Source organism: Urtica dioica, chromosome 1 (genome assembly GCF_054948205.1).
Source record: "Urtica dioica subsp. dioica isolate 48M chromosome 1, U.dioica_male_clone48M_v1_H2, whole genome shotgun sequence".
Taxonomy (NCBI): domain Eukaryota; kingdom Viridiplantae; phylum Streptophyta; class Magnoliopsida; order Rosales; family Urticaceae; genus Urtica; species Urtica dioica.
Window position 1 is genome coordinate 6,154,045 of NC_142756.1, and position 141,555 is coordinate 6,295,599.

Consider the following 141,555-nt stretch of genomic DNA (forward strand, 5'->3'; position numbering starts at 1 on the left):
TGTCCTTTTGGTGCTTAATCCTGAACGCAGTTTGTTAGTAAAATCAACGCTGATCTGAATTGTATTACAAATTTTTATCCTTTTCCTGCGTATGACAGGACTTGGCTTTGAGGAAGACGATTGGCAGAGCCGATTGTTGTGCGGGGCTTTATCCCCTTAAAACTAATCGTCCAGCACCGTGTCGTCCGTTTCTTCCCCTCAATTATGCCTAACTTCTCTGATTATGTTATTGCCTATTTGATACTATTAGGTCATTTTTTTTCATCTCAAAAGGCTTATGCCATTATTTCATGACTAAAACCTAGATTTCTTTTAATATAATGATACTTGCGACCAAGTACACTGGCGTGCCTCTCAAACATTCTAACGTCATACATCACTAAACAGGAGTAAAAAATCTATGTCCCTTAAAAAACCCAGAAAATATCGACCCTACTTATAAGAATTTAACATATACAATGTACAGACAATAGCCTGAAGAATAGTCATTGTGTGCGTGTCTGGTCTCAAGGAGGTTTCCAAGAAAAATCCAAAATCATGACAGGAAAACAAATGTAAAACGACGTCCATATGAAGCATAAGCTTAATACCCATGCTTCATAATTGACCATCCAATAATCAAGACTGGAATTGAAAATCTTGATATGCGAATCAACAGATATTCAAACATATAATGACAGAATCAACAGAAGAAAAAAAAAATCGATGGATTATCATTGTGGACATTTTGTTGAGCAACAAAAAAAAAAAATTATAGCTGTTTTTATTTTGTAGATGGAAAACAGAAAAACCTTAGAACTTTTGACAGCAAATGGTACGTTCAGGCATTCATTATTCAATTTTTTAAGCCACGAATCATATCCAACACTAAAATTTTCTGAATTATCTGAAAGAACACAGCGTTTTGACAAAATGAAATACAAAATTATTGGACCGAGTTGTGTTAGTCAATCTCAACTATACACATTATTACAAGCTGTTCTAAGCATTAAATACCCTATCTATTCAGAATCGGAGAAATGTACTGAAACTAAACAAACCACAACCTGAGCATAGGAACGAAATGAGATCATATTCTATCAAACATTCAATTCGATAGTCAAGTGGAAACTAGGCTACAATAGATACGAAATTCCGATCAAATAAAGCAAAGTTGAAAGCAAATCCGAATGAAAAGGACAAGACGAAATAAAGAGATGAGTCGGTCACTCACCTCCGAAGCCAATTGAGAAGAGAATCCCATAGCCCCATCTTCGAACCAGTGAATGGCTCTGGAAAAAGACCAAGCGAAGCTGAGAATGATATTTATGTAAGCTGTATAGAGGGCAATTAAGAGCGGAAGAAACTAGGGAAGGCAAAGAGTGAAGCTTTGTTCGCCGACTGAAATGGAATCTTGGAATGACTTGTCTGTTTGTTTTCTGGTTTTGCTCTTTTCGTGGGAATGGAATATTCGTAATCTGTAGATGCATTTGGGTCCCACTAATCTAGTTAAGAATAGTTAAAAGTCCCAAAATATCCTTGATATTTATAAGAAACAAAAATATCAAATGCATTCGTAATCTGTTTTTGCTTTCTATATTCAATAATTCATAATTCACAATATGAACATCTAATCACTTAATTATTATTTTATTTTTTTCACTTCTGTTGCAAGACAAAACCCTAAAAGTATTTCCTTCAGCGGCGGCCCCTCTGGACTTCGGATGCCTTTACGGCATGGCTCCGGCCCAAAGGAAGGGCGACTCGCTTTTTGCGTCATCTTCTCTTTCCGGGAATCTCCTCTACGCTACCGGATTTAGATCTGTTGCTATGTCGTGCTCGTGCGTCTGCACTGGTTCTAGATCCGCCACCTCTATGCCACCGATTCCTGATCCGCGCCTCCGTTGGCTCCAAAACTACCACCGCTATGCCACTAGTTCCAGATCCGCGCCTTCTCTGTGCTCGCGTGCTTATCCCGATATCAGAATCTCCATCGGGCCCATGTCCGTCCGCCATCTCGCTCCTCGACCTCTGCATCTTGTCCCGCATGAGACTCTACGTCCTTGAAGTTCTTTGTCGCCGTCAGTTGCTGGCTATAGTAGAACTGGAGGCATTGGGGGTCCTTCTTGTGGTTGGTTCCATCGACGGTGATATTTGTTTTTATTTCTATCTTTTTGTACTATGTTCATTACTTTGTGTGTGGTGCTAGGTTTTGGATTGGGAATGGGTTAACCGTTGTCCACATTCCCGCTCGGGATACTCTGATAGGCTTTTGTCTATACACCTTGAAGACATGTTTTTTTGGTCAATGGACCGCGGCACAGTCTGCCATATAATTAGTTCTCTTCTTTTGAAGGTGAGGGAGCAATCTCATCAGATGCGTCTCGACATTTCTATTGCGGTTTACTTCTCAGGAGTCATAGTTCTCTTTATAGTTACTTTGTGCTCTTTCACTGAACAGTATCAGCTATCATGTAAGAGTTTATTTCCGTTGCGAATTTTCTATACTTATTCTTTATTAATATCATCAATAATATATATTTCATTCTAAAAAAAATCATAATTCAGAAAGTAGTCCTAAGCAAATAATAATAATAATTTAGAATAAATTATAGGAATTTCGAAAAATATTAAGAAAAAAAAAACATAGAGTATAGATTTGTTTTATAAATAAAAGTATACTATAGAGTATAGATTTGTTTTATAAATAAATAAATAAATATTTTGTTACAACTAACCAATTAATTTCCTTAGATTTTTTTAAATTGGAGTCAAAGTTTCATTTAATTAAAAAAATAGTTCATTAAATTGAAGTAAATTAAATTAACTAAAACAGTTAATTTAATTTATTTCGGCTTTGTGTATAATTTTTTTAGTAAAATAAAATTTTGACTACTTTTTAAAGTGATGGTGTATTATTGAAGTATTGGTCTAATTACCCCTAAATAAAATATACAAATGGAATGATAGTTTGAAATTTATGAGATATATTTAAAAAAAAACTATTAATAAAAAAAGACAGATGAATTCAAAATCATATACACGTGTAAGGTATAAAAAAAATATAAAAAAAAAAGCCATGGATCAATAGATTTATATAGAATTTGCCGAAAAAAACTAACAACCATGAGCCTCAACAGTGAAAAATTTGATCATAATAATTGCTACTAACCTAATGTCGGTGTAGGGTGGCCATAATTAAAAAATAAAATAGAAGACTTATAGGAGGGCTTGGGCGAAAACAAGAAAATAGAAGAAGACTTCAAACCCCAATAGGTCAGTGCCCATTTGTAATTAGATGAAAGGGAATTTCTTTCCATCTTATTTGACGCCTTTAAATAAGAGGTTCATCCTTAGAAATTTGGAGTATTACATGTTTGATTGTAATAATGCTGACGTGTATTACTCCCTAGCTAAGTATGCATCAAATATTTGACATGGCATTATGTTGCTGATGTAACGAATCAACTTATTATATAACTTAGTGTACGTCGATCGTTACATTTCGAGAAGAATAATTCCACTTCTCCCAAACACTCTAAATCTCTTTAGTTTCTTCGTGGTAGTCGAGCCCTAGGCTCTTTTCTCTTCGTGAATGGAGAATTCGAGCTCCTCAACCACAATAATGGAGGATTGTCGATGTTCTAATATAATCCAACCATCTCTTCTCACCTCAATCTCTTGTATATTTTCCTTGATCGAAAAAATTATGGCGATCGTAAATCATTCCAATTATTCAGGCTCACAAATTAATTCGAAGAATCTATTCTTGACAATGTCGCAACAGTACTATCTAAGTTCATCGAATTGGCACCAGATTCAACTTAACCTCTAGTTTAGCAGCAAAATCTAAAATTCCAAAACTAGTACTATAAAACATTGATGAGCCAGCTCTATGCTTTCATGCAGGACCAGCCCAAGCTATTGTGTGACTTTAGGCAAGATTGAAAAAAGTTAGGGCTATATATTATTAAGAAATTGGACATTAGACCATCTCCCACTCACATCACCAAAATGATGCAACTTTTACACCAAAATAGTTTTCATCTTCAAGCCACAACACCATTTTCCACACTAAAAAGAATATTCTATTTTTATACTTTTCAATATTACATCCTATCATTTTGCATATAAACCACTCTATTAATTTTTTTATGTCAAAAGTGATTCTATAAATATTATATTAGTCTCTCTATAATAATATTAAATACTATATATATACAAACAAATCACATTTTTATATATTAAAAATTAATTGCATAGGTAAGTTATAATATTACATTCGAGACACTTGTATTATAGCAAATATGTATTTTGGCTTAATTCATGTAGTACATTATATATTTTATTATTGTTATGTTATTTACTCTTCTTTTAGTTAATGATATGTAATGTATTATTATAAAATAATTAAATTAAGTCAAAATTATAAGGTATATTATTTGGGGGACTATTTTGCAAATAGAAAAAGTATTGCATCAAAATAGTGAGTGAATAGTATAACACTAAATTTGGTGATACACTATTCACCACACTATTTTGATGCAAAAATTAGTGTGAATTGGAGCAAAACTCACACTAAAACTATCACTTCACACACCAAAATGATGTGGGTTGGAAATGGTCTTATACATCGTCATTTTTTTGGTCCAAAATTTGAGGCATTTTTTTCCTTAATTTGAAGCAGGACCAAAATTTTATATTATTAAAATTCACCGTCTTCTTAAAAAATATTCATCACTCATCGAAAGTCATCCGAAAGCCAAAAAGAAAAATAAAAGATTTTCTAAAGTATTTAAACTTTACTTTTTAAGTAATTTATTTGGAATGTTTAAAGGAGAATGAACGTAAAGATATATTTTTCTTCAAATAATAGTATTTTGATTTTATTACAATATGAGTCTATTTTTATTTTTGATGTATTATTGACTTGAATTTCTCAAGTATAATCTCTCATTTATATGTGTCTTGTGTATGCTTGCATTGTATGATGCCATGGTGTATATATGTTTAACTGAAATTGACACCATATAGTGGCTCTAGGAAAGAGCATATGTTCCCATTATCCATAATTAACGTTATGTCTTTTTTTGTTCCCTTCATGATCAACTTCTTAGTCAAGTATCATATACTCCGATCCACTAAGGCTATAGAATAATAAACCAAACAGCAATATACATATGGGCTGGTGTGTATATAAATACGTCTGTAACTACAACATTTCATATAATAAAAAAAAAATAAAAAAAACTTTCATAACCAAATGGCTCAAATAGCAGTAATGGAGACTCAAGTGGACATCAAATCCTCAGCAGAAACGTACTACAAAAGCTTCTGTACCAAACAAAACATGCTTGCAAAGGTCTGCCCTAACTTAATCAGGGGCGTTCAATTGGTCACCGGTGACGGGGATTCCGTTGGTTCCGTGAAGAAATGGACTTTTGTTCCAAGTGGTGATACTTCTTTTACTTCAATATAATCTTTAATTTGTGTTTTTATACACTGCTAATTAATTATAACAATTTTGCTATGCGTTCAACAGATGAGTTGCGTCCCGAGGCTTCTTCATTCAAAATTGTTGCGGTGGACGAGAAAAACAAGTCAATCACATTCGAAGTGATTGACGGAGATGTGAAGAAACTATATAGTATGTACAGGTTCACAGTTCAGGTTACTGGGAAGGGTAATAATTATGAAGGAAATGGTTCGACCGTGAAAATCATTATCGAGTATCAGAAACGGAACGCCACCGTCCCAGAGCCTACCACGTATTTGGCGTTCGCGACGCTCCTTCACAAGGCTTTCGACGCCTATCTAGTCATGAACAAGGAGTGACAACTTTTCTTGTTGAAAGTATTGTTATGTATTGTGTGTGTGTGTGAATAAACGGCTGGCTAGGATTAAGAAGCAGTGCTTCTATTAATCTAGCGGTTAACCTTGCTTTGCTCTTTCGTATTAAGAGTTTGATAATTTATTGTCAATCCAAAATACTATCTATGTCGATATCTAAGTGAAATAAGACTATGAACATGACAATATTGTTAAAACTGATGGGTCAAACGACATACTCCCTGGGCCATCATAAACGACATTGAACCAAACCAATGTCGTTTATGTAATTACATCTGATCCCCTATGGTATCTTCTAGCACCTTCCAAAATACTGTTGTGGAAACTCTTGATGTGGCTGGTCTTATCACAAAACGCTCTTGGTGTTCGCGCTGGAGACTTCTGATTGGGGGGCAGGTTCCCCGTACAATAAGGAGCTGTCAATAGCTGTCATCACAGAGGAATACTTTTTGTCTCTTATTAATTCCCTCGTTAGAATGTTGATATCAATATTTTTGTGTATAAAAGGAAAGAACAGTAATGAGAACCAATAAGGCTGATTTTACCTTTATTGCCTTCAATAGCATTTATCACTTTCTCCATATGGCATCAGAGCTGTTATCAGCCTAATCAACCAAATGACCGAACAAAACCCAAACTTCAACCCAGAAATTCTCAACCCCGCTTTTGAAGAACCACAAAACGTTCAACTCGTCATTCCTATTATCCCTCAACCCATAATCAACCCTGGCCACCAAGTCTTCACCATACGACTCTCCAACACAAACTACCTTCTATGGCGACAACAAGTGCTCACGGCTGTCCGAGGCCATGGACTCACTGAGATCCTAAGTCCTACTGCTCCCTCACCACCAGAGACAATCAATGGCCTGCCTAACCCAGCCTTCGACCACTGGGAACGCCAAGACCAACTCCTTGCTTCGTGTCTCCTCGCCTCCATCAGTGAACCAGTCTTCGTCACCACCGTCGGACTAAACAGCGCCCACCAGATCTGGTTCTCACTGGAGCAAGCCTACGCCAGTCAGTCCAAAGCCAAGATCCTGCAACACAAGCTTCAGCTTCAGACCATGAAGAAAGGAGGCATGACAATGCGTGAGTACCTCTCGAAGATGAAGTCCTGCATCGATGTTTTGTTCTCCGCCGGCCACACGCTCTCAGACAAAGACCAGATTCTACATGTCCTCGTCGGTCTTGGGAGTGAATACGATCCCATGGTGGTCTCCATAACCACCAGGTCTGAACCGTTCACACTGAACGATGTCAGCTCCCTATTGCTCAGCTTTGAAGCTCGTCTCGACCGTGGCACGCCCCTTCGTCGGATTCCCACCTCCCAAGTGTCAATCTCACTCAATTCACTCCACAGCGCCACTCGACCTCGAGCTTCTCGCCTAGGCCCGGTCAAAACCAGTACACCAACAAACGAGGAGGACGTGGTGGCCACGGTCGAGGAAGGAACAACTTCAGTCGCATCCTTTGCCAAATCTGTGGCAAACAAGGTCACTCTGCGGCTCCCTGCTTCAACCGGTTCAACAACTCATTCTCAGGCTACACCAACAACGATGGTGGGTCCAACAATGTCCAGAATACTGGCCACAACCCCACTGCCCTGGCTGCCATCTTCTCACCAACTGAACAGCCTAGAGACGACGTGTGGTACCCTGATTCTGGCGCGTCCAATCACGTGACCAACGACCTGAACAACATCAACCTCGGGACTGAGTATCGCGGAAACAATATAGTGCAAATCGGTAATGTTACAGGCCTATCTATTTCTGATATTGGCTGCTCTTTTATATATCTCAATCATCAAAACCATTCATTCTAAAAAAATCTATTACACGTACCATCAATCACCAAGAACCTCATAATCGTGTCACAATTTGCCTCCGACAATTCTGTCTATTTTGAATTTCACCCTTTGTTTTGTCTTGTAAAGGATCAAACCACGCAGTAGGTACTTCTTCGGGGAACGCTTGAGCACGGGCTGTATCGCTTCAACCTAACCTTCAACAACAAATCATCCACCGACAACAATCAGTCCAGTTTTTTTTCATTCCCTAAAAACCTCAAACCCATGTGTGAATGTGGTCTACGGCTCATCTACGTCTTTACATTTCCAGTCTTTTCCTTTAAATCAAAGTGTTAGAAACACTAGCAAGAATGATGTCATGCATTGGCATAGGCGGCTTGGTCACCCAGCCGTCAAAATTATTAAAAAAAATTATTTCTTCTTGCAATATTGCCTTGCCAAAAAATTCTGATTTATGTTCTGCATGTCAACAAGGAAAAGCACACAAATTACCTTTTTCCCGAGCCAACAACACCACCAGCAACCCTCTCGAAATTATCCACAGTGACCTATGGGGGCCATCACCTGTTTTATCATGAAATGGGTACAAGTATTACGTTAATTTCATTGATGCTCACACACGTTATACGTGGATTTATTTTCTGAAAAACAAGTCCGATGTGTTTGACACCTTTACAAAATTCAAATCCAAAGTTGAACTACAACTAAACCACAAAATCAAAAGAGTCCAATCCGATTGGGGTGTGGAATATCAAGCCTTAAGTTTGTTCTTTACCACACTAGACATAGACCACTTTGTATCTTGCACACACACCCCTAAACAAAATGGTGTCGCTGAGCGAAAACATCGACATATTGTCGAAACCGGTCTCACTTTCCTAGCCCAAGCCAACATGCCACAAAAGTTTTGGGACGATGCTTTCTTTTCAGGGACCTACCTTATTAACCGACTCCCATCAAGCGTTCTAAATTTCCTAAGCCTCTACAAAAAGCTTCTAAACCGACCACCTAATTACGACATGTTAAAAGTTTTCGGGTGCCAATGCTTTCCAAATCTCCGACCATATACCAAACATAAACTGGAGTTTCGCTCACAGCCATGCACCTTCATAGGCTATACGCCACAACACAAAGGATACAAGTGTCTAGCCAAGGATGGGAGACCTTACATTTCTCGAGAGGTTACCTTCAATGAGTCCATCTTTCCATATGATCAGCCATCTACTTCCCCACCGTCGAAGCCCGATACGCATGTGCTCACGCTGCCTTCGGTCATGCTGCCTCCATCTCAGGTAATGCCTCTAGCTTCATCTCATACCACTGATTCCTTAGAACCCATCACATCTCCATCACATAGTTCTTCAGCCTCTCCGTCCCTTGCCTCTCCTGCTTCTTGTAATCCTAATGAGCAGTCTAATATGGAAATAGATATTCATGTATCACAACCTGATAACACCAATACTCATCCTATGGTTACACAGGGCAAAGCTGGGATTCGGAATCCCAAAGTTTTCATTGCTACTATCCCTAAAACTTACAATTTATTTGAAGAAGAGCCTAGATCTTTGCAGGAAGCTCTTGACACTCTCCACTGGTGCATCGCAATGCTGGCTGAACTCGGTGCGCTCACCCAGAATCACACGTGGTCCTTAACTCCTGCCCCTGCAGATCGTAAAATAGTTGGGTGCAAGTGGATATACAAAGTAAAAAGAAATTCGGAAGGCAGAGTTGCAAGATATAAAGCGAGGCTCGTTGCAAAAGGTTTCCACCAAGTACCTGGGTTAAACTTCACCGACACCTTTTCACCAGTGGTGAAACCTGTCACCGTTCGAGTCGTCATCACCATCGCCCTGTCTCGTGGCTGGCGTATTAATCAGCTCGACATCAACAACGCCTTTTTGAATGGCGAGCTCACCGAGGAAGTCTACATGGACCAACCTCCAAGATTCGAAATCTCCACGGCGCACCCTCGAGTCTGCAGATTACACAAAGCAATCTACGGCCTCAAACAAGCCCCGCGTGCTTGGTTTGAGAAACTACGCTCAACACTCACTACCTTTGGTTTCATAGAGTCACGAGCGGATACCTCTTTGTTCATGCGGTTCTCTCCAACATCAATGGTCTACCTCTTGGTCTATGTCGATGATATCATCGTCACAGGCAGCGATCCTCGTGAGGTTCAGCTTCTCATTACAGCTCTAGATCGGACCTTCTCACTCAAGGATATGGGCCCCTTGAGCTTCTTTCTTGGCATCGAAGTCCAATATACCGACTCTGGTATCCATCTTTCACAAAAGAGGTACATCACCGATCTTCTCCGCCGCACCAACATGCTTGAAACCAGCCCTCTGCCAACACCTATGATTAGTGGCCTCCGCCTTTCCGCTCACCAAGGTGACCCTGAGAGTGACGTCACTCTATATCGCAGTGTTGTTGGCGCGCCGCAATATGCAACCATCACTCGCCCCGAGATCAGCTTCAGCGTCAACAAAGCCAGTCTGTTTATGCATTGTCCTCTACAACCACATTGGAAAGCAATAGAAAGGATTTTGCGTTACCTGTGTGGCTCTCTTCACTTTGGTCTATTTCTACATCGATCGCCTTCCCTCGACATCACTGGTTTTTCAGATTCCGATTGGGCCACAGACGTTGATGACCGTCGTTCAACCACCGGCATCTGCGTCTACCTCGGAAAAAATCTCGTGACCTGGAGCTCCAAAAAACAACCTACCGTCTCTCGCTCGTCGAAAGAAGCCGAATACAGGAGCTTAGCCGCTGCCACTAGTGAAATTACTTGGCTGCGATCTCTCCTTCAAGAATTGCGGGTGTTGTCAAGTCAAACCCCTATCATCTGGGTCGACAATCTGAGCACTGTCCTTCTCTCCGCGAACCCAATCCAAAACTCGCGAACTAAACACATGGAACTGGATCTATTCTTTGTTCGCGAGAAGGTTCAAGACAAATCATTCCAGGTCCGGCATGTTTCGGCGCAAGATCAGATTACCGACATCTTCACCAAGCCGTTCTCCGCCGCTTTCTTCATCAACCTTCAGAACAAACTTAGTGTACGACCAGGGGGGACAGCTCGAATTAACGGGGCATGTTAAAACTGATGGGTCAAACGACATACTCCCTGGGCCATCATAAACAACATTAAACCAACCCAATGTCGTTTATGTCATTACATCTGATCCCCTCTGGTATCTTCTAGCACCTTCCAAAATGCTGACGTGGAAACCCTTGACATGGCTGGTCTTATCACAAAACGCTCCTGGTGTTCGCGCTGGAGACTTCTGATTGGGGGGCAGGTTCCTCGTACAATAAGGAGCTGTCAATAGCTGGCATCACAGAGGAATAATTTTTGTCTCTTATTAATTCCCTCGTTAGAATGTTGATATCAATATTTTTGTGTATAAAAGGAAAGAACAATAATGAGAACCAATAAGGCTGATTTTACCTTTATTGCCTTCAATAGCATTTATCACTTTCTCCATAAATATTAACGGCAGTAATAGGAACATGAACCTACGAACAAAAAAAGATATTGCTAATTTAAGTGACATGGAGAATTCGCAGCGGTATATATATTACAAATAATTTTGCGGGAGAATTGCGATTTTATTAATCGTACAAATTATTTTATAAAAAAATCAATAAATAAAATAATACAACATAAATATGAAAACAATAATGTAAATATGGTAGCAAAGAATATGGAAGCCTAGATTGTTTCATGGAGGGAGGGATGATGTAGGCCAGTGATAGGCCTAGATGGCTTCCATGTTCTTCACAGAAATTATGACGAAAATGATTTCGATTTCGGGGATTTAGGTCAAGGAGATTAGGTCTATCTTGGGGTTTTTGTGGATTTTGATTTAAAGAAAATCGACAATAACTTATATACTTATTATATATATCCAAGGACATTTAATAATTTCCATCTGAATGGGGTATGCATAAGAAGTGATCGAGAAACTAACATAATCAAGCAAGACTTAACGTAAGGACTTGTTTTGTTACAAAATGGGAATTAGGAATAAACGATTGTAACGAAAAAATGAGGATAAAATGTAGTTAATCCTTATAAAAATGACCTATTTGAAAAAGATAAGAAAAGTTTTCTTGAATACGCTTTACATTATGCCTTTAGTGACAATAAGTGTATCGATCAAAGAATGTTTAAGTACGCTCAATATTCCAATTTTTCCTTTCGTATATAAGGTCATATACTGTCGTAATTTTAGCGTTGAGAGGATAGAAGCTAGATTGGACATGAGTTTAGGTGAACCCCAAGATTGCCACAAGGGTGAACGTTAGTAAATAAGCTTGCTTGGAGTTGGCTAACAGATATTTCATAACATAGACTCAATAGTACATGCGAAAAAAAAAATTAAAACATATTAACTTTATATAGTACCAAAACTAGTTATTTGTTTTTCATTTTGGACAAAAAATACCCTTATTGTGAGTTATATATTTTCTCTTAATCACCCTAAACTTTATTCTCACTCTTTTTATTTTTCTCATTTGACCTCTCTTTTACTAGTAAAAGTCTAATAATCACATTCGAAATCCATTTCTAGGAGTGCTCATTTTTTAAGAAGACAATGATTTGTGTCGTATCTTGTCGTATTTTAAAAAATAAATACAAAATTAAGAAGTAATTTTGTCACTTTTTGTGGTAGTAAACTATTGTAAGGCGTCGTAGAGCATCATCGACTATCTTTGAGCGTCTTTCAAGGATTCTATTTTAGAACGTCATAGAGCATCATAGACTACCGTAGAGAGCCATATATAGCATAGTAGATTGTCTATAAACATCTTTCAAGGTTTTTTCACATAATTTTTTTAACAAAAAATTAAGTAACTAGCCAACTAAAACGATTGAGAATGCAATATAGTCAACGTTTCGTAAATTTTAGGTAAATAGTCATAAAAATGACTTGACATTCTTGATTTGCCCTTTCATTGAAATAAAAACGTGAGGAATTTACGTCAATTTACACGTGTAAATACATGGACGTGGTTATTTACCTAAGATTTACGAAACGTTGATTATATAACAATGTGAAATTGTAAATATGACTATATAAATAATGAACTTTTTTTAATACGACAAAATTTAATATCTTTGTAAAATTGTTCATCACTTGTTGGAAATCATCCAAAAACACGAACAAAAATACAAAATTTTATTTTTAACATATTTATACTTTGCCTTTTAGTTTGAAGAAACAATAAATTATTGGATCGTCCGGAATCAAAAGAGATACAAAATGAGAGTAAAAAGGGAGAATGAACGTGTGGATACTTTTCTTTCAAAAAAAATTATTTAGATATTATTAAAATGTGAGTCTAATTTTTATTTATGTTACAATGGCTTGAATTTCTCATTCATAATCTCTCTCTATACAAAAGTAACATGTGTCCACTAATATTTATATTTGTGTATACTTGCATTGCATGATGCCATGATGTATATATATGTTCTTCGCTGAAATGGACACCATATATAGTGGCTGAAGGAAAAAGAGAATATTCCCGTTATCCATATTCAATATCATTTTACTTTTATCCCCTTCATAATCAACTTCTTGGTCAGGTAACATATACTCTCATCCACTATGGCTAAAGAAGAATAAACCAAGTAGCAATATTGATATGGGCTAGTATATATAAAGCTTGTAACTACAGCATTTTCAATCAACAAATCGGAAAATTTTCCCCAGGAAAACACTAAGAAAATGGCTCAAATAGCATTAATGGAGTCTCAAATGGACATCAAATCCTCAGCAGAAAGATACTACAAAACCTTTTGCACCAAACAAAACATGCTTCCGAAGATCTGTCCTGACATGATCAAAGACGTTCAATTGGTCACCGGTGACTGGGATTCCATTGACTCAGTGAAGAAATGGACTTTTGTTCCAATTGGTGAAACTTCTACTTCAATATCATCTTTTCAATTTGTGGTTTTATGTACTGCTAATTAATAGTAATACAATAATATTTCAAAAAATTAGCAAAATAACAAATTTAAACATTTGAGTTTAGCAAAATAGTCAACGTTTCGTAAATCTTAGGTAAATAGTCACTTTATTTTATTTACAGACGTATTTTTATAAAAATACCCATAAATAAGTTCAAAAATTTTTGGGTTATTTTGTAAATATACGCTTGTGTGGCTATTTATTTAAGATTTACGAAACGTTGGTTATTTTACAAAAGCAAACGTTTAAGTTGACTATATACCTAATTGACCCGTAATATTTTGATGCTTCCAATAGATGAGTCGCGTCCCCAGGTTTCTTCATTCCGAACTGTTGCGGTGGACAAGAAAAACAAGTCGATCACAATCGAAGCGATTGACGGAGATGTGAAAGAACTGTACAGCCTTTACAGGTACACAATTCAGGTTACTGGGAAGGATAACGGTTCGACTGTGAAAATCATTCTCGAGTATGAGAAACAGAACGCCGACGTCCCAGAGCCCACCAAGTATTTCGAGTTTGCGTCCGTGTTTTACAACACTATTGACGCCTATCTAGTCAAGAACAAGGAGTGACCACTTTTCATGTTATACATATTGTTATGAATAAATGGTTGGCTATGATTAGGAAGCAAGTGCTTCGATTCATATGGTGGCCAACCTTGTTGTACTTCTTAATATTGAAAGTTTTATAATTTTTTTGCCAAAATACTATCGATGACGATTTGTAAATGAACCAAAATTATGCTCCACATAAGAACATGAACCTAGGAAATAGAGGATAAGTATATAAGTAACACAGGTATTTCATAGTCTGGTTCATTGACGAGTGATCACCACCTCTGATACATGAAGAATTAGGTGTATATCTATTTTATATTACAGAACACTCTCCTTGCAAAAATAAAATTAAATAAAATCTACCATTTGTGAACCATAACATGATCTCATTTCATTTCGGAGGTTCCCACGCTTAGAGAGAAACCTCTGTGGGGAATTCGTACGAGTCTAGATGATAAAAATATCAACTCACAATTGACAACCTATTATAATCTTCTTTTTTTTGGGCATCTATGAACCTACTGCAGTTGTGACCAAGGATTAAATACCGTTACCGATATCGATACTTTCGATTTTATTGAGGTATGCTATCGACGGGCATTGCATAGTTACTTAAAATATCGACACCGATTTTAATGATCAATACACAATAAAATAAAATAAAGGAAGAGATGAGCGATGAGATACCGTGGAAAACAGACTAGATCTTAAAGCTTGGGTGAGACCAATACACTCATAAAATATACACAAACCGGAAAACTTGGTCAAGCCTAGTAGTTTTGCTCATTGCTTAGGCACTTCTGCTTGTGCTTAGTATAACTATTTTGGGAAATAGACATTACATTCTTCAATGTTTTTTTTAACCATTATGTGCTAATTATGTACTAGTTGAGACAATTCAAATCAACCACTTGACACTGACACGCTATCAATAGAGAATGAAACTTCTCAACTCCAGTTTGTATGATCTTGACCAATGCCATGGATGAGAAAACTAAGCCGATCACAAAGAAATAAGTCGCTGGATACCCGATGAAAGTTTTTAGCTTTCACAGATTCACGAAGAAACGGCTACGAAGCTGTAATAGCACTACTGTCTATAGCTGCTTCATTGCTTTTCAATCTTCAATTAATAACCACCGTAAACGCACCAGTACATTTACGAAAGAAATTGTCATGTGCAACAGTAAAGTTTGTAGCTAGAATTGATCGTCGCGATTTAAACAGACGAGGTAGGCACAGAGTCCGATCACGGGGACGAATCCAAGACCACTCACCAATTCGGCTTTGGTTACATCGACGTTTCGAATGTTGTCGCGTATCAGCCAAGGCTGGAAAACCGAGTAGAAAAATATGTCCCAAATGAAGGCATAGGCGAACCTCTCCGAGCCGACGTAACCGACCAAAAAGTCCCACCTCTCCGAAACCCCACCGAAACTCGGGTCGGGCCGGCCAAAGATTCCCCAGAGCAGAGACACGAGGCAAACCCCGGCTCCGACGAGACCCACGACTTTAGCCTTGGAAGTCACGAGGGTCTGCAAACGGGATCTCTGTGGGGCCCGCTCGGGGCGGGGCTCGTTCAGCCGGATCGCCATGTAAGGGATCAGGAACGCTGCTCGTCCAAAAAGCACAATTAGACTAAACCCTCTCTCTCTCTCTCTCTCTCTCTCTATATATATATATATATATATATATATATATATATGTGTAGATATATGTATATGCATATGTGTAGATGGTGAAGAGAAGTGTTACTGTTGGTGAGGAACATTTGGATGGCCCACAAGGCGTCGAGGGAGTATTGGAAGCGGTCTCGGCGGCGGTCAGTGAAGAGTAGCGGAGCGAACATGAACGTCCAACCGATCACAAAGTTAAACAGCGCTTCGCTCATCTGACGATTACTTGAGCAGCAAGTAAAAATAAAATAGCGGGAGAAGTGGACATATGACATGTTTGGACCTAAATTTTAGCTTAATTATTTAATAATCAAGAAAATAACTCAAACTTAAGATAAGAGGCATTATGTGAAATATGTGAATTTAGACTATAATTTTATGGGAGGATAACTATTTAGAGATCATTTCATACACATTTTTTTTTTTTTTGTAAAATGATGTCCGTGTTTAATATTTTTAGTACTCCTAAAATTTCTTGAAAATCACAAACTATACTAAATATTCTAAGTACTAGTTTCATTTCCGCTAGAGTTCGAAAATTATTTTTAGAAATTTAAAATTTTATATTTGACTTTTACACCCCTATCAAAACTAAAGCTTTTGCATTCTAATCCCCTAAATTGAATTTCTTGACTCAGCTCTGCGAAGAGAGGCGTTACCGGGTGAACGACCGGGGCTTCGACGACGTGAACTCCAACGGCATTAAGGAGAGGCAAGACGAGGAAGAAGTTGAGGGACAGTCGGAGAAGCGAGTCCACCGTATCGGCACTGATCGCCCACACCGGATCGCCCTGCCGCACAAACAACAGATCACTCGAGTCAAATCAATGCTTGTTTTCCTCATAATTGCGTCACGCGCACACGCACTCACCGGTGCGAATGGGAGGACAAAAAGCCATGACACGTAAGCAGCCTCGGAGAGCCAGAGAGAGGCTTGAAGGGCTTTTGAGACTGTTGGACTTGGTGCGTTGTTGTTGGGCTCGTAAGCGCGAAGACGACGACGCTTTGCGGTCTGAAGAAGTGGTTTATTGGTTGGGAGTGTGACTGTGAGTGAACGACGGGGATAGTATGGCGTGGTGGTGGTCACGCGCGGAGATGAGCAGTGAAGAAGGGTTTGAGGAGATCCAAGCAATGTCGATACCGCCATGCCCAAAACACGACTCATCCTTCATCTTCTCTCTCTTCTCATCCACCCCTAGAGAGGTTTTAGTCATTTCACTTTTTTTTTTAGTCCACAGAACCAATTTCACAAAATAGTCCTTTTTCAAGGAGTGTAATTTCAATTTTCAAACATACTGTTAATATTTGACATTCTTATTTATAATTTTTTTTTGGTATAGTCATATTTATAGTTCACAGTGTTATATAACCAACATTTCGTAAATCTAAGTTAAATAGTCACGTCCATGTATTTACATGCGTAAATTGACGTAAATACTCTACCAATTTATTTCAATGAAAGGAGAAACCAGAAATGTCACATTATTTTTGTGATTATTTACTTAAAATTCACGAAACATTAGGTATATCGCAATCTCATATGTTTTAGTTGGGTAGTTACCTAATTTTTTTGATTTTTTTTAGGAATGAGCTCGAAGCCAATCTAATAGATAATGAGTATAACACCCGCAAATACAACAATAGAACTTCTTAAAACAACGAACATAAATGACCTAGATAGAAAAAATTTTTACTATTAACACTAACGTTAACGCCAAATACAGATAATAATCCAATTTGTGCACATATAAGTATTAATTATTTTTTACTCATTATTTTTAGCAAGCAGTATCGACTCTCTCTCTCAGATATCAAAATAAACTATTTTCTTTCTTAAAAAATCATGGAACAAAGAAAAAAAATCAATATTTATACTCGGAAAGAAAAAGAAAAACAAAGAAACTCAAGAGATCTTGAACCCTAGCTGCGATGAAGCAATCATTCGACCACGACCTCTCAAAGCCATTGTTCTTGACGAAGGAACAACTCGACCAATTGCCTTCCATCGCCGCTAAGACAACAAATGACGTGAACAACCTTTCGACTCCAAATAATTATTGTCGCCGCTTTCTTTTGGTGTGGGAATCGAGTTTGTCGTCGCCTTTTGGTCGTCGTGGAAGTCTCCATCAGTGTTTTTCGTAGATATCTGTGGAGAAAAAGCTAGGGTTTCTTTTTCTTTGTTTTTTTTTTTCTTAAGTGTGTACTATTGTATTTTGGGAAATATTTGGAATTAGCTGGAAATATTTGAAAATATTTGGAAACAGACCTGCGACCTTCGAAAGTGCTTCTAATTACTGCTCAATTTTTTTCACGGTTAAAACGGAATAGACTAAATACTTATGAATAAGTGTAACTACTTCTTATTAATTTGGAAAGAAAACAAAACATAATAATGATAGGATTCCAAACAATAAGTTTTTTATTCCACGTATAATGCTAATTTCTTACATTTATTAATTGCAAAATTTTAAAATTATTTACGATTATATTTAGTTCATTAAAGTGAGATTAATTTAAGGGTATTAAGTAAAATATAGGGCAGTGTAGCGAAATAGCCAAAATGAAACTATAAAATTTGTTTTTAGCCTATGTTTCACAATTTTTAGGGAAATAGCCAAGAGACTTATGTGACAATAATTAAGGTATGATTTATCTTTCTTTATTGACAAATTCGTCACTTTATCTCTCCTATTTTTTTTCCTACATTTTTTTTTTACATAAAAACTTAAAAAAACCATATCTATCTCATATGAACTCGAAATTGAGTGATTCCAAATCCTACGGATTCGTGACGCCGAGATCTTCAAAAATAGATCCATTGTGTTTGATGAAAAATCATGTTTAATACCATAGATGTAGAAAAATCATGTTACTACATTAAATATGAAAATAACTGGAAATTTTTGAAATTATCAAAAAAATAAATGGAAACGTAACTATGATGCATTAAACATAGTTTTTCATCAAACACAATGGGTCTATTTTTGAAGATCTCGACGCCACGAATTTGTAGGATCTGAAATCACTCAATTTCGAGTTCGTATGAGAAAGATACGAATTTTTGAAGTTTTGATGCAAAAAAAATTATTTGAAAAAAAAATAGGAAAGAGAAATGGACGAATTTGTTAATAAATAAGGGCAAATCAGACCTTAATTATTGCCACATAAGCCATTTGGCTATATCCCTAAAAATTATCAAACATAAGCTAGATCCAAAATCATATGTTTAAAGTGGCCTAGTTACTTACAAATCTCTAAAATATATGTGTCAATTTAAACTATGTGGTTATTTTACAAAACGTTTTCAAATGTTAGTGACATTAAAATTTTATAGTTTATTTTGGGCTAAAAAATTAGTCCCTAACTTTATGATTAACATGTAAAAAAAAAAAAAAAAAAAAATTGAATACTCCTAAAAATAAGGGTTAAAATCGAGTACCTTTTAAAAAAAATAAGGATAAATTACATAAATGCCCCCTAAACTTTTGATCATTTAACAACGTGGTCCCTACTTTTATTTTTCTTACAGCGTCGCCCTTGAACTTTGACAATCTTACAAACTTAGTCATTCCGTCTATTTTTCTCAACAATCCATCCATTTTTTCCCATGTGATTGGCATGTGACTATTTAAACAGGGACAAAATTGTAAAATAACAAAAAATATTGATTTTATAATGATTTAATATTATTAAAAATTATTATTTATAATATAAAAAATAATTATGTTAATTATGAATTTTTAATAAAAATGAATTGTAAAAATGAATTATTATTTATTATTAATTTTCTATTATCGTGAAAAAAAAAAGTATAATGGAAATGTATAAAAAAAAGTATTAAAAAAAGACAACAAACAAAATGAAAATTTTAATTTATTAATTTTAAATATAAAATAATTAAATAAAAGATATATAGGTAATTTTAAATATTCAAGTTATTATACAAGTTAAAATAGACGGAATATACTCCCAAAATTTGACGGAAGGACTAAGTTTGTAAGATTGTCAAAGTTCAAGGGCGACGCTGTAAGAAAAATAAAAATAGGGACCACGTTGTTAAATGGTCAAAAGTTCAGGGGGTATTTATGTAATTTATCCAAAAAAATAAAAGATACTAAATACAAAGGAGTACCAAAATGCGCCAATAGTCCATTTATTCATCCATTCGATTTCGCTCATTTTCAGAGAGTCCCGCCATTTGTGTGTGAGTGTGACGCCATGGCTCCCAAACCCGACAGCGCCGAAGGTAAACGAACTCGCTCTTCTCCGATTCTCCGATTCCCACTCTCATTCTGCTTCCCTGATTGCGAATCTCTTCATTCTTCCGTGTCTTACAGCGATCGTCCTCAACTACGTCAACGAGGTAAACCACTTTCATTCATTCATCTTCACCACAATTGTTTTATCAATTGCCATTAACGAATGGGAGTGAAGCAGCAAAACCGGCCTCTGAACTCGCAAAACGTGGCGGACGCGCTGCAGAAGTTCAACCTGAAGAAGGCGGCGGTGCAGAAGTCGCTGGACAGCCTCGCCGACGGAAACCGAATATCGTTCAAAGAGTACGGAAAGCAGAAGATTTACCTCGCTCGCCAGGACTCTTTCCACATCTCTACTCCGCAAGAGCTCTCCGACATGAAAGACTCCAACGCCTCTCTCCAGCGACGCCTCGCCGACCAGAAGAAGTCCCTCGCCGAGCTCGAATCCGGTACGGTTCAGCCGAAACCCTAACCTGTAATCTATCACTGACTGTGTCTGTCTGTGCAGAGATTAAGGCTTTACAGTCCAACTTGACGCTCAGCCAGATCCGGGAAAAGGAATCCGTGCTCAGAGCTCAGGTTTGGGGGTTTTCGTTTTGTGAGTGTGTGTGTGTGTGTGTGTGTTTGCCAATTGGTGGTTCTGTTTTAAAATCAACGGAAAAACAAAAAATAAAGTATGTACAAACAAGAAAAAGGTCTGATTGTTTGGAACCTGGATTTTTATGAGATATGACAATTTGAAAGAAAATGTTAAAAAGGAAAATCAAAATTCTTCATCTCTGTTTTGGAAGTCGAAGAAAATTTATAGGTAAAGAGGAGATGGACACGCTCGCACGGTCTTCGTATGTGCAAATTTACTTGGTTTCTCATTTTTTCCAATCGTTTTTCCAAGGGAAAATGAAATTCCAGCTTTAGTTACACAGTATTTCTCAAAATTTCTGTCAAATTTTCCTGAATCCAAACAACAGAAACACACAAGCAAATTACAAATAACTCTCATTTTTGTTTTCCCAAGTTTCAAAACATACCCTTAGTTGTGAAAATATCATTCTTCGGGTCACAAGCTCTAACGGGTCGGAGTATTGCACAGGTGAAAGAGATGGAGGAGAGGCTGGAGAAGGTGAGGGGCGGAGTGGCGCTGGTGAACCCGGAGGAGCGAGAAGCAGTGGGCCGGACCTTCGCCGAGAAGGTCTCTCAGTGGAGGAAGCGCAAAAGGATGTTCAAGGACCTCTGGGACGCCATCACCGAGAACTCCCCGAAAGACCTCAAACAGTTCAAGGTCTGGTTGGTCGGGGAATATAACCCGCGTGTGATTTTTTTGCTTGATTTTTTATTTTTTATTTTTATTTTTGGTTGGATTTTAACAGGAAGAGCTTGGATTCGAGTACGATGAAGACGTCGATGTGAGTTTGCAGTCGGTGAGCGAGCTTCTTCAGCGAGGCAATAAGCGGCCGAGGCGCTGATTGATGAACTTCGTTTCCTCCGTGCACTGGTAAGTTTGAGTTTATAGAGGATCGAGCGATAGAAATAGACCCGGAATTACTCTCAAGAAATTCTAACCTTTAAATGTTGTTATCTGGTCAGTACACAAAGTACAGAGCACAACTTGAAGCTCTCAACATCTGAAGAAGAAAAAAAAAACTGTTAGCTTTAGTATAGGACTGTTGGAAAGAAAACGCGCTTATAAGAAGATTAAAAAAATTTGTTGAATCTGCTATATAGATTCTGATTTAATCCTAGGATTACTCGACTTCTGTAATTGCCACCTAAACTAGCTAAGTTTCGTTTTTCATTAATAAATTTTGTTGTCTCTTATAATGAAGAAAAATATAAATTAGTCGTAAGATTAGCAATTCTGCTAAATGAATCTCCATCAGTCTACAAGCTTGCACCCTCTTGAATCATAATGCAATCCATTTGGTTTCTAAATGGACACACGCGGGGGGTTTCTTTTGTCCAAGTTTTATACAGCTTTTGTATATTGCTTAATGTTTTAGCACTTAGGGGATGAAACTCAAGACCTCATAGAAAACACCATGCTTTCACATAAGAGCACAAATGATGAACCTGCTGCTAAACAGAGAAGAAATAGTTCGAGGTTGTCGTAATTTTTCTACAGTAAATTATATTGAGCTTCGATTATTGTCTTTAAATTTTTTAATCTAAGCTGACTTACATCAAACCAAGTACAACCACTAGCTGTAACCAACTTCCATCTTGGCGATATTCAGTGCTGAGTTGGATCTGACGTGGCCGCGCTGTGGTCATTCCGATGTAAAAGTTTCTTGAAAAATCCAGAATATCCGAAATCAACCAGCAAGTTTCAGAAAATCCTAGACTATTCTAGATGGTATGATAAATAACTTAGAATGTTCAAAACACGTCTCCAGAGCATTATAGACGCATCTTGAACATAAGAGAATTATCTTTTTATAGCATTCTGGACTAATTGTACAAAGTTTAGAGGACATGTTAAACGATCAGAATAGGTGGCTCGCTACCAGATGGGTATCTCATTTTAGAGATAACCAAAAATCCCGTTTTTTTATAAGCTTTCTCAATTAATAGCAAGTTTTCTCTTCTCCCAAACATTTGATCTCTTGATTTAACCCTTCTCATTGCTTGCATTTGCATGGTTGATCATAGCTGGGATTTAAGCGCAAGCTATGGGATTTTGGGCTTTTGTCTTATGAGCAGGTTATCGAGGGATATTAAATCCGCTCGGATCAGGTTGGAATAAATTGTATGGGACATCATGCTAACTTAAGTTTAAAGACAAAGCCAATGTACTAACATTATATTGCTAGTAAACATGTAAGATCAATTGCTATCTTTTATCAAAGAGTTTTCAGTTCAGATATGGTTATTTTTAATGCAGATAGTCCATAAATTATTATCCTTTAACCATTCACGTCGGATAACTTTTGCAATCTAATTCTTACGTGTGATTATGGATGACATTTTTGTGTAATACATTTTCAGAAATATCCGTAAGCCAGTACACTCTTACTCATCTCTATTGCCCTTTAAATGTTAGTATTTTGTTTTATCTGTAAATGGTTTGTTGGTTATTTATCATTCTATCTCAAAGAAAAAAGTTCACCACACAATTGACAGAAGGTAGCTAAAAGAGCCAGGGGTGTCATACTTTTAAAGTCCAGGGAGATTATTGGTGCCAAGATCTAAAGCTATGACTAATTTTTCACAATCCATAGAGTTTGAACTTTGAACCACACTTGTGAACCAAAAAAAAAAATTACACCTCCCATAATTTATTTTAAACTTAATTACTCAAATACTTAATTAGCTTTTTTTTTTTACAAATACCTATTTTTACAATATTCCCCTTATTGTTTGCAACTTAATTTTTTATTGTTTACAGTTTCAATTAGGGTTTTTATTTTCTCACTGTTTACTTTATAGTTTCAATTAGTTTTTTCAAACAAAGTTGCAACAATTTTGTCGCAATAAAACCAAAGCATTTATTTTAGGCACAATGAGTATTTTTTTTCTCTCTTTTGTTATTAACAGTGTTGGTTCCTTCGAAGAAAAAAAATCAGTCAAATTAAATAACGTGAATGTATATCATGGTTGATACGGTATAACTATTATTGCAATAATATTTTGTTAATATTATATGCTTCTGAATTATAAAAAAAAAAAAAAAAAAAAAAATTAAAATAATAAAAAAAAAGTAGATTTGACAGCGAATCTCCTTCGCGCCGTGATTTGTAGTATTCATAATTTTAGCTAATTCAAACAAAGCAAGTCTTGTCTTCGGTTTGTTTCTTTTATGTTTTAGTTAAGCATTCATAATTCATTAGTTTATAGTATTCGTAATTTTAGCTAATTCAAACCAAGTCTTGTCTTCGGTTTGTGTATTTTGTTTTTTAAGTTAAGCATTATTACTCATATAATTCGTCAATCATAATATATTATTCACAAGCTATAGCTAGTCTGAGAGATAGCACATGCATTTATTTTGTAGATAAGGTTTTGAACACCAGATTTTTCAAGGTCAACACACATGAACGTACGTCGAATACTTTTATAATATCATAAAAAGATATTTGACTTTTCTTTTTCATTCTTTTGCATGGAGCTAATTAGTTACATGACGTACATCACTTATATACTGATGTGTTCCACGAAATTTCCTGCATATCATATTTATTTATTTATTCATGCTAGAATGTTTCATAGGTATAGTGAATCCAAGGTTTCATTACGCGTATAAGACCAAGCTGGAACAGCTATACATTTGTTTTGATCTGTTTTTTTATTTACCGCTTTCAGAATAATCAAAGTACAATTCACGTAGAACATTGAACTGGTAATTTAATTACCGATTACAATATGGTTTATATTTTCCTTTGTTTTATTTTATATATGCGTGTGCATGGCGTGACAGGTACTAGATTATTCATTATAATCCACATTGAATATGTCTTATGGCCTGTGTTACGATGTTATTATCTGCCAACTGGCCGAAAATCGTTGAAGTTAATTCGATTCCATACAGTTTCAATCTTGTTTTTTATTTTATTTTTTATTGTGTGTTAGCTTAGAACAGTTCAAGCATACGTTATCATCGATTTTTCCACTCCGTAGCGTAAAGTGTTAGATGATCAGAGCTCAACCCAAATCATGTTTAGAAGATATTTGTGATCTATATTTGTTTTAGGATGCAATTCAATTCAAGGTTTTAGTAATTAACAGGGATATGCAATTCGAAATTAGAGTGGTAAAAATAAATAATAAAATTTAAGGAATAAAAATTAAAGATGAACCTAGAAGAAGTTATAAATGAGTTTCATTGGACTTCTAAAATCAATGTTTAATTTTATTTTTCATTTATTACATAAATTGTGTTAGAACCATAGTGTTAAATTAAAATATGTTTACACAAGTCCTACTTCTGAGACAGAAATGTGAAATATTAGTTTCTTGTCAACATGTTGAAGCTGTCAAAGAAAAGATGAAAGAATAACATTTTTTTGCGCATAAACAACAAGAATGAAGATTAAAAAAAAAAAAAAAAAAAAAAAAAAGGATGAAAACACCCTTTGTTACATCATATAAGGAAATGGACTTGTCAACCGAGAACCAAACGAAACTAGCCTCCTAACAAGAAATGTAGTTCTGATCTACCCTCAAACATTTGTCTCGAGTGCCACTACCTCTTGTTTATGAAGTCTCTTCCGGCGTGAGTATATGCGTTTAATTTCCCGAGACAGTAATTTGTCTCAATTATTTAATCTTTACAAGATTTTTTTTTATGTAATCTTAGCTTAAATGTTCCGTGTAATCAAATATATGAAATGTATGAATGAAAAAAAAAATGTAGTTCTTTTGGGAGCCACCCTTGATAAATTATCCTCCAAAGACCAAGTCGAGTCCCGAACCCCAAAATTATGAGAATAAAAGCCAAATGAGGTCGCTCTCGCAGAGGCTTAACCTTTGAATAAGGGGCATCACGGTATTTTGAATATTAACCTTTTTTTTTTACTACTGTTCCTTGTGAAAGGGGGAGACAAAAAGAGACCTGCATCACGGTTTGTATTGGTCAAAGTGTCAAACTATCCAAGCAAGCACCCCATACTGAATTATTAAGAAATATTGTCCACGAGTAGATTATTGTAATATTTTATTGAGTAGTTGAATAAATAAAAGAAATATACATTTTCTTAATTGATTGGAAGCAATAATTTCATTGATGATTTATAAACACTCACCAAATCTTTAGCCTTCTTCATTTATATTTCGGTATTAAATATTAAGTTTGGGTAAAACGCTAAACTAGATTAGTGATTAATTTATATCTGGTAGATAGATTCAAAATTACATGCATACGTGGAGCACAAAGTGTAGTTAAAGTTAAACTACGTAGGAGCAATCTCTACATATAATTTGTATGCATAGTAGAGTTAGAGGTATAACTTAATTCCTCTGTCTTATACTTTACTATTTGAGCGACACATATATTTGCATAAGAATATTTTGTAACACGGAATTGGGTATTGGTCAAAATTTTCACTTTAAAGTCTTAAGTTTATAATTTTATTGGTGATTTCGTTGAAGTTACATTGCTAGAGTTGCACTTCACTAGGTTTGAAAGCTATCTCATATTTTGTCCGCATATCATGCAAGCGCTCGTTGAGTACTTTTCGCAGTGCACTAATTTGACCCAAAAATATATACACCACAAATCTATTTTCACGTTGGCAAAAAAATTGGTTGGCTTTGACTCTTTTGACTTTTGAGTGATAGCACCGCACGGATGAGTTGTGCCGCGGCCAAACTCGCAAGTTCGCGATCCCGTAATACTATTTCTTTTCACTTTTTTCATAATTTACTTTTTTTTTTCTTTCCTAAAATCATATACTGGTAGTGGGAGAAGTTGTGAACAAAAATAAACGATTTAAATATAGCAAGGAAAGCTAAAAAGAATCTTAACAAAATCATAGAAATAATTTTTAAAACTTAAAATTATACAAAAAAGATAAAGAAGATCTGGATTTCATTTTGATGTGAAAGAAATTCTAACGGCAATTACGAGCGAAACAAAGCACACTGACTCAACAATGGATTCAAGCTCGAAGAAGCTTCACATAGCCATGTTCCCATGGCTAGCGTACGGCCACGTCATGCCGTTTTTTCAGCTCTCCAAATTCTTAGCCGAAAAGGGTCACCGAATTTCCTTCATCTCGACCCCCAAAAACCTCGGACGAGTCTCCGACAAAATCCCAGTCAAACTCTCCCACCTCTTGACCCTCGTCCCGATCTCTCTCCCCCAAGTCGACGGGCTCCCGGAAGGCGCCGAATCCACGGCGGAGCTTCCGATCCACAAAGTCCCGTTCCTCAAGAGAGCCTTCGACGCCCTCGAGCCCGGCCTCGCCGGAGTCCTCGGCTCCGGCGACGTGAGCCTGATCATCCACGACTTCTCGTGCCACTGGCTTCGCCGGGTCACCGCTCCGATCGGCGTCCGCTCGATCTTCTTCTCCATATTCAACGCCACCACGCTGCTCTTCGCCGGCTCTCCGGCGGAACTTCTGTCCGGAAGCCGGGTCAAGCCGGAGGACTTCACGGTCGCTCCGCCGTGGATGGGCGGCGGAAACGACGCCGTGGCGTACAAGCCGTACGAGATAGCCAGCCAGTGGGGCTCCACGGACGACGAGATCTCCGACTTCCATCGGTTCGCGAAGGCAATCCTTGACGTGGAAGCTGTGCTCGTCAAGACCTGCCCCGAGTTCGAGCCCAACTCGCTGGCCCGCCTCGAAGCTCTCTACGGGAAGCCGGTCCTCCCCGTCGGGGTCCTGCCACCTCCGAGGCTCGAGTCCCACGGCTCGCAGCCGATGAGATCACAGCTCATAGCGTGGCTCGACGTTAAAGAGCCCGGCTCGGTCGTGTACATCGCCCTCGGGACCGAGCTGAGCCTGAGTTTGGAGTCCACCCGGGAGCTCGCCGAGGGAGTGGAAAAGACCGGGCTGCCCTTCCTGTGGGTGGTCAACGAGCGCGACTCGGGTTCGGACATAATTAGAGGTGATGATTTTGACAGTTCGATCTAGTGATTTAGCTATTTAGCCAATTTCAAACTTAATTTTAAGGAACTGGCCAACGTTTCGGATATTTAGGTAAATTAGTCATTTATCAAATTTAAAATATAAAAATATTAAGGACAATATCACGTAAAATACTATCTGATCAATGACACGTCACCAAATGTGGTTAAATTTTAAACATATTCAAAAGTTGGCTTAATCCGTGAGATTTTTCTTAAAATTAACCAATCAGTTCATTTTAACCATTTTTTTGTTGTCAAAATTAACCAAATTGGTAATTTTTATCGGTTATTTCATGATTAACCAATCGCCAAGAAAATAAAAATATCAAAAACGGCTTCATGGTTAGGCGTTCAAATTAAACTAAAGGTTTAACAAGTTAATCGTTTTGCCCACCTCTAGACGTGATTGAGTCGCGGATCTCGGGGCAGGGCTTGGTGTGGAAGGGTTGGGCCCCGCAGGTTGAGATCCTGGCCCACCCGGCGGTGGGGGGGTTTCTAACGCATTGCGGGTGGAGCTCGGTGGTGGAAGGGCTCACGCTCGGGCGGCCTTTGATTCTCTTTCCCGGGGGAAGCTCCGACCTTGGGCTCGTGGCGAGGCTGCTGAGCTCACGCGGGGTCGGGCTCGAGGTCCCGAGGGACGATGAAACCGGGTGGTTCGGGAGCGACTCGTTGGCCTCGGCGATCAGGCGGGTCGTGGTCGACGCGGAAGGAGAGCCGCTCCGATCAAAAGCCAGGGCTATGGAAAAGATCTTCGGCGACTTTGAGCTTCAAAACAAGCATTTGGACAAGGTTGCTGAGTTTGTTGTGAATAATGTATCGTAATGTTACTTAATTGACTTCATTTGTTTGCTTTGTGTGTTTTGTAATAAATAAGAAATGAAATTTCAATTTATTTCCCATTTGGAGAATCGTTAATTCACCCAGCATGGACTTGATTTATTGAATAAAAATATGAGCTTTGAACCAATTCAATCAGCGCTGATTCTCCATAAACAACTAGTTAGAGTATCTTTAATGATATTTGGGTTAACAACTTTAAGGACTTGTTTGCAATTAGGAGAAGTGTTAAGCTATTTGCTTAATCATTATTTGGCAATTCGGCTATGTGATTGGCTAGAGAAATTAGCTCTATAGAGCTACTTGCTTTAGCAAAATACATGGGACCCAATACACCACTTGATATATATTTTTAATAAGTGGAAATTGAATAAAAAATAAACAAAAATAGAAATTGACAAGTGGGATAAACTTAAGCAAGAGGAGAGATTAACTTATCATTATGGATGATTTAACTTAAATATGTTGTATTTTGGTATGACCTATGTGACATGGTAAACTAATTTGACATTAGTTTACCATTAAAGATGCTCTTATCTGGCACGAGAGATCAATGAGTCTTTGAAAGACCAATCAACCGTATATGTAATCCGACAAAACCATTCTAATTTCGATCTCAACAAATGTTTACAAAAAAGTCCTCAGCATGTTTGCGATACCATCCTTAATTTTTAATTTTTTTTTTTTAGATTTTGATTCCTGTTTTTTTTTTTCCAGTAACCCTTTTTATTAAAATTTATCTCCAAATCATTAGTTTGATCTGCTTTTACTCATGTTGAACATAAATTTTTATAATATTATATTTTAACATCATTTTTTTGAACAATTAATGTACTGAACTAATTTTTTTAGAAGAAACTATACGAAATAGTTAAATGGTTAACTTCAATTAAAACTAAGTTTTTTTGTGCAAATAGTACTTAAACTTTGCGATTGTGCTATTTTAGTCCTTTAACTTTTTATGTTACATTTTAGTCCCAAACCTATAGATTTAGTAGCTCTTTTGGTCTTTACCGGAAATTTGTTGTAACATATTGTTAATTTAGGCAAAATAAACTAACAAATAACTCCAAGCTATTTCACTTATTAACCTTTTTTTTTTTTTTTGCTCGAACATTTATTAGTGTTTGAGTTGTACTTGTTGACTCTAGTATAGTGGGTGCAAAAAAATAGTAAAAAAAAAAATAGACAATGAAAAAGGTGCGCGAATAAGTAGTACCGCGTCATCTGTATAAACACCGTTGTAATTTGTTTGCTGGGACTTTAGATGGTTCTCCTGAGAGCGACGTGATATGTGTGGACACTTGGTTATTTAAGCTACCACGGCGTTTAGTACATAAACGCTATAAATCCTGTTATTTAGGCGTTATGAATAATTAACCACGGCGCTTTATGTATCACATCACGTGGCGCTATTTTACTCGTCGATTTCGTTTGTTTTTTTCGATTTAATCAAGTAACAGCGCTTTTTCTAGTAGTAGTGAGTATTTCATCAAACACTTTTTAATCAAATTTCATTTAACAAATATTGTTTATAGACCAAAACTTATTACAGGAGAATTTGGTTGTCATGCATCGATATAACACTTGTGAGTGGCAAATGGCAATGCATATTTTTTCCATTTAAATAGCATAATTTACTACAAGAGATTGTTTAAGCAACATTCAAGGTCTTTTCACAAGTTACATACGTTTTAATATATATATATATACACACACACACACACTTTATAACACGTGTGTGGTACCTCGACTTTTCAGGTTATTCAATTTCGTTTTAATTTTTTTTTAACACAAACACTACAAAGTTAACATATTGTAGTCTCTCTAACTTCAATTATTTACAATATTTGCATACGAAAAATGCACGTGATCCTCAACTTTAAGTTTGGAGTCCAAAACAACTGCACTAGTTTAATTAAGGAATAATATTTTAGTTTAAAATGAAGAAAATTGAACCGGCGGGTAAACTTATCTTTATACATTTGCTTGTGTGCGTCGGCCAATTTAATCAATCTAAATTTTGACTAAAATTAAGAAGACCAAAAACAAAGTCATATTTTAATAGATTAAAACAAAAAAATACAAAGGTCAATGTGAAAAGGCCGAAAAAATTGAAGGTTTAAAAATTTGTACTTTTCTTGTATGATGTAAATATTTACCAAACATATATACCTCATAATATATATTTATATTATACATATTATTTTCCTTTTACTCATAAGCTTACATCAGTTTGGTAAAGGAGAACTAAGCAAAATGAAGAATTTTGCGTAGTATCTAAGATGAGCCTCGCTCAATCTATATAACATCAATTTATAATTGGTTTATATCATTTGTGACATTAACCCCATTAGAGGGAAACGGGAGAGATAAGTACAAATATATAAATATATATGATAAATATTTCCGCTTAATCATTACCTCCTGTTTTTAATTAAACAAAGATTAGGACCAAAGGAATATTCATATGTATTATCAACATACTTTCTCGAGAGGTTTCATTATTTTTGGTGCGAAATTTTTTGAGTCTCACGCTTCCAACTCAAGCAACGGTGGATGAGGTGGAGCTTTCTGACGAAGACCTCGCACGTGTGCTCGAGTTGCCATGCTTCTCAGCACGTGTCAATCAAATTAAAACCATAAATAAAATATTTAAAAGGCATAAGAAAAAGCTTCTAAAGAAACAAATAAGTGAAAACAAATGATACTGAAAACTAGACAATACTTTATAATAAAATAAAAAAAATAAAAAAACCAGACATACATTATATAGTGTTTTTTTTTTTAAGATTAAAAAAATAAAGGAAAAGTCTAAATAACTTCCCTGACTAGGCTGACCAGTTGTGTATATATATAAGTTGGTGGGTAGTGCTATTTTCTCTCAGCACAAGTGTTTTTCTTTATCCGCAATCTCATTATTCATTAAGTCACAACTCTCTCTCTCTCTCTCTCTCTCTCTCTCTCGTAAATCTTTACTTGAGAGAAATTTAAAAGGAGATATTATAAAGAGTGGTCAATAAAATGGGAAGACAACCGTGCTGTGACAAAGTTGGGTTGAAGAAAGGACCGTGGACCGCCGAAGAAGACAAAAAGCTCATCACTTTCATTCTCACCAACGGCCAATGCTGTTGGAGAGCTGTTCCAAAGCTAGCTGGTAATATATTTTTCGTTGAAGAACCATAATATATATATATATATATATATGTATATATATTTCTGAAACTAACTTTCGATGTTGACTTGGGCAGGGTTATTGAGGTGCGGAAAAAGTTGCAGGCTTCGGTGGACAAATTATCTGAGGCCGGATTTGAAGAGAGGCCTTTTATCTGATTCTGAAGAGCAACAAGTCATTGATCTTCATGCCAAACTAGGCAATAGGTAATAATTTGTATTCTTCTTTGTTCATTATTCTTTCACTTTTTATTATCTCGGTTCATCAAACGCATGCACTTTGTCATAAAAAGTATTATTTATTTAGTTAAAAGTTAAAACATTGCAAACGAAACGATCAAGTCTTGGTACTTCGGTAATAAATTATAAAAAATAAAAAAAAATGGACTTTTCTAGTGGTGGATAGAAAAAGTCACTACATGAATTTTTTTTTATTATTATTAATATCTTTTCACTTTCTATAGAAAAGCAATTGACGTTATAATTTTTTTTTTTACAGGTGGTCAAAAATTGCGTCTCATCTTCCGGGAAGAACAGACAATGAAATAAAGAATCACTGGAACACCCACATCAAAAAGAAGCTCAAGAAAATGGGCATTGATCCTCTCACCCACAAGCCAATCACAACCACCGTCACCGACCAATCAGAGGCTCGCGATGAAAACGACAGCGCCGAAACGACGTCGTCCACCGAATCCAAGGACGAACTAACCGAGAACACGAGCGCGGTGGCTGTCGTACTACCCACGCTTGATGACCTCATCGACAACGTCAGCTTCTGTACGGACGAGGTCCCCATGATTGAGCCTCACGAGATTGTCGTTTCGTCTGAGAACAACGAAACGACAACGTATTCTTCGTCGTTTTCGTCGTCCTCGTCCTCGTCCGCGTCCAATTCGCCGCTTTTTTTCGAGGAGTTTGATCAGTTTATAACGGATTTGGAGTTTCCCGAGTATTTCGGGGGAATCAGCGACGTTAGGAGTTACGGTGACGTGGAATTGGTCGAAGATTCTTTGGATTTTCACGGCTGGGATTTGCTGGATCAAGAGATCTTCTCTTACGGGCTTTTGTGAATTATGGTTCCGATATTTATATTTATTACTACTGTGTATTGCTTTAAATGTTTTTTATTAGGACAAAAATTTAAACGAATAAAATTAATACTGGGAAAAAAAAAATTTCCGTATCTTTTTTTTCTTTCAACTATCTGCGTTTGTAGTTTGGAGTTTGGACAAGCCAATCTTTAAGATTGAGTCCATTAAAAAAAAAAAAAATTGCTTCTATGTGAGTTTAATCTCTCTCTCATCATTATGATATTGGTTTACGATACTACGCGCTTTTATTCTACTGTAAAATTGTAGAATGTTGCTAATCTCTCCGGTAGTTGATCTCGCTTTCAATAGTATAATCACCGAGAAATAGAATAAGGATACAACCGAATGAACCGATACTTATATTTATCAGTATTACAAAGTTATGATACTGGTTTTATCATCAATTTTTTTTAACAACCCATATAACAACTAATTAAATGGCTAATCTTATTCAAAATTATAGGCTACTTTTTTTTAAAATATTATAGAAATAGCTCGATTCATGTGTAACATATCATGACGCATTAGTTTGAGGCCTTGAGCTATGTTCTTAATTATTATGAGACAATTCTACTAAATTTTAAGATAAAGGAGTCTAAAGTGATCAATTGCATAACACTCCCTTTTTTTTATATACAAAACTAATCGAGACTCCCGGTAGATATATTCTATTACATAATCTAATATTTAACAATATTTGAATATGCTATTTTTTTAAGTTCCAAATAGAAATTTTAAAAGTTTATCAATAAATATATATTTTTGAAAATGCTTATAAACTATAAACAAATACCCTCACTTTTAATTTTATTTTCCCGGTAAATTTATTCCCTTACTCAATAATTGTTCGTTTATGGTTTGACCGACTATAATATTAAAAATGAAATGATCACAAAGTCGATAAAATAAAAGAAAAAAAATACAACTTCATATATCAAATAAATTTATTACATAAAATGGAGTTTGAAAGGCTCTCATGTCATGTTCGAGGGACCTCATTCTTTTTTTTATGGCAGACCGTTGGAAATCAAATGAAAATTACTTTAAATATCTGATGACTAATAGAAAGCAAATACTACATGTTATTAAACGATTATTCCTATGCTAAAATCACTATATAACCTTCTTCACGAATGCCAGTACTGTCCACGATTCGATTCTCCCAATTTTTTTACAGCCCACATTTTTTCTAATTGAAATATGTTGATCATCTTCTTCTTCCAACCTCGTCTAAAAAAGAAACAGTATATTCATCGATCCAAAGCTTTGACCGTGAGCAAACGTGGTGGCTCTCAAACGTCATATGCAAGCCTTTTAAACTTCACCATAAATATCTGGTTCTAGGATGATATGCTTGATTTATTTTAGTAAGAATATGTTCTCGTGTCTCTATAATACTGCTTCATATGTTTTTTTTTAAGTAAAAATATAATATGGTAGTACGATTATTTCAGTTTTAAAATTTTACGACGGGTGTAAGTTACATAATTCTAATATGTTACGCTTATTTCAGTTTTAAAATTTTACGAAGGGTGTAAGTTACATAACATAATTTAAAATGAAAAAGTGAGCGTATATATTTGGGGAAAAAAATGAAAAGTTGGGGTATTTATTTGTAGATTTGTATATAAATAAAAAATTGAATAGTTTAATCGAGACTATTTTGTATTGATTTTGGTTAATTTGAAATAATAATTTTAATTTCCTTAGGAAATATTTCATTCAAATTTAATTTATTGTAATTGTTAATAATTTATAATGTCGAGAGAAATGAGGGATGACACTTTTTTATATTTGTATAATTGGGCTACAATTTTAATTGAAGGTAGGGATAAAAAATTTATAAATTTTTTTTTTTTTCAAAAAATAGACGTAACTTTTCAAAATTATACTCGTCTCTCTTAGCTAATGATATATATTCATTTTTTTTTTCATGGTCGTCTCTCTCAACTGTATGACCAAATGCTAATTTCTTTTTCAAGTTTTAACCATCATTAAACAATTCAATATTATTAACCATATAGTAAATAGGTGGAGCACACGAGACGTAGATCATCACTAGTAAATTTCAAACCATAGTAATACTAATTTAATATACACTGATAACTGATATACAAACGAATTCGGATATTTTGCACATTAGTTTCTCACACACCAAAATCACCTAATATAGTCAAGAGCAAGTATTTAATGTTTGGCTTCAGAATATCTTAATTTTGTTTTCAATGTCAATCATATTCATATATATATATATATATAGCCAATTTTCTGCCAATGACTGTAATGCAATATTCATATTGGACCCACAATTTTTTTATATATGACATCTAAAATACATACTAGATGTCCCCAAATTTGTTTGACCCACGAAGTCGTGTTTGTGCATCTAATAGTAGCTTTAAGAAACAACCATATAATGCGCGTTGTTGTCATTTCACAAGCAATGGTAAAGATTCTCAAGGGCTCTTCTTTCACATATGAAATTTCAAACCGGAGAATTTGCACACGTGGATGCAGCTAAAGGCTACACGTGGCTTAACAATCCAGAAATAATAATGAAAGATGAGGCTATTATTATTTCGTGCATATATGATTTCGCGTTGACTAGGATTTGGTGTTAATAGATTCCATATAGGAGTGAATGTGTGTGTAATAATGTTTTGGTGAATCAATTTTTTTTATTTTTTATGTAACGATCGGAGAAGGAAAACAAGTTAAAGTTGCTTAATATTCATGGATAAAATAAGTATTTTACGCGCCGTGGCACACTAGTTGCTAGCTAATATTCTTTATTGGTATTAGTGGTCTCTTAATCTTAAAATCGCTAATGAAAGTTTTATTTCAAATAACTAAATGATTAATTATCTTCAATTAATAAAATATTAAATAAATTGTATAATTCATGTTTATATCTTACCTAATACGACGAGTGTGTGTTATCTTAACCTAGACTTTACTATAAAATTATGCTAAACCTTTAATGTAAGGATCTAGAGCGACAATATACTATATACTCTCTCGTATTTTAAATGGTCGGGGAAATCACTTTTTAATATTTTCAAGAAACATTTACTAAAATATTTAGAAGTTAGCATGTTAAACCGTCTATATCAGGAAAGTGAAACTATAGTATTATTAATTTAACGACTAATATTATTACATGTTCAAGTTAAGACAAAAAAAAAGTGGTGAAACCGTAAACCAGAATGGATCATAGGTTTTAGACCAATAGTCTGCTTTTAGTATTTCGTTTTGATCCGTTTCAGTCTGATTTTTATTATGAAGTGTATGATTTGGTCTAAAATTTCGAATCACGGCCTAAATACGACTAGACAATAAATAGGAGCGAGAAATATGACAAAAAAATATCAAAAATATTTTTGTCCTATTCGGTCTGATCTAATAGTCTAAAACGCTCCAAAATCATACCAAACCAGTTAATAGCTAATAAAAGTATAATAAAAATAGGTCTAAAATGATTTGGTTGCAAACAATCCAGTTTAAAATGGTTTGGTCTAATTCGGCCGCCGTTCTAGTCTAACCAGCGGCATGCCTCCAACCTAGGGGGAGGCTTTAGCCGAAACGGGCTTGTGTTATAAGCCCCAAATAAATCTCATTTTCCCTATATCTGCTCCACCATATCCCATTATCCGTCCCTTCAGTCCTCCGCTGTTCGTGCTTCTCCGGCGAAGTTTTGTAGCTTCTTGAAAGTTAATTTGTTTTGATCTGGGTGTTTTTGCAGGTGTTCGCGGTTGTGCAAAGCTCTCACTCCGTCCGTTGGCCACCGGCGTCTTTGGGCGTTTTCTGGTGGTACTCTCGAAGACCTGGGTTTTTTACTCTTCTCAGTCCCAGACGCGGTTGTTGACTTTCGGTACTCGGCCTAGAAGCCTTTTTCGGTGGTCGTCTTTCTCGGCAGCGACATATCTTCTTCCCAAGACTCCTCTCTGGTTGGCGTATTCCGACACCAGCTTTCCCCTTAACGGTGTGGACGCGAATGCCGATTTTTAACCCTCAAGTGTGCCCTCTTTGGTGATCAACCGAACCTTTTCGTCGGTCCCGTCGATCCCGAGCTTTTTGTTCATCTTGGTGAAGGGCTCTTTGGTCTGGTTGAGCAAAGACCTCTTTCCACAACTTTCGGCTTATGCTCGATTCTGATTGAGGTGAAAAGTGGTGGTTGGGTTGGATTTTGCAGATGGGAGTTTCTTTGGGTCATGTAAGTTAGATTTATTTTCTATAAATTTTAGATTTTGGTTGTGTTTTTGCTTAGTTTAATTTCTGATTTAGGAGTTTTGTCCACTACTTTCGGGTGGGTTTTGTGGGCCTGGAGATTTTTTCATCTCACGGGTTCTTTGTTCGAGCTTTATGTCGGTCGTTTGGTGGTACTTATTTTCGAACGTCTTTCTCCCCAGTTGGTTCATCCATTAACCTCAGAGGGTATTGTGAAAGAGCCAATTAATTGCTCAAATTTTTGTGTGGTTTATCTTTCGGTCATCGAGAGTTCTCACACGATGTGCGTTCATCAGATTTTAGTATTGAATCATTATTGTTTTAAGGTCTTATTCTTCTTGGTTGGAAGATGTTTGATGTTTGTACTCTTGGGTATTGAATCATTATAGTATTTTTGTCCAAATTATATTTTTGATGGAAAGTGAGAAAAATTATGAGATGGTAGCATTTGAAGCAATTTCTCTTGAATAATACATTTTTTTACGTAAAAATTTTGTACGTAAGCTAGATTGATTTGATGAATTGGTTTTACTCAAGAGCAGTGTGGAAGCGGAGGATCCATAGCCTAGAACTTCGGATGGGTCGGATCAGTTGACCCGTATTCTTCTCCGAACACTCTCGTCGACAAGAGATCAATGATTGACGATCACGATCACGGCGAAGAGGATGACCATGATAAAAAAAATGCATCTTGCTATAAAAAAAAATGGTTCGTTCTAAAACAGTCTAAATGATCTAAATCGTACCGGACTGTTTTAATTAATTTGGACCGGTCTGATTTTTTCTTTTATTTAGTTTTTTCAAATTTAATTTTTTCTAAACTGTTTAGACCAATCCAGCCTAATTTCTTTTTATCAATTTTGGGTCGAATGAAGACAGTGCAACTCGTCAACACGATCGGCTGATTGGCAATAATGATGATAATACTAATAATAGTAATGATAATACTAATAATAGTAATAATTGAGTTCACTTTAGCAGTTATACTCGTCAACACGATCGGCTGATTCGCAAGTTTGGTACTAAACGTTTGATTTCTTTTCATCTGTTAGTACGATACAAAAAATAATAATAATCAGAGTTAGTACGAGATTTAAGAATTAAAGAATGTACGTAGCTCAATTATTGTTCCATTTGTCAATAAAGTTGGCGAAAATATTTATTATTATTGACCTTGAAATGAAATGTAAGCTAAAAAAATTGATGAACTCTCTACTGAAAATTGTAGTAAGAAAATTTTGTACACATGAATTCTCACGTACTTGCAATTTTGACCACAAATTTGTCTTGCGTTGATTTGGAGCGCGTTAAGACTTGAGACTTACCCAAAACCTGACGGTCGTTACATGAAACCAAAATATAAAACAAACAGATAACGATGATAATCATATGAATGTGGGACCCACTAAGTGAGAGCTGAGAGCCGCAATATGACTCGTGCGAATACGCGTGGACTGTTTTTGTGCTCGACAGCCTATACAGAATCCCTGTCTATCCCACGTGGCAATCGCAGACTCCGATTCAGGCCAATACCAGTTAGCCACAATGCTGACCAAGCCTGATGTCAGGCTGAGGCATTGTTTTTTTTTTTTTTTTTTTTTTTTTTTTTAATTTCATGGATGAAAAATGTAAACAATTTCTCATCCTAATAATCATATGTGATATTTACTCATTCCCTTAATAGATTAGTAGTGACATCCTATCTCCCATACTTAAGTAACTTAACTGAACAAGAAAATTGTTTCGTTAGAACAAAATATTTTAGTCTAAGAATGCTCTGTGGAACAAAACGAGTCTTGTATTGTTCGTATTTAAGAAAAAAAAAAAAAAAATCACGACTCCTGTGTTATATGTTACCGTGAGTATTTTTAACAATCTAACTAACGAGAAATATTAGACATCTTCATACAGATAAATATAGATAAATATTGCAGAAGTAGTAATATTCAAATCGAAATATTGCAGTAGTAATTTTTCATAAGATACTTTTAAGCATTTAAAAAAATATCAGGCGTGTGTTCAATGTAGTACTTCGAGTTTTACTTGTTTTTTAAAATGTATATCTAAAAATTTCAAGTAGTGATTTTTTATGTTTATTTCGAAAATATATATATTTGAAAATTTTTACAGATAATTTTTTTTAAGATTGAAAGGGTAAACTGTAAAGTTTTAAATCTCTAATTTAATTTCTATTCGATATTCAAGAGAAACAAAGTCAAAAATCTAAATAGCGGAAGCGTACCCGAATTTATTGGATCGAATGCACAAAATAGTGATGATTTTTCAATTGCAATTTGCCTGAGTATGAAATATTCTTATTGATGAGGATACAAGAAAATATATGTACTGCAATCAGGAATCATACTTGTTATTAATAACTATCTGACAGTTACTAATAATTATTGTTTATTTTTAATTTGACCCCTCATTAATTTAGAATTAACACTTATGATATCCACACAATAACATCATGACAAATATATCTTTAAGTCACAAACTTTATTCTGAATTAAGCTATATCAATTTTGATTTAATTAATAATGACCCAACACATTTATTTATAACATTATAGTCCTAAAATTATTCTACCTAACATAAACAAACTTTTGACACTGAAAAATTTAAAATAAGTAAATAAAGTTGTAAAGTAGCATTACAACTGTAAATATTGTGGAGAATTTTTTTTAAAAAACGGTCATTTCTTTGTTTTTTCTTTCACAAACTATTGCTTCACATTTCTGATTGAAAAACGTGTTGTATGTTGACACATACGCAACATATGCAGAAAAGTAGCAAAAGTGCTTCAGTTCATACAAAGTAAATGCACATGTAAAAAGGGCAATGTTCCGCCATTTCAATCATTGCCTCTATACAGAGATTATTCATAATATACTTGCTTAAACGAGTTCATATATATATATGAGAGAGAGAGAGAGAGAGTGGAAGAGTGAATAGGCAGGGACAACAAAAAATGTACGCACTACTTGGAGTATTATATCAATTCAATTCCATGCAACAAATAAATTTAAAAATAAAACAGTTAGAAATGTCGGCAGCTTTCTAGTACTATATGCTCAATCTCTTCGCTTCTATTCGAAATTGTCAAAAGAACTTTTTTTTCGGTTCACATATATATCTAAATTCTAAAATTTGTTGGGCCATGAATATATAACTTGAATTATCACTATTATTTGCTGTTTATGGGTTGAGTTTGGGGCGGTCACAAAATCATTGGCCGGTTAGCAATCCACGCGGCGATCACATTGGCCACTTTAGTGCTTTTATTCCCTTTCAGATTTCATTCATTTTCTCTTCAAAAATGGTTTCATTTAGAAGTTCTGAAACGAAAAGGTTTCATCTTCCATTATATGTCGTCCAATGAGTGCATAAAGCACCACTACTTTCTTTTGCTCGTTATTTTCTCTACATATTTGCTTCCCATATTGTGAATGTCATTATTCAAATTGGACAGAAAATGTGACACGTTTACACCAATCCCTCGCAATGCTTGTGTCATTCTTACAAACGCAGAGACAAGTGTTAAGATTATTTTTTTGGCGGCAAATTTGTCTCGATAAAACGTCTAACAATATGTTCCAAGTACATATTGAGACATCTTGACCGCTTTGCGCAGAATTTGTGTATTTGGCAAGTTTCATATTTCTCCAAGATTGTTAGCGGCAGGGCCGGCCCTGATCTAAGGCGAGCAAGGCTTGTGTCTTGGATCCCCAATTGAGTTGGGTCCAAAAAAAAAATTATTTTACACTTTTTGCCTATTTTTAAGAAAATTTAACTTTTTTTATCATAAAAATTTACACTTTTGGTTCATTTTCTAAAAAATTTACATTTTTTACCCTGAAAATTTAAATTTTTATTAGTATTATAGGGCCCCAAAATATTGAATCGCCTAGAGTACCCGGTGAGTTTGGGCTGGCCCTGGTTAGCGGAAAACTTTCTACGAATATTTTATCCGCATGAATGGGTAAAGAAATCGTAATTTGACTTTCTGATGTGTTGACCAGTATAAAAGAAAGATTCTGCCCTTAGTAGTTTTCGACGTATGCATTCACACAATTAGGGTTCTTACACTTGCAAAATCGGCAGACTGTGAATCTGATTGTGAATTGTGTGTTGTGTTATTCTCTAGACACTATTCCTGATTCATAAAGCTTTCGAGTCTTGTTTGAGTTTTTTTTTTTTTTAGAGTTTTTATTGTTGTTGACATTGAAGATAAACAAACACTTGGGAAGTAAGTATCATTACTAGCAAGATGTTATTAATGGCATGATGCAGAGCAAATACAAGATTTTAATAGAAAATCTTAATATTTTATTTTATAAATCTTTTGTAATCAATATTAGTTTTTATAAGTAGTATCAGTATGTAGTTAGGTACTATATAATATATATATATATATATGTATATATATATATATTATAGATAATATCCTCTACATATATATATATATGGCAGTAATAATATATATGGTATTAATAGTTAGTTACGTATAGTATTCTTTATATATAAATAGATATTATAATTATATGCTTCGTATATTATATTCTATATATATATATAAGTAATTAAGTATGATTACCTTTATTTAAGTAACAAACGTATTGGACTATCTAATGTTTATTATATTTAGTTTCTGGTATTAAACTAGTATTAGAGTTTCTTATACATATGCTTTAGATCTCATTGTAACGGAGAAGTTTATGATGAATGAAAAATCGACATTTTTTGTTAATCTTGTTATACTGTATTAACGCATATTTGAACATATATAGACCAATTAATTAAGTGCCTGCATTTGTAACAATAATTATGAACAAGATTAATATAAATAATACGAATATATTATATTCTAGTACACGAGAGAATTTAGGATCGTGGGACCGACCTCCATACGAACATGTCACAGTTCATATATCCGTAAAAGCTCTTTTACTTTCTTTATTTTCTTTTATCAAAATTATTTTTTGTATTTAAAAGCTTTTCTTTATAGTTTATCAGTATTCAGTACATAATCTATACACGTCTATAGACTATATCATTACTGTGGGCAGCTTTTTTCTGGGAGTTTCATATGCTCGGATCGTGACTCTCTCTCTCTCTCTCTCTCTCTCTCTCTCTGCGTCGTGGATATTCAAAAGCCTTACCTACCTGTTTGATCCTTTTCATAAGAGGGTCCTAAATCCAATATATGAGAATATTCTATTTTATTATTTGTTTTCTTTATGAAATAAGTATATACGTGTTCTAAAATCTTCAGGAATTGTACAAGGTGTTCCATATTGGGGCCTTTGAAATGCTCATTATGCTTTGGACGATACCCCAAAATATGATTCGCTCCCATTTAAATAATACATGGATAAATAGCACTAACACACACACACGCGCACACTCAGATAGAGATATCGTGATCGTTCGAGATCTATCGAAATTAATAAATATATTATATAGCTAAAGTTTATCTTAAATTATTGTCAAATATATAAAAGTCTGCAAGTATTATATGTCAATAAATATTTTGACGCTATCCATCGTTCTTGGCAACACAACGTATTTTTTGCTATATTACAAAACAAAATAATACTAATAATAATCATTTTTTTTTTTTACTAATGAATCGAGTTATTATTATTTTTACTAATGCATTAAGTTCAAACTATTATTATTATTAATTTTACTAATGAATTAAGTTATTATTATTTTTACAAATGAATTAAGTTCAAACGCCTGTTTTATATAACTTTTTTCATATATAACCCACTTCATAATTTCTAATTTTTTAAAACCACGTCATTGTTACAACTAGCCCTGCACTATAGTCTACTAGATGACCAATCAGATTGTTCCGGCTATACGAAATGAGTCTCATTCAATATTGATTGCAACGTATAATGGTGAAGTATTGTAGTGGGATAAGACTCGATCGAGTATACTAAGAGGATGATACATAATTAAATTTGCTTTACTAATTATAGTATAATCTATATCTCCAGCTATATATTGTTTTATCAAGAATAGCTCTCTTTTCCGAATCTGTAATATTTATGTCATGTCAAGCTACTCTGGAGTCAGGAGTAAATAAATGGGATAAGGGAATATAAGATAAGAGAGTGGTAGTTGGTGGGTAACACTGAATTTTATATATATACCATACAGAAAGTTTGATTGTAATTACGAGGAGAGAATATTAATATCCCAAGTAGCATCTTTAGCTTTTGTCTACATCTCTGACTTTGAATTCTAAAAAAAAATAAAATACTGGGATATAATAAATTCCAACAAGGGAAAATTAATTAATTAAATTAGTGCGCGCTTATTGGCTTCTGGTTAGAAAGAGTACTCGTTCGATCGTGAGTTTGTAACTGAGATGAAAAAGACTCTCAACTGCACAACAAATTCTGATAACGTCATGTTTTGACAGCCTAGATACAGTGTGAAAGAATTTTAGGCTTGGTTTTATTTTTCCGTATTTAGACTGGGTATTCAGTGACCAATATCAAGCGCCACAAAAAAGAAAATAATCGTATATATTGTGTCCACATACATAACATATACGCGTTATGTGCCAAAAATGTACGTATCTTTGTTACCTGGCTAGATGGTTCTGTTCGGATCAAAAGACTGGAGTATCATATTCAATAACAATCACATTTATGTTCTGAATTAAATCGTGATGAGTTGAATTTGTATTATGATATGTTAGTGTTGTTTAGTATTTGAGGGAGAACTAGAGACATAATTACTTTTTTACGAGATCTCAAGCTCGTAAGCCTAAGAAAGCAAATAAAACATAACAAAACAAAATTCTTTTGGAAAGAAAATAGGGATCGGGATTATATCTGGTTTTGCCAATGTTTCAAGAATTCACGGTTTCAAATATAAGGATATTATTATTTCCATGATGCATCACAAAAACAGCTAAATCAATGGTAAGCATTAGCATCCCTATAAAAAAATGAATTCAGAGTCACGGTGAAAACAAAAATAATATATATATAAGAAGAATAAATTATTAATTTATGTGAAGAAACCTACAGATTCTACAGACAAAATAACACAGAGAGAAAAGAGATCCAAGATTTGGTCGATTCAAAGGCCCAGACCAGAGTACGTAAAAAAAACATTAAAAACAAGGTGATATTTTTTCCATGATTAGTATTTCCTAAACAAGCTTATGCACAGCAAGAAAAAAAAACATGATGATATTTTTTTCCCTGGATTAGTATTTTTCCTAATACAGAAATTTGTTCGCTACACCTAAGAACGTATCGAGGGATATCATGTGTCATATATCTCCACCTTAATTTGAGCATTTTGAGAATCCTGGAACTCCATTAGTTTCTCTGGGGACGACATGGAAACCACGGTTCCACCATTATAGCCGTCCATGAGCAACTTCCCGATTTTCGATCTCCATTCCGAGGCATCGATTTCATTCTTTCTGTCGTGCACGACTCTATCACGATACTTCAGCATTGTTGCCAAGCCAGTATTTGGTACCCAACCGTAGGCAATCAATACCTTTGCCTCACCTTCAGTCATGTCTTCTCCGACCTTATCATTGGGCGTTAGCGAAACAATATATATCAGCAGATAAGAGTATGGATTACCAGTTAACCAGGAGTCTTGAAAACAAATTTGATTTTTTTTAGTCAAAAACAAAAATTAAACTAGGAAACACAGCAGAATAGTGACTGAAGAAACTTTACTACCTGCAAGATCATAATCGGTATGACATATTGCATATGTACCCAATTGAACACCAAATTTTTTAAAGAGGTTTTCTACTAGAGTTGACCGGTGTTTAACTTAACTAGAGATAAATATTGTACGGTTCGATCCATCTAAATTATGATATGGGGTTATTAAGCTATACAGCCATAGCGCTTTAGTGTTTTTTCTAAAATAGCCCACCTTTCGTTAATATACTGTAAATAGCCAGGGCCCCTTATTTACAGAATATGAAAAGACACTTATATCCCATCCGATTCCCGTCCAATATTATTAGCCCATTAATTAAAAAAGGAAATCAAAATTCGGCCATAACTGCTCTCGCGGATATCGAGGGAGATTCATTTACACCGGAAATAAACCATCACACATAACCCAAATCTCTACACAATAAAAAAAGGGGAAAAAAAATGGAGACAAACCCTAAGCGGCGATTCGAAATCAAAAGAAAAATTTGACCGGCGTTTGAAGATCTAAGACCGAGTTCACACCAGACGGCCGAATAACCAAAAAACAAGGAATGCATGAACTATTTACTTGCATGCGACAACATTTTCTACTTATTTTGTTGATTTTCTACTTATAGGGTAAGAATCTGAGTTTCCTTTTTTTCAAGACGAAATGGAAAATAGGTTTGGGACTGTAAAATATGATTCGGTTTGGGCTTGTAAAATATGTTTCGGTTTGGGCACAACTGGAAAATGGGTTTGATTTTTCTGTAATGAAAAAGGCTGTATGCAACGTGACTATTTACTGAGAATTTACAAAAGGTTGGTTAATTTACAATTCCTACAGTTTAGGTAGCTTACGTAACTAATTTTTTGCTATGATAATTTACGATCATAATGTTATCATGACCATCTTAAGAACTGACTACATTAATTACTTAAAAAGGATATTTTTTAGGCTTTTTAACATAAATGGTCACTGAACTATCACACTTGATGCACTTTAGTCCTTAAAATCACACGTTTAGACAAAATGACCATTAAATTCTTGTTATATTCGGAAAAGTGGTCCTTCAGCTAATGGTGTTTTAAAAAACCGGACGGAAAATATATATATATATACATGTATATATATGTATGTATTTTTATGAGAAGTCCCTAAAGGATCACTTTCCCTAATATACAAGGTTTTAGGATCATTTGTCTAAAAAAATACTTTTACCAGCTGAAATGTCTCACATACAACAGTTTAGGGACAATTTAAACTAAAAAAAAAAATTAATTTTATTTTTGAACAAGAAAACGCATGTTTCAAAATATAACCAAATATTATAAAGATATACGATAGAATTATTACCGAGAATGCTCTGTTCTCAATCAGAGAGATTCTACTGCAGTTTGTAAACTTCATGGCAGTGACTAGCCGCTTGATCTGCCAGTCAATGGGTGATGAATCTTCTAGCTCAAAGAAGTATGTAGCGAAACCATATTCGGGGCGCTCTAGCACAATCCTGTAGAAAATGTATTCATGCAGTGATTTCCCAGATAAAGTAGTGAAAAAAAAAACTACTTTTAAGATGTACGTGAAGCTGCAAATGCCACACCTGTTATGTCTCTCAAAGACAAATATAAAAGATTGCAAGTCCCGACACCAACCCCATTCAGCGGGCCATTTACGAAATCGTAGATACCTTGCCTGGCATACAGAAATTCGAATTGAAATTATTATAAAATGAAAAAATCAGCCAATCTGCTAAGACACCCATAGATTTTCAATGAATGGAAGAAAAATATCATTGTTGATGTAAACCAATGCATCATGTTACCTGTTCTACAAGTGATATTAGACAAGCTAAGCAGTAACTAGCTCTTGTTCCTTTTGCATATCGTATAGGAGCCAACTTTAGTAGTGATTGGCTCTGAGCGAATATCTGAGATGTAGAGAACAGAATGAGAGATGGTGAATATTTCTTCCTAAAGCAGGAGCTGGGTAGATGTTTCCTTCATTAAAGAAACATGATGAAACATATGGTAAATGTATGCCAGTACTGAAAATCGCCTAAACCACTTTGGTTGGCGTTTAGTTTGAAAAGAGGTATCGACCAAACTCTTTTTCTTTCTAAGTGTCTGTTTCGCTCATCATATTGATATGTGCAGTCTTTCTTTCACAATCAATTATACAAATGGGGTGAACCGGAGCTGTGAAAGCTACTATTCATGTCGATATCTACTCTTTACAATTATTATTTGGATGGAGAATATTCTGTCTGAAATTGTCAAAATACAGTAAGGACTCCCTTCATATTGGTCCTTAGAATATAAGCGACAACATAACATACAGAAATATGTAGCTTCTAAACCTGACACACGCAAGAGATATGCAATGCTCGGTTTTCCAGCATCATCAAAACTGCACAAATTACAGGTTTCAGCTACTACTTTTTCTTAAGCCAAGACATTTTCCACAATGAACTCGTAATAAGTGTAATGGTAAATATCCACCCAATATAACAAAACATTATGCCAAAACGTCCAGTAATGCCAGTTCTGTAAATTACTTCTATTTGACCCATAACAGCAGAAGAAAAATTGCATAACACAGCTCTCCCTACCTTCGACATCACAGATTCAAGCTCTGTAAAACTGTCTTCGATGGAAGTCTCATCTATAGGTTCATCGTTCTCCGGCTCTCCATAGAGCTTGATTTCATCAACTAATATTCCTTTATCGATTAATACCTGAGAAAAAAAAAATTACAAACCATAAAAGATGAAAAAGAAAACCACAGTAATTATTGCCTGAAGGAGTCCAGGAGCATCTTCCTCCAGAGCTGTTTCAACTGAATCCCTGCAATATATATCAGGCAGAACAGTAAGATAGCTGTTTGAGAAAACTGTTGAGCATAAACGAAGTTCAAACTTCTAGCAGGAATATTACGTGGCAGTCTTTTTCCTTTTCCGTAGTTTACTGAAGCTATATGCCTTTGCAGGTTCTGACATGATAGGACTGTATTTGGTCTCAAACGAAAAAGAGTTCTTCGAAAACTCATTCAACATTCTTAGTTCAGACTCATCCTGTGATCTTCGTAACTTCATTCTATCTCCCAGGCACATATGGTCTGCCTCATCTTCATCAAATTCATTATTACACAGAGGTTCATCCTTGATTCTGACGTTGGTTGGTGGAGACCACACATAATTGTCACCTGTGTATACAGAGACAATCTTCCCCTCATGAGAATGTGACTGCACGGAATTTCTTACTGACTATTAGCTATCTGGAATTATCCTATTGCTTACCAATTTTTCTCTTTTGTTCGGAAAGTAGCATCCGTTACTAGTGATCGAGACTATTGAGAGACAATACCATTTAATAGAATGTGTACAGTTCTACTAACACTGTAAGTATTCTTTAAGGAATAACGTCAAGCTGACCTTTAGCCGATCTCATTCGAGATTGGCCAATCACTTAGTAATTTTTTTTTTTTTTTTTACCCCAGATATTTTCAGTTTAATAAGATAAAATTGTTGTCTCCTAAAAAACGCCAAGCTGACCTTTTGCTGCTACGGATTTGTGGATTGCATAACCATTTCTTTCATTATCTTTTGAAGCCGGATGCGAACGGCCACCAGGAAATCCTTCGTAGCCACCCTGAGAAACGCGTGCTAGATTTATGAAATTTAGGTGCGAGTGACATGTGAAAACATCCTAGAATACTTGCCTGTTCCCTTGTAAAATAAAAACAAAACACGTAATGAAATTTAAATAGTTTTCTTAATTTCGTGACATGAATAGTCGTGTAATGTGAGGCCGTGACAATTGAAATCGATAAACAGAATGATCTGCAGGTATATTAGTTCATTTAATTGATTAATGGACAATACATTTCTATATTACAAAAATAAAGATTTGTATACAGTTACATAGCAGATTAGTACCTCCATAAATGGTTTTGTAGACCGCATAAGTTTCCTGCAAATATCCACGATATTCTTTTCATTAAAACATGCAATATATACACATACCATCACTGAGAATCATACCGTGACAAGTGAAAGAATATTTATTTTAGAATTTTAGAATTATGAAAGTAAGAAAAATGTGTTTGAAACAAAATATTACCATATACTTATATTACAAATAAAATATTACCCGGAAAGCAACATCCTTTGCCTTTCTTTCAACACAACATGGTCCAAATGATCATCAGAAACGTAATCAAAGCACTCATCTTTGATCTTTGTTTTTGGGGCTCCAGAATTGGAGGAACCCAATATGACGTCTTCCTCTAAGTGCAATAAGTTATCAGAACATTTAACTTTAACTTCTGAAGAAACTTCAAAGTGCATCGATCGATGGGATGAAGTACAAACACTAGCATCATGATTTCCTAAACGGGGATATTTTCCATCAGATTCATTACAATCTATATGCTGTGTACTATCCCTCAAACTGAGGCCAGAAGCTCCAACATAATAACTGGAATTTTCATTGTGTAAACAGTCTCCAAGTGCTGATTGTCCAACAACTTCATTGGATAGCACTCCGGTAAATAGTTCCGCAGGATCTTCACTGCTACAATTTCGTTCTGCTTCCGAAGTTCCCACTCCTCTTGAAGAGCAAGCAGTTGTTAAAGAGAGGATATCCTAGAGAAGAGAAAACCCAACGTACAGAGTACATTAATATTATCGTTAAAAAAAATTATGTTGAATACTAATTCCAACTGTTAGTATACAAATGTTTAAGGCGGAACTAACCATACATACATATGCATAAAAAATAAAAAAAATAAATAAAAATAAATAAATAAATAAAATAAAAAAATAAAAATAAAAAATAACTCTACAGATATGTATGCATAAAGATGAGTTGAAAATGATTGCCAACATCCACTGTTCTCAAGAAGAAAAATACAGCGAATTAATTTATTTTCTCAAGGAATTTAAAAAATGTTCTTTTTTTGTCCGTTCTATAGCATCTCGACTGCTTTCCCTCCTTTTTCCCTAACAACTAGAGCTTTTGATGATAATTTATTCCTTGAGGCTAAGATATTATTAACCAATAATGTATGGTTTCTTAGTTGGTGCCAATAAACTTTTCACTTGCCTCTTGGCAAGGATAGTAAGGTAGCTTGACAGGACGAGAACTTGGGTTTGAAAATTTTCAGCTCAGCACACTGGGTTTGTGATTGCTAGTCTTATTTACTGCTCAAGGCTAATCAGAGACCACTCAGGAAGAGATTATCCGGAATGGTTATGTTTTCTTGTTCGATGTAACTTCGATTAAAGGTGGTTAGAGGAAACCGCTACAGAATCTTTCTCAAGGTACGCTCTCCTCTAAATGTGATGGGAAATGGATGCAAGGATCTCTGAGTACTGTCCTCAATAGTTGGAGGGATAGTTGTAGGCCCTCCAAATCGATCTCCCAGATCGCCGCGACCATCAAATATTTTATGGAATTATCAATAGGCATCAATCACTCTCCTCCAGGAAGAAGCTATGCCCCGTGGGCTCCAGAGACAGAACAAGTGGTTCCTCTATTTCTACCGTCGCTCGGGGTAAAGCTCACTCTCACTGGGCAGGAGCCGGAGCAAAAAATACATAGTCACGAGATTCGATCTAAAGGCGTCCTAGTTTTACATCTGTAGAGACCTTGCTTCATTGCTGGAAAGGCAAGTAGTTTTCTATCCCTTTCTTGGTAGCAATGTAGCAATGTGGTGGTCTGGTGCACTAGTATCCAAGAAAAAGAAAGAGTTCTCAATCTAAGAGCTTGTTCCATGAACACCTTCAAATGGCATGTTTTGCGAATTTGAACACCTTCAATGCCGAAAAATCTTTGGATCAGAGATTTGAGGATTCTCCCAAGTCTGTGGTCTGACCAAATTTTTAACGCCAAAGACCCCATAGACCAGCTTCTCCTTCATGCTGCTAAACTCAAAGTAAAAGGTTCCGTATACGGCCGGCTTCCTCACTCTTCGGAGATCATTTCTGGACTCCTCAAGTTCTCGGTAGAGCTATTTAGTCTTAAGGAAGTCCAGCAAGAGCTTGATCGCTGCTGAAGTTTTCAGATATGGACGAAGGCTCCAGGAATCGAAAGGGCTTAATTTAATCTAGTGTCACTTCAGGAATCGTATAGAATAACCAGGCGGCAACAAAGGAGCCTTGACTTTATCACCCTCGTCTAACGTGGCGTCAAGCAGTAAGAGAACCGCCAACACTTCAAGGGTCTATGTCAGGGAAACCGTGAATCCCACTAATGGTTTTGGCAGACGAGGAGTTTTGTTACTTTTGATAACAAAGTTTGCGAGGACTTTCATTGATGATGCCGCTTTCAATGGTTCACCCACGAAAACCATTGATATCCCAACCAAAGAATCCGGGAGACTATTAAAACCAAGGGAGTCAGCCTCAATAAAAGATCTGGGGCCGAACTTTCTCCTATTCGACTTGATTTGGAGAGCGAATGTGGATCCTCTCTTCCAACAAGCTCAGTAACGCAGACGTCGTGGCCACAACCCTGCTCCTCTGTTGGAAAAAATTGGGACCACCGCTTTTTCGAACGCGCCACACCTAGTGTAATCTAGAGCAAGAGGCTCAATTGTCTCGCCATCTACGAGAAGGTCCGTTGTTTGTGTTCAGATCTCTGTCTGCTGTTCAAATCCCCGAGAAGAAGCTCCAAATGTCATCAAGCTTTCAAGACAGCCTTTCTCTCCTTGTTTTGGGAGATTTGGAATCAAATTAACCAATGCAACTTGGAGATCAATAACTTATTTTTTAGGACCTTTGGGACTAAATTACAGTAATATCGCACTGTGGCTTTCAACTTTAGTTTTGGATTTGCTCATTTCCTCTTTCCTGGTCTATTTCTTGATCGGTAATCTCTATCAAGTTCGTACTAGGCTTTGGATTTTACAAAGGTTTCCTTTCTCTTTCTTATACTATTAAGTTTCTCCTTTATAATAATAAAAATATACATGAACAATTAGTTCTAACAAAGGTGTTAGTTTGGAGAACCAAATATGTTACCAATCACGCAAGGAATGTGCATTAAGTATTAACAACCTTGACCCCACTATTACAGTACTAATCAATAAGTATCCCGAGACTTTATCTCCTTCGACATAACTGAGTTAAATTAACATTCGTAACTTATGATTCCTAAACAAAATCCCTTAGAATACTATTTCAATCTATGCAAACATATATGTTGTTTACCTGTAAATTGCACCTTTCGTCTTCTTCTTGTTTAACACCGAACCTGAATATATTCCACACAAAAACATCCATTCAAAGTCCCACAAAAGGAAAACATCGAAACAAATGCAGAAAGAACTTTTTCTAAGCCATCGATCGAGGGAGCTAACATCAATGGATTTTCACTCCGAACACAATCGGCCAAACCCGAGCGCTGTTGAATCCCAAACAAGATTCTCCGTCTTCGTGCCAACGGAACATGGTCCAGCTCGTCGGAGAATTCGGAACCAGAAAAGCACTTGGGTTCGGAGGATGGTTCGCGAGAGCCAAGCGATAGGGCTTCCATATAGCGGAGACTAGGAAAGAATCTATGGCTGAGAGAGAGAAGAGGAATGGATTAGGGTTTTGCAGGCTTCGAAGAAATCTTACATGGCGCGAAGAGAAATATGATTGAAATTTGATACGAAAATGAAATGAAATGCCAGTAAAGCCTGTGAAGAGAGGAGAAATTATTCATCATCGTAATATCGTGTTGTCTAAATATTGCTGCCCACGAGGTCTCCAGTTCGATTCTTGTTCAAGACAGTTTTTTTATATTTGTTTTCACTCATTTGCACGCTTTTTTCACGGATAAATTTGACAAATAAATCATTTACAAGGTCATTTTAACAATATATTATATTTTTAAGCGTAGAGTGGATATCTGGCCATTTCCAAACTTGAAATTGCAATTCAACCAATGCTTAGATAATTTCTGTTTATTAGCCACTTCAATCTAGGAAAAATGGTATGAAGTAACCAATTCAAACTATGACTTTTGCAAAATAGTCATAGTTTCATTAGGTATAGCAAAATAGTCAATTGAGAGTACTATGACTTTTAATCCTGTCTCGATTAATTTTAATACAGTCTTCATAAAACTTACATTCTGTCTTTATAGTTCGTTGGGATTATATTTAATTCAGTCTAGATTAATCTTACTTGGACTAGTTTGCTTATAGTTGGCAAACTATGACTATTTTCCAAAAGTTTAAGTTCTATTTGACTATATAGCCGCTTGATCCTTCAATTTATTACCCATCGTTTAAATACTCTATTACCTTTCAACATATTCCCACCCAAACATACGGAAAAAAAAATGAAAAAATAGATGCGATTTATAAGGCAAAACTTAAATATGCACGCGCAACCGATTACACCATTTGAAAAATGAAAACCAAACGTCAACTCAAAAAATTGCAGAAAAGAAATCATACTTACAAAAAAAATCACAGTTAATGAATAGTAATAAAATGATAGTAACAAAATTAACGTGAGAAAACTGTTAAAAAAAAACTCTAAAAATATACGTGACGATAAATTGTGATATAATGATAATAGACATCATCTATATACACTCAAAATGTATTTTAAATATGGTATTATTTTATAAATAGTAATATAATGTTGTTAACTCTTTTAATATTGATAAATGGTAATATAACGATAATCAATGATAATTCCGTCAAATTATGAATTGTCTTGAAAATATAAAATTATCTATAAAAAAACGTGTGGTATATTATAATTAGTGCACAAATATGTTTTCAAAATTAATATCAACAACTCATAATTAACTGCTTGTTAATAATATGGAAAAAAAAAATCAGTGAATTTTAATATGCCACATATTCGGTATATCATTAACTGCTTGTCTTTAAACGTTTTTTTTTATGTGTATTTCAGGTTACTTGAATAAACACCAGCATATGATAACTGAAACACTACATGTAATAAAAATTGAAGGAAAAAAACGCATGTTTCAAACTAAAAACTAATATTGAAGATGGATAAAATGGAAATCTCAATTGTGAAGAATTGTTTGCAGACTCTTGCGTGTTGTACAAGTTTTGTCTGTTTTTGTCTTAAACGTTACCGTGGCATTTTTGTAAATAGAATTATTATGTCTTGAATTTATAAAAGGCAGGTTCTATAAGCTACGTAACGGTTACATTTCGAAGAAACAGTTTTGGGGATTCTTGGGAAACACATAGCTTAGGGTTGGGAAACACGAGTGAATCGGAGAGGAATTGATCGAGTTCTCAAATCGATCAATTGGAGTGATTCAGAGAACAAGAAATGCTTTGTTGTTTGTGTAATCGATTCTGATATAGTGGAGAAGGCAGAAGTAGATCATTTTGATCGAACCTGGGTAAATCCTTGTGTGTTTGTGTCTGGTTTGTGTTCTTGCTCGTTTCTCAATTCGCAAGTCCGTCATCTGCAAGTTTTTCCGCGCTAGTCGAAGTTTTGTTCACAATTGGTATCAGAGCCATTTAGTTGCAGAGATGGGTTTCGCGAAAGTAGAGATCGAACGCTTTGACGGAAATGGCGATTTTGCATTGTGGAGACAGAGAATGAGGGCGATCTTGGTGCAGATGAAAGTGGTAAAAGCCCTGTCTAAGGATTCCGATCTCCCAGCAACAATGACCGTCGACGAGAAAGCTGACCTACAAGAATTGGCGTATAGTACGATCGTCTTGCATCTGGGAGACAAAGTGCTAAGGGAAGTCGCTAAGAAAAAGACCGCCGCGGGGATTTGGCTCAAGCTAGAGAGTCTCTACATGACCAAGACTCTCACCAACAAAATTTTCTTGAAAGGAAGGCTCTTTGGTTTCACGATGAACGAAGATAAGCCATTCGATGACTACCTCGATGACTTTGCTAAGATAGTCATTGATCTGGAGAATATAGGAGTCAAGGTGGAGGACGAGGATCAAGCCGTCATGATCCTTAACGCTCTACCCAAATCCTATCAGAATTTCGTCGAAACAATGAAGTACGCTATGGAAAGCTTAAGTCTTGAAAAAGTTCTTGCAACCTTGAAGTCAAAGGCAATTGAGAGTCAAGCATCAGAGATAGCTGAGGGACTCTTAGCACGTGGCAGATCAGAGAAGAAAGATCAGCACAAAGGCAAAGGCAAGTCAAAGAACAAATCAAGAACTCTAAGCAAAGACAGCGATAGCAACAAAGAACCAAAAGTCTTCAAGTGTTTCAACTGCCATAAGCAAGGTCATTTCAAGATGGATTGTCCTGAGAAGAAAGTAAGCAATAAAGACAAGAAACCTGCTCAAGCATCAGTTGTAGATACGGGTTATGAAAGCTTAGATGAATGCTATGAAAGTGTAGAGGTGTTGGCTGTATCTGAAAGAGATGCGAATGCAGACTGGGTATTCGACAGTGGTTGCTCGTTTCATATGACACCCAACAAATCCTGGTTTGAGGACTTCAAAGAACACAGAGGGAAAGTTTTTTCTCGGAAACAACAAGGCATGCAGAGTTAAACGGAAGGCAGCATTAGAATCAAGATGTTTGACGGTGTGGAAAGGCTCATGACTGAAATAAGGTATGTGCCTGAGCTTAAAAGGAATCTAGTTTCTCTTGGAATGTTAGACAAACTAGGGTACACTTTTAAGGCTGAAAGATGTATCATTAGAGTGTCCAAAAGTTCCCTAGTAGTCATGAAAGGTTTGATGTCTAGTGGCATATATACTCTTATTGGAAGTATTGTGGTCAACTCTGCATGTGTTACTGAGGCTCAAAAGGATAAGTCTGTGTTGTGGCATCTGAGATTAGGTCATGTGAGTGAAGTAGGTCTGTCTGAGTTACAAAAACAGGGCTGTTTTGGAAAAGACAATGTTGGAAAGATTGGTTTTTGTGAAAACTGTGTGCTTGGAAAGTCAACTGGAGTCAAGTTCACTCGATCGGTTCACAAAACCCAAGGAATCTTGGATTACATACACTCAGATTTATGGGGTCCTACTAAAACTCAGTCCCATGGGGGTAGAAAATACTTCATGACCTTAATTGATGACTACTCAAGGAGAGTGTGGGTTTTCTTCTTAACCCACAAGAATGAAGCACTGAAAGCCTTCACAGACTGGAAGATTTGGGTTGAAAATCAAACTGGAAGAAAGATCAAAAGGCTTAGAACCGATAATGGTCTAGAATATCTTGATAAGGATTTCTTAAAGCTGTGCAAGGAATCTGGAATATCAAAGCATTATACAGTACCAAGCACTCCTCAACAGAATGGACTGGCTGAGAGGTTCAACATGACAATTTTGGAAAGAGTTCGGTGCATGTTGATTCAGTCAGGTCTTCCAAAGACCTTCTGGGCAGAAGCAGTTCAGACATCTTGCTACTTAATCAACAGATGTCCTTCTTCAGCTTTGGATCTCAAAACACCAATGCAGGTATGGACTGATCACTTTGTTGATTATTCAAAACTAAAGGTTTTTGGCTGTGCAGCTTATGTGCATGTTAAGCAAGAGAAGTTAGAACCAAGAGCTTTGAAGTGTGTGTTCATAGGATATCCAGAAGGGGTAAAATGGTACAAGTTGTGGTGTTTGGAAGCTAGTCATAAGAAGTTTATCGTGAGCAGGGATGTGACTTTTAATGAATCTGAATTTCCATACAAGAATCAGCAGGAAAATTCAGTAACATATGGGCCAGGAAAAACATCAAGCAAGGATCACAAAGTAGAGGTGGAGCTTGGTACTGATGACTCTACAGTAAGAGAAGATCCACAGGCTAATGCTGAGCCAGCACCTGAAGAAGAAGAACAAGAGTACAGGCTTGTAAGAGACAGAAACAGAAGGGTTCACAGAGCACCTGTTAGATATGGCTTTGAAGACCTAGTGGCTTTTGCTTTCAGTGTAGCAGAAGAAGTTGAAGAAACTAAGCCAAGAACCTACGCTGAAGCTCTTAGATCAAGAGATAAAGATCTATGGTGTAAAGCTATGACAGATGAGATTAAGTCTCTAGACAATAATCAAACCTGGATCCTTGTAGACAGGCAAAGTAACAAGAAGCTAGTTGGGTCAAAGTGGGTTTTCAAGAGAAAATAAGGAATACATGGTGTGGAAAAACCAAGATACAAAGCAAGGCTCGTAGCTAAAGGATTCACACAGCAGGAAGGTATTGACTTTAACGAGATTTATTCACATATGGTTAAACATAGGTCCATCGGAATAATTCTTGCTCTTGTAGCCCAGCTAGACTTAGAGCTTGAGCAATTAGATGTTCCGAAACGTTTTATCATAAGATACTAACCCCCGATTAAGAAACCCCATAGCCCAGAGGTCAATGCAATACACGCTCGGTCTCGATCTTCAATCTCGTTTCCCGCTTACCAGCTTTTCTCTTATCTACATTACCAAGGGACATAAAACTATGAGTCGAATTACTCAATAAGCGGAAGTCTAGCCTATGAAAGAAAAGCAAGCTAATGCAGAACATATGACGTGCGAACAAGCAAACAAGAATACAGGATGCAGCTATCACTTATAAGTGACTAATGAGGGCGCATCCTAGAATACTAACCGTCCCGCAAGGTTATACACTCTTCACTGCTATAACCTCCGGTCCGACTAGAGATCAGTTTCAGACTTCGAGCACAGTCGTCAGCTGATCTAAGTTTTAACACCTGTCTGAGATCCACTAGTGGTACTTTCTTCATCATGACGTCAGCGCCACTGGTATCTGGCATAGTGAGCTCGCGAACCGCGACCTTCACCCACTAAGCCGTGCTCAAGGCAGCTTCCGGTGAGTCTTCCAGCTAGTAATGAGCTCGCGATGCGCGACCTTCACCCATTGCTTCGAGTACTCTGCGCACGGACCGGCATGGCCCGCTAAGCACAAGTCGTGGACTTGTGAGTACCACCAGAGTTTTAAAGTTTGGGTACACTGCAGCTAGCAGCGTACATGTTAAACTTATATACGGAAAAGCGTAACGGGATAAACCTCGAAAGAAATTATTGTTTCCCTTTAAAGCTCGTTAAGTGTTTTAAGTTGAAAGCTCGAAATGTGACTTCCGAACTCTCTACTCTTGATCGAAATTGAGAGTCTATCGCTCTTCTGTCATCTCGATTCTAACCTACTTCCTAGAGTTAGAAGAGAAGTCTAACTATACACAAAGCAAACGTGGCTGGTTCAAGTTAGCGTTTGAACCTAACGGGCGTACCCGAACTAAGTTTTCAAGCAAGAGTGGCCGAAGCCTTAACTTTCGAGTTTAGTCATTTTAGGGCTTTCACCGACTCTTGTTTACTAGCAAGCAAATGCACAAACAAACAGGGTTATCCCCTTGGTAAGTAGTTGACTTATGCCTCCTCACTTACCCGGAATTGTTCGACAGAAAGCTCGACGATCCCCGAAGATGTCATTCTTCTCACGTTCTTCGAGACAGTTAGCACTTGTCGAAACGTCGGAAGAACTAGCATCCGGAGTTGAACATACATTAGTTATTGGATTCGAGTTTACTTAAAGATGATAGGGTTCGTTGTCGAGATTAGAGTCGGTTCAGAATTCGAGAATTTAATTTATTATTCCCCGGTTTTCCGGAAGTTATAATTATTCAAGACTCACGTACTATCGTATCGAGAATGATACGAAATAAAATTCAACAAGTAATCATGAGTCTTAACTAAATTAGTTAATCCGAAATTAAAATAACCGAGAATTCCAAACGAATAATAAATTAAATTCATAAACATTATTAAAATTAATCATAAATTATTTATTTAAATACTGAAAATACATATCATAAAACAAACTAAGAGTATTTAAACGCTATAAGCGATTTAAAACTCACGAGTTAATCGAGCTCTATTTCGATAACTCTTTTATCTTGATATCTTCAAAAACCGGCCGTGTCGCTCTTGACTCGTCTGGTTCCTGTCCGTCCATCAAGATCTGTAATTCAAACCCGGAATCCGATAACGAGTTAACATCTTAAATTCCAAACTCTTATCAGTTTCAAAATCCAAATCCCGATATCACGATTCAAAACCCGAACCCATAACCAATTCAATCGACTCAACACGAATCCAGCTAACCGGAAATGTCCTAACACGAAAACGATCACAAATACATCGAACCGAGGCTCAGAATATCATCACACATAACTAAATCAAATCAGCCAAAACTATAGCTCACGGCCAAACATCAAAATGAATCACCCAGCCAACAAATTACACAGCCAGAAACGAGTTAACATCTTAAATTCCAAACTCTTATCAGTTTCAAAATCCAAATCCCGATATCATTATTCAAAACCCGAACCCATAACCAATTCAATCGACTCAACACGAATCCAGCTAACCGGAAATGAATCCGATAACGAGTTAACATCTTAAATTCCAAACTCTTATCAGTTTCAAAATCCAAATCCCGATATCACGATTCAAAACCCGAACTCATAACCAATTCAATCGACTCAACACGAATCCAGCTAACCGGAAATGTCCTAACACGAAAACGATCACAAAAACATCGAACCGAGGCCCAGAATATCATCACACATAACTAAATCAAATCATCCAAAACTATAGCTCACGGCCAAACATCAAAATGAATCACCCAGCCAACAAATTACACAGCCAGAAACTGTTGGAATTGATCTAGGGTTTAAGAAAAAGTTTAACGCTTCGGTAAGCGGCGGAATTTTAAAAATTTTCTTTTGATAAGTAAAACGTTTTTACTAACCTAGACAAAGAGCAAGCACATGTAAATAAAAACTAATATGAGCATTAAAGATTACTAACCTTTTTATAAGCTTGAACGTTGAGAAGCTTTTGGAAAAGGTTGCAACGTTCGTCTCCCCTCGCAGCACGTCTCTCTTCCTTCCTCGGCAACTCGAGCAACCACGAAAGTTTCTATCACTAAATCACTCGAGAGAAAAAGAAATTAGTGTGGGGCACTTTTAAACACTACGACTTAAGAACAAGTCTTAAAGTCGAAGAACTAAAACACTAGGTCAAATGAGGACCTAGGTTCCAAAACCAAAAACGAAATTGACTAGAGAGAGAGAGAGGAGTCGGCCAATGTTCTAGAGAGAGTCTCTCAAATCTCTAAAACTTGGATGAATGAAATGTGAAGAATGAGACTCCTATTTATACGAGAGGTCTCACCTTCAACAAGGTAGTTTCCTCTTCTATAGAATATCACATATTCATGAGCAAATATTGCCTCCTTCCCACTTATGTCACACGGCCAAGGCAGCCTTCTAGAAGGCTTTGATTTGTTTCATTTTTTGTTCATTGCCTTGCCTTTGACTCACTTGGCCGAATTCCCTTATGCATGCATGAGAAATTTGTTTCCTTTTTTTCTTTTGGCAAGTATCTTGATACATTTATGCACAAAATATTCTCTCTTTTCTCTTGGGTAGTAGGCGCCCATATGCTCTCTAGAATGGGCTTCTAGAATCTCCTTCATTTGTTCATGACAACATGAAAAAGGCCCATTAAGAATTTTCAATAAAATTCTTATGAAATGAAATTAATCCACAAGGCCCAATAAATCTAATTTTGGCTGAGTGATGCATGTCATCAAATGACCATCACAAAAAATTTATTGACATTCATTTCATCCTATGTCTCAAAAGACAAAAATACCATTTTGACAATTTTCGTAAAACTTGTCTCGTTTTTGTTTTGACTTAGCTTATAGTTTAACTATTCCTACTCGATGTGATTTGTGACAGTGACCTCATGGATTCAAATGAACAAAGCTTGAGCTAAATACTTGGACTCAAAAGTTCACAAACCTTTTCCAAGTTTAGCTTAATGTCAACTGACTCCACTAAAGAGTTGACACTGAAAATCTCTCGGTTCAAATGAATTTATTTTCTACTCAAGAATTCAACCAAATTATGATGAGCGGATTCACTGAATATTATCTATGTTTACCCTTCATGAATATCATCAACTAGTCGGGATTTACGAAATTACCATTTTACCCTTCTAGCTGTTATTTCCTCAACTCCTTTGTCACTTGTGAATAAGTCAGAAACAATGTATTGACGAGGAGCTAACAAGTCACATTGTTTCATCCAAAAGAGTCAAGACTCAATTTGGACACTGGCCAGTTTATTTATTCACACTCCAAGGAACAAAGCATGATGTGATATACATTGCATTTCAACAATCTTGTACATGAATTCCATATTTATGAGAACTTCACAAAGTTACTCATGACATCTTCACAACTTAGTACTTCACCAATAGGTTCTGTTCGGAATCACATAGTGAGTCCGAACTCTGACTTTCTCAAATGAGAATACGTAAGCTGTGAAATGGCATGTCTCATTTCAGGATTAAGGTAAGCACGATGCAATTCATACGTAGTGACTTCGAGACATAAGAGGTTAAATGGTTTGTTCTTATTTTGTCTCTAGAAGTGCACTGGTCAATTCAGTACCTTCGGAAGATACCTATAAGAACTATAGAGTCTCCAACTCTCAATGCCCCATAACCAGACATCATAGATTCTCCTAACAATCGTACTGAGGTCACTAGTCATTTGACCCTTAGATTGCGAATATATCGTTTTAAGCAAACTACGAAGAGTTTGTTCATGCAAATCTACATTTGTCTCTTCGTAAGTTGTTAAATTTGTTTATGGACTAAAGACTAATGTTTTATCATAAAGCTTCAAACAGACAAGGAAGAATGAATGAACGTTTCAACTTTTTATTAATGAATAAGCAATTACAAGCAAGAGTCTTCGTGAGACTTTATTACATTAAATGTACAAAATAAAGACTACAACTCTTCTTGTGGGCACCATTGATATCAGAAACCAAGCCCACGGTCAAGCAATACACAACCAAAACATCCAAGTTCTCAATTTATCATCACATCCTCAACTATCATCAACCAACACAATTCAAAACAAACCTTAAAGACTCACACGGCCAGAACAACTAATTAACCAAAAATTCGTCCAAAAATTCAAACAAAATTTCAACCAGCCATTTTGATCCAAATCACTAAACAATCTCATAAACGTCTCAGAAGCATCAATTAAATCGCAAGAATTCAGAAGCCCCAAATTCAAGCTACAAACCCTAAAATCATAAAAGCCATTCCGGGTTTGATTTCCTTACCAAGATTCTCGTTAATTTGGACTCCTCGGCGTGTTATCTCTCTTTCTCGGTGCCTCTTTCTCGGGTGGTGTTCACGGCGAGCTCGCGGCGGAGTGCTTCCTCGACGTGAACGCGCGGCGATGTGGCTCCGTGGCTTGATGACGCGCGAATAAGAGAAAAAGAGAAGAAGAGATGGGAGTGATTATGGTGATGATGAAGCTCGGTATCAATGGAGACAAGGGCCGAATTTTTTTTTCCTTTGTGTCTGCAGGTCTTGCGCGCGCGAGTCAGGAGAAGAAGAAGAGAGAAAGAAGAAGAAGAAAGAAAAGAGAGAAAAGAAAGATAAATGGAAATAATGAGGTGGCCGAGAAACAGAGAGGGAGAGTGGATTAGGAGGTTACGTGGCATTCTCACGTTACGCCACGCGTGTCCAAGTGGTCCACAAAGAAATTGACACGACTATCTTAAAACGACCCATTTTTCTCTTTTTCTTTCAATCTCGTCCTTCAAAATGTTGCACATAAGTCCTTTTAAAATAAAATCTCACAATCCTGTCCTTAATTAATTAAAAATAATCTTGAAAAATAATCGAGAAAGGTTATCTTGAATATATTTAAGGGATCTCGGAATTTATTTTTACTCCTGAGATTTTTAAATCTCCGAGTCTATTCCGAATAGTTTTATTCGGAAATAATATCGAGTTCACTCGAATATTCTCATTCCGAAATTTATCGACCTTAAATATTATCATTTTCCAAGATATTTAAAATTTAAGGATGTCTCATATGCAACAAGAATTTGAATTGAAATTCGTCCATTTATTCAAATTCACAAGTCGAGCGTTTACAAAAGTTTATTGATAGGTGCGTGTTGTATGTAGAAAACTCCTATCATCCCAACTAAATCCGAGCTTGTTCTTGAGTAGTTTTGAGGTTGTTCGTGTGATTTGAAGGTTTTCAGGTCAAAAATGGGATTTCTATGATACTCTGGGCAAATTTGTATGAATCAAAGCAATCGGGATCTAAAATGAGTCAAGAATGAAGACGGAGTCAAGAAGACATCCAGACCTCGCGCCGCGACCCTCCTAGCGCGCACCGCGAGTTGGAAAGCATCCCGAGCCATCTCCGAGCAGTAGGTGCGTTCCGCGAGGGTGTGGAAATGTTGACCTCGCGCCGCGACCCCCATACCGCGCGCCGCGAGGTTGAAGAACTTTAGCGTCAAAGATCCCCGAGCGTCAAGCGCGGAACGCGACCTCCCGAGAAGAACTACCTCGCGCCGCGACCCCTGTACCGCGCGCCGCGAGGTGCGCGAATCCAAAAGAGGAAACGCGTTTTCTGGAGCAATATGGGCCGTCGGATCAAGTTTTGTTACCCAGTCTACTCCGAAAATTAGAGGAAACACCCTAATTTCGACATAAGCCTATAAATACACTTCTCAACCTCTTGTTTAGGACTTTTGGCACTTTTTCATTGTTTTACTTAGTGTTTGGGAGAGATAGAGAGAAAGAAGAGAGCCGTTCTTCATCAATTCGCACCAATTACAGTTTTATTCTTCTCCTTTACTCTTGAACTCCCGTATTTTAATTTACAATCGAGTATTTAATTATGGTTTCTTCTTCTTCTTCTTCTTCTTCTTCTTTTATTTTATTTTTGTTTTCTCGCTACGCCATGAACTAATTCCATTAAGGACTATGGCGTAGCGGGTTTAGGATTCGGTTATGGATATGATTTAATATATTGAAGTTCAATTTTCATTCTCTACTGCTTTGCTTAATTCAAACCCGTTTTTTAATGCTTGATCAAGCTTAGCTACCTTGTTCATGATTTTATACTTCAACTTGATGCTTGAGAAAGATTAGGTTGTTAGCGTTTTGGTTTGAATTACTATGTTGCATGCCTAGGCTAGAGATAGTTAGGTTGCCATAGAATCGTGTGAATGCTCTTGATATGAATGCATGTTTTTGTTAGGGATTGAGATCGAGAGAAGATTTTCCTAATTTTGACATAGGTTGTTAGATGCTCGAGAGAGATTTAGCAATACTATTCTGGCCTTCCACCTAAGCTGCGCAGGAAAAGCCCAAAGCCAATCGTGAGTATGGTTAGCAAAGAGTAGTGAGTTGTTTATTGATTGTGCGTCAAATTCGTGTATCCAAACCGTTGAATAAACCCGTGAAGCATTGGTCCTTAGCATCTCTTTCTGCTTACAACTCTGATTTGATTATTTTGTTATTTAATTGTTTTAAAACTTGTCAATAATTTGTGACATCTTTCCATCTTTCTTTTTAGTTCAATTCGTGCTAGTTAATTTGTTTGATTAATTAAGCTTGTTCCTCGTGGGATCGAAACTCGTACTTAAATTACTATATACTTGAGCGACACGTGCACTTGCGCGCGTAAAAATCGCAACATTTATACATTACATCTTGCAAGTCACTTTAGGTTGAGTACTGACCAACAGCCTCAGACTACTGAAGATGAAGAGTTCATGAAGGCTGTGCCCTCCTCTTCTGCAGTTGGTTGTCTAATGTACGCCATGGTTTGCACTAGACCAGATCTAGCTCACTCGGTGAGTTTGATTATCAGGTTTATGGCAAAACCTGGTAAAGAACATTGGCATGCAGTGAAGTGGGTACTCAGGTATATCAAGGGCTCTCTGAATAAGGGTTTGAGTTATGGTGGAGCTAGCTCAGACAGCAATGTAGTGAGTGGATATGTGGACTCGGATTATGCTGGAAGTGTGGATACAAGGAAATCACATACTGGGTATATTTTCACAGTTTTTGGTACAGCTGTGAGTTGGAAAGCTTGTCTACAACCAGTAGTGGCATTGTCTACTGCAGAAGCAGAGTTCATAGCCATTACAGAAGCTGTAAAAGAAGCTTTGTGGCTCAAAGGTGTGATAAAAGAAGCTTTGTGGCTCAAAGGTGTGATTACAGAACTTGGTCAAAAACAGGAAAGTCTGACAGTCTTTTGTGACAACCAAGGAGCAATACACTTGTCAAAGCATCAAGTGTTTCATGAGAGGTCAAAGCCCATCAATGTTCGAATGTATTTTGTGCGTGATGTGATAAGTGAAGGCTCAGTGAAAGTGTTGAAGATTGCCACCGAAGAAAATCCTGCAGACATGTTAACCAAGACAGTTCCAAGTGACAAGTTTGATCATTGCTTGGAGCTGATCAACTTAGTGAAGTTGGAATGATGTGAAGACCTCCACTAGTCAGAGAAGAGTCATGAAATCAAGGTGGATATTGTGAAGAATTTTTTTTCAGACTCTTGCGTGTTGTACAAGTTTTGTATGTTTTTGTCTTAAACGTTACCGTGACATTTTTGTAAATAGAATTATTATGTCTTGAGTTTATAAAAGGCAGGTTCTATAAGCTACGTAACGGTTACATTTCAAAAAAATAGTTTTGGGGATTCTTGGGAAACACATAGTTTAGGGTTGGGAAACGCGAGTGAATCGGAGAGGAATTGATCGAGTTCTCAAATCGATCAATTGGAGTGATTCAGAGAACAAGAAACGCTTTGTTGTTTGTGTAATCGATTCTGATATAGTGGAGAAGGCAGGAGTAGATCAATTTGATCGAACCTCGGTAAATCCTTGTGTGTTTGTGTCTGGTTTGTGTTCTTGCTCGTTTCTCAATTCGCAAGTCTGTCATCTGCAAGTTTTTCCGTGCTAGTCGAAGTTTTGTTCACATCAATCTACCATATTTTGTTTTTTGCCGCCAGCAAACCAGGCAATGTTAATAAAAGTCTTTGCTTCTTATGTAATCCAACTATTTACTAACGATCCATATTTTAGTTTTAGTTCATGCTAAAATAAAATTTGATTCTCCTAAATATCTCATAAATAGTTCAATTCAAAATTACTAATAATCTAATATTTGTGTACAAAAGTTCAAATTCAAAGTTGCTATTTGTGTCTAATTCGCTTCTATATATGATGTATTCGAAATTTGATATTTTGTTTGCTTTGTATTATGCATGAAGGTTGTTGATGTGAGAATTCACACAAAAAATAGTCTCGACAATTTGTGGCTAAAACTGGTCGTTTTAAATTTGTTGTTGAGACTCAATTTCTCGTAACAAGTATAAATTCAGCTTTGTAGAAAACTAAAAATTGAACATGCAAAACAACTTAGGCGAATGGGAAAAAATGTAAGAACAGCTCGGGATTTTTGTATTAAAAACAAATCAGTACAAGAGATTGGATTGTAAGTGATCAAAATATTGCTAGAAAGTCACGTGTCCTAAAAAGACGTAGCTGTTGTACATTTATAGTCATGATGGCGTTTATCGAGCTCCGAGTACTTCGGGATACGTCATGCGTCGGTTAAGAGTCCGCTATCGCATCTTGAGACATCTGTCGACAGAGACCTGTTCATGCGTGAGACGGTTACAAACTGGTCATTTGTTTGGTGCCTGATTCTCAGGGAGATGGTTACCCCTTGCGATGAACGAGCTAGATATCCTCACCTTGCTGTCCCATCCGTTGAACTGTTGCTTCGCTATAACCTGTTCAAAATACAACACGTGGACTTGAGCCCAACAAATTTGTATTGGGGCGCACTCATTAAGCGTTAAATGGAGGACGAAGTCCAACATCGACAAATGTCACAATCAATTGGTTACTATCGAAGGAAATCGCAACCCTCCAAGGTTGTTTGCGGAAGATGGAGGAGTGCCGCGCATGGAAGTTATCTTCTAATTTTCTTTGTATTCAAAATTCTTGCAATAAATTTATCTATATAACGTTAATTTAGCCGTGGGGAATGTGTAACTAGGAAACTGATAGGTTTAGCAAATGAGATTTCCACCAACGTTGTCAGTGTCTGCATGCCTCATGATCTATTCCGCTATACGATCTTTTTTTTATTGGCCGTGTTAAGCTTAAGCTGTAATGAAATTATGAAGAAAAAAAAATCTCATGTTTTGCTTATTGCGTGTGGCTCTCAAGATTAAAGCTTTCAATCTAGTAATTTTCGGTAACTTGATTTCCGGTCATGTATTATGGAGTTATTTGGGTTTCATTGGGCAATTAGTGCTCTTTGTGGTTTTGGTAGCATATACCGCGGAGCTTAGAGTGTGGAAAAATGAATAGAAATCGAGATAAGTTTAGATAAAATGGATAGGGTCTAATTTTTAAAGTAAATAAATGATATGATCGTATTGACCAAAAAAAAAAAAATTATAATAATTGTTCATTATAACATTTGGTCAACATTTAAACTTTTTTTTTTATCTCTGTCTTTTTTCTTTTTTTTTTTCTCTTTATGCCTTTTTTTTTTTGCAACACTTTATTTTAAAAGTTAAATTACGATTAGCTAAGAATTAATCACTTAAAGCAAATTGAGATTTACCCTCCAAGCATTTAGCTTCTTGTGAGGTTTCGTCATTGCTTGATCAAGTCTCTGCAAAAACCATTTATAAATTTTTTGTAATTTGATCTTAAAATTTGAGCATGGGTTTTTTTAACGAATTAAAATCTGGATAAAATGAAAAACGCAAAAAAAAAAAAAGAAAAAAAAAAGAGCCTAACTTTCCATATTTACCACGCAGTTTAGACGTGCAGGAAACGCGCTTCTGAAAAGACCCACACGTCCCAGAAGGACACTAAGGCTGTTTACGTCTGGATGTGAGATTTACGTTTCTCTCTGGCGCGTGATTGTAAAAGTTGACCGTTCACGTTGGTTTTCTATTTTTGCTGAACTCACTCATGTGGTTTCTTTTGCCTGAACTAACTGTGGGCTCTGCATATGATACAATGCCCCTTTTACGCGATTCATGGCAAGTGCGTCTCACGCGGCAATACCCAAAAGTAGAAATGAGTAGATTTTAGTTACAGACCTTGATTTCACACCCAATTCCCAAGTAAAGCGGGTCAAAGTTTGGAAACTTGGAATTTATTTTTGAGTGCAAGCATCACCTTGAGTTCATAAGAAACTCAATTAAAAATATAATTATACATTTTGGCATTCTAAATACAAAATTAATTCCACTGTTTCAAAAAATATATAATTAATTCCACGAGGTTGAGCAATTACATTAGTTATTTAGGATTGAGCGATTCACTGTTGGATAATTAAATTTGATTTACTAGCTCAAAACTAAAACTATATAGTTAATAATTAATATATACATTAGCTTAAATCGTATTCTGCAGCTTCCTACGCAACAAAAAATAAAATAAAATAAAATAAAGAATAAAAACTTCCTTTTCATCAAATAACCTCCTAATAATAGCATGCATTTAAGCATATTTTGTAGAGATCTAATGACATCATACGTCACAACTCACAACTCACAACTAACTACTAAATGCCTTTTTAATTTATTTTATTTTCGTATTTGCTAAAAGTAAAACTAGGAAATAGAAAAGCAATGTATGTGAGCTGTATAAGACTTTCAAGTTTCTTCTCTTCTTTTTTAAACCCTCCTTGCAAAAGTATATTTCTACTTTTAGTAAGATAGTCTCACGAGGGGAAACCCATAGTTTCTATATTGGGAGCAAAAACCAATCTTAGTGGCAAGTCCACTCAGTTTATAGTTCTATTCCATAAGCTATAAAATGTAAATTTCCTCTTGCCCTGTTTTTATTTTTAAAATCCACAACTGATTTCAAACATCACTTTTACACTTTGTTTAACAAATACTATATTTACCTGATTTGATCTAGAGATGGGAGGCTCATGCTATAATAAAATATCAATTTAGCTTAAACTTTGTTTAACCATCACTCATTCCCAGTGACGGAGCCAGAAAATGTTAGCAATATTGTATTAATATTGATGTAAAATAAGACAAATTGCATGGAAAGAAAAACACATAAAACCAATTACATATAAACCGGAAAAACCAAAACGGAAAACTAGTCGAGGCCCGTTGGGCGGTTTCCTTGAAGCTTTTTATCACTCTCCCACGGATGCTGGACTAAACGAGCGATAGCCTCCCAGGATACAACGACTTCAGAGGCAATCTTAGCACCAAAATACTTGACTCGCGACGAACTGGAACCTGTGCGAAAACTATCACCACGACAAAACAAAAGAAAAATTTCTGGGAATGAGAGATACTTGGGAACAGTGGGGAATAAGATGGATTTTCTCCTTCTTTCTGAATGAGGGCTGAAGCCTCTTTATATAGGCCAAGGCTATGATTTGAACTTCAAAAACGTCCAGCCACAAAGGCATTAACGCAGGCTATAACACCCAGCCATTTAACACACCGTTTTGAATTCAAAACCATGAGAACAGTCCAATGTTTTCAGCTTTAATGACATTATTACACAGCCATAATGTGCACTTAAAGCTCAAAAACCATTGAATTGAAGCATACAAACCGTTGGCTTTAATTCTCAAACGTACACTTCGTCACTTCGTCCGGTCAAGCTCGTCCAGTCGAGCTGGAAACCATTGAATTGAAGCATACAAACCGTTGGCTTTAATTCTCAAACGTACACTTCGTCACTTCGTCCGATCGAGCTCGTCCAGTCGAGCTGGAATGACTTCGTCACTTCGTTCAGTCGACCTCGTCACTTCGTCCAGTCCAGCTCGTCACTTTCTCATTCACCGTAGGTCTGATTTTGGCAAACAAATATTCAATTTTATAGCCCTCGTTACGAGGAATCCGTATCACTTGGAATTATTAAATTCCGATGAGTGGAGCCCACTCAAAATGTTGCCACAAATCAGCCATACACATGTTTAATTCCAACAGAAAAGCCCATCAGGGGGGACTAATTTGAAAAAAAAATTTCAGAGGGGGCTTGATTGTAAAAAATTTATAAAAATTGGGTCAAAAGTATAAATTTTCAAGGGAAAAAAATGTAATTTTTTTTTTAAAATGAACAAAAAGTGCAAAAAAAAAAATTTTTAGGGGGGGCTTAAGCCCCCGCTGAGCCTATACCGGCTCCGTCACTGCTCATTCCTATTCAATATATATATGAACATATATTTACTCATATAATCCTGCACAATCTAACAAGTTTGTATTATTAAAGAAAAGTACATTTTTTAAATCGTCGAAATTTCCATATTTCAAAAAAGACCACGATAACGAAAATTTAAAATTCAAGTCTTAGATTTTTTTTTTTTTTTTTTTTTTAAGAAAGACCGTAGAAGCTAAGTTTAATTCGAGTGATCGTTGTCTCGGAAATATGACTGTAAATAATAAAGTGTAAAAAGAAAGAAATACGGGTGTTAAAAAAAAGTGAAAAGAGAGCGTGTACGGACGCGCCATGTGGGAAATAATGAATAGTCACAAATCTGGGTTTGGAAAGTGTACCCCACAAACACAAACTCAGTGGAAAGAGAGAGGGGTTACGTACGAACCCCCTGATTTTTTGAAAGCGTATGATTAATTTTTAATGGAGTTTTTTTTAATAAACATCACACGAGCTGTACTACACACCACACACTACCATTCATCCCCACCAAGTCCTCTGCTTTTCTCTTTATTTATTCATTTTCATTTTACGCTCAATTATTTCCCCAATTTTTATAAAAATAACAAATAAAAAAATATAGCATTGCGGTACTGTCACGGCTCTTTAGATGCTTTTAAGTTCCTGCCGGGCCTTTTTTATATATTATTCTATTATCTTTAAAAGTATATTATAACGCACACAAACTCCCAAAAATAATAGATCTAAATTAAAAAAAAAGAAAAGCAAAACAGAACGCAGAATCCCCATATAAACAATTCTAATTTATTTTATTTAATTTATTTTCCTGATGAAAAAGAAAACATTGGGAAAAGGAATCCCATTATTATGGCCCCAATTGTTCCTTATCTCTTCCATCTTCAGTCCCTCCTGTTCCTCTTCCCATATCTCTCTCTCTCTCTCTCTCTCTCTCTCTTTAACCCATCTTCAATTCTCACATCCACACCACCTTTTCCCATTCATTTCCCCTAAAATATTCTCACGCACTGAGAAACCCATTTGGTATTGGGTTCGAGGGATCAAATAATGAATCGAAGAAAAATGAAGAGGGAACACCAAGACTTGATGACCAAAACCAACACCAGCGAATGCTCTTCCTCGAAGCCCAAGGCCATGGGTTGCTGGGCCGGCGAGGAGGAGCAAGAATCCGGCGGCGGCGGAGGAATGGACGAGCTTCTCGCCGTGCTCGGCTACAAGGTCCGATCTTCCAGCATGGCTGACGTGGCGCAGAGGCTCGAGCAGCTCGAGATGGCTTTGGGCGACTCGGCTTCGGCTCCTCAGCTCTGCGACGACACCGTTCACTACAACCCCGCCGATGTCTCCGCCTGGGTCCACTCCATGCTCTCCGAAGTCAACCCTAGCTCCGACGACATCTTCAGCCACGCCTCCGATTACGACCTCCGAGCCATCCCCGGCGTCGCCGCCTTTCCTCCCCAGCCGAAGCGGCTCAAGACCTCGCCGGAGCCGGCGGCGGCGCCGGAACCGCCTGCGGCGGCGCCGGCGGTGGTGCTGGACGCGCAGGAGGCCGGGGTCCGGCTGGTCCACACGCTGATGGCGTGCGCGGAGGCGGTGCAGAAGAACGACATGAGTTTGGCGGACGCGCTGCTGAAGCGCGTGGGGGCGCTGGCGGCGTCGCAGCCCGGGGCGATGAGGAAAGTGGCGAGCCACTTCGCGGAGGCTTTGGCGCGTCGGATCTACTCGATCCGCCCGCAAAACGACATCTTCTCGGACCAAAAGGCGTCGGATCTTCTCCACATGCACTTCTACGAGACCTGTCCGTACCTGAAATTCGCTCACTTCACCGCCAACCAGGCCATCCTAGAGGCCTTCGCCGGGTCAACGCGCGTCCACGTCGTTGACTTCGGCCTCCGGCTGGGGATGCAGTGGCCGGCGCTGATGCAAGCCCTAGCTCTCCGCCCCGGCGGACCGCCGGTTTTCCGTCTCACCGGAATCGGACCTCCTCAGCCCGACGGCTCCGACGAGCTCCAGCAAGTCGGATGGAAGCTCGCGCAGCTCGCCGAGACCGTCGGAGTGGAATTCGAGTTCCGCGGATTCGTGGCGGCGTCGCTCTCCGACGTCGAGCCCAAGCTTCTAAACCTACGCGCCGAGGAAACAGTGGCCGTGAACGCGGTGTTGGAGCTCCACGGGCTCCTATCCCGCGACGGCGCGTTGGAGCGCGTGACGAGGGCCGTCCGGGCGATGAGGCCGAAGATCGTGACGGTGGTGGAGCAGGAAGCGGATCACAACGGAGGAGTGTTCCTCGACAGGTTCACGGAGGCTCTGCATTACTATTCCACCATGTTCGACTCTCTCGAGATCTCTCCGCCGAGCGAGGATCTATTGATGACTGAGGTCTACCTCGGAAATCAGATCTGCAACGTGGTGGCCTGCGAGGGCGTGGACCGGGTCGAGCGTCACGAGCGGCTCGACCGCTGGAGGGACCGGCTCAGCTCGGCCGGCTTCGAGCCGGTTCACCTCGGCTCCAACGCCTTCAAGCAGGCGAGCATCTTGCTCGCTCACTTCGCCGGCGGAGAGGGATACAGAGTCGACGAGAACGACGGCTGTCTCTTGCTCGGCTGGCACAACCGCCCTCTCATTGCCACGTCAGCCTGGCGAGTTGCCGAGTTGGGCTAGGTGAGCTGACTCGGAAAGGCGGTTTTTCGGTTCCTGGGTTTCTTTTCTTCGATGTTGGTGAATCACTGAATCCGATGATCCTCTCTGGAGGCGAGAGAGAGAGAGAAACAGTTGAAATTTGGTCCAATCAGATTCAGATCAACTGTGTAAATTGAAAAAAAAAATATTCAGGCTTTTTTCTATTTTATTTTTATTTTTAAGTTTTCGTTTAAATTCGCTACTTTGTTTGTTCCTTCCTAGTTAGTTTGAGATCTCATTTGTTCTTATGGTAAAATATAGCTGTGTTTTCAATAAATGCGTTTTTGCATTTTCCAAAGGGGATGATGAGTGGTCAATCGGACTGGACTGAGTGTGTATTTATTTCTTATGTTTATTATAATAATGTTGAAGCTGATTCTGATTGTATATTGTCTTTGTAGTCGTAATAAATAATGTGGAAGCGATGCTCTTATCTTATGGCTCAGCAGTTCAGTTTTCAATGCTGTTCTGTTCAGCTCAGTTTGTTTTGGCTAATTCCAATCCCATGTATGCCTTGCAATTTATGGATATTAATTTGCTTTTGGAAAAAATCACAATTCACAAAACTTACATAAAAAGCATATGGAATAGTTAGCCATTTTCGTAATAATTGATGCTCATTCTTTTTTCTCAATCAGTAGGGTTGAGCTTATCCACCAGATCAGGTAACATGCCTAACATGGTTGCAATTTTAATTTTTTGCCCCTTAACTTATCTCTGAAGACAAATTGGTGCTTAATTATTAAGCCAAGGGTATAAGCTTTACACATAGTACATATAGGGCCTAATAAACCAAATTAACTATGTTTCAATAGCTGGCTGATAGCTTAATTATACCTAAATACTCTAAAACCATGATGAATTATGTGCATATCAATCATATAACATTAAGACACCTTTAACTCCGCAGTTTGAAATTTTGAATATGTTATACTACTCTATAAGTCTATACCATTAAATAATTAATTAATTATTAGGTTTGTGCATGGAAGGAAACTATATTTTTTTTCTCGTTTGTAAAATATCTAGGAGACGCGACTCAAGAAAGATTCTGCAGTTTGATTGACATCAGATGTGTGATATAAATTATATTACTTTATCTTATCTCTTCATGTGGCACGATTGAATCGAAAGCGAAGAAAAGAAAACCGAACTATATTTGATATTAAAGTTTCAAAGTGTGAGCTGTAAAATTTATTTGTGGTTTCTTAATTTGTTGTGGTGTATCTAACTTATTTTGCTATCCTCTATAAAGGAATCCGATTTGGGAAATACCAAACCTAACTTGACATAATATTGATACCAAAGTATATATTCTCACCCTGTATAGCCCAGGACCAAAGTCTGTTGCGTTTTGATTTTATTTTTCTCTTGCTATTTATGGAAGTCACGTTTCGAAATTTAGTTATTTTTGAAGCCTAGTTCTGTGCGTTTGGTAACAAAGTATTATGATGAAACAGATAGGAACGTGGTTCAAGAAATTAGCTGCTAATTGTTTGGTTTGCTTTTCTTTGAAGGTTGAGAATATATGAAGAGGAATCATTCACGATCTTGTTTGGTTGTAGTTTGATCTCTAATCTATTTAATTATGTAAAAATGATTTTAGAAATGAACATCAAAATAGAATTAGAACTTTCGTCTAAGTTCATAGTGGTAAACTACCGTGTGATATTGATTTGACAAGCACCAATTATTTATTGAAGCAGTAGTCTTGTTTTGTTGTCTAAAATAAAAAAATAAAAAAATCCTTATTTTTATGCTATATTTATGTCGGCAAGTGGAATGTTAAATTTTAAATCAAATTAATTAATTTTTTATTTGTAAATAAAATTTGTGAAAAAATTGAATTCTGTAATTAATATGAAATCTTAATCTTAACAATCTGTAAAACAACATGATTACGACTTAGATCAAATACTTTGATAAGTCAAATGAATTTAGTAATTAAATGAAGTCTTATTCTTAATCTTAATCTTAACAATGTCAAAACAATTCCTTAGGAATTCTTTGGTGGCATAATAGCTATGTTGCTTTTTTTATTAGCATAATATCACACGTGATTTGACTTAGTGCCAGACCTAACTCAATATACCTTGTGGGAATGCAATTCTATATAAATGTATTCTATATGAAGTTATAAAACTTATGCATAAACACAGACGGAGTCATATATGCAAATTAGGAGGACTAATCTATAAATTTGTAAAGGTTAAAAAATGGTTGAAAACTAGCAAAAAATGTAACAAAAAAATCGAAGGAGGACTTCAGTGGCTCCGTCCATGAACATAAATTTTGAATTCGATTTAATATAATTTTTTTTTAATTAAATTCTAACCAAACCCTTAGAATTCCCAAGCGAATAAGAGAAAAATGATGTGTTTTACCTTGGACGAACCCTGATATCATCTTCAAATTTCTGCCATGATTTCTCTTCCCTTTTCCTTTCTTCTTCATCCATCACTCCTCTTCTCTCAATTTTATTATTATTATTATTATTTTGTGTGTGTGTGTGTGTGTTATGCTCGAATTCCACCCATATGGGTCTTAAGTCTTAACCTAGTTTTTTTAAAAAATACTTAAATGTTACGATCTGAGATTAGTTCTTGAAGAGCTTCGTCAACCTTTACAAAACCCAATCTCACCTCTTTAGAGAGCTAAGTTTATTTGTGAATGATTATTGGCTACTTTTCTTGTTAACTTAGTGTCTCTTAAATATACCAAGGATTACAACCAAAAAAACCATATCCAAAGCCATAAACCTAAGTACATAAGTAAACCCTAATTAGATTAAAAAAAAAGTAAAACCTAATTAATTAATTTAAATTTGGAATAATAAAAAAGCATAATTTAGAAACCTAAATGAATAATTAAAAACCTTAATTCTAAAATTGAAAACCCGTAATAACAATAACCCTAGATAACTAAACATGTGACATTTAAATCCTTAAGTAGGTTCCTCTCCTTCCTAGTTTCCACCACATTTTTTTATATTAAAATGTGCACATTAGTCCCTCATTCACTTAAAGTTAATCAGTATTTTCCCCTAAAACGATTCAAACGACCATAGAATTGGAGATCCACCAATAATTTCTATTTTTTTTTATTATTATTCCCGAACTCATTACTACAAGTGCTCAGTTTATATCATGGCAGCAATAGTAAAAACTGCTCCTTCAAAAAAAACATCAAATTAAATCGCTGTCACACAAAAAAAAAAATGCATAAATAGTAAACAGTTACAATCGCCGCCATTACCAGGCACCAACTCAGGGCTGTATTCTATGAATGAAAATCGAAGGAAAGAAAGCTTTTCACATTGGCGGTCTACCAGAGCCAAGCAACTGCCCAACTAAGTTTGTCACCTGAAAAAAAAAAAAGAAAAAAAAAAGACCTTCAAACATTAGAGTGATTTAATCACGGAAAACCAGACTATAAACGAAACATAAATTGCAATTAAATGCCGAAACCAGACAGTCCTTACATGCCAATACTTCGAGACACAGCGGTCAATGCAGCTATTTTCACCCATATTTAGCTCTGATTCCTTATACCTAGAATCAGAAATAACTCGATTATCAGTTGGTTCTTTGGTCAATGATTACACGATGTAATGATCGGTGAAGAGATAATCCACTTACTTTTTGTCGACACACTTGTTAAAGCACGTGTGTGTGAGCCTGAATCATGTGAGAAAGGATTGAATCAATACATGCCAATGATTATAACTTGATAGGTAATACTTCTCTATTGATAACGACGCACTACATTATCACTCGAGGGAAAATTCAATCTCGACCAGAACGTGGGTCTTACAATCTTTGGGTTATCAAAGTGTGGATGGAAAATTTTAACAACGATACATCAGTATCTTTCTTTCTTGATCAAAGCAAACAAATTACTTGGGTTCAAGCTAATACCCGCACAAGCTACGTGTTCCGACTCTTGGGTTATGAAATCGAACCGAACAAATTACTTGGGCAAAGGTTATCAACTGATATTACAGAAATAACAGTGAAGCCTGGCAAGAAAATTTGGCTAAGATTCGTACGTCAAACACTCACAAACTGAAGTTTGGTAGACCAGTCACATGGAATTTTAAATGTCCCGGTTATTAAAAAGATCGAGCAAAAAAGTACATGAACAAGTGTTTTGGATTGTAGTACTGAAACTATTTTATGTGGGTCCCATGGCCAGTCCAAAGAGGTAAAGGCAACGACGCTGCTCCACAAGGCAATGGAATATGAGACCCGCACAATCGGAGGAGCTTCTTTCGAAGGACCGTCGACGATCGTGACTTTTTATAGTGACGTTTAATTTGGTGCTTTACAAACACATAATACAAGTTTAACATCATAATTTTATGTTGGGAATCCTGGTAGACTAAGATATAAAAACATGTGAAGATAAATGAAACAGAAACGAAAAAAAAAAAAAAAAAAAGACGAAGGAGTGAATTTGTGCAAGAGGTTGATTGATTCTCATAAACCCTAGCAGCACTGGATTACTGAACAATTAAACCATGATATCGCATACCAAAATGTACACTTACTTGTTAAACAATTCAACTCTGTATTCCATCTCTTTCTCCGCCATACCAAATATCTACAGACCCGAAAAGAAAAGGAGAGCCCAAATTAAGTCCACAAAGTGTGTTCGTGCGTCTTCAACATAAATACATAATTTTTAAAAACATGTTTTAAATACCTGCTCCTTTTCCAAGGTCGCTTGGGCATTTTGATTGGCAGCCATTGGAACCTGGTTGATTAGAACCAAAGAGAAGAAGAACAAAATTTCAAATCAATATCAATGCTGAGAAAAAAGACAGTAAGTTTCGATTGTACTTCGAAAAACAGATGACAGATTATTCAAACAATACATACAAATCCCAACAACATTAAACTAGAATGGGTTGGGACTTGGGAGGTGAAAAACACACAAAAAAAAAAAAAAAGATGATGCACGTTCTTTGAAATTTATAAAAGAATAGGTAATGCTCTGACACCATATCGAGAAATTGAAACTGTTATCATCAATATTGTTGAATGTGGCATGAAGTTTTAAAAAACATACGTACTGAGGCGTGGAAACGGTAAAACGCCCGGAAAACGCCTCAGTAAAGTACGTTTTAGGTCTGGAAAATGACCTTGCTTGAACACCACTTTGCAGATTTGGACTTGTTATAAAGACTCTTTCTTTTTCATTACTTTTATTCAGTTTCAACTAAGAAAAACGCAAACCATAAACTTCTAAGTCAAAACCCAGGACAAAATCCCCCAAAATCCAAATACACGAACAAAAACCATCATCTAAGCCCTAAAATCAGGGACCCTGGAATGCTCTACCTTATATATCTTGATTAGACTTTGCCAGAAACGAAATTTGAGTTTTAGACGATTTCAAATTACATAAACTAAAAACACATCAATTATATATTTTCGCAATGAAATATGGAATTCAAGCAATACTAATCAACACGTCAACAAAACAAATAAAAAACTGAAACGAAGAGTTTGAACATCACCTGGTGGTCGTGACGATGAGACGGTGGGAGAAGGCGAGCAATTGGGAGCGACGGCTAAAGGGTTTTCTAATCGTACTGGTATCCCTCACACTTACCAGGGTTTTATATTTAAGATTTTTATTTTTTCTTTCTTTTTATATTTAAAAAATTATATTAAGAGAGATAATAGATATAGATCAAGGTTTGAAATGCCGTTTTCGTTGTCGTTTCGAGCCCTTGATTTACGAAAAACGACAAGTCGATGGAAAATTTGATGAAACAAAAAATAAAGGAAAATTGCATTTGAGTTGACATTTCAAATGCCGTTTTTTTTATAGAAAACCGAAAAATCGACGAAAAATCAAACGGAAAAATACGGTAAAATATATCAAAAATATATACATGTAATATAAATATTGTATATAATACATACATATATTTTTTAATTTTTAAACATATATAAAAAAAATACATTGCGTATATAATTTTTTTATAACAAATTGTATATATAATATTATATCAATGTGTTAATAAATAATAATGTATATTATATTATTATGTACTTTTATTGGTAATTGTATTTTTAAAAAAAGTACTCATCACCCCTATGAAATTACATATTAATTAAGCTACATTTTCAATAAATAAGCTGGTTATAGCTTTAAATTAATCTGATATTTTAATATTGTATAAAATATTACTACAGTTTGAAAATAGTTGTATACAATATTGTACGTTAATAAAAAAAAAATACAATATTGTACGTTGTATCGGGTTGTGTATTAAGAGTTTTATTGCAAAAGGTGAAGATAGAAAAAGAGCATCCATATATTAAAAAAAAGCATTGATCAAATCAATCTGATAGTATATCATTGATGTGCTATACAATTAACTTTTATGATGAGCTAATGGGAAAGTGTATCGTTTACAACTTTACAATTTGCATAACATTTAAGCCTATGTTTAATAGTAATAATAATGAATAATAAAAGCCCAATGCCAAATAGAAATCAAATAACATTGATTATGCATCTACCGTTTCCGATTATCATTTCTTAGATATTCTCTCTCTCTCTCTCTCTCTCTCTCTCTCTCTCTCTCTCTCTCTCTCTCTCTCTCTCTCTCTCTCTATATATATATATATATATATATCTTTCTTCTCTTTCATTCTCTTTTTTTATCATTCTTTCTTTGCTAAGAATACTCTCTCTCACTCTCTCTCCATCCTTCTTCTCTTTCATTTTCTTTCGTTTCCACCATATTTCTGCTATCTCTCCACTCTCTGTTTTTCTTTCCTCTAACACGTCTTCCTCATAATTTTTGACCGAAAGTCGCCGGACGTTGTCAGAACTCGCCGAATATTTACGTTTTTCCTTCTTTAAACGCACCGAAAACGTGCGATCGTTTTTTATGGAAATGACCGACTGTTTCTCCGATTTTCGAGCGGGATATAACGACAAAACAATAAATTTCGTCTTCGTCGGCTGCTGTGCTCCCAGCAGCGGTCCCGCCACCAAAAATCGTCGACTTTTCGTCGACATTTAAAACCCTGCTTACGTCTACAAAATGAAAATTTTCCAACATGGGTAAAAAAATTGATGGTGGGTTAAAAATAACTTTTTTTCTACAATATTCACGGTATAAAAATTAAGAGCGGGCTAACAATCTAACTCAAATTAAGCCTCTCTTTTAAAATTATAGCCCAACTATGAGTTTAATTGGGTAACTAGCCCACTTCACTAACAAACAATATCATATTCTTATTAAACCTCTCCAAACACGCGCATCATTCCGACACATTCACAATAATGATTACACTCAGACTAGATCTTGCAAAAATCTTACCCTAATCCAATCGACCTCTAATTTATGTGTCACAGACTCCGATTTCCAATCATTTCTCGCTAACAGATCATTGAAGATCTTCATCGTCAAACACCGTGGCCTTAGGCTTCACAAACCTCCTACTCCGAACCCACGCCGAGCTTGACCTGACTCGCCAAAGCGAAGTCGAGTCCTTCTTCACCGCTGAGAAGCCTAAATTCGTGATCCTCGCCGGGACGAAGTTAGCAGCGATCAGATTAACCCACACCGAATTAATCTGATTATCTGTCGCAGTTAATCGAATTAACATTCACAGTTAATCGGATTAACAATCACAATTAATACGCATAATTGGACTTGCGACCTTTGAGCGGCCGGATCGGCGCAACCGATGTGATTGTTGTTGTTCGAGATCGTTTCCGGAGGAAGATCATCACAGATAATCGGATAAACTCTCACAATTAATACACATAACTGGACTTGCGACCTTCGAATGACCGGATCGGCGCAATCTCTAGGACTCGCAACTGTTTGAGATCGTTTTCAGAGGAGGATCTTCGTAATTAATCAGATTAACCTTCACAGTTAATCAGATTAACTATCACATTTAATGCGCAGAAACTCGTCATCTCCCCCTCGACTGAGTCGAAGCCAAATCGTCGACGATTCGATCTTTTTATAGCTCGACTCGAGCCACCGCGACCTTCTGATCCAGTCGATCTCAACGATTCAATTTTCGAAGGAAAACTCGAATCTTCCTGTCCGACAACGACGAGGATGATGACCGAGAGGAGTTTCGGATCCTCGACCACGCCATGTGCCTGAAGCGGATACACGAATCCGAATCGACGTCATCTCGTGCTCCGACCACCGAGTTTGACTCCGATTCGAGGAGAAACGCCATGCAAAGCTGGAGAGATCAGCCGATCCAAGTCGCGGACCCAGAGTGTTCGAGATCATGAAGAAAGGAAAAGAAGAGGCCGTTCAAAAGAATCGAGCTCATCACGCTGGAGAATTACGTCCGCAAGGCGGTCATAGAGGCTCTAGGAAGAAAAAGTGGTTAGAGAAGATGAGGTGGATCTGGGGAAATGATATTATTGGGATTCTGATTATAATATCGGTTATTTGGCTAAATGAGTTAATAATTTGGCTATTAGACCATCTCCAATGGTGATGCATTTTGCATCAATATTTAGAGATTTCACTCCAACCATGATGTATAATTTGATGCATTCTCTATATTTGCATCTTATTTCAATAGTAGTGATCCAAATATAGATCACCACTATTCATAGATGTATAAACTTTTTTTAATACCAAAACTTTTAATAATTCTATTATTGACCCTATTTGAATTTATAGTTAAAATTTTGTCCTTTATGTATATATTTTGATAAAACTGTTTAAATGATTAAATATATATTCTAAAATACTTCAATTTAAATACAACTCATACATTAACAAAAAATACTACAATTAACCCACAATACTTTCTTATCAAAAAAAAAAAAAAAAACCACAATACTACATAGACAATTGAAATAAATATAACAAAGGCATTAAAAAAAAAACTACTACAATCAAACCACAATACACTACATAGTCTATTGAAATAAAAATATCAAAGATAAAAAAAAAATTGAAATACTTAAAAACACACCTTCATAATTTCATGCTACTCTGACTTATATGAAAATCTAGCTACTAGTGTGGAAAATCAGCTCCAGATTCCCAAATGCATTGGTAGAATTAGAAGCACCATGTTGTCGCAGTTGTTCCTCGTATTTTTTTACGAGAAATTCGTGCTTGTTCATCAATAATAAAAGCACGTCGGATTGGATCACTAATAGTATTTGGGTCTTGTAACATGATTTTGATGTCCATATTTTTCTCTTTCATTTCTAATCGACGGCGTACGATCTCCATTTGTTGTTATTGAGCATCTAGTTGTGCTTGTCTCTGGATGGTGGCTTGTTTCAACAAATCTTTTAGCTCTTCATCACGCTCTCTTTGTAGCTTTTCGTTAGCAGAAGCTTCATCTTGCATCTTTCTTTTAAGTTTAGCCTTTTTCACTCCAATTGGCCGAGATGATGAACCACCAAATGTGTCGTCATCTAAATTAATTGCAAAAGAAGAGATTCATTGACTTTCTGATGCGGAGGAATCAGGAGTGGGATTATCGGATTGTGATGACTCGGTTACATTAACATGTTGCCTACTACCATTTCTAGCAGTAGGTACATTATCTTTTAAATTAACAGAATTTTTAACTATATGCCAAACATGGTCAAATTTAAAACCATTTTTATACTTCGAAATCGGAGTCTGCATAAACAGGGCTTTAGCTCGAGTCATCTGTAAAATATTATAGGAAAATTAATATTATGACACAATGTGACCTACAAAAATTAATATAAACAAATGAAAAAAAAACTCACAATGTCGGCATCTGAAGCACCACTTGGATTCATATTCTCGATCTGCCGCACACAACTTTTCAATCTTTTCACCGCAGAAATTATAGTATTCCACCGACATCTAAGAGAGTCAGGGCTACGATACTCCATAGATGTACTAGACTCGCTATATTTTTCCTGGATACGACCCCAAAGGCGTTCGGTATTGTTAAACCTACCCGTGATGGGGTCTTGAGAAACTTCTAAGTAGCAATTACAAATGGAAATGTCTTCAGAAATGGTATAGCTAGCACTTCTGTTAGACATCTTTTAAAGGGTAAAGTTTTTGGAATGGTAGATGATGTAAATGAAAAACATTTAGGACTCGTATATATAGAAAAAAAAAATTATCAATGCAGACTGGACAAAAGAATCTCGGCCATTAGATTGGATTTCCTTATCTCATTTTCCACCGTCTGATTGGATTTTCTTATCTCTTTCCTGAATTATTGTCTAATGGCTCATGATCATTCAATGCAAACTAGACAAATAAATCCCGACCATTAGATTGGATTTCCTTATCTCATTTTCCACCGTCTGATTGGATTTTCATGTCTCTTTCCTGAATTATTGTCTGATGGCTCATGATCATTCAATGCAACTAGACAAATGAATCCCGGCCATTAGATTGGATTTCCTTATCTCATTTTTCACCGCCTGATTGGATTTTCATGTCTCTTTCCTGAATTATTGTCTGATGGCTCGTGATCATTCAATGTGTAGATTTATAGCGTTTAAATAATATGTATTTAAGATAGAATATTGTGTAATTATAGTTAGATTATTTAGCCTTAATAGCCGAATATTAGTTTCCTATTTCTTAGTTAGGAAGTTATTTTCTTTTCCCTATAAATGTAGATGCCGTATGGCCTTTATTGATATACAAAAATTACCTTCTCCAATTCCTTCATTGTATCATAGCATCGGGTTCCAATGGAGACCGATAGCCCTAATTCTTCTTCCCAAACACAAAACTCCTCTAATCCACAAAACAGCTCGATGGAAAACCATCCATCATCTATCTATTCGTCTATGCTCATTACAAGTCATAGATTGATTGGAAAGAATTATTTGGAATGGTCTCAATCCGTCAAGCTAGTCATAGATGGAAGAGGACAGCTGGGATATCTAACCGGAGAAGTCAAAGAGAAGAAAATTGATGAGGACGGCTACAGTACATGGAGATCGGAGAACTCATTAGTGACCTCATGGCTTCTCAACTCCATGGATGCATCAATCGCCAAGCCTCACATGTTCATGAAGACTGCAAAAGAAGTGTGGGACTCCATCAAGGAGACATATTCGGATCTTGAGAATTCTTCTCAGATCTTCGAATTAAAAACCATACTTTGGCAGTCTAAACAAGGTGATAGAGATGTCACTACTTATTATAATGAAATGGTAGCTCTCTGGCAGGAATTGGACCAGTGTCACGACGATGAGTGGGAGAGTCCAAAGGATTTGGCTAGGCACAAAAAGAGGGATGAGAATGACAGAGTCTACATGTTTCTAGCAGGAGTCAATAGAGACCTTGATGATGTGAAGGGAAGAGTTCTTGGGAAAAAGCCTCTGCCCTCAATCCGAGAGGTGTTCTCAGAAATCAGGCTGGAAGAAAGCAGGAGGAGGACGATGAACAGCAGCTCGGGACAGAAGAGTGAAGTTGAAGATTCATCGGCCATGTTTGTCAAAGGTGATGAGAAGAGGAAGCCATGGTGTGATCACTGTAAGAAGCTGTGGCATACGAGGGAGACTTCCTGGAAGCTTCATGGGAAACCACCAGGAGCCGGGAAGAAGAAATAGGAGAAAGCCTTTCAAATTGTCGTGACCGATTCTCAACAGGGGCAGCAAGTCAATTCCAACCAGCCTTCATTCACAACGGAACAGATAGAGCAGCTCCTTCTCCTTCTAACCGCCCAGAAAAATCTCAACCAAGATACTCCCTCGTGTTCCTATGCCCAGAATGGTAAAATCACCTCATATTTTTGTTCCGAAAATTCACAAAATTCCTGGGTTATCGATTCAGGTGCAACAAACCACATGACCTCAATTTCAAAGCTCTACTGCTCATATAAACCATGTGCAGGAGACAAAAAAGTCAAAGTGGCTGATGGTACTTTTTCTGCTATAGCCGGAATAGGAAATGTTAAAATTTCTGATTCCATTGATCTCTCTAAAGTCTTACATGTTCCTAATTTATCCTGTAACCTTGCCTCAGTCAGTAAACTAACCAAAGAGCTTCAGTGTTGTGCTAAATTCTATCCTTCCTATTGCATTTTTCAGGATCTGGCATCGGGGAAGACGATTGGCAGTGCTAGAGAGGAAGGTGGACTATATGTCTTTGATTTGGAAACTTAATTGAATAAAAGAGGTCGAAGAAATGCTTGCTTGCAAACTATTTCTTTTTTTAATGAATCTGAGTTGTATTTGCTACATTATAGACTAGGACATCCTAGTTTTTATTATTTGAAAAAATTATTTCCGAAATTATTTCTCAATAAAGATCCTTCTTCATTTCACTGTGATATGTGTGCTCTTGCTAAACACCATAGAAATTCATATGTTCCTCATAACTACAAACCTACTAGTCCTTTCACTCTTATACATAGTGATATTTGGGGTGCCTCTAGAGTACCTGCAATTAAAGGAAAGAGGTGGTTTATAACAATTATTGATGACCATACAAGATTAACATGGGTGTTTTTATTAAAAGACAAATCGGAAGTTGAAAATATTTTCAAAAATTTCTTTACTATGGTTCAAACTCAATTCAATACCAATATTAAAATGGTAAGAAGTGACAATGGCCGTGAGTACTTTTACAAAAGCTTAAATCAATTTTTTGCTGAAAAATGAGTAATTCATCAAAGTTCATGCATAAATACACCGGCTCAGAATGGAATTGCTGAGAGGAAAAATAGACATTTACTTGAAATAACTCGTGCTATTATGTTTTCTACAAATATTCCAAAATACTTATGGGGAGATGCTGTTTTACATGCTACATATCTAATCAATAGTATGCCTTCGAAAACTTTAGGATTTAAAACTCCTATTGCTGTTTTTCTAGAGTTCTTTCCAACAAATAGATTAATTAGCAATCTGCCCTTAAAAATCTTTGGATGCACTGTTTTTATAAAAAAACCCGAGTATATCTGCAAGTAAATTTGATCCTAGAGGTGTAAAATGTGTTTTCTTAGGAATTTCTTCAACTCAAAAAGGTTATAAATTTTCAATCCAACAACAAAAAAGATGTTTATAACAATGGACACTAGTTTTGTTGAAAATCAACCTTTTTTTAATAAACATCTTCAGGGGGAGAATTTAATTGAAGATGTTGATTTGGAAGAAAATAATTTGGATTTTCTCAAAATTAATCTAGACGAAAATCTGGATAAAAATGAAGGAAATCTGGAAAATCTGGATAAAGATGAAGGAAATCTGAAGAGAAAGGATAATAACATTGTTTTTCTTGAAAATAATCTTGACGAAAATCTGGATAAAAATAAGGTAATTCATGAGATTGCTCGTACGGAAATAGAATTATCAAATAATAATGAGGAAAATACAATCAGAACAAAGCAAAAAGAGGGACAAATAAGTAGATTCTTTGGCAAAATTTATGAGAAAATGGTTCCAAATCAAAGACAAGAGGAAATCTCCGATCAAGCACTTGACCATGAGTCAGACTCGGTGGCAGCTAATGAAGAAGGTAATATTTCCATTGATCTAGAATTACCTATAGCTCTCAGAAAAGAAAAGAGATCATGTGCCAAATATCCTATCTCAAACTATGTTTCTTATTCCAATCTATCATCATCCTTTGCGGCCTTTACCTCTAGTGTCTCCTCTATCTCTATTCCTTCAACCATATAGGAAGCTCTATCTAGACCCGAGTGGAAAACAGCTGTTCTGGAAGAGATGAATGCTCTTGAAAAGAATCAGACATGGAAGATTGTAGAGCTGCCCAAAGAGAAACCAACAGTGGGATGTAGATGGGTGTTCACTCCAAAGTTCAAGGCTAATGGGATGCTAGAAAGATATAAGGCAAGACTGGTTGCCAAAGGTTATACTCAGACCTATGGGATTGACTACACCGAGACCTTTGCCCAAGTTGCAAAACTAAATACTGTAAGAATCCTCTTATCTCTAGCTGTGAACCGGGATTGGCCTCTTCATCAACTAGATGTAAAAAATGCGTTTTTAAATGGAAAGCTTGAAGAAGAGGTCTACATGAGCCCTCCTCCGGGGTTTGAAAACAGTTTCAGTTCCAAGGTGTGCAAATTGGATAAGGCGCTATATGGGCTCAAACAATCTCCGAGGGCATGGTTTGACAGGTTCACACAGTTTGTGAAGAAGCAGGGGTACACGCAAGCTCAAGCCGATCATACTCTCTTCATGAAGTTCTCAATTAAGGGGGAGATTTCTATCTTAATTGTTTATGTAGATGATATCATCCTCACAGGAGACTATCATGAAGAAAGTAAAAGGTTGAAGAAGATGCTAGCTCATGAGTTTGAAGTTAAAGATCTGGGAGAGTTGAAATACTTTCTTGCCATGGAGATAGCTCGGTCCAAGGCAGGGATTGTTGTCTCGCAGTGGAAATATGTTTTAGACCTAATTCAAGAAACAGGAATGAGTGCGTGCAAGCCAGCTGATACACCTATTGATCCGAATATAAAATTAGGTGGTATCCAGGATGGTGTTCCAGTCAACGTCCAGCAGTATCAGAGATTGGTGGGAAGGTTGATTTATTTGGCACATACCAGACCCGACATAGCCTTTGCAGTAAGTCTGGTCAGCCAGTTCATGCACTGTCCCTACGAACAACACCTTGAGGCTGCATATCGAATCCTACGTTATTTGAAGAGTTGTCCGGGAAATGGACTACTCTTCAAAAATGGGAGCAACAGAACTGTAGAGGCCTTCACAGATGCAAACTATGCTGGGTCTGTTACAGACCGGAGATCCACTGCCGGGTATTGCACCTATGTGTGGAGAAATTTGGTGACATGGAGGAGCAAAAAGCAGAATGTAGTAGCTCGGAGTAGCGCAGAATCAGAGTTTCGTGCCATGGCTAATGGAATTTGTGAGCTGCTGTGGATAAAAAGGGTAATAACAGAATTGAAGATGCAGATAGACTTGCCAATGAAGTTATACTGTGATAACAAGGCTGCCATTAGTATTGCTCATAACCGGTACAACATGATCGCACCAAGCATATTGAGGTGGACCGACACTTCATTAAGGAGAATATAGAAGATGGAATTGTGTGTACACCATTTGTCTCCACAAAGGATCAAACAACGGATATTTTGACCAAGGGCCTATTTAGACCAGTTTTTGAATTACTTGTAAGCAAGTTAGGAATGTATGATATATACATGCCAACTTGAGGGGGATTGTAGATTTATAGCGTTTAAATAATATGTATTTAAGATAGAATATTGTGTAATTATAGTTAGATTATTTAGCCTTAATAGCCGCATATTAGTTTCCTATTTCTTAGTTAGGAAGTTATTTTCTTTTCCCTATAAATGTAGATGCCGTATGGCCTTTATTGATATACAAAAATTACCTTCTCCAATTCCTTCACAATGCAACTAGACAAATGAATCCCGGCCATTAGATTGGATTTCCTTATCTCATTTTCCACCGTCTGATTGGATTTTCATGTCTCTTTCCTGAATTATTGTCTGATGGCTCATGATCATTCAATGCAACTAGACAAATGAATCCAAAGAAGTGATGGAATTGGTAGAGTTGAATTATCAACTTTTCAAAAGGCAACAGCTGTGTTCCGAATGTTGGCGTATGGTGTACCGGCCGATGCTACTGATGAATACGTGAAGATCGGAGAGTCAACAGTTGTCCAGATTTTTTCAGAAAGGTATTTGCGGGAGCCTAATGCCAATGATGTTGCAAGATTGCTAGATGTTGGTCAACAAAGAGGCTTTCCAGGAATGTTGGGCAGTCTAGATTGTATGCATTGGCGTTGGAAGAATTGTCCAACAACATGGGCCGGACAATACTCTGGACGTAGTGGTGCACCCACTATTATTCTTGAAGCTGTAGCCGATTATGATCTATGGATATGGCATGCGTATTTTGGAATGCCAGGTAGCAATAATGATATTAATGTGTTAGAGTCGTCTCAGCTCTTTTCTAATCTCACTCAAGGTATTGCTCCTCCTGCTAATTACACCATTCAAGGGAATGAATATAACATGGGTTATTATTTAGCTGATGGCATATATCCAAAATGGTCAACTCTTGTGCAAACCATTCAGAGGCCACAAGGTCGCAAGAAAAAATATTTTTCCACACGACAAGAGGCATGTCGAAAAGACGTTGAGCGTGCATTTGGAGTTCTTCAATCACGGTTTGCAATTATGGCAGGACCAGTGCGTTTTTGGCGCAAAGAGGTATTGCATGATATAATGACAACGTGCATTATTTTGCATAACATGATAATTGAAGACGAGCGTGATTTACATGCCCCAATTGAAGAAGTGACCGGACCACCTCCTGAAGTAGAAATGGTGGTAGATGAAGACGTACGGTTTCAACAATTTATGAGCAGATATCGACAAATTAGAGATAAAGATGCACATTTTTCATTACGTGATGCACTGATAGATCATTTGTGGGAACAATATTCAACTTCTTAAATGTAGTGTTTTGGTTTATGTATTTTGTTTTGGCGTGTATCTTTTTATTATGAAATGTAATGATTTGGTTTATGTACTTTCTTATCAATTAATAAATTGGCATGTTTGATGTAATAGATCCAAATTTTATTTCATGTGTTTTTATACATAAAATTAAATCACATATACAAATTTGGTGATATGAAAAAAATAATTATTTTGGGCAAATTTGTTAAATATAAAAGTAGTATAGGTTTAAAACTGTAATTTTAAGAAAATTCAAGTGGGAAAGAATATACCAAGAATATTCTTTAAAGAGATGTAAAATAGAGATAGATTGGAGTGAAAAACACTATTTACTGATGCAAAGATGCATTTTAGATCAAAAATTTGCATCGCCCTCGGAGACGGTCTTATGCTACAAATCTCTAAATTTATCATCATTATAAAGTAAATAGCCACGTTTCCGAATACGAAGCAGACATTTGTCCATACTACAAATGAATAAGCTAGAAGATGAGAGTGAAGGGAGAGAGAGAGAGAGAGAGAGAGAGAGAGAGAAGTGAGTGATCAAGAAAATGTCAAGCGTGAGAGTTCATCCAACAGCCTCAGCATTGTTATCCACAACCACTGTCATCAGAAACGGCTTCTTTCTCCGAAACGGCGTCGTCAGGACCGCCCAGAGGAGACCGCGACTCTCCGCTGCCTCGATGTCCATCTCTACCCCTCCGAATCCCATTGAAATCTGTGTCAAAGCTTCCATCACCACCCCTAACACGCTCGGAGACTGTAAGCTTTTTTAGCCTTTCTGATTCTAGGGCTTGTTCATTGACTTGTCCGGAGATTGCGTACACACATGATAATATACGGATTTAACAGCATTCTATGTATGAAATTCACAACTTATGCTCACTTAAAATCTGGATGATGAAGAGCGCGAGACGTCTTCTTAGGAAATCGAAGGATCGTAGGTTTAAAGCTCAAAGAAAAGGAGTTTCTTGAGGATCAAGGAAATATGTGAATTTCTCTGTTTATGTGTGTACTAAGGAAAAATGGCTTGTAGAATTTCGATTTCCAACAGAAGATGGAGTAAGTATACTATTAGGGCATGCTTGGCTCACTGAAAAACGAAGGAATGGAATGAAATACATTTCAATAAAATTGAATTACTTTGTTTGGTTGATTTTTCTAGGTTGTAATCATCATTTTCATTCCTTCAACTAATGGATAGAATAGACCACTCGGTGGTGTAATGATCTATCTTCCAAAATTATCCTTGCAATCTTTATAACTATGTTCTTCATTTTCTTAGGGAATTGATAATGGAAGTTGCTTGGGTTTTCTTAGGAAATCGAAGGATCGTAGGTTTAAAGCTCAAAGAAAAGGAGTTTCTTGAGGATCAAGGAAATATGTGAATTTCTCTGTTTATGTGTGTACTAAGGAAAAATGGCTTGTAGAATTTCGATTTCCAACAGAAGATGGAGTAAGTATACTATTAGGGCATGCTTGGCTCACTGAAAAACGAAGGAATGGAATGAAATACATTTCAATAAAATTGAATTACTTTGTTTGGTTGATTTTTCTAGGTTGTAATCATCATTTTCATTCCTTCAACTAATGGATAGAATAGACCACTCGGTGGTGTAATGATCTATCTTCCAAAATTATCCTTGCAATCTTTATAACTATGTTCTTCATTTTCTTAGGGAATTGATAATGGAAGTTGCTTGGGTTTTCTTTTTTATTATATATATAAATTCGGATATTGGATGTCTCTTCTCTGTTCCAATATTGAATCATCATAATGTTCTCTACGGTAAAACATTGAATTTCGGAATTATTATTTTGATTTATTATTTATTTATTTATTTATTTTTATCAAGGCCTAATCACCATCTCTATCTAGGTCCATTTTGCCAGAGGATATTGCTTACTCTGGAGGAAAAACATCTTCCTTATGACCTCAAGTTGGTCGACTTAACGAACAAGCCAGAATGGTAAAAGTTCCGAGTTTGAGAAAGAATCAGTTGAGAGGATTACACTTCCTTAGTTCTGTATCACACTGTATAAGCATTGGCTTGTACTATACCTGTTTCTTTCTTCTAAAAACATGTGTATTTGCTCGGTTTTGTGATCCAGGTTTCTAGAAATCAATGCGGACGGAAAGGTGCCGGTTATAAAACTTGATGAGAAGTGGGTCCCAGATTCAGATGTTATCGCTCAGGCGTTGGAGGAGAAGTACCCAGAGCCGACTTTGGTAGCCCCGCCCGAGAAGGTTTCAGTGTAATGGTCCCTTAAACAATGCTTGATTTGGTACTTTATTTGACGAATACAAGATTTCAATCTCTTTTGAAATGACATCAAGAACATAAGTTTGATTGATTTAAGTCTAGTCTCAGGCTGGAAGATTGAATTCTGATTATTAGAAACCTTTTTTTTTTGTTTTTAAGTTGTCGATTGTAAGGAACCACACCTTTGGACCAAATTATTTAAATTGTTCATTTAATTTTTTTTTAGTGGGTCGAAGATCTTCTCTACTTTTATTGGATTTCTTAAGAGCAAAGACCCTAGCGATGAGACTGAGCAGGCACTACTCAACGAGCTAAGTTCTTTCGACGGTTATCTTAAAGAAAACGTGAGGCTTCTATTCATCTTTTTTTTTTTTTTTTTTTTTTTTTTTGTAACTATAATTAACAAACCTGACTTTGAATTCAAGAAGAAATTAAAACTCTTGCCTTTGGAAGACTCCGTGATAATATTTTCAGAAGTTGAAAGAATCAGCTTATGTTTAGTACTGATGTTGGATTTGATCGGCTGAAATTTATCATGTTTTCTTCTTCCTGGACAAGATGTTCTGCTTCTATGTCTTCTTAGAAATACATACTAGAGGTTGAATTTTTTTTAAATTCCTTTTTTAAGGGTCCTTTCATCAATGGGAAAGATATTTCCGCTGTAGATCTGTCACTCGCGCCCAAGTTGTATCATCTAGAGATTGCTTTGGGACATTATAAGAACTGGACAGTTCCAGATTCCCTTCCATTTGTCAAGTCTTATATGAAGGTACACGCTAATATGAGCTGAGCTATTTAAGCTTTACTTAATTACATGTTTGTTCATAAAAGCCGTTTGAGATCTATATACTAATCCACCATTAGAGATGATATACAACATGCTTTTGACATTGGAATACTTTTTTTTCTTCCTATTGATATACAACATCAACATGTCTTGCACAGGCATGTGTATTCAACAATATTAGCGTCAATCTGAACACATTCATATCCGATATTTTTCCGTCTTGTGACCACTATATATACCACTTGCCTTAAACCCTGTATAAGATCATAGAACTATTCTAGCGATGCGTTTTATTGGTCCAAGTTCTTGACGATTTTCATTATTTTTTCATGCAGACTATATTCTCTAGGGATTCTTTCATTAGGACGAGGGCCTTGGCTGAGGATGTCATCGCCGGTTGGCGTCCAAAGGTTTTAAGTTAAAGTTTGTACCTTTAATTTTTTTAATCGCTTCAATGATGAAAGTTTTTGCATGTTTTTCCAATTTTGATACATTGTGAAGTCGTTGAGATCAAACACATTTGTTGCTATCGTTGGGCTTGAATAACGAAATAAATGATTTCTTTAACATTACTTGCACCTTTTTCAAACGTTTTGTATGTCTCACACCATTTATTGCATGATACGACTTATATAAGAGTTAGGTACTGAGAAACAATCAGACCCAAGCAAGAACAGATCCCTTGAATATCAGGGATGAAAAAAATGTGAGGGCATTGGGTCTTATGACAGACTCTCGGCTTTCCTGAGAATATATCCCTAATCCAGTCAGATGTTCGACGGTCCTTACACAATCTAGGGGAGAGAACTAGTACACCCTATGGGACCCCTCACTAATTCAGTCCTAATTATTACATAGGACACGTAAAATAAGCAATATGCAATGTAAGGAACTAAACAATATAAAACGTAGTTCAAATCTCGATGTTGGTTTATTCTTTGCATTGCCGACTACCCAAACTTGAATCTTGTCTTCAAGCTCAAACTTGCAAACAATTTACCAATGTTGGCGACTCCAAGGTCACATCAAGCGGAATGAGTCCTCTCACTAGATCAGTACCTTGGGAGGCTAGTCGTGCCTAGGCTGAAGTACAGTCACATGCGTCGGGAGTCACGGTCATATCCCAAGTTAGTTGCCTAAGTGGGGGGTTGTGGAATGGCCGAGTGAGTGTTGGTGGTTGGTCGCAACATGCGTCGGGTAGTGATTGAAACGATCCATAACGCGCAATTGACCTCTCATTCAGGCGTTTAGTGAGGGACTATAGCTGATATGCTCAGAGTTTCCACAATGCCCAACGTCAATCACAAATTCATAATCACGACGCTTTGCATTCGGTTGTGACTTCATCTTTTGTTGCGCGTGGGATTGGTGCATCTTCAGCTCGTCTAAACTAGAGTCGTGGTGCTAAGTTGTTGCTTTACCGCGTCTAGTTGCAATACCCTAGAGCGTAACGAATAAGAGGAAAAGGATACTGACTATACACGAACGAGAAATAACAAAGATGAGTCTTGATCGTTTGGTTCACTACCTCAGATTGATTGTATGTTTTTGGCTGATCGGGCTCAAGGACGTTACCTTGTAAGGGGAGAGCTTCGTCCAAGAGAAGCTAGTGAAAATCTTGTCCTAGTCAGAGTCGATCGAGTGTGGCGACTACCTCACGCATAATCATATATCTCACGTACATACTTACTAAGGTGGTCGATGATGGCGAGAATAACGTTAGCACATTTTGGCAGCATATTTCCTTCGATGCAGTCTATCATAATGTCGTACTAAATCATAGTTCGAAAGATGATTTTGAACATATTGAAATTTCATAATTCAAAATAGATTTCGAATGTGATTATTGATCTTTTGGAAGTGTAAGAGAGGTAGAGGTGATTAAGCGTAAAAAATAGGTGTCCAAATATATAAAAAAAAAAAAATGTATAATTTTTCAATTTCCACGCTAATAGTGTACACATGTCTTATTAGTCATCTTTATCAACTAATTGTTTCAAAAGCGGGGGAAAGAGCTCGAATCACTCGCGAGGATAACATTGGTTCGCACGTGCCAAATAACAGTCCCTCCTCAGACACCTTATTTGTGACTATGTACCACTAAAAACCTCTTCTTCTTCTTCGTGGGTTTTTGATAAACCATGATTATCCAAACGGCCTTCACTGCTCCGTCGCCGTTGACCTCACGCTCGGCTTACACCGTCAATCCTCTCATTTCCTCATCTACGCGACGCCGCAAAACCCTCCCTCGCTCACATTTCACTCTCCTCCGTTCTCGCTTCTTCGCTGGTAAGTTTTCTTCTTCTTCTTCTTCTTCTTCGCTGTTTCGTTTCCGAGAAGGTAAGCTCAGAAAAATGAAAAACGGAAGCAAAGCGAGAAGAAAGACGAGTTTTAGTGTGCCTTTGAACTCTTGTATGTGTTTGTTCAAATGCTTTTGACGAGTTCATGCGATTCCGAATATCTAGCTTCTTTTATTATTTAATTTTTTTTTTGTAAGTATCTTAATTTGGTATATATGACGTTTATCAATCAAGTTTCTGAATGAATCGGTTGATTATTTTGAACAACTCTCGTTATTTCTCACCGTCCTGTTTCTGCCCACGGTTTTCTTTATTTCATTTGAATATTATATGTCTTGAAGTTCATATTCATGTGTAAAATAATGTGAATTTCATGAAATCACAAGATTCTCCCTGATGAGGCATGAATCAGTTTCGGTTATTTCATATTTCTTGGGGAGTCATATGCGTTGTTTATTTTTTCAATTTTTTCAGTGGCTGGTTTGGGCTGTGCTTGAATAGCCTAGAATATGTTTTCAAAATTAGTATCTACATTTCACAATTAACCACGTATTGTTGAATTTCAGTGGCCGCATCCACAAATGGTGTGTTTACTTCCCCAGAAGTTTCAAAAACATTCGATTTTACATCTGAAGAACGGATTTACGACTGGTATAAATTCTTGGACGCTATCAAAACATTTATACCTTCTTGCTTAGTTCATTTCATTGTATGAGTTTGTACTCCATGCAAATATACACTGGGGAATATGTATTGACACTGTCACGAAGAAATGTGTTTTCCTAGTTTGCTTGTGAAAATATCTTCATTTTCAACCAATTTAATTGACGGATTGTTTGAATTATTTATATTAGGTGGGAGTCTCAAGGATACTTTTGTCCAAATTTTGATCGTGGAAATGGAGCTGATCCGTTTGTTGTATCAATGCCACCTCCTAATGTTACCGGTTCTCTGCATATGGGCCACGCAATGTTCGTGACTCTTGAGGTTCTAAAATAATTTATAGTTTTCTAATTTTTTTTAAGCATGTACTTTTCAAATAAATATTTGGTTCTGTGAACAATAATAATACTTTTTGTTTCGTTAGCCTTTTTAATCTCACTTTTAATCAATCTTGTTTTTGGACTAGATGGCTAGTGACTTGTGATGTTCTAAAGTAATTTTCAGTTCTTAAACAAAGTTTCGGTTCTAATAAAAAAGTGTTAGTTTCCAAATATTATTTGCCATCTAAAATGTATGGTTGATTTGTGCATAACATAACATGTAATTGCAAACTAGATGAGAGTCTTTCCCGTGTTCAGCTTCAAGAGATAAATGATTTTCTATGGTTATATCTGCTATGAGGCATTATTCACTGCAGTATTATGCTTAAGCTTTTAGTAATAGTATATAATGAGATCACAAAGACCTAGCGAGTCATGTTTCTGAGAATATAATGTCCTCCACGTATTTCTTAAACTATCTTAATGAAACTCTGTGTAATTTAAAGACCCAATCTTCAAGCTAACAGAAATTAATATCTTCATATTGCATTTTTTTTCCGTATTAGATATGTGTTCGTGTATTTTTGTTTCTGAGAAATGGTCTGAAGATGAAAAGTGGGCCATAATGAATAATGATTGATATACAACTTTTCTCTGATTTTCTTTTTCCAGGACATAATGATAAGATATAATCGTATGAAGGGAAGACCCACACTTTGGGTTCCAGGGACAGATCATGCCGGTATTGCTACTCAGGTGCATTGCCTCCCCAGTGTGTATTTAGGTTCAGTGTACTGGTTTTTGTATTTGCTGATTTTGACTCTTGCCAATCTTAGTCTCGTCATTATTAATATATCTATTAGTTTCTTTATTTCTTTTTCCTTCAGTCGGCCACATTTATTGGCAACTCACTGTGAATTGTGAAAAGCTCATGTAACATTACAATAGGTCTTCGTTGGCAAAATGTAGTATTCTTTTATTTGATAGATTGGTCCTTCCATTTGATTTGCTTGTTTGTTTGGTTTTTTATTTTTTATTTTTTATTTTTTATTTTTTTATTTTTTGGCTTAATTTTATAATTCAATGAAAACTTACTTGATCTAATCTGTTTCTTTTCATATTTTCCCCAGCTTGTTGTAGAAAGAATGCTTGCAGCTGAAGGAATAAAAAGGACTGAGATGAGTCGCGATGATTTCATAAAAAGAGTCTGGGAGTGGAAAGAAAAGTAAATAGTTTCCTCTCACACAGTCATTTCTGCTATCTTCAGGCATAACTGCTATCTATACTTAAAAACTGCTTAATGATGTATGGTAGTACTAGGCAAACACTTTTTTTTTTTTTTTTTTTTTGAATAAAAAAAAAAAACAGAAACAAGGGACTTTTTATTGATAGCGGCAAACCGAAAAGATACAGAACACAGCAACGAGTATAGTTTTAGAAAGACGGAGCAAATGCAAACCAACACGCCACCCAAACTCTCCAAAGCCAAAAACACTCGGCCAAACAGAGAAAACTACAAACAACCACAAATAACCCAATGTAGTACTAGGCAAACACTAAACTTTGGAGGGCCTCTATGAAACCTTTGAAACTGTAATGAGCTGATAGATATTGATGTTACTGACCTTTGTAGAGTAGACTTGGGAATGCATCGATGGAAATTATCGAATACTGCTGTGATTCTCTACTAACAAAGCCATTCAGTGGAAAAGTTTGTTAACCAATATTTTTTTTTTACATTAGTGTTCCCCATAACTCTGACCTGGTGATTTAAGAGCTTGGAGTATATCTTGGATGCCATTGGATTTGATTGATTCTCTTGCATTCTTTTGATTTACTGCTAGCAGTTATAGTTTTCCAATGTCAATGATGTGCTAAGACTGCACTGATGTTTCTCTTCCTGGGTCTTTGTAGTTTTTCACCCATATTGTAATTTGCAATGCCATGTATCAGGTATGGTGGAACAATAACAAATCAGATTAAAAGACTCGGTGCCTCTTGTGATTGGAGTAGAGAGCGGTTCACGCTTGATGAACAGCTAAGTCGTAAGATATTTCATTTCTGTTCAATAGAGACTATAGATATCAATAGTGTTTCAAATGTCATGATTTATTTACATAAAATTTTGACCTCTTAGGTATTTTTTATTTTATTTATTATTATTATTATTATTATTATTATTATTTTGTAACTTAATTGCATGACAAAAACAGATAATTTGCATATAAAAAAAAGCCCTTTGGTGTCCATTCTTCGCAGAATCTATTCAAAAATCCATCCAGACCTATTATTACCTTTATTTTCACCCGTTGAAGTCTTTTTGATATATTGAGGCTATCCATCTTACTTCTACAGGTGCTGTAGTTGAGGCATTTATCAAGCTTCATGACAAAGGCTTGATTTACCAAGGTAAGAGCCAAAATTTATTAAGCACTGTTTTGGAGTTCCAGTAACAGGATGATTTCTAATGCGATAGATATATGCGGAACTTTACCAACAGCTGGACCTGTCAAAACCTTGAAATCCAAAAACAGATGTTTGCTCCTTATGTTTAGTCTTGAGGCATTAAAGTTCATCATCATTGCTATTGCTCTTGCTATAATCAATACTACTAACTTGGATTCGCCTATTCTTTTTGAAGAGACAAGGATAGATCCTAACAGAAGTTTCATTGCAATGTGGTACTTTTATTAATATATTTATTATTTTTTTCCTATTAGGATCATATATGGTAAACTGGTCTCCTACTCTACAAACTGCTGTTTCAGACTTGGTGAGTCCATAAGTATTTATCGAGTAATACCTTTACAAAACTTAGAATTTTGTAGTAGTATTGTAATGTTTGAGATTGGCCCATGTAATGTTTTCTATAGGAAGTAGAATATCATGATGAAGTGGGTACTCTCTATTATATCAAGTATCGTGTGGCTGCAGGCGCAAGGTATTCATTACAGACACTATTCTTGTTTCTTCTTTGAAAATTTGGTCTTATACGCATGTGTAACTATATGATGGTTGAATCATGTCGATTGCTGAATTTTGTGATTGTTATCTCACAAACTTGTCTAAATGTGTGTAAGTTTATACATGTGTATAGCATGTGTATCACGGTATCATTTAAGAAAGAAAGTACGTTTTTTACATGGTCATAGACATTGCACAACATTGATCTTCTGGAAGTTACTTCTGCTGTTAGGGTATATCCGTAGTTGGATATTAATTGACTGCATACTGATTAGTAAAAACTCAGTGTGCATAGTCTCCATATGTTTTCGTAGGCTCCTTTTCACGTGCTCCAATGTCCGCATGGGGTTCTGATATGATGCTTTTGTGTTTTCTTCTATGCAGTAGCGATTGGCTTACAGTAGCAACAACACGCCCAGAGACTTTATTTGGCGATGTAGCTCTTGCAGTGAATCCTAAGGTGAAGGATAAATTTTTTACTCGATGATTAAGATTGAATGTCATTCTTTTCGTCTTTGCTGGGTTTATTATTTATGAGTATTCTTACACTGGTGAAAATGGTTTTAACAATATCGTACCTTATATTGGATGAAGATACTGTTGACATGCGCATGCAGGGACGAAGCCAGAATTTTAGATTAGGGGGGCTAATATGTAAAAAAAAGTTTAGAGGGGCTAATATATAAATTTTTAGGGTAACAAAATGTAAAAATTTATGAAAAATGGGCAAAAAATACAAAAAAAAAAATTAAGGGGGGGCTAAAGCCCATCCTCGAGTGGCTGTAGCTTCATCAGTGTGTGCATGCATGGGTGTGCATAGTATCCAATCCTAGAATTTGTAAACATAATGGGCAGGTTCTGCATATTATCCAATCCTAGAATTAGTAAACATAATGGGCAGCTTCTCGAGAAGCATCTTTTATTTTTTTGGAAATATTTACACAGAGCAAGTGTAATGTAGCGTGAAATAACCGAGGGACTTTCAGGACATCACTGGATTTGTATTAATTTTCTAAATTCATATTGGTGCACAGGATGAACGCTATTCTAAGTACATCGGTCAATTGGCTATTGTGCCTATGACATATGGTCGTCATGTCCCTATTATTGCTCACAAGGTAAATCGTCCATACCAGTTTTTGTGAAGATGCATTGTTTCTCTGTTTTTTGTTTTTCAATTCAGAAATTACAACAGCTTTTTTTTTATATCAATTTTGAAAAAAAAAAAATCAAAGAAAAGGATGAGATATTCTGGCGAAAAGCAATTGAAAACATGAAATACAGAGCAAAGTAGCCAACGATGTGCATGCTAGCCCTCAACTACGTTGTTCCAATTTATAGCTTTTAAAGCTTGGTGAGAACTTCATATCCTCAACATGTCAAGGACTTGAGCTTTACCCTAAGAAATTCCGACGATTCTCTCATCCTTACAGTTTTCGAGCTTGTCTTGTTGATGCTTGTATCACAAGTCTCTTCCCAAACATCATTTCGGTTAAAAACTGACCTGTTATCCTGCGAATTCTTCCCTCAAAAATCAGATCTGATCCTGTAAGCATTCAAAAACTATACTTCTTGGTCCAAGTTCAGTTTCACGAGTGCCTCTTTTATAAATGTTACCAACGTTCCACAAAATGATCTTCTGTAAATAATTCCCTCACCTGAGAAGGTGTTCCTGTAATTTACTCCACTTTTTAATGCTTTCATCTCTTCTATTCGCCTTCCTCTTGCATTATTTCTTACAGCTTAAGATATTCTCCTTGGCTTTCGTGTTTTTATCACCTTCTAAATCATTTCCAATCATCAACGAAGGCAATTTTAATAATTTTTCACTATGCGAGTAGTGGGTTTGTGTAATATGAATCAAGGATTAGAGACATTTAAATCTTGCATCTTATGGTTGAGAGTTGTTATTTGGCAGCTTGTTGACAAAGATTTTGGGACTGGTGTCTTGAAGTTAAGCCCTGGCCATGATCAAAATGACTATTATCTTGCTCGGAAACTTGGTCTCCCGATACTAAATGTGATGAACAAGGACGGAACACTCAATGAAGTTGCCGGACTGTTTAGGTAAAAATTTATCAGCCGTATGTTTTGTAATCAATAATACTACCAAAACTCGTTCTATCCCTAGGTTTTGTTTCATTATTTGGCAATGATGCCCTTGGCAATATTTGTTAGTGGGCTTGATCGGTTTGAGGCTCGGAAGAAATTATGGGCAGATCTGGAAGAGACAAATTTAGCTGTAAAAAAAGAGCCACACACTTTACGGGTGCCTAGGTCTCAGCGTGGAGGCGAGGTAAGTTCGTAGCTTTTTACTTAGAAATAATAAGTAGACTGCGTATGGTTTTATGATACCTTGCCCATGTGAATTTTACTTCTCTTGCTTACCAAATTTATTTATGATTTTTTAAAATATTTTTCTTACATGTTGGGTGCATCAGATAATTGAACCACTTGTAAGCAAGCAATGGTTTGTAACCATGGAGCCCTTAGCAGAGAAAGCTCTTCAAGCTGTAGAAAAAGGAGATTTGAAAATTCTACCTGAAAGGTTTGATAAGGTCTGTGGCCATTTACTCCTGCACTACACCTAGAATAATAATATCTTCCAAACTCTTAACTCTTATAATATTAAAATTTCTTCTTAAAAATGAACGCTCCTGGATTATACCAATAAGGGCCAGGAAAGGCAATACAGTAAAATGGAAATTTCCAAATTCTATTTGACAGTGCTTTCTTATTTTAAACCATACAACTGGTGGCAAGTAAGTGAAATAGCTTAGGGATCTGATTTGCTGTGGAGATCGCTGCTTGTTTATGTTATCTTCTGAGAAAGAATTCAGAACTCTCTCACATTACATCCCAGTTTATTTTTTCTTCTTATCATATTTTTTTTTAAGGAGACATCTGATTACTAAAATAAATGTCTTATTTTATCAAATACTTATATAAATCACTAAAAATAATGACCATCGATGAATAGTGTTCTGGGTACATGGTGAATTCTTATCAACCAGCTTAATTTTCTCTAAGCAAGTGGCTCAGGGGAATACAAAAGGATTTTTTTTTTCCGATCCAGTTACAGTGTAGCCTGATATTTTGTGCAGATATACAATCATTGGCTTACAAATATAAAAGATTGGTGCATAAGCAGGCAGTTGTGGTGGGGACACCGCATACCGGTTTGGTACATTGAGGGCAAAGACAACGAAGATGAGTACATAGTCGCCCGAAGTTCGGACGAAGCTCTTAAGAAAGCGCAACAGAAATATGGGGACGATGTTGAAATTTACCAGGATCCAGATGTACTTGATACTTGGTTTTCCAGGTCGGTTTACTAGGAAGGATTTTCATTTTTTTTTTAATATATATTCTTTTACTGCATAAGGTGTTTTTTTTTCCTTCGGTGCAGAATTAGTCTTTATCCGTACTTCCTGTTTTAAATAATTATTTTACTCAAACCCTGGTTCCATTCTCCTAGTACCCAACAATTGGGGCCACTGGTGTACTCTCCCGGTCAATTATGCGGGGGCCTCGTGGATTTTAATCGGGTTTAGCCCAGACACTACGGTTATTAAAAAAATTATTTACTCAATTGCTCTATATTTTCTTTCCTATTTTAACTAGGAATCAGTTATCATGTTCCCTATTCTTTAATTTCCTATTTCTCTTCTTTCCTATTCTAGTGCTAGGGTCGTTCTGTAACCTAAATTTTTACTGCAGTGTCATCCTTACAACCCAGATAAAATATAAAAAAAATGGCATGTTAGAGTTCTGGATCTATGTATAATATAGCATGTTCAGTGTAATTTATAGTGCTTTCTTTCCCTTCCCTGCAGTGCATTATGGCCTTTTAGTACTCTGGGTTGGCCAGATGTGTCTTCAGAAGATTTTAAACAGTTTTATCCCACAACAATGCTGGAAACTGGGTACGTGTTCCTTCAGTTTTCTGTTAAGACTTTGGCAATCATACACTGTACAGTGATGTATTTTTAAAAGCTTTGATTATCAGATTGTAAACAGATGAGAGGATGATAAGTAAAAGATTTTCATATAGCTTCGACATGCAAACTTCCATCTTTGAATGCATGCCAAAACGTAGCTTTTTCAAAATACGTTGTAGAACCCATTAAAGTGCTTATTTTCTTAGATCTTCACATATAACTGCTACAATTTGTTTATGGTTCAAATCTATGATGTCTTTAATGCTTATAGGCTGGATTTGGTTGGTACTAGACGTCAATGATAGGGAGTTCTTTTTGTGTGTGTGTTTCTTTGCTACATTGACAGGAGGTTAACTTGTACCATTTGCCATGCATAGTAGTGCATTACAGCATTTTAGACCACCGACGCTGAATTAGTTTAATTTCCTTTGAACATTCTGTAGATATAGAATGAATGAAATTCATATATGTGCAGGCATGACATACTGTTCTTTTGGGTCGCGAGGATGATCATGATGGGAATTGAGTTAACTGGAGAAGTTCCATTTTCCCATGTTTATCTTCATGGTCTTATTCGAGATCCCCAAGTGAGCTTAAAATATCGTAGAACTTTTGATAATTTATAGTTGTATGGTGTCATTTTCTTTAGCATTTAAGCAATGCACCTTTTTCCCTAATTTGATGCATAATTTATTAATAAATATCCAATCATTTTCAGGGTCGAAAAATGTCTAAGACGTTGGGTAATGTAATAGATCCATTAGATACAATCAAGGACTTTGGCACAGATGCTTTGCGGTTCACACTTGCCCTTGGTACTGCTGGTCAGGTTTGTTTTCCTTTCGAATTTCTAGAGTTTCATAAATGCTATAATTCGACGGGTTTTCTTGAGAATTGTTCTTCTTTTCATTATTATCTCTTCGTTTAGGATCTTAATTTATCAATGGAGAGGTTGAACTCCAATAAGGCATTCACAAACAAATTGTGGAATGCTGGAAAATTCGTATTACAGAATTTGCCAAGTCAAGATGAGACCGCTGTCTGGGAAGACATACTTTCTTATCGGGTTGGTTAAATCTCTCCTTTAAAAGATCGGTTTCTGGTTTTTACTCAATGAAAATCTTCACTGGTAAATGTATAAAACTCCTGGAATTGATAATCAGTTTGGATGACTAAATAGAAATATCAGTTCTTTGCTAACCCGTATTATGTCTCATAAATCATATGCTTTCAGTTTGACAAAGAGGAGTCTCTGCGGATCCTTCCTTTACCAGAATGTTGGGTGGTAAGCCACTTTGTTACAAGACACCCTCACCTTTTTTTTTTGTTTTTAATTTTTTTTTATCATACCTGTCTTCTTCATGATCAATTATCTTTTTTCATCAACAGATCTCAAAGCTTCACTTGCTTATTGACGCGGTCACAGCAAGTTATGACAAATTTTTCTTTGGAGATGTAGGAAGGGAAACATATGATTTCTTTTGGGGGGATTTTGCTGACTGGTATCTGAACTTTATTTAAATCGGAAAACCAACTTATTTGAGATACTATATTGTATTATTTTCTCAATTTGTTTTATAACCAGGTTTTTTCTTCTTCTTTCAACTTTCAGGTACATTGAGGCCAGTAAGGCTCGCCTTTACCACTCTGGTGGTAACTCAGTTTCCTCCGTATCACGGGCAGTTCTATTATATGTCTTCCAAAACATACTTAAACTTCTACATCCTTTTATGCCATTCGTAACTGAAGAGCTGTGGCAGGTAATCATTCCACTGATTGCTGAGCTCTTGAAATTAGTTGCCCTTTCGATTTATTTATGAAGAAAGTTGACAGAATTGTTTCTGTGCTCACATTGTGCTGTTATGCTAAATGTCTATTTGAAGTCTTGTTATAGACCCTCAAGCTGGACTCACTCTTATATCTCTGTCCTAAATATCAAAATAGTAATTCTGTCCAGCTAGATAATCCACGATTGGCATCCTATTTAATCTAATAACTTGTTTCTTATTTATTTAAAAATCTGCCTTCCGGTTCATGTACAGGCACTCCCTAACAGACAAGAAGCTCTTATCATATCTCCATGGCCACAGACTTTGCTCCCAAGGGATATTAACTCGATAAAGAAGTTTGAAAATATACAAGCATTGGTGAGTATCATCAATGTAGTTCGTGTTGGTTTAGTCAAAGGTTGCAGCCATCTGCCTAAGTTTTACAACTCAAACTTTACTCGTGATAAATTTCAGACTAGAGCCGTTCGGAATGCTCGAGCAGAATATTCTGTTGAGCCGGTAAAGCGTATATCGGCATCAATAGTTGCAAATGAAGAAGTTATTAAATACGTATCAGTAAGTGCTATCTGTTTCTCTTACTAATGAAAACCTTAAAGCCTTCAAATGAACCGATACGCATTTTCATAAATGCATGCATGCATCAAACATGATTGATTTAGTGCAAGGTGGGCCCCACTACCAGAATTGTCCGATCCGAGTACAGTAAGCAATTTCATATATATTATTTCACATTGTACCCGTGCTCGTGCCATTTCGTAGATCGCATCTGGTGTACCCATGAATACATTGTATTGTTTTCCTCGAATTTTGGATAAAATTAAAACAAATAATTAAAGGGAAAATAACCCATTTATACCCTGTGTTTTAGTGAAATGTCGAGTTTAACCCTCGGTTTTCAAAAATGTCGAGTTCATACCCTCTGTTTAACTAAAATGACGAAATTATACCATCTGTTTAACTAAAATGACGAAATTATACCCTGAAATAGACAACAGTGTCACAAATATTCTTTTTATTGACTTTTCATTGACGTTGACTATAATATTTATAATATAAACACCAATTATCTTTATTCATTCGCGCTACATATGTAATTTATTTAAAAACTAAAAAATAAACAACAGTCTCTTAATCGTGAAGATCACAGAAAGAGGCAAAAGGGTAAACATCGATAGTTGATAGTCATCAAAATCGCATATTCGAACAGAGAATCCAAGATTTAGAGTTACAATTCGAACACGGAATGAAGTCATTTCTTAGGCGGTATGAGTTTTATTATTTAATTTCAATTTAAGGCTATTTTTATTTCAAAATTGAGAATTTGGAAATTAGGGTACTGATTTAGATTTGATTCGGTTTTTCTTATATAAGAGTTAATATCAATGAAATGGAGATTAGTGACGCTGTTATTCATTTCAGGGTATAATTTCGTCATTTTAGTTAAACAGAGGGTATGAACTCGACATTTTTGAAAACTGAGGGTTAAACTCGACATTTCACTAAAACACAGGGTATAAATGTGTTATTTTCCCATAATTAAATGATAATTTGCAGTTATTTTAGTTCAGTAGACAGCTATCACTTGACTAATTTGCTCGAAAAGTACCACTACAAGAGCATTTATAAGAATTTCAGTTAAATTACTAAATATATATCGAAAACCCACATCAAAGCTAGATTAGAAATCAATTGTATGTATGGGCTTAATCTTTCTATTATATTTTTCCCCACCGGCCTAACATTGTGGTTAATATCTGGTTTGTTTAACTCTGTTCCCGGTTTTGTGTTACAGAACGAAAAAGAGGTTTTAGCCCTTCTCTCCAGGCTAGACTTGGAGAATGTTCATTTCACAAATTCTCCTCCCGGTATATATTCTTTCATATCATTGAGGCAGAGACAGAGTCAGAAAAATTACATATTCATCTCTTCTCTTGTGACAATTTTTTTTTTCTTCATTCTGTTGGTGGATTTCTTTAATTTTCAGAAAATGCCGATCAATCTGTCCACCTAGTTGCGGGTGAAGGACTCGAGGCATATCTTCCTCTCGCTGATATGGTCGATATCACTGCTGAAGTTGAACGCCTTACTAAGCGTCTCTCCAAAATGGAGACAGAATACAACGCACTCGCTGCTCGTCTCAGCTCACCAAGTGTACGAAAAATTACTTCTTGTGCTTTCGCAAAAATCTCCTTTGTCAAAACTGAGAATTCATGTCTGTGGTTGATTGTGCAGTTTGTAGATAAAGCTCCGGAGGATATCGTTCAAGGGGTGCGCGAAAAAGCAGCTGAAGCAGAAGAGAAGATCACTCTAACCAAAAATCGTCTCGCGTTACTGAAATCGTCCATTCTTGTCTCAAAATAGGTCCGCTGTTCAAATTTACGGTTTAAAGGTGCCGTGGCATCTCTCTTTTGTTGTTTTTATTTTTTATTATTTTTTGTTGAGCCAATACGTAGCTAGATGATATAACAGCCAACCAGACATGTATAGTATTTTATTTATCAAGAGAAATTTTATCTTTATAGGTAAGGCTACTTGTACTGGTAAACAAATAATTATATGGAGGTTTAGGGATAGGGGAACAATACAATTCATTTTCGCTGGCACATTTCGCATCGTGAATTTTTCACTGAATTTGCTAATGATTTTTTTTTTTTTTTTTTTTGTTGGCAAAGCAATTACTTGTAATTTAGATTGCTTGATTATGGTTGATATTATTATTCTTTCGGTAGCTCGCAATTGGGTTAGTTCAAACTTTGGATCCTATAAACCCTTGAAATAAGTTTTTTTCAACAATTATTGTTCGCTGTAGGCTTTATTGGAAAGTCTAGGTTTTGTAGATAGTGTAGTAAAGGTTTCGCTCAAACTAGCCAATTTTACTTAGTAATTTCATAATTACATTTCAATACACACAAATAACTCCTGCTTTCTCCAGGATAATCCCATGTGAAGCTTGTCAAAGTGAAATAATATTTGTCCCAAGCTATCCCAGAATGAGTTTTTTTTTATTTCTATTTTTTATATTTTTTTTTGCTATTATTGATCTGGTAGCAACTTTTACTTTTAAACATTTTTGTTACCAAATTTTCGACTCTGTAACTTTGGGTTGAATTATTGGTTTCGATGCTTTGTTTCGCTTGTTGACATTATTGAACTAATAGATTAATGAAGGAAACTTGGAACTTGGAAGTATATGTTCGAATTAGAAAACAAAAATAGAAAGGATCGTGAAAATATGTGTATATATATATACCTGGTCAAAGCGAGCTAAATATAATTTTTTATTTTTTAATATTAGCTTAATATAATTAGGAATATTACCAGGAATACATTCTGATCACGTCTGAGATTCAAAAAATAGAATACAAAAAAGCAAATGCAAATGAATTACGCAACTTTGGCATGTGCACCGTTTCTGTGGGTCCCATGATAACATCAGAGACCTCGATCATATCGGATACTTTCCGTTCCTGCCATTAACTCATCCGTAAATCAAAGAACTGTCACCAAGTGAGGACCAGTAAAAAAAAGTGACATTGGTTTGTAAGGTGTTTCGAAAGAGTAACATTTATTTATTTATTTATTTTTATAGTTTTGTTTATCTCTTTATTTATTAGTACTGTTATTATAAATTTAAGATATTTTAACTCATTATCAGTTGTTCTTGTGCCTGCTTGGTTCATGTATACATGATTGTGGGTTATATTAGCAATCATTTCAAGCCGTACAGTTTGATTTGCTAACAGAAGATAAGTATAAAGAATTAAAGATATGGCAATCCGTATCATTGTTATTAACTGAAACCTTTGTGTAGTTTGATCTGGTCAACAACAAAACTTTCGTGGCATTGCCCAGAAACAATAGCAATTTACATAATTGATATCACGAGAAACATTAAGTGGACTAAGATTAGCAATAATACAATTTCATTCTGTAGTTACAATTGAAACCGATTTTTTTTATTTTTTTTATTTTTTTTATTAAACGAAAATTGTATTATTGATGATATTGATAAAGAGTGAATATAAAGTGGAGATAAACTCCTACCGAGATACTGAAACTATTAAGAGATCGAGCACAAACGAATCAATAAAGATAACTAAAACTCTTGAAAGATAAATAGTAACAGAGATGTTGAGATGCTTCTGATTGGATTTCTCACTCGCCCTCCATCGAAGAGAATTAATTTTTTTTACAGACGCTCAAAAAATTCCTTTCTTTTGGAGACGTCTAAATTTGATGAATCGAAGACCGAAAACCTTATGAGAGTGTCGCTCAAACATATTTTTTTACAATAAATATTACATGTGATAGAAAGTTATTATATACCTCTCAATCTCATGATATTAAATGTTAAGAATTTCACATACAAAAGAGAGAGAAAAAAAAGAGAAATGAGCTAACAAGAATAGTTTATAAATACCATGCACAAGAAAAGAAATCGAATGTAAATCTTTTGACAATGGTATCTCGTTTGAAATAATCGATTATAAATCTCCAAAAATGATCATTAATTTCTTTTGTAAAAGCTTTTTAGTAGAAGATATTATTTTCCTTCACTATGTCCAACAATCCTGCACAACTTATAATAGTTTCTGTCATTAGCATTTTATCCACTGGATATACTAAATAAATATATAAAATTTAAATAAATCTTGCACAACCTTTAACATTTCATGTCATTAGCGTTTTATCCATTATAGATTTCAGAAACTTTATTTATCTTGCTTATTGTTGCGTAAAATTGATCAACATTGAGGACAAAACGTAGATACAACATTGATCAACATTGCATAAAATATCAGCTCCCGTATTCTTTTACTAACCCATTTCTGTCTTTCCTAAAGTAGGACATGAGCTTTGACCAAAGACAACAAAATATTGGTTTTTTTTTTTTACAACTCTTTTGTCTGTTTGGTTTGTGTAGGTTGTCATGAAAAAAAAAATGATAAAGATATCAATATTATATTGTCGTTTGATTTTGCAGCATAAAAAAATTTACCGAGTTCTGAGCGTTCCGTTAGTATTATGAAATGTAAGTTATTGAGATTTTGTATATCATAAAGTACATGGATTTATGATAATGTGAATCAGACAATGGTGCTTTCTATACTTCAGCTATGTGTTTGCATACTATAATATAGTGTAAACTGAAGGGTTTTTTTTTTTTTTTTTTCGTACGTGTATATAGTGTAAACTGTTTGTAGTTTAATGTAAAAATGAAAAAATATTTAAAAAAAAAAAAAACAGAGTAGACTTGTGGATTGAACTTATTTGCTTAAAAATATGGAATTCATCATCTCTCTGTCAAAATATACAGAATATATACTATGACATTAAAATATAAGTTCGTGGTTACCATGAAATTGTTTTAAAGTCGTTGCAATCTTGATTCTACGACATTGCATTATAGTCACTAAAATCATAACAAAAAACATTTACCTTCTAATGCCATTAAGTCTATCCTAGATATGTTTATTTTATAGGATATAAATAATATATAGTCATATAAAATCTAAAATTTTTCCATATGATCAATTTTTGGTAAATTTTTAGATAAATAACCACGAGATTTTATTAATGAAACTCAAAAAATATTAGTAGCCGTAAATAATAATTAAAAAATCATCTGACTCCAAAGACATGAATAGAATGCTAAAAAAGTTCAAATAATGGCTGCGTTTGGCATAGATTTGTTTAAAAAAAATATATTTTTGAATAGTTATACGAAAAAACTGTTGTTTTAAAAAACAGATGAGTGTTTGGTAAACTATTGTAAAATAGCTGTAGCTGTTAGCAAAAGTTGATTTAGTGTTTGGTAAAATATATATTAGTATTTATAAGTAATAATTATTTATATAAAATGTAATTAATAATAATAAGATATTTTTTGGTATATAAAAATATATCAAAGTGGGTGTCTATAGATTGTAAAAAATAAATTTTAAATTTTAAAATGGGTGTCTATAGATTACTTATTTAAAATTTACGGAATGTTGGTTATGTAGCAAATCTCCAAATTTTGATCACTCAATAAACTCAATACTTATAAATTGATATAAACTAACAAAAGTTAACAACTTACATATACTAAATTTATACATTTTGAACCATTTAAATACAAGAGTATATTTAAAATTTTAAAAGCGTTTCTTAACTGATGACTATTCTTCAATAAGTTTTGAAAGTTGGTTACTTTGCTATAACATTACTTTTAACAATAATGATAATCAACAACGATATCATTGCATCAGCGGTGACGTGGCACCTTTTCCACTGACTATGAAAATGTGGGGTCCACTGCCTATTACACACCGCTGTTGATTATCAGTGCTCTACTTTTAAAATGCCTACTTTACTATAACATTTTATACATATCTCGACAGAGAAGTCATTGTGATAATTCTACACATATATCGACGGAAAGCTTTTGGGTTCGAATCCCTTGGACCGCAAAAATGCATGTTCCCTTACAGGTGGAGGATATATCCTCTTTTAGCTTAATGCTCCTAGCCAATAGTGTCACCTATGCTTGCATTACTAATATATCATATCATGTAATCTTGGTGCCATTTCTCAAAAAAAAAAAAAAAATACAAAAGTATATTTGAAATTCTAAAAATGTTGTTTAACTGATGACTATTCTTCGATAAGTTTTGAAAGTTGGTTACTTTACTATAACATTACTTTTAACAATAATAATAATTAACAGCAGCATCATCAGCGGTGACGTAGAAGCTTTTCATTGGCTATGAAAAATGTGGGTCCCATTGCCTATTACACAACGCGCACTGATTATGCTGTTGATTATCAATGCTCTACTTATAAATGCATACTTTACTATAACATTCCACACACCTTTTTTTTTTTTATTATTTATTTATAATAAACATCATTCTAATAATCTAATCACTTGAAACTGATTGTACAAAATTAAACAGAAAAATATGGGTTACAAAAGAACAGAGACTTTGTAATTGTTGTGGAAGCAGTCAAATTTAAATTAATTAAATTAATCAAGTGGCTAATTCTTTATAAAATATTTTATTTTTTATAGAAAAAATATATGAAGCGCATATGTTTCAAATTCAGCATACTTCTCGGGAAACAAAGGGGCAGTAAAACATTCGGAATCCAACAAGATCAAATTATTAAAAGAGTGCGAAAATTCTACATTGGGTAAATTTTGATAAATTCGATATATTTTATTCTTTTTTTTATCCGATGGAAAAGGGTAAATCTGACTTTCGCCGGGAAACCAAACTACTATATAACCCTCCTATCTCAGTCGACTGTTTGTCCATTTTATATCCGCGATCTCTCTTGTTCTTCACCGACGGGTTTGACCATTCTCTTCTGAGTTTTCCAGTTGTTGTGACGTCATGGAGGACGAAAATTCGGCTCTAATTGATGAAATTTTACGACAGGACGCAGAAGAGCTGAGGCAGAGAATGGCGATCAGCAAAAATGACGATCTTGATACCTGGAAATTGGTCTCACGTCAGAAGCGAAATCGCAAACACACCAAACCCTCGCCTGAATCCACCGTTAATCCCACCGGCGAATCTCTCTCCAGAGACGCCGATGTTTTCCGTCCGATCGAGCTTCAGTCCGAGGAGCGCCGCCGGAGATCAGCTGAGGCTCAGATCGCCGCTTCTGCCGGCGACGGATCGAAGCGAATTTCTGAAGATGGCGAAAGCGGCGAGGAAGAGGCTTCCGCTGTGGAGAATGGCGTCACGCCGGCGAAGAAGACGAAGCAGAAGAAGCCGAAGAAGGTCAAGGTGACGGTGGCCGAGGCAGCTTCGAAGATCGATGCCGGTGATCTCGGAGCTTTTCTGGTCGATATATCGGTGAGTGGCGATTTGGATCTGTTTTAATTTTTCTTTAATGATCCGATTCTCTTTATTTATTTATTCATTTTTTTATATGCAATTTCATAGGAGACGTATCAGTCGCAACAAGACGTTCAACTCATGCGTTTCGCCGATCAATTTGGTCGAGCTTTCGCTTCTGTGAGTGGTGCTCAATTTCCATGGTTAAAGACCTTCAAGGAGTCCAATGTTGCCAAACTCGTTGATGTGAGTTTTTTTTTTTTTTTTTTTTTTTTTTGGGTGTACTACTTTTAAAAAGTCAAATTTCTTTTTCTCAGTATTTTCTTTTCTAAAGGAATTCACTTTTAGTATTATGATATCGTTTCAATCAATCAATAAGTACTTTGTCAACAGAAACACGATCTGTATAGAACTGCATGCAATTTTTTTAATCAAATTGTAAATACAGATAAGCGATTGAAATTGTAGGAGTCTATTTTACTTGACAATTCATTTTCCTTCTTTGAAACGATGATGCCTTTATGATTCATCACAGTCAATTGCATTCTTTGTCTAATTTGAATATTTACAACGTAATTTACATAACTCTGTAAAATTGTCACATGTGTTGGATGCAAAAAACAGATACCCCTTTCTCATATATCCAGCGACATATACAAGATGTCGACCGATTGGATCGGCAAGAGGTCTTTTGATGCACTTGTGTCCTTTGGGGAATTATTATTGGATAGCGTCATTGCGGATCTTGAGATTCATCAAGGAGCTTCCAAGGGATCTAAAAAGACAGCAGTTCAGCAAGCTCCATCAAAGTCTCAGGTAGCTTTTAGTTCCATCATATTTCATGTTCTTAGGGATAGTGGGGAGGTATAGTTCTAAATGTGTTTGACTTGATTAACAGTTTGATCTGTTGTTCTTTATGGGCATGGACATGGATCCCAGTTATGTATTGTCTATGCAGACTTGTGGGTTTTCTTGCTAACGAAGTCATCTGTATCTTTAAACCTCTGATTCTTACAAGTAAAAAATAAAAGCCTTCTGCGAGAAAATGCAGATGCCTACTCATTTAGATGCAAATAAATGTTATTAAGGTATTCAAGTTTTTTAACCTTAAGACTATTATGGTTGAAGGAGAGCAATGGTGATCTAAGATCTTATTCAAGGGGTGGGTAATATAGTTTCTTCTTTCACTTGCTGAGTTACCTTAATAGTCATCAGATTTGAACTAATTATTGAACATGATATTAAGACTCTTTTCGCGGTTCCACTTGTAAAATATGTGAGAACCTCCCTTTCTGCCGTCGTTCATACCTAGGTTTATTTGATCACCTGTAAGTAGCAGTTGGATGTGTATCTTCAACAACTTTTCTTCTGCTCATGCTTTAATAGCCTCTGTTTCTGCTATGTAGAGAGAATCATGTTGTTTGTTACGAAACTAAGTTGCGGAAGAAGTTTTGATACTTGCAAGCTTCTGATCCATTGATTTGTCTATAATCCGATCAATGAAAATAATTGATGTGGCCATATTGGTAACGTTTCAGGTTGCCGTGTTTGTGGTCTTAGCAATGGTGTTGCGGCGGAAGCCCGATGTATTAATCGGCTTAGTACCTGCCATGACGAGAACGTCAAAATATCAAGGACAAGAGAAGCTTCCACTCATTGTGTGGTTAATTACTCAGGTTGCTATAGAAGTTGTCTCCTCCAATTTCTTTTTTGTTCGTTAGCAATGAATGTTCTCTTTCTTTAACATCAATTTGAGCAAGATGATATGGCTTCTTGGTTTCAGGCTTCGGTTGGAGACCTGACTGTAGGATTATACATGTGGTCTCGTTTTCTCTTGCCTATGCTGGGTAGCAAGTCAACCTGTAATCCGCAGTCGAGGGATCTTATTTTGCAATTGGTGGAAAGGTTAGTTAGCTTGTGAGCTGAACTTTATCCTTTATTTCTGGATTAATCAGTGCAATGAACCTATAAGCACTCGTATCTTCTTTTAAGGACTGAACTACTTGAGGTTATTGTGGTTTACAGCTTGATCCTTACCTTGTTTCACAGTAGTTCAGTCCCTGAACTATTGGGTGTTCCATAAATTATAATGTTAAGAACTGTTGGCCAAGATTCTAGATTAAATTATGAAAATAAATTTTGACCGACTAAAATGTCAAAACACGAGAAGTTTAGGAGTTGTAAATTAATAAATAAATAAAAATGCAGTCAAAATCAGTTCTAAAGCCCCTAACTTGTGAGCTTTTGATGTTTTGAATACCTAGGTATTGTAAAAAAATATACAATAAATAAAACTATTGCCTATAATTTGGTCCATCAAGTTGTCATCAGTTCAATAAATTTAACTACAGGGTCAACAATGCCTAACTATGAATGTGTATTATTTTCCTATGAATGTGTATGAATATGAATGTGTATTGTTTAATGCCTATGAATGTGTATTATTTTGGCTTTTGCCTTCATCAATATAAGTGTTCCCGTTTAAAAAAAAATGGACTTAACAGTCAAATACAATTAAGTTCAAGGGGCTACTACTGCTAAGTGATGCTTGGTTTTATATGTATTACATAGAAATTCCAAGTTTATTATGCTTATTTTCTTGCCCAAGTTAGCTTAATTTTTTCCCTGTTTTTTTTTTTTGGTTGGTATACTCAGAATTCTCTCTGCTCCTAAAGCGCGCCAAATACTATTAAATGGTGCTTCCAAAAAGGGTGACCGCCTAGTGCCACCATCCTCACTTGACATTCTGATGAGAGTCACTTTTCCTGCTGCTTCTGACCGAGTTAAGGTTAGGGTTTCACTCGATGATAACATTTACGATTTCTTATTTTTGTCATAGAAAGTATCAATGGCTCTTTCTTGGAGAAGTTCATAACTTGAAACATGTACCTTCGCTTAGGCAACCGAAAGGTTTGAAGCCATTTATCCTCTCTTGAAAGAAGTTGCACTGGCCGGTTCTCCGGGTAGTAAAGCAATGAAACAGCTTGCACAACAGATTTTTGACTTTGCGATCAAAGCTGCCAAAGAAAGTATTGCTCAAAACTTAGTGTTTCTCCTATTATCCTCTAGCCCCACCTTGTTTATAGCTAAAAGAAAAATATATTATTTCTCAAGGATATTTCTGTTTGGAATCTCAACAGATGTTGATGAGCTTTCAAAGGAATCAAGCGATGTTTTCTTTTGGTGTCTGAAACAAAACCAAGAATGTTATGAACAATGGGTACGTACTGTGAGATCATTCGCTTATATATTTTTTTTTTCGGATTCTCTCCTGATGCAAAAACATTGATTTATATTTCTGTATGAAACATGTGAAACAGGAATCGATATATCTAGAAAATCTTAAAGCAAGTGTTGCCCTTTTGAGAAGGCTATCTTCTGAAAGAAAGGCTCATCATGAACTTAAGCTCTTGAAGGAAACGTTCAAGAGGTTTAGGGAGAAGGTAAAGTATTCCTGGCATCAGTACGACATATTTTTTTGTTCTTCTAACTGAAACCACAATGCTAGTATCGTGTACAAATATTTCTTTCGCTACAAATATGATTGTTACCAGGCCGCCTGTGATTTTGGTTTAATGTCACAAACTCGGAAAGACAACTTTTGCTAAGATCATATACGGTCAAATCCTAAGAGTAGATCGTTACAAGTACATAGCTTACTAATTTTTTCACCATCCAAATACTACTACATAACTGCCTTTGGCTTGGTTAGTGACTATAATTTCCAACCCGTCTTTCTTAAGCCCCATGTTCCCACTGTGTCTGGTATATGTTGAGAGCGAGGCCAGATTTATGGTTTCCTTTATAATTTCACTCAAGCCAAGAGCTCAACTTTATGATGACATTGTCACGTTTTGTTCAGACTAACGAGGAACTAGCTGAGGAACAGAGCAAAGCCCGCGGGGAGTTGTTAAAGGATGCAGATAAGTACATAAACCTGATTTTGGGTCGATCGGTGCACGGCCATGGCTGCTTGAAAAGCGTGGCACTCGTATTTTTGGTCGCTGTTGCAGCTGGAACGGCCACGTTTATATCTCAAGCCCAGCAGTCTTGAGGTCTAAAAACGTTTTCTGAGGTATCTTTCTCCGTTCGAGTTTCCTTTTCTGGAGATATTACAAGAGGTTTTCGATCACGATGGGCATGGCCTGGTCGGATAATATGGCATCTGTTCCGATCTCGCTCGAGACTGGTCCCTTGCTGTGTTCTTATTTATTTATTTATTTGGGTTTCATTTTAAAAGAAAAGTATCTTTCCCTGTGTAATTTAACAAGTTCAATTGTTGAGGATTTTAGTGAAATTTTAAGAATGAGGATAGGTATCAGCCAGGTGTGAGTTTACCAATACGGACAGCCAAAGAAGTTCATCTTTCCAGAAAAAAAAAAAGAAAAAAGAAAAAGAGAGAGAAAAATTGCTATTTTTTTTTTAAGGAAATTATGTTTATTTTAGCGGGGGTTTTTTTTTTAAAAATGTTTTTTGTTTTGATAGTTTGGGTATTTGATTTTGGCTCTTGCCTCCGTATAACGAGCAAAACATAAAATATGTAAGTTGCACAACTTTGTAACAATATTTTACTAATATTTTTTCTTTATAGTGTCCTGATTGGAAACACAGAGCCTTTATTTTTATTCTTCTGCTTTCCCTTTTTTTTTGCATCAATATCTTAGTATACTTTTTTTTTTTTAGGCAAAATATCTCAGTAGACTTGTTTAAACAGTAGTTCAACTTAGAATTATGTCATTAACCATGAAGTCATGAGGTGTCACGTGGTTTCTCTGCAGATAGAACAACTTTAAAGTGAAACAATAGCAATGTACATGGGACAAAATGGAACTAAACTTGATCACTTCTCCATTTGAGGGAACATGGATTACTCTTTGACAAGAGGCTGATAGGCACAATAGATTCTTGAGACACTTTGACGAGAGGCTGAAAGGGACAATAGACACTTGAGAAACACCTCTTCAAGTAACATCCAAGCTTGGATCCACTCGGGTCAAGCCTCGTCTAGAGGATTAACCTTGACTCACCACCATGAGCTCTCCACAAAAATAAAGTCCCAAGGAAAGACCCCGAGGATGAGGAACTTTGGTGCCTTGTCCATGCAACTCGTAGTCGACTAAGAGCCCAACTCGTAGTCGACTAAGAGCCCTTTCTTATCCCTGTTTTGAGATGAGAAAGGTATTAACTTCCCACTTTTTTTGTGACGGGCTTGTCACACAACCTTTCTTATCCTCATTCAAGATGAGAAAGTACATTCCAACTTTTGCGCTTGTCATGTAGACCCTACACAACAACATCAGCTCGGTTGTCAAAAAGACCGAGGAGATCCAATGCTCGGTTGTCAGCAGTACTCTTTGTTGGGATATTAAGCTTCCTCGTTTCTATGATTCAAGTACTGATGAGGCGGATAAGTGATTGGTCCACTTGACTACCTTAAGGATTTGAGGACCAACATGACACCGATAGGATATTAAGGAGTCAACTCAATGACGTGCCTTCCTCACAACGCTCCATGAGGAATTTTTAGCTTCATGGTCTCTCTCTATCTTATTTTGTCCTCCTTAAGTGGAGACGGCCTAGACTTCTTTTGAAGGGTTTGAGAAGTCTCATTTGAGGCCGCTAGAGTTGCATCCTCAAGGATAATGTAGCGGTAGGACCGTGTCGAGAAACTCAAGGAAGGTCCAACTTAAACCAACTCGAGATGGTATTCCTAACCTTTATTCATCGTGGCATTGATTCAAAAAAAGTTGCTCGGCCACATCACCTTGTTCCACAAAGGATAAAATGAGTCCTTATTTGTGCCTTCATTCAAAGGTTCCGATCATTAGGCCAATGATACCAAGCTCTACACATGTCACAATAATGCGTTCCATGAGTTCTTGATATGACATATTCGCTTCATTAGGTCAACGACATCATTTAACAAGGACCTTCCATAAGTTCTTGATATGACCTATTTGCTTCATTAATTTTGAGGATGCAGCTCTATAAACCTTGAAAATAAAACTAGGTGTTCAAAATATTGAGCATAAATTGTTGTTTCCAATATATCATTAGTATACTAGAAAGCAAGGGCGAAAACAGTTTGATCTCCACACTTTGTTCCGTTGAGCCTCCAAATCTTAGAGGCGGGTCTTGTCCGGTAAAGAATTCTGTTTGGTTCGAAAAAATAGTTTGTCAGCATGGATGCTCTTTTTGAGTTTGTACACCAGCTTGTCATCATGAAGTTATGGAAGTTGCTCTTCAGATTTTATGGTCACAAATTACAATCAAAGAGAATAAAATTTCCGTGAGAGAGTTACTAAATAAACACAAAATCAACACCAAAGTATTTCAATCTTGAGCGTATTTTGAATGAAGAACAAAAAACTTTGGGAATACATTGGAGAGGCACTTTCAAATTAGCCTAAGTGTTTCGCAAAATAATTGGCACATAAAATCACCAAATGTTAATGATAGTTCGTGTACATTTTAAATCAATAAATAACTCTAAGAACCACAGATTGATGATTTTTTGTTACATTTTTGTTGAATAAAAAAAATCAAATAATCTTAAAAGTAAATACATTAGATATACATTTTATAAAAAAGCTAAGTTTTTATAAATAAAAAAAGGCTTCTTGGATATTTAAATATAAAATTAAATTAAATAACATTGAGAATTTGGGAGAAATATGACTAATAAGTCATGAAGTTGGTTTTCATTCTCAAATTTGTCAAAAAAAATTGGAAATATATGACCCTTTGACCGGAACATAAGATCTCAATCACAAACATAACAAAAATCTTTTCACCGACATAAGAGTTCAATCACTCATGAATTTATGTTCTATGATGCGGTGGAACACTAGCGAAGATGTTGTTGAGACGATATGCGACATTGTAGTTTGCTAGAAAAGAGAGAGATGCGAGTTATGTTAAGGTCGTTTCAAGAACGACGTGCGCTGCGCAATGACAAGAGCGCCGCACCAAAAGGTTTTTCGCCTCCTGAGTAGTTTGCACGGTCCATGCGGGTTAGAGCGTGCCGTGTGATGTTAAGATGTATCACTAGGACAAAATACGTTATCCGGTGCGACGAATGTCGCACCTAATGCTTCAAATGTCGCACCTAAAAGTTTATTAGGTGCGACGCTGTCGCACCGGATAACCCGTCGCAGAAGGTATCAGGTGCGACATGTCGCACCTAATAAGTACACACTTTCAGGTGCGACATGTCGCACCTAACATCGCACCTATTTTCCTGCCAAATTTTATAGAATTGGCGGGTAAATACATATCGGGTGCGACGTTGTCGCACCGAATATGTTTGTTAAAGTAAAAAAAAATACAAAATTTACAAAATACAAAAAAATATACAAAATTAAAAAAGTAAATTAAAATTCATTTAAAATTAAATAAAAATTAATTAACAAAATTCTAAATGAATTAGAAATAATATTCTGAAAATAGAATTCTTAATTAAAAATACAAATTCTTTCCAAAAAAAGCGAAAAAAATGAATTCCTATTTTTTTTTCTTATAAAACTTATCGATAGTAGAATTTCCTCTACCGAATAAGTTGCCAGAACTTCGAGAACCGCTTCCGCGTCCTCGTCCACCGCTGCCTGACGCGCTGCCGCTCGTTCCGCCGCTTCCGTAAGGACGGTCTCGCAAGTAATCCATAGAACCAGGCGTAGAACCCGGCGTGAAACCTGGCGTCTGCTGATCCGTCCCACCTGGTTGCGATGCAGGCGGAGGTTGAGGAGTCGTGGGAGGCTGGTTGTGCTGCTGGCTGAGGAAGGCGATCTGTTGCCGCATCACTTGCAGCTCGGCTTGTTGGGCATCCATCTGAGCTCGCATCTCGGCAACCAACGGATCGGTCTGAGATGACGAACTTGACGAGCATCCATCTAGCGTTTGGGCAACACCCAACAATGACCTTGGGATCGAAGGCCCTAAACCGACTTCCCAGTCTCTGCGCACTCCCATAACATCGCGCATCGCGTACATCTCCGCAGCTTCTTGGGAGATCACGACGTTTTGCTCCTCCGCTTGCCGCAAAATATCTATCGTCTGGGCGGTGACTTGATCCTTCAAAATAAAAACACAAAAAACTTATCAGATAAGAAGAAATAAAGTAATTAAATATAGTAAATAAAAAAAATTAACTTACGTATTGCGTCTTCGCGAAGTCCGTCGTCCACGATCCCTTAGCGTCCTGGTGTTTTTCTAACCATATCGCTAAAGCCGAGCCTATACTCCCATCTTCCCTTCGCTGTAATTTTTCAACATTAAAATATGTATCACATGTATATTGCATATTAATATTAAGAGACTTACGTTCCTCGAGCGATGACCAAAAAAACTAAGCGACCCTTGTCTCGCCTTCGTCTTCTTCATCTTCGAATTTTCCCGGTTGCGGAGAGATTTCGCCTGCAAGACATAAATTCGTTAAGTTTAATTTTAAGAAATTCGAATAACCATCGGAAGTTCAACTCATACCTTATGCTCCGGCGAGTCGAACGTCTCTATTGCTTTCAACCAGGCTTCCTGGTTGTAGCCATCGGGAGTTTCATTTTTAGCGAGATCCTTACTCCCGCAAAATGTCTTGAAGAAGAGCTGCGACAACCTCGACTTCTGGCCACGGCGCATCCTCTTCGCATCGCGAATGATAGCCATATCAATCTCGTTGCGAATAGGATCTGCAGGCACAAGCTCGCCACTCTCGGGATGTTCATAAACGAAGTTATACTCGTTATGAATCGAGTTCATAAGAGCCGCCATACTCTGCGCAGGCACATGATTCCAGTCTGGGAGGTCGACTGGAATGGTACTCTTGATCAGGTTTCCTAATCGGTTTTGGAACGTCTCGATCAACGGATTTTGCTCCCTGACGTCTTGGTAGAACGTCTGCGCAGTCTGATCGTAGCGAACTGTGTTCGCTCCAGGGGTCCCAACACGAGCTCTTGCAGAAACGACGCCAGTCGTTGGTCCCCGCTTCTTCCTCGGCATCTGCGGGGGGTCACGCTCTCCTCCCGATGGGTCCTGACCTGAAGTAGACATCCTGCAAAATGAATTGTAGTTAGTATTTTTAATTACTATGTAATTACTATTCGACGACTACGGTTATTACATGGTGTTAGTCATTCAGCGTTGTCACTCGATGTAATGTTAGTATCGACATCAACATCGTCTCCCTAAAAAACGGCAAGCGCCTCATCTTCTTCATCCACTTCTTCATCATCTTCAACGACATTAACAAGCTCGGCCGTAGCAGTTTCGTGTCGATGATTAAGACAATCGATATTTGACAATTCTATTGTCAATGGAATCGATGCTGAAGTGGTCGGATCAACTTCAGGAATGTCCCATATCCCACGTTGATTTCATTCATGAACGATTTCCCATTCGCGACCCTTAACGAGATCTTGGATGTAAAACACTTGCTTCGCTTGAGTCGCGAGTATAAACGGCTCTTCTGTAAACCACTCTTTGGCGGTGTACGAACTCGTTGCTCCGGTGGTTTTATCAACGTGCACTATACGTCCTGCATTGTACTTGTCACCATACCATATGCATTTGAACAGTACGACACGACAGTTATGTGTATAGTTCAGCACGATTACGTCTTCCATTCGACCGTAAAAGTTGAAGTCGTTCAGGGGCACACAAACACCGCTATTCTGGGTGATTCGTTGGTTATCACGACGACGAGTGATGAACTTCACGCCATTCACAAAGCAACTCGGATACTGAAGAGCAATTTGCATAGATCCCGTAGACAATGCATAAAGTTCTTCAGACACGTCGGAACCACTAACTTTCATGTCATAAATCTGGAATATGCAAATTAAGATGATGTCATTAGCAATTTTAGTATGCTTTCAGCAAATGAATCCTTTCGGTTTACCTTTTTCGCAAACCAAATTTTGAATTCTTTTCTGTGCATTGCTTCGAGATCAGAATCTGCAGTTCCCGCTTCAGAGTTATTTTGTATAAGTTCCAAATGCTCACTGTTAATATTACGTAATTAGATGTAAATCAATGAGCTAAATTATGTACATATTTAAATGAAAGATTCCCTTACATCAAATACGGATCGATTTCTGGACAATTGGTAAAAATGTACCACTCCACCTTCTCTTTTTGGTCGTCGTCTAAAACTATCGGCTTCATCATCCCGTAAGACACACAGTTTTCAGATCGAAAAACACTAAGTTCCCGCACTTGAACTTCATCGACAGTTTTCTTATCTTCGAGATACCTTGCAACAAATGTCAATGCCTCTTCTACAACGTACGCTTCCGCAATGGAGCCTTCGGGTCTAGCTCTATTTCTGACAAATTGTTTTAACGTTTCAAGGTATCTCTCAATTGGGTACATCCATCGCATATGCACCGGACCGCCACACAACGCTTCATCTGGTAGATGAATTGTCACGTGAACCATGATCGTGAAAAAAGCTGGTGGAAATATCATCTCAAGCTTACACAATATCTCAATGATTGAATCTTGCGCTTTTTCGAGATCGTCCACTCTCAGGGTTCTAGAACTGATCAACTTGAAAAAGTTGCAGAGCTCTGAGATCGTCTCTTGTATCGGTTTTGGCACAAAAGGGCGAATACCATCAGCCAACAGCCTCTGCATGATCACGTGACAATCGTGCGACTTCAAACCTGTGAGCTTCCCATCAGCAGTTACATTTTTCTTCAAATTTCCAGCGAGCCCGTCTGGGAATTTAACAGATTGGAGGAACTCGGTAAACCGGTGTCTCTGCTCAAGCGTTAACGTGTACGCTGCTGACGGTTTGTACCACCCATTCCTTTGTTGTCTCAAGTGCAGAGAAGACTTGATTTTCAAGTCCATCAAGTCAAATCTCGACTTCTCCGTATCGTAGTTCTTCTTTTCCAAGCCGAGCATCGTCCCGAGAAGATTCTCGCACACGTTCTTCTCTATATGCATGACATCCATGTTGTGCTTCAACTCCAATTCTGACCAGTAAGACAACTTATAAAAGATGCTCTTTTTGGTCCAATTCAATTCGCACTAAGCACGTTTTCGTTTACCGATATTCTTGCCGGTTGTCGTGGAAGACACACTAGTCAACTGATCGAGTATGTCTTGCGCAGTCAACTTGACAGGTTTCAGGCGCTTCTCGTGACGATTTACGTAGTGATCAGTGCTTTTCCTCAATCGGTGAGGCGTAGGCAAGAATCGACGATGGTCATAGTAGACAATCCTGTTTCTAATTTTCATAGATGGCGTCTCAATGTTGCACGTGGGGCAAGCAAGATACCCTTGGCCACTCCATCCCGACAAATACAATCGAGCCGGAAAGTCGTTTATCGTCCATAGAAGCGCGGCACGCAACCGAAACACTTCATCGTTCGCCCCGTCTCGCACTTGGAATCCATTATCCCACAATTCTTTTAGCTATTCAACTAGTGGTTCTAAAAACACGTCCATGCCTTTTCCAGGTGAGCTCGGTCCAGGTATCAATAGCGTTAGAATCAGGTACTCTTTTTTCATGCACAACCAAGGTGGCAAGTTGTACGCAGTTAGTACCACGGGCCACATACTATACGCTAGACTCATTTCCCCAAACGGGTTGAACCCATCAGAAGCTAGTCCCAGACGTACGTTACGAGGCTCTGCAGCGAAATTTGGGTATCTCTCATCTAGATTCTTCCACGTCGAACCATCTGCAGGATGTCGCAAAACGCCTTCTTCTTTGACGCGATCTCGTTCATGCCACTGCATCTCAAGCGACGTGTGTCGAGAAGCGTACAATCGCTTCAATCGATCTTTCAAGGGAAAGTATCGTAATATCTTTTGTGATACATTCTTCCCAGTTGGCTTCCATCTGCTCTCATTGCAAATTGGGCACACTTCAGCTTTCTCGAGATCTTTTCGAAATAACACACAATTGTTGATGCACGCGTCGATCATATCGTATCCCATGCCGAAACGCTTCAGCTTCGCCTTTGCCTCGTAGTGTTTTTCCGGAATTCGATTACCAACTGGGTGAGACTTCCTCAAGAGCTGCAACAATTATGTAAACGACTTGTTCGTCCAATGGTTCGTGACTTTGATGTGCATCAACGAAACCAAGAACGACAAAGACGAAAACTCTTTGCACCCAGGGTACAATTCTGCTTCCAACTCAGCGAACAAATCTTCCACTTGCTCATCTGCACGCACTTCACTCGGAGTCGGATCCGTAAAATCGTTGAAGTCCTCGTGATCCATTATATCATGGAGAGCATCGTGCAATCCACCGACTCCTCTTTGGTTAGTCTCGCTGGCATCTTCTACCATTCGACGTTCGCCGTGATGATACCATTCGGTGTATCCCGGAGTAAACCCCTTGTTCAAAAGGTGATTCTTTACGACCCCGATGTCCAGACATCTCACGTTATTGCAAGACTTACAAGGAAAACGATAATGACCGTTTTCGTTCGGGAGTCTGCTTGCAACGCGGATAAACTCGTTAACCCCTGTTTTATATTGCAAACTCAACCGATTGTTCTCGGTAATCCAGTCCCTACTTGGATTTGACATTCTTCTGAATGAGACGGTAAAATTGAGAGTCAATCGTTAATATTTGAAATTTAGAGTGAATTATTATGAAATTGAGAGTGATGAATTGTTAGGAAATTGATAGTGGATCGTTAATATTTGAAAGATTCGAGAGCGAATTTGTAAGAATGAAAGAGAAATTGTGATTGACATGTATTAATTTTGAAAAATGGTTAGAATTCGTTTTATTCTACCGAAAATTCGGCAGAGTTTCCCCTAAAATATTGACTAACCAAAATCTGCAATTAAAAAATAAACACATATATAACCAACCAAGACTATCTTATTAACATACTAAATACTAAATTGAACCTCCGTAGCTCCATTGCAATAAATTTTCAATAAGTTTAAATTAAATTTAACATGTTACTAATTCATTTTAAAATATATTCATATATATTACTAATTAATCTAACTAAAAAAGTATTAAATTAATTAATTAACCAAATTTTCAACAAATTGCAATCAACTTAAACAAATCATGTTACAATTACATTAAATTACACTAAACACGTTACTAATTAATTTAATATATTACTTTTAACTTAATTAATCTAATCTAACATGTTACACATTATTAAAAAAAATTGACTATTACTATATGCTACTATTTCCATCAAAGTTATATTATCATTTAATCTAACATGTTACTATTTTCATATATATTACTAATTAATCTAACTAAACATGTTACTAATTAATTAATTAGTTAAACGTGTTAACATCTAATCAAAGTTATATTTTCATATATATTACTAATTAATCTATATGAAATAATCTAAAAATATTAAATAATCTATAAATATTAATAATTACAAATAACTAACCTTTTTCCGAGGCGACGACGATGCACTGAGACGACGGGGCTGCGAGTGACCAAGCTGCGGCGACGGCTGGGCCGAGGGTGGGCCGGGGGCTGGGCCGAGGGCTGTTGTGCGTGAGCGAGGGCTGAGGCCGTTCACTGAGACGACGGGGCTGCGAGTAACATGTTTAAGATTTGAAATTAAAATATTTAAAAATAAATTCAAAGAGATCAAAATATCATAATAAGGAAGATCATGCGTTATGTGTCGAGTGAAACATCGTTCTTGAGAGAAAGAAAAAAAAAGTAAAAAATGAAACATGATTGAATATGAAATTATCTAAAAATAACATAATTAGATAGAATTTTAACCAAACAAATTTCATATATACAGCGCACAAGTTGCGGAAAATAATAATAAAAAAAAATCACATCACATTATACAAAAGAGTTCTTGGGGGCTCTTGCTGTGACGAACACATCATCTCACCACCATCTGATCTAATCACACACAGACACACATTGCCAAAAAAAAAAGCCACGGAATTTGGATTCGTCATACCGGGATATTCTTGTCTGAATCCAAAAGGCGAGCGAGAGAGAGAATGGAACGAACGGGTGTGCGAACGGAGTCGGGCCTCTCGGTTTTCGTTCTCGGTGGTATTCGAGGAGGGAGCGAGGTGGTGAAGTACCGGGGAGCAAGGCCGGAGCGGTGAGAGGGTGGGTCGGGCCTGGTCGCCGGAGGATGTTCGGGTGGGTCGGGCCTGGTCGGAGAGAGACAGAGTAAGATTGACGGAGAGAGGGTGAGACAGAGAGAGAGAGAGAGAGAAAGAGTGAGGCGTACCTGGAGGACGGCGAGATTCACGGCGGAGCGGACGCAAGTTGCCGGAGAAAGGCCGAGTGGAGGCTGGTCGGAGAGAGAGAGAGTGAGTGATAGAGAGGGTTTGAAACTCGGTTAAGGAAGAAGGGGTCTCGGGTATTTATAATACCCTAAACCTATTGGGTGCGACGTTGTCGCACCTAATACCCATATTAGGTGCGACATGTCGCACCCCATGTCGCACCGGATATGAAATCCGAAACCCAAAAAAATTAGGGGAATATGGCTGACAACTTCGAATTTTAAAACTATTGGGTGCGACAGCCGTCGCACCTATTAGTATTAGGTGCGACTTTGTCGCACCTAATGGCAGTAGGTGCGACAAAAACATATCCGGTGCGACAGTGTCGCACCGGATACCACTTAAAATTAGCGAAATTTTTTATCATCTGGTAGAGTATCCGGTGCGACAAGTCGCACCTAATATTAGCTTAGGTGCGACATGTCGCACCTAATGCCCTTCCGCACCCAATATGTTAATTTGTAGTAGTGTATGGGCTGCTCCGTTTATTCAATGAAAATGTCGTTCTCAATAATGGATGCACCCCACACCATGAGTTTCCACATCCTTAGCAACTTGATATTTTCCGAATTATTCTACCAACAAGATCAACCTCTAAAAAGAAAATTTTGAATTCAACGAATCAAGATTGCCACAGAACTCATATTTGAATCCATCCAACTTTTTGATAGGTGCGTTTCGTACGCGTTAAATTCTTATTTTTTGGCTTGAATTTCACATGTTGTTGAGTGACTTTTAATGTGTGTGATGTGTTTTTGAGTGATATGTAGGTTTGAGAGATCAATTGGACGTTAGCAAATTTGAAGTGATTCGAAGACTTTTCGAACAAGTTAGAGTGGAACGAAAAACAGGCGTTGTTTCCTGCATGAATTTGAGATTCTATTTTCACGATTTTTGATGTAGCACTATTGAATAGAGTTTTCTCTTAGTTTTCCAACGCATATTGATTTGCAAAATTCGGACAACGGAGCAAGAAGTTACGAACATTTTTTTTTTGTCAAAATACTTATATAGCTCGCATATTTGAAGGAAAAAAAAATACAATTTCAAGATTTATTAGCCAAATTTATCAGCACATTCCATGATGATATTTTTTTTTCCTTTCCAGATTTAATTTGTAACCAAAACAAGTAACTAACACTTTCCAACAAAACTAAAGCATTTTCAAAAGATCCAAAAAAACCGAAATTCTGTTTCATAAACATCCAAAATAGACTAAAATTGGAACATGAGTATTTTAAAAATAATAGATCTTCCAAAAAAGAAAGAAAATCAAGACTTGTAGGCAAGCTATTGAAATTGATATAAATCAAAGCAAAAACATTAAACGCGCCGTGTTAACCGCTCAGGTTTCACTCACACACGGCTTATAAAATCATATAGTCGCTTCAAAAGCCCCATATCTGAAGCCTAAATGTAAGCACATTATTAAATCGTCAAATTAAATATAGAAGAAAATTAAATAATGTGATCCTCATTATTGAATACGAGGATTTCTTGAACAAAATCTCTGCCCCTTTATTTTTCCTATATATAGTGATTCCCATCTTGTGTTTTGCAGTGAAAGACATTCAGTGAGAGAGTTAGAGAAAAGCCATTTTTTTTCCAATATATAGAAGAAGAAGAAAAAAATGGCAGTAGCTCGTCCGTGCGGATTCATAATCTTGATCATATCTCTGCTTCTTTTTATCACGCTTTTTAGTGTGATTGAGGTAATAATGTGTTTCTTCTAATAACTTTTCCTGAAACTATAATATTTTATATTTTTATATAGTTTCATATTGTTTTCACTGTTTAATTGATTTTGGTGACAGGCTAAGGAACAAGGACAAGGTAATCGTAGTCTAGTTAGCACCAATGGCAATGGACAAGGTAAAGGAGGAGATCTTAAACCTTCAGGTACATTCCAAATATAGCATTATTTTTTTTGTAAATTCCAAAAATATAATCATCAAATTTGATACATGAAGTTTCTGCAAACTTCAAGTCGCAAGTTATAAAGGAACAAGTATCAATTTATTACTTATTATTATTTGTAAATATCGCCGATTTTTAGTAGAAAATTTTCGTCGATAATTATTATATATATAAAAAAAGCACATTTTGCAAACCATTGACGGTCACATAATTTTATACTACTTTTTGCTCATTTAAATTTATCGTTTAACACCAGTTTGAATTTAACTTGTGAACTGGCAATTTCTTGGATTAGGACACTAGCACTCATAATAAAAAAATAAAATTTTTTATTTTATTAACGGTTTTTAAACAATTCCTTTGGCCCTTCAATTTTTAAAGAAAAATACATATAATTTTCAAATTTTCCCATGAATATGAGAGAAGCAAAACATGTCCCGATGTTATAAGATATATTTCTGGACTCGTAAGTAGCTGAAGTAGATTCTATATCCCCCTTCAGTTTTTTATACTTTTTACCCATTTTAAATTTTTTTATTTTTCCTTTCTATGTTAGCTTAAAAATTTGCAACTTAGCCCCCATCAATTTGTTCTTACACATATTAGCTCCTAATTTACATTTCTGGCTCCATCCTTGATCGTACGAGCTTATATATAATTTGTGGTGCTGTATATATATATATATATATAAATATATATATATACTATGCAGATTGTGAGCCGAGATGTGAATATCGATGCTCGGAGACGTCACACAAGAAGCCATGCATGTTCTTCTGCCAAAAGTGTTGTGCGAAATGCCTTTGCGTTCCTCCGGGCACTTACGGCAACAAGGAACTCTGTCCCTGCTACAACAACTGGAAAACCAAGGAAGGAAAACCCAAATGCCCCTAGAATTTATCCTTTATTATATTACTAATTAATGCTTAGCAGAAACAATTATAGTTTACTAAACGTGCTATAATTTATCCTTCACCTACTACTACATCATATGTGGTATTGGCTATGAGTTTACAGAGTCTTTAAGATCTATGCGTCTAGCCATGCACGTTACATGCCAAAGAAAATAAATAAATAAATAAATATTTGAACGACATAACATAAGTCTTGCTAAAAATATTTATGCGTCTACTTTATGTGCTATTATGTGGCCTTAGTCGAGAATGGAAAAAAAAATTAAGATTTTCTTTAAAGAAATTAGATCTAGGACATAGTAGCTTTCTTTTCCAAAAACACATGAAGCTTTTTATTCTTTAAGTTTGGAGTTTTTTTTTTTTTACATAATGAAGAAAAATATTTGCGCATTTTTTTAACTAAAAATTTGAGACCTTAGGTCATTGTCTAAGTGGCCTTAGACTAAGACCGGCTGTGAGTATGTGTTGCTGAGAGTGGAAACAAAGATTTTAGAGGTTAAACATCACCTATACCTATGCCAAGAAAAAAAGAATACATACGGACCAATCTGCCAATACCGATAAAGTTTGGGGCCCCAGATGCAAATAATCCTTTCTTCTCAAGGGTTTTTTTAACAAAAGAAAACAAAAAAATATATATCACATGCTAGGTTGAAACTTGAAAGTCACTTTCTTCCCGAGTATTTTTTTAACATTGAAAAACACAATGAACAAAGAAATACTGAGAGCATCTCCAATCGAGAACTCTATAGCTCTAAATATAGAGTTAGAGTTTTGCAATGGGAGAAACCATAAAAGTCCAATATTTCATATTTGGTGTGATTTTTACACCAAATGAATAGTGTTGCACCAAATTTATTGTAACACTGTTCATTTGTTGTAAATATTACACCAAATGTTTAACCTCTATGTGAAAATAATACGCAAAATTAAATAAAATAGTATTTGATTCATAAACTACATTCAAAGTTTAAAATTGGAGATGATTTAAAGTAATCATTCATAAAAATAGCCATCATTCACAATATATCATATTATTATCAACAAGAAACTTCGGTTAGAGCAACTCCAATGAGAGTAGATCGGACTTAGGTGGAGTTTAAGTGGAAAACAACTTAAGTTGCTCATGCAGTGTAGGCAACTTAAAATACCATAATCAGTATGACAATGATGCTCATATATGACACCAATGCCCATTATTATTTTTATTCATAAATAATATAAAGTTGATATGACACCAATGCTCATAGAGTATTTTATCTAAAAGTTGCTCATTAATAATGTAAAAATAGTATTTAATAATATATATTATTTATGATTATGTGTCATGAGTGAGCTCATCCTGGCTATTGGAAGGAAATAGAAATTCCATTTCCAATAAGCCACATTTTATTGCTTATTGAAAATGGTATTTCCATTAGGTATTTTGGTGTCTTCCATTGCTTATTGGAAATTGAATTTTCGTTAAGCTTAATGGAAATCCATATTTCCATTAACTTCCAATAAGGAATTAAAAAAAAATAAAAAATCAAATTTAAATGGTAAATGAAAAGGATTAAACTGTTAAAATTTTAAAAGAGGGTACTAATATGTAAAATGAATTTCATCTTTATTAATAACTTTTTAAAAAATAAAGTTAAAACATTACAACAATATTACGAATAAAACATTACAACAATATTATGAATAAAACATTACAACAAGACTACATTTCATTAATAGTCATGTTTTGAAAGTTAATATCAAAGTTATCAACAAGATCAATGTTCACAAATGTTTCTTGAGAACGTTGTTCGTGTTGACACCAATCTTTGTATATGGTGAGAGCCTCGACCATTTCGGGTTTCAAACTCTGTCTTCGATCATCAAGGATGCGACCCGAGCTACTAAATGCGGACTCAGACGACACCGTTGAGACCGAGATCGAATGAACATCTCGGGCCATCTTTGACAAGATCAAAAACATGTTCTCGTGCTGACGCCACCACGCTAGTAAGTTGAGGTCGTCTTGGTTCATGGAAAGGAAAAAAATGCCGTTTTCGTTGCCGTTTCGAGCCTCCTGATTTACGGAAATTCGTCGTGCCGATGGAATTTCCAACGGAAAAATTGTGGAAATGGGCAAGTAAAATGCCGTTTTCAAATGCCGATTTCCATGGAAATTCGACGTGCCGACGGAAAACCGAACGGAAATAATGTTGCATAATATGTTATTTATATATATATATATTCAATTTTTAACTATATTTTATAATATTTAATATTTAATTTATTTTGCACAAATATAATGTCAAATACATTTATTAAATTCAATCTCAACGTAATTATATTTAATTATTTATATCAAATACATATATAAATATAATTGTATAAATATGTATATACATATTTATATCTCTCTATAATTTGTAATTATATTTATATCAAATATATATAGTTGTATCAAATTTTAAAATTTATACTAACTATACATTATAATTTTTAATATTTAATATTTTTACACAACTATAATATCAAAAACTCTCATTAATATTAATTTCAACGTATTTATATTTTATACCAATATATATAATTATATAAATGTTCATATACATATGTATAATTATATAAATGTTTATATACATATGTATATATATCTCTAATATATAGATACATATTATATATTAAATATGCATAATATAAGCAAAGTTGTTGTCTGGTGTGGTGGTAAACGTCTGGACGTATGCATCAAAGCTCATGAGTTCGAATCCCAGATGACATTCAAATTTTGCTTATTTACTAAACGACATTTCGGCGAAAAAACGACAAAAACGAAAAACGACGAAATTCGGCGAAAAACGACGACGAAACGAAATTTTGCTCTTCGTCGGCCGTTGACCCACCGAAATGGAATTTCCAGCCGAAATTCCTGGAAATTCGGCGGCATTTAGTTCCTTGGTTCATGGAGGCAAATTGTTGAGACGTGTATAACGCGATCTCGTCGTTGGAAGCCGTATCTTCAATGGATTGGAGATGCGGTGACGATCTTGGAGATGAAGTTCCACCTCGAGCAAAACGAGCTATGTCTCGGAACATTCCTTTGCTTGTCGATGAGTGTCGAGGTGGACTCGGCTCGGGACACGCAGGAGCTTGGCGCTGGTAGAACCTGAAAAAGGAGTAAAACTCTTCCACGACCCTAGCATGATCATGTGTAACGTAATATTGTCCAGTATGACGTTTTAAATTGTTGTCAATGGTGCCCACAAGAAGAGTAATAGTGTTTACTTATGTACATTTGATGTAATAAAGTCTCACGAAGACTCTTGCTTGTAACTGCTTATTTATTAATAAAATTTGAAACGTTCATTCATTCTTTCTTGTCTGTTTGAAGCTTTATGATAATCTATAGTTTATAGTCCTTAAAGAAACCTAACAACACATGAAAAGACAAAAGTAGATTTGCATGAACAAACTCTTCATGGTTTGCTTAAAACTGCACATTCACAATCTAATGATCAAATGACTATTGATCTCAGTACGATTGTTAGGAGAATCTATGATGTCTGGTTATGGGACATTGAGAGTTGGAGACCCTATAGTTCTTCTAGGTATCTTCTGAAGGTACCAAATTGACCAGTGCACTTCTAGAGACAAGATAAGAACAAACCATTTAACCTCTTATGTCTCGAAGTCACTACGTATGAATTGCATCATGCTTACCTCAATCCTGAAATGAGACATGCCATTTCATAGCTTACGTATTTTCATTTGAGAAAGTCAGAGTTCGGATTCACTATGTGATTCTTAACAGGACCTATTGGTGAAGTACTAAGTTATGAAGATGTCATGAGTAACTTTGTGAAGTTCTCATAGATATGGAATTCATGTACAAGATTGCTGAAATGCAATGTATATCATATCATGCTTTGTTCCTTGGAATGTGAATAAATGAACTGGTCAGTGTCCAAATTGAGTCATGACTCTTTTGGATGAATCAATGTGACTTGTTAGCTCCTCGTCAATACATTGTTTCTAACTTATTCACAAGCGACAAATGAGTTGAAGAAATAACAGCTAGAAGGGAAAAATGGTAATTTTGTAAATCCCGACTAGATGATGATATTCATGAAGGGTAAACATAGATGATATTCAGTGGATCTACTCATCACAATTTAGTTGAATTCTTGAGTAGAAAATAAATTCATTTGAATCGAGAGATTCTCAGTGTCAACTCTTTAGTGCAGTCAGTTGACATTAAGCTAAACTTTGAAAAGGTTTGTGAACTTTTGAGTCCAAGTATTTTAGCTCAAGCTTTGTTCATTTGGTTCCATGAGGTCATTGTCACAAATCATATCGAGTAGGAATAGTTAAACTAGAAGTTAAGTCAAAACAAGAACGAGACAAGTTTTACGAAAAATTGTCTAAATGGTACTTTTGTCTTTTAGTACATAGGACGAAATGAATGTCAATAAATTTTTTGACATTGTCATACGATGACATATAATCACTTGGCCATGACAAGTTAATTTGGCCTTGAGGATTAATTTCATTTCAAGAAATTTTATTTGAAAATTTTTAATGAGCTTTTCTTATGTTGTCATGAACAAGTGAAGAAAATCTAGAAACACCTTCTAGAAGCCCTATATGGCCGTCCAACCCAAGGAGAAAGAGAGACCAATTTTGTCCATTAATGTATCAAGATACTTGCCAAAAGAAAAAGAGGAAACAAATTTCCTCCATGAGGAAAGAGGGGATCGGCCAACACAAGGAAAAGAGAGAAGAAAAATAAAAGAGGAAACAAATCCAAGGACTTGCTTGGATTGTTTTGGCCGTGTGACTTAATAGGGAGAAGAGCAAATTTTGCTCATGAATATGTGATATTCTATAGAAGAGGAAACTACCTTATTGAAGGTAATCCCTCCCCTATAAATAGAGGCCTCATTCCTCTCATTTTATTCATTCCAAAGTTTTAGAGATTGAGAGCTTCTCTCTCTAGACTTGGCCGCCCATCTCATCTCTCTCTCTCTCTCTCTAAGTTCTTTTCGTTTTTGTTTTGGCACCTAGGTCCACATCTGACCTAGTGTTTTAGCTCTTCGACTCTTAGACTTGTTCTTGAGTCGTCGTGTTTAAAAGTGCGCACACACTAATTCCTTTCTTTCTCGAGTGATTCTTGTGATAAAAACTTTCGTGGTTGTTCGAGTTCCCGATGAAAGAAGAAAGATGAGCTGAGTGGGGAGACGAACGTTTCAACCTTCCAAAGTCTTCTCAACGTTCAAGCTTCACAAATGTTAGTAAATAAATAATGCTCTTTGATAGTTTTAATTTATATGTACTTGCTCTTTGTCTAGGTTATTAAAATCGTTTTACTTGTTTTAAAGAAATTTTTTAAATTCCGCCGCTTGCTCGAAGCGTTAAATCTTTTCTTAACCCTAGATCAATTCCAACATAAATATTGTAAAAATGTCAAATAACCCCCAAATTTCATTCAAGGGTCTAGAATGCATGCAAAACCATATAAGTAAGGAATTTTTGTAGTTCCCCAATATTTTGAAAATTTTGCTCTCATAGATTCTACGCATGGTTGAAATTTTTTGAAATGGTTACAATTATGAAGATGTTCGGCAATTTTTGTAACACTATGTATGGCTAAATAAGATGTGGGTGTGTAAATAGGAGACAATGCACATGTTTCATCGTAAAAAAACGTGAAGAAAATGAGTAAAGACATTAGCCCTTGCGATGTCTGTTTCGGTTATGTCATGACCTCCGTTTCTGTTCACGAATTCTCGTGTAATCTCTACATGTCTTCAGACAAGAAAGAATGCAACATTAAAAATGTTGAGTTCCAACTAATCCTGTTATCGGTGTGGAATTGCGCAACGATGAAGTACAATGAGATGTAGAGTCGGCTTTGACGTGCTTCCCGCATTTGTTGCATATTCCCTTCTTTCCTTCGTTGAACTCGATGAAGTATTTCCACATTTCAGAACGAGATTTTCTTTTCTTCTTCTCTTATGGAGGTTGTTGTGCTTCGGGAGCTTCGTCTCGAGGTGGTTGATGAGGTGACTCATGTTGAGGTGGTGGATGAGGTGACTCATGTTGAGGTGGTGGAGGTGCCTCTTGTTGTTGTTCTTGAAATCTACGGAGTTGTTCTCAGTACACCATGTAAGGGTCTTCGTGTGGATTTTGATGGGAGCTAGAAGGTTGGTCATGAGAAGGATGATGTTGTGTACCATATTGTTCGTGAATTGGACGGGGAGGAGGTGGAGGTTGTTGTGAAAGAAATTGTTGAAGATATGCAGGTTGATAAGGGGAGATCGGGGCGAATCGGGCTAATTCTAGAAGGACATTAGGTGGATGCCATTGTGATCGGTGGTATTCGATGTAATTGAGATTTTAAAAAAGATTTAACCAATTTTGTGGAAATTGTTGAGGTGGAGAGGGTTGTTCAACTTCGTCGTGTTGCTCGTCTTGTTGTTGTGATTGCGACGGCGTGACAGTGCGACTAGAACTTCGGCGCGATTCACGTGAACCTCGACGAGAACCTTGGTGAGATGATGATTTTCCAGACATTATAATATTTTTATAAACTAACTTAAGTATATAATAAATATTTTATAAACTTAATTATCTAAAAAAAATTATAACACTAACTTAAGTATATAATAAATATTTTATAAACTTAATTATCTAAAAAAAATTATAACACTAACTTAAGTATATAATAAATATTTTATAAACTTAATTATCTAAAAAAATTATAATACTAACTTAAGTATATAATAAATATTTTATAAACTTAATTATCTAAAAAAAATTATAATACTAACTTAAGTATATAAATTAGTAACTTAAGTATGTAAATACTTAGTAACTTAAGTATACTATTTATTTTTAAACTTAACTATAAAAATAAATTTAGAATACAAACTTATAAACTTTGTATGTGCAGAATATGAGAGAATTTGAGAGATTTTGAGAGTTTGAGAGATTGAGTTGTGATTAAAAATGTTAGAATTCGGATGTATTTATAGGAGAAATAAAAAGTGGGTTAAAATTTAAAGAATTGTGTAAATTCGGAGGGTTAACGTTCAAATAACGGACAAATTTTTTCAGCCGTCCAGATCATAACAGTTGTTGATCTAACGGTTGGGATTTAATAAACAAAAATTAAAAAAAAAACGTTAACATGGACGTTATACAGTATAAGTTACACACACACTGCATCAGCTATTGCCTAACACACTTCTGCACAGCCTACACTCCAACGGCAACATTGCCTGCCAACTCTTCCGACACGCGTTCTCCCACTTCCACCACGTGTCGGAAGAGTTCCTTCCGTCTGCCATCCTCACGGTACACGGAAGTACCGTGAGGCACACGCACCACACGGAATTCCTTCCTTCCGTGTGGTGCCGTCCCGTGAAGCCAGGATGAGTGAGCATATATAAGTATTGGAGTTGGTCTTAGATTGTGGAGTGGAAACATATTTCAGCATATAAAACTAATTTAGATAATAAAAAGATATTTATTATTTTTTAATTTGCAAAGAATGTGGTATGGGACAAAACACGGAAATTATCCGAGCTGTTTTATTTTATATATTTTTTTTTCGAAAGCAACCCCTTTCTCATTCTTAATTTAAAAACGTCTCGTTTATTTTAAAAAATACCTTATTTTATAAAAATAGAATTTCTCGTTTACAATTTTATAATTAGCCTTCTTTTTTTCTTTCCCATTTTCATTTCACTTTTTTATTATTTTTCTACGGTCTAACTCTAATTTAATCATCTGAAAATAAATAATAAAAAATAAAGTATTTAAAAAATGTTTAAAATTCGAGATATTCAGGGAATCACCATCTGCAAATATTGTATTTATGACATTTTGATTAACCTTTCCGTTGGCTTCCGCGGGGCCACAGAATCAGCTTGTGGTGGAATTCTACTTCTCAACTCTCTCTCTCTCTCTCTCTCTCTCTCTCTCTCTCAAATCATTCCTAGTAACAGCTTCATCCACTTCCCTCTCTACTAATCATTACTGGTTTGTTGAACCAAAACATTTCTCTCGCTCTTTTCCTTTTCAATCCACAATTCTCAGCTGTGTGATTTGAATCGTTTGCGCACAAGAGTTTTTCTCTCGAGCAAACACCACAAGCGACATCCTAAGATGGCGACGAGCCTTCCTAGGTCTCGAGGAATCAGAGATTGTCTCGCCGAGCCAAAGCGACGCAGTAAATTGGAATCGAAGAGTCAGTCGAGCCAAAGGTGTCTCTCCGTGACGAACCTGTGCTTTCCGAACGATGTGCCGTGGCGCGTGAACGGTAAACCCTTGAGCTTCACAGCTTCTCGAAGACCTTCCACGTTATGCCTCTCCAGAGGAACTCAAAAGAAACCGAGTCTTAGAACCTATGATGATTGCTCAGATACCACCAGGTAATTGATGACTATCAACTCAGTTTTGTTTTCATACACGCTCACATGCGATGGAATCAGAGACTACGGAGAAAAATGGCATGAATTGAAATTCGCTTTTTATGGCTGCGTTTTTTTTTTTTTTGCCCCTACGTAAGCTGATCTTTCGAGATCTCGTTCTCTGTGAAGCAGTTCACGAATTGGAGTCGGGGAAGATGACCGAGTGGTCATGGTCGATAGAACAAGTTCTCAATCTGCTCATGGCATAGCCGATGCTTGCAAATTTGTGTACAATGATGCGAAGTTTGTGAACGAAAGGGCTCGCAGTGACATTGTCCTTCTTTCCCGGTATATTTATATTCCTCATTCTTAATAAGGGGTCATTAGCCACTTGTATTAAGATAATTCTGTTGTGGATTCAAATACTCGGCTTGGCTAATGAACTCAAAACCCTGTTGTCAGTGGCATAATGAGATTGGATGCCCGGGCACGTCAAGACGTAGCTATTCTTGGGTCGGGTTTTCTTAAGCTCGATGGTAAATTTGTTGAACACTTTGTCTGCAGTCACAATTATAGAAATCCTATTTTCGTAATTAGATGTGCACTTGCGGGGACCTTGTTAGTATTTAAGATGTTTCTTGAATTGGGAGGTGAAAACATTGCTTCTTTTTTTCTTTTACTTTTTTTTCTAGTCAGCCATGTTGAAAGGTTGAACAGATATACGTCTTGTAGAGATATAAGTTTACCTCATTCTCTATCCCTGTTTTATCCTCCTCGTTCTCGGTTCATATACTTCTAGTAATTCTACGACTTCTCTTCACTTTTCTCTATCAGTTTTGTGTTTGTCTGCAAACTCATGTTTAAACTCGTCTTTGCTTTCTGGTGGCAGCTCGGGCAAGAGAGGACACGGACAAAATTGACCGCGAGGTGAAAAGGAAGGCAGAACGTCTTCATCACATTGCCATGGTGTGTGTATTTATGTTATCTTAAAAGATGACTTCATATTCAAATAAATAAATTAAAAAAAAAAAAAAAAAAGATGACTCCTTTGTTACTGATTTCACTGATTTGTTTGCTTTGTTACCAAACTGTAGATATTAAAAGACATAGCAGGCTCTAGATTAAAAACTGCTGCTGATAAGCATTGGAGCGACGGAGCCTTAGAGGTGCCTTTTTTCTTCGTCTTTTACTGGTTTTACTATTAAAGGAAAAAAAATTACTTGTGCTTACAAGCAGGAAAAATCCACAGGATTACAAGTCAATGCAATGTTTAATGTGTGGAATAGCATTGGCGGATAATTATATCTGTGTAATGAGTATGTATATATAGACAGAAAGACATCCAGAACCAACTGAAGTTTCTACTGTTCATGCATTTCATTAAAATGTGACCTAACACGGCTTATTTGCAGGCTGATTTGCGGCGAGCAGATAATCGGGCCAAACAACGAGCAATGGAAGATGCTCTAATGTCATTGCAGGTAGAGTTCCCTTTTCCTATGCAAACATTTCTGCTAAAAACTATGGATATATTTTGTTTATTTATTTTAATATTTGTGCTTAATCTTACTGATACATGTTAGTTCTTTGTGAACTTTCAGCTTGTCAAGAATATCCATGACTACATGGTCAGCAGAACGTACAGATTGTAGGTTTTTAAGCTGTTTTCCTTTTTCCGATGTACTCGCATCTTAAACTGTGCCTAATATCTGACATGTTAGCGTCAAGTCCTCTGCGCAGAGAAAGCGGTTCTCTATCAAAATTCGACATGATGGACCACGTCAGGCTCGAGAAGAACGGGATAAATGTCTCTTACTTTCCAGGAGAAGTGTCCTCAGATCGGATCAGCGCTATTCAGGTTTGTAATGGAAATTCTTGGCTCTTGTCAATGAGATGGATAGTAATGCCCTTGATATGGAAATTGTACAGGAAGCGTACCAGAGTATGGCGTCTGCCTTTTACGAAGCCGATGGAATTGACTACACCGATCCGGAAGAGGTTCAATTTCTTCCACATATATGATCTGTTGAAGGCCAGTATAATTTAGGGGGGTTTTTTTTTGTTTCTTGTTTTTTTGCATTACTTTACTCATCATCATATGTGAAACAGCTTGAGTTGTTGATTACAACGCTTATAGATCTGGATGCCATGGATGGGAAAAGTAGTGTTTCACTTCTGGCAGAGTGTTCAAGCTCTCCTGATGTCAGTACTAGGTAAGCTGTTCTCTCATAGCTTCTCCAATGATTGTGGACGATATTGTTGCTGTAAAGCCCTACAGAGGGCCTACGTTCTGATGTATTGGGAGGCCACATCTTTGACTAGTATTCCGATTTTTGGTGTTAAAATAAAATAAAAATTAAGTCTTCTCTAACTATACCACACGACGTAGATTCGCCGATCAGCCACTGACCAGATTCAGAACCTCAATTTATACTCGGGCTTCCGTTTGACCAAGGTTTATTAACGGAATCGTAAAGGATCCCAAGGACTTGAGAAGGTTAAACGAGCTCTAATAATTGGATCCAACCCAAGATGAGTGAGGCCGAAAGAGCCACCGTCTTTAGTGGCATGATAAGGGCCCACATCAGAGAGACAAATGGATTTAATAAAACTTTATATAGTCCTGAGTTAATATACTCTTATTGCCAGTAAAAAACTGAGATTGAACCACGCTATACTTGATCAAATTTATTTTCTTCTGGAATTTTAGCTTTTACAAGCTGGCGTGTTTGTTTTGGCGTTAGGTCCGAAATTTGGGTTGTGGGCTGCTGTTTTTAATAGAATTGTCCCCTTTATTTTTATTGAGAGCTAAAACCGGTTAAAAACTCCCATATATCGATTAGTTGATTTTAGGGATAAATTAATTGAAGTCCTTTGTTTTCTATGATACAGGAAAGCGTTGGCTAATGCATTGGCTGTAGCTCCGTCGATGTGGACTCTTGGTAATGCAGGCATGGGAGCTCTGCAGGTAATTTTTCTGGCTGTGACGGACGATTAATCGTTCTCGATCCGATTGGCTGATACTAAGTATCGCGAGATTTCATATCAAAACAAATTGGCCAAGTGACGAGAGACCCGTGAAATTAAGTTTGGTCCAGTTACTTGTTTGAGATTCTTAGAGGCGGGTCTTACCCTAGGTTAAAGTATCATGGAATCTCCTAATACTTTGACGGTTGACAAAGACTAATGTATTCTCGTTTGCTCGCAGAGACTCTCGGAAGATAGCAACCCGGCGATCGCCAGGGCAGCGAACAAAGCGATTTACGAACTGAAGAAACAATGGGAGATAGAGGAAGGAGACAGCTGGAGATTCACGGTGAGCCAGGACGTTAAGGAATCGGAAAATGATGAGGCTAATGATTGAAAAGTGCTGAAAAAACGACTATTTCGGCTGTAAATATTAAAAAAAATGGAAGTCTGCTTAATAATAGGATGAGCCCACTAATTAAAAAAGAAAGTTATAAGTAGTGCTGATGAGCAAATTAAAGTGATATTAAGTGTTTTCATCAAGTTTTTACTTTGGTTTTCTACTGTGTCAAATTATCATTATTATTAATCTTTATAGCTTTAAACTTGGGCTTCATAATCATATGTAAAAGAGAACCTCAATCTTTATATGTAACATTATTTATGAACCATTTGACATGTGGTTTATTGATATATATATGCAAGATATACTTCCTTCATTTTCCCAGAGAGTTACAGATGACTGGAATGAATTATTATTATGTTATTTTCTAAATCTTGTGAGTTGTGACCTGAGAAACTATTATATTTATAGATAGATATATATGGGTCCACCAAATAAGATGTTTGGATCTAAAACTATTTATTTTTTTGTTGCTTTTTCCTCATATTAAATCATTTCAATAAAAGAGGGCTCAACTCAAGCATGTTCTAAGGCCATATTTGGGGTCCTTTTTTCTGCTGTGTCCACTGGAATGGGGTCTTGTAGGGACAATTAATCATGTTGTCTGGCACCAAATTTGTACCCTGCGCATGTTGATTTACTGACCTTGGCTTATTTTTCTCTGTTACAATTACAAACAGCTTTTTCTTTCCTTCCATTCTCTCCAGTTTTTTTTTATCCAGTTGAGAGTAAGACTTTAGTTTTGGGTTTACTTTGTTGGATTCTTTGTGCATTGCATCATTCGACTACCTTTTCAAAAGAAAAAGAAACCTGTGGACCAAAAGAGAATAAGGTAAACACATGACCCATAAATTAAATATTTATATGTTTTTTTTTAACATCATAATACCTACAGTTTATTTTTCTTTTTTTCCCCGGAGGTACACAAATTATGATCCCAACTTATATGTTAATCTCTCTTTCTCTCTCTTGAGGAAATAAAATGTCCCGAA

General features: G+C 36.3%; 15 protein-coding genes across 20 annotated transcripts in view; 11 read left to right on the plus strand and 4 right to left on the minus strand.

The window, feature by feature from the left end:
* LOC149406774 (ADP-ribosylation factor-like protein 8c) overlaps nt 1-1,435 on the minus strand; it is a 4,073-nt gene extending 2,638 nt beyond the window's left edge. Inside the window, exon 1 of one of the 2 annotated variants that reach the window (XM_089625533.1) lies at nt 1,214-1,435. In XM_089625533.1, coding sequence (XP_089481659.1) covers nt 1,214-1,251 — 38 coding nt within the window. In that variant the 5' untranslated portion in view covers nt 1,252-1,435. The remainder of the gene's footprint in view (nt 1-1,213) is intronic. The other variant, XM_089625525.1, reaches the window with a different exon arrangement.
* Nucleotides 1,436-5,203: 3,768 nt separating this feature from the next.
* LOC149406775 (MLP-like protein 34) lies at nt 5,204-5,931 on the plus strand. Its single transcript, XM_089608644.1, has 2 exons — nt 5,204-5,432; nt 5,522-5,931. Exons 1-2 carry the CDS (start codon nt 5,243-5,245, stop codon nt 5,812-5,814), a joined length of 483 nt encoding a protein of 160 aa, XP_089464770.1. The 5' UTR covers nt 5,204-5,242; the 3' UTR covers nt 5,815-5,931.
* Nucleotides 5,932-13,350: 7,419 nt separating this feature from the next.
* LOC149406776 (MLP-like protein 34) lies at nt 13,351-14,344 on the plus strand. Its single transcript, XM_089608648.1, has 2 exons — nt 13,351-13,573; nt 13,927-14,344. The coding sequence occupies exons 1-2, from the start codon at nt 13,384-13,386 to the stop codon at nt 14,202-14,204; spliced, it is 468 nt and encodes a 155-aa protein (XP_089464774.1). The 5' UTR covers nt 13,351-13,383; the 3' UTR covers nt 14,205-14,344.
* Nucleotides 14,345-15,192: 848 nt separating this feature from the next.
* On the minus strand, nt 15,193-17,107 carry LOC149406777 (uncharacterized). Its single transcript, XM_089608653.1, has 4 exons — nt 16,737-17,107; nt 16,525-16,656; nt 15,945-16,080; nt 15,193-15,801 (listed from the first exon to the last, which is right to left on the minus strand). Exons 1-4 carry the CDS (start codon nt 17,028-17,030, stop codon nt 15,389-15,391), a joined length of 975 nt encoding a protein of 324 aa, XP_089464779.1. The 5' UTR covers nt 17,031-17,107; the 3' UTR covers nt 15,193-15,388.
* A 2,902-nt stretch (nt 17,108-20,009) lies between these two features.
* On the plus strand, nt 20,010-23,134 carry AHP2 (Tat-binding protein 1(Tbp-1)-interacting protein (TBPIP)). Of its 3 annotated transcripts, none has more exons than XM_089608656.1 (7): nt 20,010-20,111; nt 20,203-20,228; nt 20,303-20,570; nt 20,630-20,700; nt 21,212-21,400; nt 21,489-21,613; nt 22,768-23,134. In XM_089608656.1, exons 1-6 carry the CDS (start codon nt 20,084-20,086, stop codon nt 21,582-21,584), a joined length of 678 nt encoding a protein of 225 aa, XP_089464782.1. In that variant the 5' UTR covers nt 20,010-20,083; the 3' UTR covers nt 21,585-21,613; nt 22,768-23,134. The 3 variants fall into 3 exon arrangements, with proteins under 3 accessions (XP_089464782.1, XP_089464785.1, XP_089464783.1); XM_089608659.1 differs by lacking the exon at nt 22,768-23,134 and adding an exon at nt 22,353-22,747; XM_089608657.1 differs by lacking the exon at nt 22,768-23,134 and adding an exon at nt 21,706-22,334.
* Nucleotides 23,135-26,574: 3,440 nt separating this feature from the next.
* Nucleotides 26,575-28,584, plus strand: LOC149406779 (UDP-glycosyltransferase 91C1-like). Its single transcript, XM_089608666.1, has 2 exons — nt 26,575-27,663; nt 28,086-28,584. Exons 1-2 carry the CDS (start codon nt 26,706-26,708, stop codon nt 28,505-28,507), a joined length of 1,380 nt encoding a protein of 459 aa, XP_089464792.1. The 5' UTR covers nt 26,575-26,705; the 3' UTR covers nt 28,508-28,584.
* Nucleotides 28,585-31,409: 2,825 nt separating this feature from the next.
* Nucleotides 31,410-32,893, plus strand: LOC149406780 (transcription repressor MYB6-like). Its single transcript, XM_089608671.1, has 3 exons — nt 31,410-31,679; nt 31,774-31,903; nt 32,196-32,893. The coding sequence occupies exons 1-3, from the start codon at nt 31,547-31,549 to the stop codon at nt 32,767-32,769; spliced, it is 837 nt and encodes a 278-aa protein (XP_089464797.1). The 5' UTR covers nt 31,410-31,546; the 3' UTR covers nt 32,770-32,893.
* Nucleotides 32,894-44,007: 11,114 nt separating this feature from the next.
* LOC149406781 (uncharacterized) lies at nt 44,008-52,390 on the minus strand. The gene is made up of 12 exons (XM_089608681.1): nt 52,075-52,390; nt 51,926-51,968; nt 48,864-49,357; nt 48,650-48,683; nt 48,266-48,362; nt 47,649-47,916; nt 47,510-47,558; nt 47,324-47,449; nt 46,538-46,642; nt 46,316-46,407; nt 46,069-46,222; nt 44,008-44,586 (listed from the first exon to the last, which is right to left on the minus strand). The coding sequence occupies exons 1-12, from the start codon at nt 52,248-52,250 to the stop codon at nt 44,311-44,313; spliced, it is 1,914 nt and encodes a 637-aa protein (XP_089464807.1). The 5' UTR covers nt 52,251-52,390; the 3' UTR covers nt 44,008-44,310.
* An 18,147-nt stretch (nt 52,391-70,537) lies between these two features.
* RGL1 (RGA-like 1) lies at nt 70,538-72,831 on the plus strand. The gene has a single exon (XM_089608686.1). The coding sequence runs from the start codon at nt 70,773-70,775 to the stop codon at nt 72,378-72,380; it is 1,608 nt and encodes a 535-aa protein (XP_089464812.1). The 5' UTR covers nt 70,538-70,772; the 3' UTR covers nt 72,381-72,831.
* A 2,643-nt stretch (nt 72,832-75,474) lies between these two features.
* On the minus strand, nt 75,475-78,026 carry TIM10 (Tim10/DDP family zinc finger protein). Its single transcript, XM_089608691.1, has 6 exons — nt 77,920-78,026; nt 77,103-77,153; nt 76,948-77,000; nt 76,037-76,075; nt 75,880-75,949; nt 75,475-75,760 (listed from the first exon to the last, which is right to left on the minus strand). Exons 2-6 carry the CDS (start codon nt 77,145-77,147, stop codon nt 75,710-75,712), a joined length of 258 nt encoding a protein of 85 aa, XP_089464817.1. The 5' UTR covers nt 77,148-77,153; nt 77,920-78,026; the 3' UTR covers nt 75,475-75,709.
* An 11,265-nt stretch (nt 78,027-89,291) lies between these two features.
* On the plus strand, nt 89,292-92,475 carry DHAR3 (dehydroascorbate reductase 1). 2 transcript variants are annotated; one of them, XM_089608699.1, is made up of 6 exons: nt 89,292-89,614; nt 90,732-90,822; nt 90,965-91,108; nt 91,343-91,460; nt 91,745-91,885; nt 92,239-92,475. In XM_089608699.1, exons 1-6 carry the CDS (start codon nt 89,404-89,406, stop codon nt 92,323-92,325), a joined length of 792 nt encoding a protein of 263 aa, XP_089464825.1. In that variant the 5' UTR covers nt 89,292-89,403; the 3' UTR covers nt 92,326-92,475. The 2 variants fall into 2 exon arrangements, with proteins under 2 accessions (XP_089464825.1, XP_089464832.1); XM_089608706.1 differs by lacking the exon at nt 89,292-89,614 and adding an exon at nt 90,523-90,641.
* A 1,462-nt stretch (nt 92,476-93,937) lies between these two features.
* EMB2247 (protein EMBRYO DEFECTIVE 2247) lies at nt 93,938-106,484 on the plus strand. Its single transcript, XM_089608709.1, has 27 exons — nt 93,938-94,192; nt 94,770-94,854; nt 95,058-95,190; nt 95,859-95,942; nt 96,317-96,411; nt 97,140-97,231; nt 97,542-97,595; nt 97,907-97,959; nt 98,060-98,127; nt 98,535-98,610; nt 99,185-99,268; nt 100,069-100,217; nt 100,329-100,446; nt 100,592-100,708; nt 101,255-101,475; nt 101,987-102,076; nt 102,567-102,678; nt 102,810-102,920; nt 103,020-103,157; nt 103,326-103,376; nt 103,481-103,593; nt 103,704-103,851; nt 104,134-104,238; nt 104,335-104,436; nt 105,674-105,746; nt 105,866-106,032; nt 106,114-106,484. The coding sequence occupies exons 1-27, from the start codon at nt 94,045-94,047 to the stop codon at nt 106,240-106,242; spliced, it is 2,916 nt and encodes a 971-aa protein (XP_089464835.1). The 5' UTR covers nt 93,938-94,044; the 3' UTR covers nt 106,243-106,484.
* Nucleotides 106,485-111,170: 4,686 nt separating this feature from the next.
* On the plus strand, nt 111,171-116,300 carry LOC149406786 (uncharacterized). Its single transcript, XM_089608717.1, has 10 exons — nt 111,171-111,728; nt 111,819-111,956; nt 112,335-112,526; nt 113,249-113,386; nt 113,494-113,615; nt 114,366-114,498; nt 114,610-114,739; nt 114,851-114,930; nt 115,031-115,153; nt 115,573-116,300. Exons 1-10 carry the CDS (start codon nt 111,261-111,263, stop codon nt 115,762-115,764), a joined length of 1,716 nt encoding a protein of 571 aa, XP_089464843.1. The 5' UTR covers nt 111,171-111,260; the 3' UTR covers nt 115,765-116,300.
* An 11,293-nt stretch (nt 116,301-127,593) lies between these two features.
* Nucleotides 127,594-128,816, plus strand: LOC149406787 (protein RSI-1-like). Its single transcript, XM_089625646.1, has 3 exons — nt 127,594-127,684; nt 127,787-127,871; nt 128,602-128,816. Exons 1-3 carry the CDS (start codon nt 127,604-127,606, stop codon nt 128,781-128,783), a joined length of 348 nt encoding a protein of 115 aa, XP_089481772.1. The 5' UTR covers nt 127,594-127,603; the 3' UTR covers nt 128,784-128,816.
* Nucleotides 128,817-136,713: 7,897 nt separating this feature from the next.
* LOC149406788 (senescence-associated family protein) lies at nt 136,714-140,885 on the plus strand. Of its 2 annotated transcripts, none has more exons than XM_089608762.1 (12): nt 136,714-137,214; nt 137,386-137,541; nt 137,656-137,729; nt 138,083-138,159; nt 138,288-138,359; nt 138,606-138,674; nt 138,777-138,841; nt 138,922-139,051; nt 139,123-139,191; nt 139,303-139,406; nt 140,086-140,161; nt 140,402-140,885. In XM_089608762.1, the coding sequence occupies exons 1-12, from the start codon at nt 136,949-136,951 to the stop codon at nt 140,555-140,557; spliced, it is 1,314 nt and encodes a 437-aa protein (XP_089464888.1). In that variant the 5' UTR covers nt 136,714-136,948; the 3' UTR covers nt 140,558-140,885. The 2 variants fall into 2 exon arrangements, with proteins under 2 accessions (XP_089464888.1, XP_089464893.1); XM_089608767.1 differs by having other exon boundaries at nt 136,721-137,214; nt 138,795-138,841.
* The last annotated feature ends 670 nt before the right edge of the window (nt 140,886-141,555 follow it).

Coding starts and splice junctions, on each gene's coding strand:
- LOC149406775 (XM_089608644.1), top strand. CDS start 5,243: ATGGCTCAAATAGCAGTAATGGAGACTCAAGTGGACATCAAATCCTCA. Junction 5,433..5,521: donor ATGGACTTTTGTTCCAAGTG/GTGATACTTCTT, acceptor TGCGTTCAACAG/ATGAGTTGCGTCCCGAGGCT.
- LOC149406776 (XM_089608648.1), top strand. CDS start 13,384: ATGGCTCAAATAGCATTAATGGAGTCTCAAATGGACATCAAATCCTCA. Junction 13,574..13,926: donor ATGGACTTTTGTTCCAATTG/GTGAAACTTCTA, acceptor TGCTTCCAATAG/ATGAGTCGCGTCCCCAGGTT.
- LOC149406777 (XM_089608653.1), bottom strand. CDS start 17,030: ATGAGTCGTGTTTTGGGCATGGCGGTATCGACATTGCTTGGATCTCCT. Junction 16,657..16,736: donor TTGTCCTCCCATTCGCACCG/GTGAGTGCGTGT, acceptor TTTGTGCGGCAG/GGCGATCCGGTGTGGGCGAT. Junction 15,802..15,944: donor CCAAATGTTCCTCACCAACA/GTAACACTTCTC, acceptor TTGGACGAGCAG/CGTTCCTGATCCCTTACATG.
- AHP2 (XM_089608656.1), top strand. CDS start 20,084: ATGGCTCCCAAACCCGACAGCGCCGAAG. Junction 20,229..20,302: donor TCCTCAACTACGTCAACGAG/GTAAACCACTTT, acceptor GGAGTGAAGCAG/CAAAACCGGCCTCTGAACTC. Junction 20,701..21,211: donor AATCCGTGCTCAGAGCTCAG/GTTTGGGGGTTT, acceptor AGTATTGCACAG/GTGAAAGAGATGGAGGAGAG.
- LOC149406779 (XM_089608666.1), top strand. CDS start 26,706: ATGGATTCAAGCTCGAAGAAGCTTCACATAGCCATGTTCCCATGGCTA. Junction 27,664..28,085: donor GGGTTCGGACATAATTAGAG/GTGATGATTTTG, acceptor GCCCACCTCTAG/ACGTGATTGAGTCGCGGATC.
- LOC149406780 (XM_089608671.1), top strand. CDS start 31,547: ATGGGAAGACAACCGTGCTGTGACAAAGTTGGGTTGAAGAAAGGACCG. Junction 31,680..31,773: donor AGCTGTTCCAAAGCTAGCTG/GTAATATATTTT, acceptor TGACTTGGGCAG/GGTTATTGAGGTGCGGAAAA. Junction 31,904..32,195: donor CATGCCAAACTAGGCAATAG/GTAATAATTTGT, acceptor TTTTTTTTACAG/GTGGTCAAAAATTGCGTCTC.
- LOC149406781 (XM_089608681.1), bottom strand. CDS start 52,250: ATGGAAGCCCTATCGCTTGGCTCTCGCGAACCATCCTCCGAACCCAAG. Junction 47,917..48,265: donor CAAATCCGTAGCAGCAAAAG/GTCAGCTTGGCG, acceptor CTGTATACACAG/GTGACAATTATGTGTGGTCT. Junction 47,450..47,509: donor ATGCTCCTGGACTCCTTCAG/GCAATAATTACT, acceptor TTTTTTTCTCAG/GTATTAATCGATAAAGGAAT.
- RGL1 (XM_089608686.1), top strand. CDS start 70,773: ATGAATCGAAGAAAAATGAAGAGGGAACACCAAGACTTGATGACCAAA.
- TIM10 (XM_089608691.1), bottom strand. CDS start 77,147: ATGGCTGCCAATCAAAATGCCCAAGCGACCTTGGAAAAGGAGCAG. Junction 76,076..76,947: donor AGAGTTGAATTGTTTAACAA/GTAAGTGTACAT, acceptor CACATGATTCAG/GCTCACACACACGTGCTTTA. Junction 75,950..76,036: donor AACAAGTGTGTCGACAAAAA/GTAAGTGGATTA, acceptor TTCTGATTCTAG/GTATAAGGAATCAGAGCTAA.
- DHAR3 (XM_089608699.1), top strand. CDS start 89,404: ATGTCAAGCGTGAGAGTTCATCCAACAGCCTCAGCATTGTTATCCACA. Junction 91,461..91,744: donor ACGGTTATCTTAAAGAAAAC/GTGAGGCTTCTA, acceptor TCCTTTTTTAAG/GGTCCTTTCATCAATGGGAA. Junction 91,886..92,238: donor TTGTCAAGTCTTATATGAAG/GTACACGCTAAT, acceptor TTTTTCATGCAG/ACTATATTCTCTAGGGATTC.
- EMB2247 (XM_089608709.1), top strand. CDS start 94,045: ATGATTATCCAAACGGCCTTCACTGCTCCGTCGCCGTTGACCTCACGC. Junction 97,960..98,059: donor AAACTGCTGTTTCAGACTTG/GTGAGTCCATAA, acceptor TGTTTTCTATAG/GAAGTAGAATATCATGATGA. Junction 103,377..103,480: donor CTTTACCAGAATGTTGGGTG/GTAAGCCACTTT, acceptor TTTCATCAACAG/ATCTCAAAGCTTCACTTGCT.
- LOC149406786 (XM_089608717.1), top strand. CDS start 111,261: ATGGAGGACGAAAATTCGGCTCTAATTGATGAAATTTTACGACAGGAC. Junction 113,616..114,365: donor ATTTTGCAATTGGTGGAAAG/GTTAGTTAGCTT, acceptor TGGTATACTCAG/AATTCTCTCTGCTCCTAAAG. Junction 115,154..115,572: donor TCAAGAGGTTTAGGGAGAAG/GTAAAGTATTCC, acceptor CGTTTTGTTCAG/ACTAACGAGGAACTAGCTGA.
- LOC149406787 (XM_089625646.1), top strand. CDS start 127,604: ATGGCAGTAGCTCGTCCGTGCGGATTCATAATCTTGATCATATCTCTG. Junction 127,685..127,786: donor CGCTTTTTAGTGTGATTGAG/GTAATAATGTGT, acceptor TTTTGGTGACAG/GCTAAGGAACAAGGACAAGG. Junction 127,872..128,601: donor AGGAGATCTTAAACCTTCAG/GTACATTCCAAA, acceptor TATACTATGCAG/ATTGTGAGCCGAGATGTGAA.
- LOC149406788 (XM_089608762.1), top strand. CDS start 136,949: ATGGCGACGAGCCTTCCTAGGTCTCGAGGAATCAGAGATTGTCTCGCC. Junction 137,730..138,082: donor GGGTTTTCTTAAGCTCGATG/GTAAATTTGTTG, acceptor TTCTGGTGGCAG/CTCGGGCAAGAGAGGACACG. Junction 139,407..140,085: donor TCTCCTGATGTCAGTACTAG/GTAAGCTGTTCT, acceptor TCTATGATACAG/GAAAGCGTTGGCTAATGCAT.